The sequence below is a fragment of the Uloborus diversus genome, unplaced genomic scaffold (assembly GCF_026930045.1).
Source record: "Uloborus diversus isolate 005 unplaced genomic scaffold, Udiv.v.3.1 scaffold_13, whole genome shotgun sequence".
NCBI lineage: Eukaryota > Metazoa > Arthropoda > Arachnida > Araneae > Uloboridae > Uloborus > Uloborus diversus.
The window spans coordinates 8,392,982-8,535,481 of NW_026557987.1; the positions used below are offsets into that span (position 1 = coordinate 8,392,982).

Sequence of the window (142,500 nt, forward strand, 5' to 3'; positions counted from 1 at the left end):
GTTGAGAGGTACAGTCGAGCCTCCATATATCAAACTTCCACATATCAAAATTTTCTATGTATCAAAATCCCAGCAAGTTTCAATGTTCGTTACATAGAAAAATCGTTTCTATATATCGAAAAAATCTCTATATATCGAAATTTTTTTCGAGACATTCGTAGATTTTTTTTCCATTTTAGACTTTTTGACTCATGAAAAATGAAGGTTAGGGAAGAAAATGATGTTTACAAAAGGTTGCTAAGAAACTCATAAGAAATCTGTGTCTGAGGGGTGTGTAGATAGGTCGTTGTTCCGTTCTGGAGTTCTTAAATTCCCTCAAGTTTATTTCAAATCTTAGTTGTAACCACTAATACTGTAAAATCAGTTTCAAGTGATCCTTTTTGTCTGTTGATTATCATTCCTAATCTTTTTAGCTTCAGCATGGGTGTCGCTGGCTCTTCGTTATTGGGGGGGGGGGACGATTGATGCAATGCAGAACAATCACCAAGGGGTTATACCCCCCCCCCCCCCCCATTTTTTTTTAAACGGGAACTTGAACTTAGTGATGTTAAAAAAAAAAAAAAAACGGGAAGTCTACCAGCTCAAAAATAAAAAGAATGAAATAATAAATATAAGTAAGAATTAAATAAATATCCGTGTGCTGAAAAAGATAAAACAAAGTTCATAGGTACATATTTTCAGGAAGCAGCAAGCACGTGTTTCGGAGTTACAAGAAACCCTTTTTCTGTCTTAAAGAAGGGAGTTTATGGATAGCTCATTTTTATCGGATTTGTTTGTTCATCAACATGACTTCTATACATATTGTCTGTAAAATTTTATCAGCATTAAGATAAAAAAATTTTAACTCTGAAAATCGATAAAAACGGGTTTTTTTCTATGTTTTGTAGGAACAGCATTAATGAAAGAGTTTTTCTTTTAAGAAATTAAATCTACTTTTGTTGATAAAAGTAATTTTTTGAAAATACTCACAAGCAAAACTTATTATATACATATATTTTTTTAATTGATGTTTCCGTTTGGGAACGTTGACGTTCAAAAGGCTAAAAATACGGTCAAAAACCGTCTCAAATAAGCGTATTCTTAATGTTTCAATAAGATAACTGAAAATAAAAAGTTAGTCTCTAAATGTGAATCTAATCCCGTTAAAAGCGAAGCAAACAAGCAGGTGAAATCTTTTCCCCTATGAATAAAATAGTTGACCGCATCAAGAAAAAATACTAGTAAATAAAGCAATAAAATAACAATATTTTCACTTTTTATTTTCAAAGGAGAATAGCTCGACTTATTTCATAAGCAGTAGTTTTAAATTTCGAAAAAAAAAAAAAAAAAACTTACTTACTACATAACGGACCTCCCTCCCCTTGTATTTTGTATTGCAAAATACCCTAGGCATTGCCCTAAAATGCAAAGAAATTCCGAGAGTCGACTGAACATCGAACACAAAATTGAATATCCATATGATCACTGATCGTAAATATATCAAGGTAATCTTAATATATAAAAATCAATGTCCTGAGATAATATATATACATATATATATATATCAACGCACAGCCAATTCTGCTGAAACCTCAGACTTGAAATTTGGCAGGCATGTCCACATGATTACGAAAGTATCCACTAAGGAAGGATTTTTCGAAATATCAATTAGTTTAGGAGAAATTTATTAAAACCCCTTAATTTCTGTGAAATTAAAACCTGTCGTTGAAATTTAAATTTCTTATTTTCGGAGGCTTTCCTCCATTTAAATCATTATTCAGTACTTCATCTCAACTTTTGGTCGATAGCGAATTTTAAATTTGATATTGTTTTTGTTTCTCACGTGATTCTTCGAGGCTTCTCTCAAGTCAAATAATAATGTTTCTGTCTTTTGCTTTCATTTCTTCAAAACTAGAAACGAAGTTTTTAAGAACATCATCACAGGCGCACTATCCTTTTGAATTTAGAAGAGTCAGTTTCCTGTAAAAGTTTGCTTTGCAATAACCGTTAATAAGTCACAAGGACAGAGATTAAAAGTAGCAGGGATCGTTTTAAGAGAAGACTTATTTTCACACGGCCAATTTTATGTAGCTTGCTCCAAAGTCAGTTCATCAAGCAGCCTAATAATTTTAGCACCAGAAAGAAACTAAAAATGTTGTATGCAAAGAAGTTCTTGCTTAAACATAGGTATAACAATAAAATGTGGATGGCCTGTGTTTGCAAAGATAATCAATACTTTAAAAGGATCGTTAATAACAGTTAAAGATCGGTTAAGGACAAGGGCATATATATAAGGAGTTCAGGGGCCCCGGGATCCTCCCAAAATTAGAAAAAAATATAGGTAATAAGTAATTATTATAAGGGATTGTGCACCAAGCACTGTTAACCCCTGCTAATTCCATTACCCGAGCAATGCCGGGTACGGGAATGCTAGTAGTAATATAAAAATATCAGTAACTTCAGTGTTAATTTATAGTAGCGGAGTTATTATTTTTGATATAGTTTGCACTATTATGATATTTTTTATTTCTTTCTTTAACTTACATTTTTCGTTTCGCATTTACTTATAAACAATAAAAATAACATGAATAGAACTATGTATTCTTTTAAATCGGTTTTTATCTTTGAAAGACAAGGAAGAACAAATCGATTCATTTCTAGAAGGATAATGGCAAAGTAAGCAGTACTATTCAACTTTCAAAAAAATGGTAGTATAATTAACAATGTACGTGAATTCACACATTGACCTATAATACATACACCCCAAAACCTTTCTCTTTAAAGTATAACAAAATAAATCAAAACTTGATATCTTTCACTATATTCTTTTATAGCCTTATATCAATGTTCGTTTTGTAAATGAATTTAATTATCTAGAGAGGAAATAATTAGATTTTAGATGAAAATTATGCGCAAGGAAGGGGCATTCTTCTCATATTTAGGTTTATAAAAAACTAGAAGTTAAAAATTTAGCTTTTTATTTACGTTTTCTATAATTCTCTGGATATTTTATAATTCTAGATTATCATTAATAATCTTGATCATAGACTGGGAATTGAGTAAATTTTACCGCTACATCAATATATTTAAATAAATAAAACTGAAATTTTATACTAATAACAAAACAATAAAATATAATTTTAAAAGAAATTCCTTAAAGGTTCTTACGTCTCCCTTCAGTAATGTACGCATTCATTTAAATGCAAATTTTACTAATGTTTATAACAATAAAATTTTGAAAATTTTTGTTACAAGAAACAAGAAAGGTTTTGAATTTTAAGAACTTAAATTATTAATTTTTAGTGCATTTTTGGTCACTATTCTTGCAAGCCGAAAGATAATCAAAGAACGAAATTAAGATATTTCTTCTATGGTGGAGAGAGAGAGAATCCAGAATCCTCTCTTCAGTTGTCATATAACTTAGAAGTAATGTAATGTATTAGAAAAATATGGATAAAATATTTTATGTTATGAACTGTCAATAAATAGTAAAATACTTTTATTTTCATGTTGTAGTCGAAAGTTGATACTATCAATAGCGCAATATTTTCGTCTGAAATGTTCTTCTATTAACTTAGCTCGCAGCAAGTTGATGATAACTATGAAAAATAAAAACGAAATACCGAAAATTTTCTTATAATATTCCTTTTTTCGACAAAGACTTATGGTTCATGTTTACGCTAAGAGAAAACATAAGAAAAAAAAATCCGATTCCAATTTGAACTCAAGTGTCGATGGCGCTAAAAGAATCGAGGGCCCCCCTAAAAGGAAAAGAAATTTGAGATGTATTTTTCTAATGAGGATGTCTTAAAATATTTTTTGAGAGAAAATCCAATAGCTGTACATCGCAATGCCTTTTTCTACGAAAAAAAGAGAGAGAGCAGTACTTACCATAAAAGAATTAAAATGGGCCTTGAAGTTTTGGAGAAATTGAAAATGATGGTTTATTCGAATTACAGAATTTTTAGGTCCGAACCCAACCTGCAACAGTTTGATATGACTTACAGGACAAACTTGCTGCAAGTTCAGTTCGTGGGGACTACAAGGCTTGCATCAGACTTGCAGACTTGTCACATCCATTTTGATGCAAGTTTGCAGAATTGCAAAGCAAGTTTGCTGCAAGCAAAAAAATGCTATGCAAATTTGATATGAAGTGGTAGCAAATTTGATATGACAAGGCTCAGTTTGAAGCAAACTTGTCACAGCAAAGCTTCAGTTGCTTTGAACTTGCAGCAAGTTTGATACCACAAAAATGACTTTCCTACTGGTTTGCAACGAACTTGCAGCAAACTTGATAAGACTTGCAGGACAAACTTGCTGCAAGTTCACTTCGTGGGGAAAGCAAGGCTTGCATAAGCTTGCATCTCGTTTGCATCTGACTTGCAGACTTGTCTCATCCAATTTGATGCAAGTTTGCAGGATTGCAAAGCAAATTTGTTGTAAGTTTGCTGCAAGCAAAAAATGCTATCTGGGAAGTTTGCTGTTCACACAGCTGCGTTTAGATAGAAAAAAACATACACTTTTTGCAGGGGACACATTCGACCTGGATCTCAATTCTGAGAAAATATTTTCTTCTAAGACCGTGTGATCAAGGGAATGAAACACGAAGCGAACCCCAACTAAGATTTATCACCCCCGTCCGAGTGGTCAGAAAGATGGTGGGGGGATTTGAATGGGGTGGATCGTCGTTTTAATGAGTTTTGTTAGTAGGAGGTGGGGAGTAAGAAGATACAGGAAATAAGATAAAGAAGTAGAGGGCAAAAAACGCAAGTAAGCGGACAGCGAACAGTGTGGGAATCAACTGACTTTCAGATGGTTCCTCAAATGTTATAGATAAGGCAGTTTTTGCTGGACAAGGGGTGTCATTTTCTGTTCGTTTTCGTGGTAGATCAACAGCTCTATTTTGGTCCAAAATCTTTTTTTTTTTTTTTTGCCACAAATGAGTAAAACCGGATTTTTTTGTATGCGCATTCATTATTCTCAAATATTGAGGGAGACTTTTGAGGAGTTCAAAATATTGAGGGGGACGTGTCCCCCCCTGTCCCCCGTGCCAACGACGCCCGTGAGCTTCAGTAAAAATCATTCAAGTTAAGTACATCGATTTTTTACTTTTCTCTCGATTGCATTGTCAAAACGAAAATCCCCTCATGTTGCGGATCAAGTTGAACTGCCGAAGAATGAAGATGTATGAAGGCACAAAAATGTAATTTCTGTTAATTTTTCAGTTATTTATTTTCATTTAATCTGATGCTCGTATAAATTATAAATTAGGTTTCATGCACGAAAATTAGCTTTAATTTTAATGTTTTAGGAGATTTTTATGATAAAGTAAGGTCGTTTCTATCTTTCGAATTTTTTTTTTTCCGGCAATTTGCCACTTCGATATATGGAGGTCCGACTGTATTTTACACTTGGGGGGCTCTTGCCTTTAGGGGGGGGGCTTCGCGATATCTAGGGGTGGGCACCCCTGCATTGAGGGCTTTCTCCTCATCTGGAAAGGAGAAATTCCTAACCTAAAATACGCTCCGAGACAGGGGTGCCCACAGGGGGTGATTATGGCGCAAGTTGCGCCATCAGCATTTTCGGGGGGGGGGGGATTTTTTAAATTTATTTTTTTTAATGTATTTCTTGATTTATAGATTTTTTTTTAATTTAGATTATTCATTTTATTCTGTTTATATTTCATTTCATTTATTTATTTAGTTTGTGTTTGGCGCAGCAGAGAACTTTTCTAATAAAATAATAATAATAATTAAAATTAACAAATTTAAAAAAAGAACTAAAAAACAAAATTAATAAATAAAAAAAATATTTTTGAAAAAATAAAATAAAATTAAATTAAAAAAAAGAGAACTAAAAAATATAAAAAATAAAAAAAGGGAAAGAGTTGAAAAACATTTTGGGGGGATTTGCATCATTGAACTTGGGGGGGGGGGGCACCCCTGCTCCGAGATCCAGCAGATAAAAGCGTACATTCCCGGCTTTGAGAAATCTTTGAAATTCAGCGATCGCCGTTCGAATCAAATTCGAATGCACGCTACACACACCGTGGTGGAAGATGAAGATGCCGAGGAGCGGGCGTGACGTCACTTCCTGCGCGACCTTCGGGTGCCCCGGGGCACACAACAGCTGGCGAATCGCCTCGCCTCTTCCCGCGCACACCTCCGCATCATTCCGGAATATCGGACGTCGGAAAGATACTGCGCTCTGACAAAAAGCTCCTCTTCTCAGGGACTGATTTACGGCAGGGCATTCGGGGGGCACCAAAACGCTGTCATCTTTTTTTTTTTGAGTAAAAAAACAGAAAAAAACTCCCAAACAGTTTTATGATGGACAATGTGAAGAAGTCATATTAGACTCAAGGCAAAGTTTCGAGGTTTCCTGCTTTCACGTAATCTGTGATGATTTGATTACAAAACTAAAATTCAGGATGTCAGCCTATGATGGCATATTAAAGAAATTTTCTTGCTTGTTTGAATGCGACAAGCAAAATATTCGAGAAAGTGCAAAAGATCTTCAAAAATCTTACTCCTGTGATTTGGAGGAATCTTTTCCTGATGAATTTATTCATATTAATTCAATCATTGAAAAAAAAGTTCAATCACCGAAAAGTTAAAAAAAAATCCATAAACTTGGTAAATGGAAACTTTTGCCAACGTAGATACAGCCTAGGTGTCCTTTGTGTACTCTCATTTCTGATAGTAAGTTATCTTCATTAGCTCTATTATTAATAGAAGGATTTTTGACCGCAAAACTTGGTTATAAGGACATTATAAACAAATTTACTACAAGAAAAAACAAAGGAACGCAGAAAGCACATTATGATTTACCTTAACCATCATAGTTTCTCCATCTGCAACTGTAAAAAATTTTCTTACATGAAAATCAAGAATTTATTTTTAGAGTTTTCTTTCTATCAAAGAAAAATTACCATCCAAAATTTACCATCATTTTTTCTTTGTGTGTAAATCGGCCCCTACCTCTTCTCTCTATATATCGAACCCGTTTAGAGCGAGCGAAAAGAATTCGACGAAGACAAGGGAGTCGGTAAATATCGTCTGGTTCAGAAGACTATCGGATGCACAATTCGTTTGATTTTTTTCGGCCACATCGGGCACCAACCCGTCATTTCGAACTTTATTTCCACAAGAGGGGGGAAGGGGGGCAAGCAATGCAAATTTTATGGGGAAACAACAAAAACCACGCGCAACTGTTTGCAAAAATATTATTTTTTCAAAGCCCGATGATCGGGGGGGGGGGGGTACATACCCCCAAAAATTTTCTCAAGTTTTTTTCCTTCTTTTATTTTTTATTTTTCAGCTCTCTTATTTCATTATTTTTACAAATATTGTTCATTTACTTATTTATTTTGAATTATTATTATTCTTATTACTTTATAAGTTATTCTTACTATTTTATGTTAAAAGTTCTGTGCTACGACAATGAAATACACACACAAACTAAATAAATGAAATAAAATATAAACAGGGTACAATAAATAAAAATAATTTAAATTAAAACTAACTCAATAAATAAATTTTAATAAATTAATATATTTTTTAAATAAATAAAATGTAAAAAAATCCCCCCCCCAAAAAAATTTAATGGCGTAACTTGCGCCATAATCCCCCTCCTCCCCCAGCGGACACCCGTCTCATTACGATCTGAAAATCTGGATTCAAGTGACATAATCAAGGAGTCCAAGTAAGGAATAGGTAGAGCAGTTCCGCAATAATCAAAAGGGGAGGAATGTTAGTTCGATGAATTCGCCGTGTACATGTTCTGGGCATTTTGACTATATATCCAAGGAGTTACTTAGATCTCTTACTCCTATTTCATTAAACTCTTCATTTGATTCCATTCTGTTGCTTGCAAAACGCTTCCAGAAGTTCCTTCTTTATGTGTTGGTGTAAAGCAGATTGTAATTCATTCACAATGGGTTCAGTTAAGATACCTTGTTATGATCCTGAAAGCAATTTCAGTGCGGATTAGAATCATTAAATCATTCATAAATGACTTAAAAAGAAATGTTTTTACATCTTTGGCGAAAAAAAAAAAGCATTACAAGCAGTACTAATGTCCATAAGGGGGGCTAGAGCCCCCCTTATGGATAGTGAATTTTTTAAAGGTCATTTAGTCAACATTGACTTTACCTTTAAAAAGGTCAAATTTCAGGGGACCAAGCCTGCCATTCCTTTGACCCCCCCCCCCCCTTTTTTGGGCACCAGCCACCTATAGTAAAGCAATCACACCCACAAGAATAGATAGAGCACAGTTATAAAATTACATATTATGTTTCTCTTTGGAATGTTTATGTCTTGTTTCTTGTAAAACTGCATCAAATTCTTATGTAGTTATTCTCTACTCATAGGGCTCATAAATGTCTTGGTACATATCGAACAGTGATTCAAAAGTAGGCTCAGGATATGAATTTGAAATGAAAATACAACAGAGATGAAAGAACCAGAAACATATTTTAGTGTCAAAACCCCCTTCAGTCCGGCTGTTTTACCTTTTGGTTTTGATTCCTTAATAGATGTCAGCACTTGATAGTTTGGATGCCCTAAAAAATTACATGAAATTAATCAGACGATTTAACACTTCGTTTTAAGGATTTTTTTCGTTTGTTTTCTTTGAAATAAACTTCAATAATTAAATTGATTATGCAAATTTATAATTTCATTAATTCAATAAAAAGCAAAGATTTCGAACATAAAATTTTCCACTCATGTCTGTCATTGCAACACTTGAAATGAATTAAAAAGATCAAAGTGATTCAAAAGTGGTCTCAGGAAATGAATTTGAAATGAAACAGATAAAGAACCAAAAACACATCAATGCCGAAACAGATCCGACGGCTACTTACAGACCTTCCGTCGCATCCAAAGTTTATTTATTTTATGGCAGGGTTGGCAAGGTTTTAGATACTATGGTAAAAGCCATGGTATAACAATAGTTTTCTCCACCTTGTCCAAAACCCGTGTCTAAACCTGTCCGAAGATGTCCAAAACTACATTTTTGGAGAAACTATTTTGTGAGAAAATATCAAAACAGAACAAAATGTGTCAAAGTCATGTTTTACGTGGAATATTTTTTCCATATGGACATTCAAGTATAAATATATATATATAACTTATTTATACAGCTGTTTTTAATTTAGTTAAATAGAACTTGAATCCTTCATTAAAAACTTCAATTTGCAAACGCATGAGTTCTTTTTTAAATCCCATAATAGTAACCAAATTTTACGCACGTGTGCAAAACAAAGTGTTCAAGAATTGACTTAAATGCAATGAATGACAATTTTCTGTAGTTTCAGAATGTATTATTAAAAATGCGAGTAAAAAAACTCAGAAATTGCACAATTTTTAAAATATAAGTTCATATATTTAATGATCAATTTACTGTTCTTTAATCTATGATTTGAAAGAATTTTCGTTAAAACATCTTGCAAAGCAAAAACCATTAAAAGTAAGCTTTTTTTTCGCTCCTAAATATTACAACCTTATCATCATATTCAACTGATTTCACTGAACAAACTCGACATGAATCACTTATTTTACTGAACTAACTCGACACGAATCATGCATGATATAAAATTATTACAACATTTTCACTGTCAAACATGTATTCATATGTCTCTCCAAGGGACAGTTAAGTCTGGATTATTCGAGTTTTGAAAAGGATCGGACATATCCAATCATCATCACTCGTGCACACAAAAGTTTTCGTTTTCCAGTAGGGACGTATCTCTAAATGCTAGTCGCCGAACGTCGGGAATTCCGATCACTTCGTAAATCACCTCCGCGAAAACGGAGAATCGAGCCGGAAAATCACCGGATCACGCCGCCCCCTCCACGACCTGCTGCAGCCGCCCCGAACAAGAACTTCCTCCGCACGTGCTCCGCCCTGGCCGCCCCCATCTCCCGGGCGAAGCTCTTGTCCCGGGCCAGGGCCAGCATCTTCTCCGTGAAGGCCTCCGGGGCGGTGGCGCACAGGAACCCCGTCCTCCCGTCCAGCACCGTCTCCGCTGGCGCATGCCACCATGGGACGGCCCAGGCACATGGCCTCCAGCGGCACGATGCCGAAGTGCTCGTGGGACGGCGTGTAGAGCACCGCGGTGCAGCATCCACTTCAGGTCGTTTGAAGGTGACGGCGTCGTCCACGCCCAGGAGTACCGAGTAATAGAAAGAACGGTTCTGTAATGATCAAAAGGGAGGAATGTCAGTTCGATGAATTTGCCGTGTGCGTGTTCTGGGCATTTTGATTTCTATATCCAGAGGGAGTTACTTAGATCTTTTACTTCTACTGTTTGACAGCGGATTGTATGTCATTTGGCAATCTGCCAAGTAAAGACTATTCCATCTGAATGAATCTGGCAGGGGAGAAGGGAAAATGACGATGGGATTTTGTTGCACGCTTTTTAGAATGTAACTAGTGCCTTATTCATTTATTCCATTCTCTAAAATAAAATAAGGGAAAACAAAAATAGTTACCATGGAAACAACAAAAAGAAAACAAAATATTTTCATTTCGTTCAGGAACGTAGAAGCAAAACGGTAAGCTCAAAACTTTGTTGTGAATAAGTAAATCAATTAATTTTTGCTGTGAGAATATAGATCGAATCTACTTTAGTTTTAAAAAATGTTGCTGTGAGCAAATTTTCATTTTTACAAAACAAAGGATAAATAATAGAGAGGCAAAAGTGCACATCTGTAGCAAATCAACTAACACCCCTATAAACTAATAGATACGTCTATTTCCGCCTATAAAACGGATATCAGCCTTTCCATGTAATTTATGGTCAAACAGTATGAAAATTTCATTAAATTCTTGATTTGATTCATTCTTTGTGCTGGTGTAAGGACACATTCAGTCGACAGATTGCATTCAAATAGTCATTCGAAGTCATTCAATTTATTCACGACGGGTCCCAGTTAAGATACCTTGTTATAATCCTGAAAGCAATTTCAGTGCAGGTTAGAGTCAAATCATTCATAAATGACTTGAAAAGAAATGTTTTTATATTTTTGACGGAAAAAAAATAGCATTACAAGCAAGCAAGCAGTACCAATGTCTAAGGGGGGCTCTAGTCCCCCTTATGGGTGCCCATGGCTTCATATAAACATTAGTTTATAGTGGCTCGTTTGGAGAACTGTGGTCTTAAAGACGGCGGTTACTAAATGGATCCACTCAATCGGACGTCCAGAGATTTTGCATTCTGTGGATTTTAGCAAACCAAGCACATAACAACTTTGATGGATTCAGACAGCTACGAAATGAAAAAAACAAACCAGATTGTACAAAACCATAGCTCTTTATTGTACAAATACATGAAAAGCCGTAAAATATACATGCGAGTGGCCATCGCAAGCACCTTATTTGTGAATTACATAAAACGAGGAAGTTGCAACAGAATAGTATGCATCCAGGAAGGCAAAGAAGGGGGGGGGGGGCAAACCCTTTGAGGGGGTCAACTCAACCCATTCATTCCCCCCACGAGGTTGATGTCAATAGATAATCACGCTTTCATCCAACTCGGTCCCTCTACTTTTCCGACTTCAAAATAAACGAACGATCGAAAAATGATATAATGGTTGATTTGTGTGCTAAAAGAAAGAAGAATTAACTCACAATAAGTGTGCCCTTTGTATTATTATTTCATAAAAATTAAAACATAACTTTAAATTGGAAGAAGGGAGTCAACCACCTGACCATCTGTCCCAATTTTTGAGGCCGTGTTACAAATTTTTTAAAAAAGGTCATTCAGTCAACAATGACATTAACTTAAAAAAAATATGAATTTTAGGGACATCGCCCTCCCAGCCTGCCCCCCTGCACATCTTTTGACCCCCCCCCCCCCCACTTATTTGGGGCACCAGCCGCATATAGTAAAACAATCACATCCAAAACAATAGATTCACAGTTACAAATTTCATACTATGTTACATTTCAGTAAAACAGTAATAAAAATATTGAAACAATCATTCTTAAATGATTCTAACCTCTAAGTTAATCCCCCCCCCCCCCCCATGTTCATTCACGCCCATTCATATTGCTTAGTTTCATGCTGGGTGCCAAATTATCCATCGTCTCATTCGTATATTCATGTAAAACAGCCCTATTTCCCCCCAAATTCACATGTACTTTCTCTTAGTTCATGGGGCTCCTGAATCCTGAATGTGTCGCTACAATTTCAGGGCAAAACCAGGTTGAACAGGTATTCAAAAGCAGTCTCACGAAATAATTTTGAAATGAAAACGCAAAACAGAGATAGAATCAAAAATATATCAAGGCTGAAACAGATCCAACGGCTACATACAGACCTTCCTACACATCCAGAGTTAATGTACTTAATGCCGATTGCATTATTTGAAAAACTAAAGATTAAATTTTAAATTTAAGCAATCTTGATTTTGGCAACCTTTGCCCTTCATTTTGGCGAGAAAGTTTGAAAATGAGCCTATAATGGAAAAGTGCCAACTCACTCAGGCTTTAGCCGCTCTCGTGGTTTATACAAAGGTCAATTTTGCCGCTGAAATCTACCCCTTCCACCTCAATACAGTTATATTTGCAGAACCCTAATTCAAAAAGACTCGTGTATTAATTATAACACACATTAAGAATTTGTAATCACATTAAGAATTTCGGTTCTATCTTATTTTTTTTGAACAAATTATTTCTGTTTTAATAGATTTTCGAATCAAACAAACCCTTTCGAATGAAAGATAATCCACCCATTAGTTAAATGAAGTTATAAAAAATATGATAATCCAATATCAAAATAAAATATCATAAAAATGTAAAACAGTTTGCTTAATAAGTAGATCATAGTATTGATAAGTTTTTGAAGTTTCATTAAAATATAAAAAGAGAAAAAATGAACCAAAAATGGTGGCGAGGTAAACGTAATTCTTCATTCTCTGCCGAGGCAGAGAGTGAATGAGTCGAGCAATGCACTTACGACTGAAAAGTATAACACATTATTTCACAAAAAATGATATGGAGGGTTTTGTCACGGAGGTCAAAATGCAATTACAAAACTAAACATGGATGAGTACATCTTTTAATATTCAATGTTGTTCAACTCATTTTACTGAACTAAGAACTCGACACAAATCACACACAATATAAAATTATCACAACATTTTCACTGTCAACCATGTATTCGTCTGTCTTTCCCAACGCCTCCTATATACTAAATGCCTAACAACTTTGCCTCAAAAAGAGTTCCTCCACTGGTACACAAACAATGCTACCTGGCGGCAATTACAAGGATGGCGTTGCTATGACGATGAATCCAAACAATTCAAACATTTGCTTCGCAAGTATCGTCGGATATTTATTAGAACTGTTTTCATCTTTTGCTTTTTGGTTATAACCATTTGTTCAAATTAAATCTCTTGTGAAATTTTCGTCTCTGTGTATTTTTTGTTTAGAATATCGAAGTGCTTTAAAGATTAGTGCGGTTTTTTTTCTTTTTTTTGAAATGTAATCATTTCAATAATGCCTCAAACATGTTGTATACCTTTTTGCACTTCTAGATATAAAAGTAAAGAAAAAATAAGTTGTCTTCAAATTCTTGCTGATGTAAATCAGCGAGCATTATGGCTAAATGTCATAAAAAAACAATTTAAATACATTTTCTTTTTCCAGGTGGAATTATTATATGGTTTTGTGGAGTGCCCCACAATGCAAGTCGATTGCCATACCTCATATCAGTACCTTATATCATATAAATTTATAAAAATGTATCACACTTGCTCTAATTATTTTTTAAAAATGAATGAATTAATAGAAATAATAACTTTTACGATAACTTTAATATTGATTTTTTGATGTTTTTTATAGTTTATTTTTTCAATTAAAAAGAAAATTAAGGTTTACTTAATTACGCATAATAATTGCAGTAATTGTTCTTTACATTTAAAGCATTACTAGTAAATAAATTACTTCTTTCTTAATTACTCTTTCTTTCTTTATTTATTTTATAAATCAAAATCTTACCGATCTGCGTATATTTTTCCGAATTGCGGGTAAAAAACTGTTGACGAACGCAGATTTAAATCGTTAAATATTCAGCTATTAATTTCTCATATCTTCCATTGATGGCAGTAGCGAAGGTACCGAAATTGCTTACTGGACACATTTCGCTCAATGTTAAAAGCTAGAACTTGATGGGCATTTAGTATTTAGGAGGCGTTGGTATTTCCAAGGGACAGTTAAGTCTGGATTATTCGAGTTTTCAAAAAGGATCGGACATATGCAATTTTCGTCACTCACAAAAGGTTTCGTTTCTGCGATAGCTGTCGTTTTCTAGTAGGGAGGTCTCTGTAAATTCTAGTCGCCGAATTCCGATCACTTCGTAAATCACCTCCGCGAAAACGGAGAATCGAGCCAAAAAATCACCGGATCACGCCATCCTCTCCACGACCTCCTGCAGCCGCCCGGCGAACGCCCCGAACGAGAACTTCCTCCGCACGTGCTCCGCCCCGGCCGCCCCCATCTCCCGGGCGAGGCTCTTGTCCCGGGCCAGGGCCAGCATCCTCTCCGCGAAGGCCTCCGGGGCGGCGGCACACAGGAACCCCGTCCTCCCGTCCAGCACCGTCTCCAGCGGCCCGCCGCTGGCGCACGCCACTACGGGACGGCCCAGGCACATGGCCTCCAGCGGCACGATGCCGAAGTGCTCGCGGGACGGCGTGTAGAGCACCGCGGTGCAGGCGTGGAGCAGCGACCGCTTCAGGTCGTCCGAGGGGGACGGGACGAAGGTGACGGCGTCCTCCAAGCCCAGGAGCCGGGCCAGGCGGGCCAACTCGCCCAGGTGCTCCCGGTTCTCCGCCACCCGCTCGTCGTGGCCCCCGGCCACGATCAGGTGCGCCGCGGGGGCCGCGGCTCTCTTCTTCAGGCACTCTGGAAGAAAAGAGAATATTTTGAAACAAATTTCATCTCATGCAGAAAAATCGTGGCTTGCTATTGATACATACAGTTGCGATGCGTACTTCTGGACCAGATGTATTGCATACTGTTGCAATATGTGGATCAATTCATGTATTTAGAAACCAACATTCAGAATCTATCTATATTACTATAAATTTTGTAAATAGTAATCATTTTTAGGTTCTTAATTTGTTGTACTCTTACTAAATTTCTCTACATTTTCACTCGAAGTGACTTTAGTTTTTGGCCTTTATGCTGGCTTTTTCTGCTATGAACCCTTTAACAGTCAAACCTTTCTGGTATGAATGAATATCATTTTTGAAAGATAATTAAAAAACGAGAACAAGTTTCATCTGGTGCAGAAACTAGAGGAATGATAGTCTGTACGTGGAAATGTGGCACCTGTTCATTAATAAGTATAACATATGGCATGGAAGAAACATAAAAGAAAGTCAAAAATAAAAAAACATTTGTCAAAAAAAAAAAAAAAGCAGGATGAAGGAAACATGTGCCTACTTTTTACATTACTTTAACCCTCAACGTAAAGTGTTATTTAAAATACAATGTGTGAAGAAAGGTTCGGCTCCAATCTTGATTTTCAATGTGTAAACATGGAGAAGATCACTAAGACATTCAGGGTTGGCAAGTTTCTGCCGAGGCGGTTAAAACCACTGGTAGAAACCGGTTAAAACCGGCATGGCAAAAACCACTTTCTGCCACTTTGAGGCAGAAACTGGCAAAAACTCAAAATACAAATTTAATTCTTGGTATACAACTGAAAATGCATGGAAAAAATATTTAATTGTTAACCAAAGTACTGTAACTTTATTACAAAATTATCACGATTCAAAATCAAATGTTACATTGTTTGGACCCTGCAATTGCCTTTTAGAAAAGATGGTTTCAAAAATCTAAACAGGCTCTCAATTTACTATGCACAAATGAGAAATTTTATAATCTTCTTAAAACAGAAGAGCTAGCAGACAATGCTTCAAGGAGCAAGCACTGTTCGTGAAACTTTCATCTATTATGTAACTGGTCCAGCATGTAGTAACTGCGGTTGTGGTAAAAATTTGACTGGAAAAATAAGTTTTGAGAAATGGGACCAATTTGTTTTGCAAAGCTGTGACATTAGGTACAAAATTTAGGCAAGTAAAATTCTGGCACTTCTTTCTTGAAGCACATGACATAATAATTTCAATCACAAATAATTTAGAGGAAGTATAAGTGAGCAAATTACAATCGATAATGCCTGTTTAATTCTGTATGTCACTCCTCTTTCCTAAGCACCCGGTATGATTTTTTATCCTTTGTTAAATTAATCCAAATACTACAAGCCTTGGCAATTGGAAAGTTCTTTTTCTGAACTAAATCAAGGGCACAAGCATGGGATTTTATTATTTTTTTAAATGATGAAGTGATGGTTAATTTTTTAGTTCACTTAAACAAATATCATTTACTAATTACTTGAGTTATTAAAGACATGTTTTAAGTTTTTGCCAGTTTCTGACGGTTTTTACCGGTTATAACCAGTTTCTGCCACTGGCACGGCAAAAACTAGTTTCTGCCGGCAGAAAGCCAACCCTATACATATTGTCTGTGAAATTTTATCAGCATTAAGATAAAAAAATTTTAACTCTGAAAATCGATAAAAACGGGTTTTTTTTCTATGTTTTGAAGGAACAGCATTAATGAAAGAGATTTTCTTTTAAGAAATTAAATCTATTTTTGTTGATAAAAGTAATTTTTTGAAAATACTCACAAGCAAAACTTATTATATATATTTTTTTTTTAAATTGATATTTCCGTTTGGGAACGTTGACGTTCAAAAGGCTAAAAATACGGTCAAAACCCGTCTCAAATAAGCGTATTCTTAATGTTTCAATAAGATAACTGAAAATAAAATGTTAGTCTCTAAATGTGAATCTAATCCCGTTAAAAGCGAAGCAAACAAGCAAGTGAAATCTTTTCCCCTATGAGTAAAATAGTTGAGCGCATCAAGAAAAAATACTAGTAAATAAAGCAATAAAATAACAATATTTTCACTTTTTATTTTCAAGGGAGAATAGCTCGACTTATTTCATAAGCAGTAGTTTTAAATTTCAAAAAAAAAAAAAAAAAAAACTTACGTACTAGATAACGGGCCTCCCTCCCCTGGTATTTTGTATTGCAAAATACCTTAGGCATTGCCCTAAAATGCAAAGAAATTCCGAGAGTCGACTGAACATCGAACACAAAATTGAATATCCATATGATCACTGATCGTAAATATATCAAGATAATCTTAATATATAAAAATCAATGTCCTGAGATAACATATATATATATATATACATATATATATATATATACATATATATATATATATATATATATATCAACGCACAGCCAAAACCACTGAAGCTTCAGACTTGAAATTTGGCAGGCATGTCCGCATGATTACGAAAGTAACCACTAAGAAAGGATTTTTCGAAATCTCAATTAGTTCGGGAGAAATTTATTAAAACCCCTTCATTTCTGCGAAATTAAAACCTGTCATTGAATTCAAATCCCTTATTTTCGAAGGCTTTCCTCCATTCAAATTATTATTCAGTACTTCATCTCAACTTTTGGTCGATAGAGAACTATAAATTTGATATTGTTTTTGTTTCTCACGTGGTTCTTCGAGGCTTTTCTCAAGTCAAATCATAGTGTTTCTGTCTTTTGCTTTTATTTTTTCAAAACTAGAAACGAAGTTTTTAAGAACATCATCACAGGCGGACTATCCTTTTGAATTTAGAAGAGTGCAGTTTCCTGTTAAAGTTTGCTTTGCCATAACCATCAATAAGTCACAAGGACAGATATTAAAAGTAGCAGGGACCGATTTAAGAGAAGACTTTTTTTCACACGGCCAATGTTATGTAGCTTGCTCCAAAGTCAGTTCATCAAGCAGCTTAATAATTTTAGCACCAGAAAAAAAAACTAAAAATGTTGTATACAAAGAAGTTCTTGCTTAAACATAGGTATATCAATAAAATGTGGATGGCCTGTGTTTGCAAAGATAATCAATACTTTAAAAGGATCGTTAGTAACAGTTAAAGATCGGTTAAGGACAAAGGCATATATGTAAGAAGTCCAGGGGCCCCAGGATCCTCCCCAAATTAGAAAAAGTTATAGGTAATAAGTAATTATTATAATGGATTTTCGAAACTAGGTGCACCAAGCACTGTTAACCCCTGCTAATTCCATTACCCGAGCAATGCCGGGTACGGGAATGCTAGTAGTAATATAAAAATATCAGTAACTTCAGTGTTAATTTATAGTAGCGGAGTTATTATTTTTGATATAGTTTGCACTATTATGATATTTTTTATTTCTTTCTTTAACTTACATTTTTCGTTTCGCATTTACTTATAAACAATAAAAATAACATGAATAGAACTATGTATTCTTTTAAATCGGTTTTTATCTTTGAAAGACAAGGTAGAACAAATTGATTCATTTCTAGAAGGATAATGGCAAAGTAAGCAGTACTATTCAACTTTCAAAAAAAAAGTGTAGTATAATTAACAATGTACGTGAATTCACACATTGACCTATAATACATACACCCCAAAACCTTTCTCTTTAAAGTATAACAAAATAAATCAAAACTTGATATCTTTCACTATATTCTTTTATAGCCTTATATATCAATGTTCGTTTTGTAAATGAATTTAATTATCTAGAGAGGAAATAATTAGATTTTAGATGAAAATTATGCGCAAGGAAGGGGCATTCTTCTCATATTTAGGTTTATAAAAAACTAGAAGTTAAAAATTTAGCTTTTTATTTACGTTTTCTATAATTCTCTGGATATTTTGTAATTCTAGATTATCATTAATAATCTCGATCATAGACTGGGAATTGAGTAAATTTTACCGCTACAGCAATATATTTAAATAAATAAAACTGGAATTTTATACTAATAACAAAACAATAAAATATAATTTTAAAAGAAATTCCTTAAGGGTTCTTACGTCTCCCTTCAGTAATGTACGCATTCATTTAAATGCAAATTTTACTAATGTTTATAACAATGAAATTTTGAAAATTTTTGTTACAAGAAACAAGAAAGGTTTTGAATTTTAAGAACTTAAATTATTAATTTTTAGTGCATTTTTGGTCACTATTCTTGCAAGCCGAAAGATAATCAAAGAACAAAATTAAGATATTTCTTCTATGGTGGAGAGAGAGAGAATCCAGAATCCTCTCTTCAGTTGTCATATAACTTAGAAGTAATGTAATGTATTAGAAAAATATGGATAAAATATTTTATGTTATGAACTGTCAATAAATAGTAAAATACTTTAATTTTCATGTTGTAGTCGAAAGTTTATACTATCAATAGCGCAATATTTTCGTCTGAAATGTTCTTCTATTAACTTAGCTCGTAGCAAGTTGATGATAACTATGAAAAATAAAAACGAAATACCGAAAATTTTCTTATAATATTCCTTTTTTCGACAAAGACTTATGGTTCATGTTTACGCTAAGAGATAACATAAGAAAAAAAAATCCGATTCCAATTTGAACTCAAGTGTCGATGGCGCTAAAAGAATCGAGGGCCCCCCCTAAAAGGAAAAGAAATTTGAGATGTATTTTTCTAATGAGGGTGTCTTTAAATATTTTTTGAGAGAACCTCCAATAGCTGTACATCGCAATGCCTTTTTCTACGAAAAAAAGAGAGAGAGCAGTACTTACCATAAAAGAATTAAAATGGGCCTTGAGGTTTTGGAGAAATTGAAAATGATGGTTTATTCGAATTACAGAATTTTTAGGTCCGAACCCAACCTGCAACAGTTTGATATGACTTACAGGACAAACTTGCTGCAAGTTCAGTTCGTGGGGACTACAAGGCTTGCATCAGACTTGCAGACTTGTCACATCCATTTTGATGCAAGTTTGCAGAATTGCAAAGCTGCAAGTTTGCTGCAAGCAAAAAAATGCTATGCAAATTTGATATGAACTGGTAGCAAATTTGATATGACAAAGCTCAGTTTGAAGCAAACTTGTCACAGCAAAGCTTTAGTTGCTTTGAACTTGCAGCAAGTTTGATACCACAAAAATGACTTTCCTACTGGTTTGCAACGAACTTGCAGCAAACTTGATAAGACTTGCAGGACAAACTTGCTGCAAGTTCACTTCGTGGGGAAAGCAAGGCTTGCATAAGCTTGCATCTCGTTTGCATCTGACTTGCAGACTTGGCTCATCCAATTTGATGCAAGTTTGCAGAATTGCAAAGCAAATTTGTTGTAAGTTTGCTGCAAGCAAAAAATGCTATCTGGGAAGTTTGCTGTTCACACAGCTGCGTTTGAATAGAAAAAAACATACACTTTTTGCAGGGGACACATTCGACCTGGATCTCAATTCTGAGAAAACATTTTCTTCTAAGACCGTGTGATCAAGGGAATGAAACACGAAGCGAACCCCAACTTAAGATTTATCACCCCCGTCCGAGTGGTCAGAAAGATGGTGGGGGGATTTGAATGGGGTGGATCGTCGTTTTAATGAGTTTTGTTAGTAGGAGGTGGGGAGTAATAAGATACAGGAAATAAGATAAAGAAGAAGTAGAGGGCAAAAAACGCAAGTAAACGGACAGCGAACAGTGTGGGAATCAACTGACTTTCAGATGGTTCCTCAAATGTTATAGATAAGGCAGTTTTTGCTGGACAAGGGGTGTCATTTTCTGTTCGTTTTCGTGGTAGATCAACAGCTCTATTTTGGTCCAAAATCTTTTTTTTTTTTTGCCACAAATGAGTAAAACCGGATTTTTTTGTATGCGCATTCATTATTCTCAAATATTGAGGGGGACTTTTGACGAGTTCAAAATATTGAGGGGGACGTGTCCCCCCTGTTCCCCGTGAGCTTCAGTAAAAATCATTCAAGTTAAGAAGATCGATTTTTTACTTTTCTCTCGATTTGACAAAACGAAAATCCCCTCATGTTGCGAATCAAGTTGAACTGCCGAAGAATGAAGACGTATGAAGGCACAAAAATGTAATTCCTGTTAATTTTTCAGTTATTTATTTTCATTTAATCTGATGCTCGTATAAATTAGAAATTAGGTTTCATGCACGAAAATTAGCTTTAATTTTAATGTTTTAGGAGAGTTTTATGATAAAATAAGATTGTTTCTATATATCGAATTTTTTTTCCGGCGATTTGCTACTTCGATATATGGAGGTCCGACTGTATTTTACACTTGGGGGGCTCTTGTTTTTAGGGGGTTGGCTTCGCGATATCTAGGGGGTGGGCACCCCTGCATTGAGGGCTTTCTCCTCATCTGGAAAGGAGAAATTCCTAACCTAAAATACGCTCCGAGACAGGGGTGCCCACAGGGGGTGATTATGGCGCAAGTTGCGCCATCAGCATTTTCGGGGGGGGGGGGGATTTTTTAAATTTATTTTTTTTAATGTATTTCTTGATTTATAGATTTTTTTAAATTTAGATTATTCATTTTATTCTGTTTATATTTCATTTCATTTATTTATTTAGTTTGTGTTTGGCGTGGCAGAGAACCTTTCTAATAAAATAATAATAATAATTAAAAATAAACAAATAACAAATTTAAAAAAAAGGAACTAAAAAACAAAATAAATAAAAAAAAAATATTTTTGAAAAAATAAAATTAAATTGAATTAAAAAAAGAGAACTAAAAAAATATATAAAAAAGGGAAAGAGTTGAGAAACATTTTGGGGGGGGGGGGGGGGATTTGCATCATTGAACTTGGGGGGTCGGCACCCCTGCTCCGAGACCCAGCAGATAAGAGCGTACATTCCCGGCGTCGAGAAATCTTCGAAATTCAGCGATCGCCGTTCGAATCAAATTCGAATGCACTCTACACACACCGAGGGTGGAAGATGAAGATGCCGAGGAGCGGGAGTGACGTCACTTCCTGCGCGACCTTCGGGTGCCCCGGGGCACACAACAGCTGGCGAATCGCCTCGCCTCTTCCCGCGCATCATTCCGGAATATCGGAAAGATACTGCGCCGTGTCAAAAAGCTCCTCTCCTCTCTATATATCGAACCCGTTTAGAGCGAGCGACCAGAATTCGACGAAGACAAGGGAGTCGGTAGATAGCGTCTGGTTCAGAAGACTATCGGATGCACAATTCGTTTTATTTTTTTCGGCCACTCGGGCGCCCGACCCGTCATTTCGAACTTTATTTCCACAAGAGGGGGGAGGAGGGGGGGCAAGCAATGCAAACTTTATGGAGAAACAACAAAAACCACGCGCAACTGTTTGCGAAAATATTTATTCAAAGCCGGATGGCCGGGGGAGAGGGGGGCATATCCCCCCCCCCCCCCAATTTTCTCAAGTTTTTTTCCTTCTTTTATTTTTTATTTTTCAGCTCTCTTATTTCATTATTTTTACAAATATTGTTCATTTACTTATTTACTTTGAATTATTATTATTCTTATTACTTTATAAGTTATTCTTACTATTTTATGTTAAAAGTTCTGTGCTACGACAATGAAATACACACACAAACTAAATAAATGAAATAAAATATAAACAGAGTACAATAAATAAAAATAATTTAAATTAAAACTAACTCAATAAATAAATTTTAATAAATTAATATATTTTTTAAATAAATAAAATGTAAAAAAAATCCCCCCCCCAAAAAAAAATTAATGGCGTAACTGGTGCAATAATCCCCCCCCCCCCCAGTGGGCACCCGTCTCATTACGATCTGAAAATCTGGATTCAAGTGACATAATCAAGGAGTCCAAGTAAGGAATAGGTAGAGCAGTTCTGCAATAATCAAAAGGGGAGGAATGTTAGTTCGATGAATTCGCCGTGTACATGTTCTGGGCATTTTGACTATATATCCAAGGAGTTACTTAGATCTCTTACTCCTATTTCATTAAACTCTTCATTTGATTCCATTCTGTTGCTTGCAAAACGCTTCCAGAAGTTCCTTCTTTATGTGTTGGTGTAAAGCAGATTGTAATTCATTCACAATGGGTTCCAGTTAAGATACCTTGTTATGATTCTGAAAGCAGTTTCAGTGCAGATTAGAATGGTTAAATCATTCATAAATGACTTAAAAAGAAATGTTTTTACATTTTTGGCGAAAAAAAAAAAAAGCATTACAAGCAGTACTAATGTCCATAAGGGGGGCTAGAGCCCCCTTATGGATAGTGAATTTTTTAAAGGTCATTTAGTCAACATTGACTTTACCTTTAAAAAGGTTAAATTTCAGGGGACCAAGCCTGCCCCCTCCTTCGACCCCCCCCCCCTTTTTTGGGCACCAGCCACCTATAGTAAAGCAATCACACCCACAAGAATAGATAGAGCACAGTTATAAAATTACATATTATGTTTCTCTTTGGAATGTTTATGTCTTGTTTCTTGTAAAACTGCATCAAATTCTTATGTAGTTATTCTCTACTCATAGGGCTCATAAATGTCTTGGTACATATCGAACAGTGATTCAAAAGTAGGCTCAGGAAATGAATTTGAAATGAAAATACAACAGAGATGAAAGAAGCCAAAACAGATTATAGTGTCAAAAACCCCTTTAGCCCGGCTGTTTTACTTGGTGTTGATTCCTTAATAGAAGACTCTTGATAGTTTAGATGCCCTAAAAAATTATATGAAATTAATCAGATGATTTAACACTTCAATAACAAAATTAATTATGCAAATTTATAATTTTATTAATTCAATAAAAAGGAAAGATTTCGAACATACAATTTTCCACACATGTCTGTCATCGCAACATTTGAAATGAATTAAAAAGATAAAAGTGATTCAAAAGTAGTCTCAGGAAATGAATTTGAAATGAAACAGAGATAAAGAACCAAAAACACATGAACAGAGCCAACGGCTACTTATAGACCTTCCGTCGCATCCAAAGTTTATTTATTTTATGGCAGGGTTGGCAAGGATTTAGATAGTATGGTAAAAACCACGGTATAACAATGGTTTTCTCCACCTTGTCCAAAACCAGTGTCTAAAGATGTCCAAAACTACATTTTTGGAGAAACTATTTTGTGAGAAAATATCAAAACAGAGCAAAATGTGTCAAAGTCATGTTTTACGTTGAATATTTTTTCCATATGGACATTCAAGTATAAATATATATATATAACTTATTTATACAGCTGTTTTTAATTTAGTTAAATAGAACTTGAATCCTTCATTAAAAACTTCAATTTGCAAACGCATGAGTTCTTTTTTAAATCCCATAATAGTAACCAAATTTTTTGACATTTATGCACATGTGCAAAACAAAGTTCAAAAATTGACTTAAATGCAATAAATGATCTATAGTTACAGAATGTATAATATTCAGGGCTGGATTTAAGGGAGGGCAAGCGGGGCTGCTGCCCTGGGGCCTCCACAACAAAGGGGCCCCCACAATAAAGTTTTTACAAAATATCCTAACTTTCACGAGTCGGATATATACAGTAGAAGACCGTTATAACACACACCTTGGGACCAGAGCTTTTGTGTTATACAAGTTTTGGCATTATATAGGTCATTTCACAAATTTTGAAACTAACATTCAGAATATATCTATATTAGCACTTCAGAATGAGTTTTATCTACAATGAGTATTAAAGTACTAATTATACAATGAGTCATTCACAAATAAATATGTTTCTTTATTAAGAAAGTGAATTATCCTGTACTTCTGCTAGCTCCATAGTTTGCATAACAGCTGCATTTTCAAGAGCCATCTGGTATTTACTATGAGTACTCATTTTCAATTTAAAAGCATTGAAATAAGATGGAAAGATGAAAAACTGTTTCAAAATTTAATTTTCCTAACAATTTTTATGTTTACAAGGCAAAATAGGAGGATTTTTTCCAACTTCAAAACTTATTGTTTACTTCTGAAAAGTTGTGCAGTTTATAGAGAATTGCGTTATACAGGTGGGGTTATAAAGGTATTCTACTGTATATCAAAATATTCGGATATATATATGAAAGTATCGGATATTTTCAAAATTATGATCTTTTCGAACCCTGATATGCCTTAAGGGCCTCCACACTTCCAAATCCGACCCTGATAATATTAAAAATGCGAGTAAAAAAAAATAAATTGCACGAGTTTTAAAATATAAGTTCATATATTTAATGATCCATTTATTGTTCTTTAATCTATGATTTGAAAGAATTTTCGTTAAAACATCATGCAAAGCAAAAACCATTAAAAGTAAGCTTTTTTTTTTTGCACCTAAATATTACAACCTTATCATCATATTCAACTAATTTTACTGAACTAACACGACACCAATCACGCATGATATAAAATTATCACAACATTTTCACTGTCAACCACGTATTCGTCTGTCTTTCCAAGGGACAGTTAAGTCTGGATTATTTGAGTTTTGAAAAGGATCGGACATATCCAATCATCATCACTCGTGCACACAAAAGTTTTCGTTTTCCAGTAGGGACGTATCTCTAAATGCTAGTCGCCGAACGTCATTCCGATCACTTCGTAAATCACCTCCGCGAAAACGGAGAATCGAGCCGGAAAATCACCGGATCACGCCATCCTCTCCACGACCTCCTGCAGCCGCCCCGAACAAGAACTTCCTCCGCACGTGCTCCTCCCCGGCCGCCCCCATCTCCCGGGCGAGGCTCTTGTCCCGGGCCAGGGCCAGCATCCTCTCCGCGAAGGCCTCCGGGGCGGCGGCGCACAGGAATCCCGTCCTCCCGTCTCCAGCAGCCCAGGCACATGGCCTCCAGCGGCACGATGCCGAAGTGCTCGTGGGATGGCGTGTTGAGCACCGCGGTGCAGCGACCACTTGAGGTCGTTTGAAGTGACAGGGTCGTCCACGCCCAGGAGTACCGAGTAATAGAAAGAACGGTTCTGTAATGATCAAAAGGGAGGAATGTTAATTCGATGAATTTGCCGTGTATACGTGTTCTGGGCATTTTGATTTCTATATCCAGAGGAGTTACTTAGATCTTTTACTTCTACTGTTTGCCAGCAGATTGTATGTCATTTGGCAATCTGCCAAGTAAAGACTATTCCATCTGAATGAATCTGGCAGGGAAGAAGGGAAAATGACGACGGGATTTTGTTGCACGCGTTCTATAATGTCACTAGTGCCTTATTCATTTATTGCATTCTCTAAAATAAAATAAGGGAAAACAAAAATAGTTACCATGGAAACAACAAAAAGAAAACAAAATATTTTCATTTCGTTCGGGAACGTAGAAGCAGAATGGTAAGCTCAAAACTTTGTTGTGAATAAATAAATCAATGAATTTTTGCCGTGAGAATATAGATCGAATATACTTTAGATTTATAAAAAGTTGCCGTGAGCAAATTTTCATTTTTACAAAACAAAGGATAAATAATAGAGAGGTAAAAGTGCACATCTGTAGCAAATCAACTAACACCCCTATAAACTAATAGATACGTCTATTTCCGCCTATAAAACGGATATCGCCTTTCCATGTAATTTATAGTCAAACAGTATGAAAATTTCATTAAATTCTTGATTTTATTCATTCTTTGTGCTGGTGTAAGGACACATTCAGTCGACAGATTGCATTCAAACAGTCATTCGAAGTCATTCAATTTATTCACGACGGGTCCCAGTTAAGATACCTTGTTATAATCCTGAAAGCAATTTCAGTGCAGGTTAGAGTCATCAAATCATTCATAAATGACTTGAAAAGAAATGTTTTTATATTTTTGACGGAAAAAAAAATAGCATTACAAGCAAGCAAGCGGTACCAATGTCTAAGGGGGGCTCTAGTCCCCCTTATGGGTGCCCATGGCTTCATATAAACATTAGTTTATAGTGGCTCGTTTGGAGAACTGTGGTCTTAAAGACGGCGGTTATTAAATGGATCCACTCAATCGGACGTCCAGAGATTTTGCATTCTGTGGATTTTAGCAAACCAAGCGAATATCAACTTTGATGGATTCAGACAGCAACGAAATGAAAAAAACAAACCAGATTGTACAAAACCATAGCTCTTTATTGTACAAATACATGAAAAGCCGTAAAATATACATGCGAGTGGCCATCGCAAGCACCTTATTTGTGAATTACATAAACGAGGAAGTTGCAACAGAATAGTATGCATCCAGGAAGGCAAAGAAGTGGGGGGGGGGGGGGGGGGGAGGGCAAACCCTTTGAGGGGGTCAACTCAACCCATTCATTCCCCCCACCAGGTTGATGTCAATAGATAATCACGCTTTCATCCAACTCAGTCCCTCTACTTTTCCGACTTCAAAATTAACGAACGATCGAAAAATGATATAATGGTTGATTTGTGTGCTAAAAGAAAGAAGAATTAACTCACAATAAGTGTGCCCTTTGTATTATTATTTCATAAAAATTAAAACATAACTTTAAATTGGAAGAAGGGAGTCAACCACCTGACCATCTGTCCCAATTTTTGAGGCCGTGTTACAAATTTTTTAAAAAAGGTCATTCAGTCAACAATGACATTAACTTAAAAAAAAATGTGAATTTTAGGGACATCGCCCTCCCAGCCTGCCCCCCCCTTGCACATCTTTTGACCCCCCCCCCACTTATTTGCACTTTTTTGGGGCACCAGCCGCATATAGTAAAACAATCACATCCAAAACAATAGATTAATAGTTACAAATTTCATACTATGTTACATTTCAGTAAAACAGTAATAAAAATATTGAAACAATCATTCTTAAATGATTCTAATCTCTAAGTTAATCCCCCCCCCCTTGTTCATTCACGCCCATTCATATTGCTTAGTTTCATGCTGGGTGCCAAATTATCCATCATCTCATTCGACAATCCTCTTTGGAATGTTTTATCTTCTTCATGTAAAACAGCCCTATTTCCCCCCAAATTCACATGTACTTTCTCTTAGTTCATGGGGCTCCTGAATCCTGAATGTGTCGCTACAATTTCAGGGCAAAACCAGGTTGAACAGGTATTCAAAAGCAGTCTCACGAAATAATTTTGAAATGAAAACGCAAAACAGAGATAGAATCCAAAATATATCAAGGCTGAAACAGATCCAACGGCTACATACAGACCTTCCTACACATCCAGAGTTAATGTACTTAATGCCGATTGCATTATTTGAAAAACTAAAGATTAAATTTTAAATTTCAACAATCTTGATTTTGGCAACCTTTGCCCTTTGTTTTGGAGAGAAAGTTTGAAAATGAGCCTATAATGGAAAAGTGCCAACTCATTCAGGCTTTGGCCCCTCTCGTGGTTTATACAAAAGTAAATTTTGCCACTGAAATCTACCCCTTCCACCTCAATACAGTTATATTTGCAAAACCCTAATTCAAAAAGACCTGTGTATTAAATAACACACATTAAGAATTTGTAATAACATTAAGAATTTGGGTTTTACCTTTTTTTTTTTGAATAAATCATTTCTGTTTTAATTGATTTTCGAATCAAACAAACCCTTTTGAATGAAAGATAACCCACCCATTAGTTAAATGAAGTTATAAAAAATACGATAATCCACCATCAAAATAAAATATCATAAAAATGTAAAACAGTTTGCTAAATAAGTAGATCATAGTATTGATAAGTTTTTAAAGTTTCATTAAAATATAAAACAGAGAAAAAATGAACCAAAAATGGTGGCGATGTAAATGTAATTCTTCATTTTCTGCCGACGCAGAGAGTGAATGAGTCGAGCAATGCACTTACGACTGAAAAGTATAACACATTATTTCACAAAAAATGATATGGAGGGTTTTGTCACGGAGGTCAAAATGCAATTACAAAACTAAACATGGATGAGTACATCTTTTAATATTCAATGTTGTTCAACTCATTTTACTGAACTAAGAACTCGACACAAATCACACACAATATAAAATTATCACAACATTTTCACTGTCAACCATGTATTCGTCTGTCTTTCCCAACGCCTCCTATATACTAAATGCCTAACAACTTTGCCTCAAAAAGAGTTCCTCCACTGGTACACAAACAATGCTACCTGGCGGCAATTACAAGGATGGCGTTGCTATGACGATGAATCCAAACAATTCAAACATTTGCTTCGCAAGTATCGTCGGATATTTATTAGAACTGTTTTCATCTTTTGCTTTTTGGTTATAACCATTTGTTCAAATTAAATCTCTTGTGAAATTTTCGTCTCTGTGTATTTTTTGTTTAGAATATCGAAGTGCTTTAAAGATTAGTGCGGTTTTCTTTCTTTTTTTTGAAATGTAATCATTTCAATAATGCCTCAAACATGTTGTATACCTTTTTGCACTTCTAGATATAAAAGTAAAGAAAAAATAAGTTGTCTTCAAATTCTTGCTGATGTAAATCAGCGAGCATTATGGCTAAATGTCATAAAAAAACAATTTAAATACATTTTCTTTTTCCAGGTGGAATTATTATATGGTTTTGTGGAGTGCCCCACAATGCAAGTCGATTGCCATACCTCATATCAGTACCTTACATCATATAAATTTATAAAAAATGTATCACACATACTCTAATTATTTTTTAAAAAATGAATGAATTAATAGAAATAATAACTTTTACGATAATTTTAATATTGATTTTTTGATGTTTGTTATAGTTTTTTTTAAATTAAAAAAAAAAATTAAGGTTTACTTAATTACACATAATAATTGCAGTAATTGTTCTTTACATTTAAAGCATTACTAGTAAATAAATTACTTCTTTCTTAATTACTCTTTCTTTCTTTATTTATTTTATAAATCAAAATCTTACCGATCCGCGCATGTTTTTCCGAATTGCGGGTAAAAAACTGTTGACGAACGCAGATTTAAATCGTTAAATATTCAGCTATTAATTTCTCATATCTTCCATTGATGGCAGTAGCGAAGGTACCGAAATTGCTTACTGGACACATTTCGCTCAATGTTAAAAGCTAGAACTTGATGGGCATTTAGTATTTAGGAGGCGTTGGTATTTCCAAGGGACAGTTAAGTCTGGATTATTCGAGTTTTCAAAAAGGATCGGACATATGCAATTTTCGTCACTCACAAAAGGTTTCGTTTCTGCGATAGCTGTCGTTTTCTAGTAGGGAGGTCTCTGTAAATTCTAGTCGCCGAATTCCGATCACTTCGTAAATCACCTCTGCGAAAACGGAGAATCGAGCCAAAAAAATCACCGGATCATGTCATCCTCTCCACGACCTCCTGCAGCCGCCCGGCAAACGCCCCGAACGAGAACTTCCTCCGCACGTGCTCTGCCCCGGCCGCCCCCATCTCCCGGGCGAGGCTCTTGTCCCGGGCCAGGGCCAGCATCCTCTCCGCGAAGGCCTCCGGGGCGGCGGCACACAGGAACCCCGTCCTCCCCCCGTCCAGCACCGTCTCCAGCGGCCCGCCGCTGGCGCACGCCACCACGGGACGGCCCAGGCACATGGCCTCCAGCGGCACGATGCCGAAGTGCTCGCGGGACGGCGTGTAGAGCACCGCGGTGCAGGCATGCAGCAGCGACCGCTTCAGGTCGTCCGAGGGGGACGGGACGAAGGTGACGGCGTCCTCCACGCCCAGGAGCCGGGCCAGGCGGGACAGCTCGCCCAGGTGCTCCCGGTTCTCCGCCACCCGCTCGTCGTGGCCCCCGGCCACGATCAGGTGCGCCGCGGGGGCCGCGGCCCTCTTCTTCAGGCACTCTGGAAGAAAAGGGAATATTTTGAAACAAATTTCATCTCATGCAGAAAAATCGTGGCTTGCTATTGATACACACAGTTGCGATACGTACTTCTGGACCAGAGGTATCGCATTACAAAACTGTTGCAATACACGGATCATTTCACTTATTTAGAAACCAACATTCAGAATATATCTATATTACTATAAATTTTGTAAATATTAATCATTTTTACGTTCTTACTTTAATGTACTCTTCCTAAATTTCCATTCATTTTTGCTCGAAATGACCTCAGTTCTCGCAACTTGGCCTTTGTGCTGCCTTTTTCTGCTATGAACCATTTAACAGTCAACCTTTCTGGTATGAAAGAATATAATTTTTCAAACATAATTAAAAAATTAGAACTAGTTTCATCTCGTGCAGAAACTAGCAGAATGATAGTCTGTACGTGGAAATGTGGCACCTGTTCATTAATAAGTATAACATATGGCATGGAAGAAACATAAAAGAAAGTCAAAAATAAAAAAACATTTGTCAAAAAAAAAAAAAAAAAAAAGCAGGATGAAGGAAACATGTGCCTACTTTTTACATTACTTTAACCCTCAACATAAAGTGTTATTTAAAATACAATGTGTGAAGAAAGGTTCGGCTCCAATTTTGATTTTCAATGTGTAAACATGGAGAAGATCACTAAGACATTAGATGCAGCGATCACTAAGAATAGGATAAGTATGCAAAAGTATACTAAGTGAGCAGTCACCAGGAGTTAAAGTTTTGAAAAACACCGAAACACTACTCAAAATGAGCCAAAAATAATCGTCATGCCTGAAAACTGCACCTCTGTTTCATAACTTTAAAGCGTCCATTGTTGAACAACACTCGAAAATATTGTTACAAATTCTGTGAATAGTAATTATTTTTGTGATTGATTTGTCGTAATCTAGCTAAATTAGGCGTTTACTAAATTATCTGTCATCTAAAATTATTGTAGCAACTTAACCTGTAAATAGTTTCTTGTAATGAATATACGGCCCCCGTACATTCGGCTGAAGTATACGATCCTTCTATTTTTTTTTTCTTTTTCATTGATAAAATTTGTGAATGAAATAAGAAAGTGTGGAACGGTGTAGCATTTTCTGGAATAGTTGAGAGTTCTCTTTCGGTGTGTATAAAAGCCGTTATGCGTGATAAAAAGTTCAGTTTCGATTGAGAATTCGTACCGAGAGTGTATTAGCTCTGTTTATTGCGAGACATCTCGCTGTATTGTTTTGCGAATTTGGAAGTAAATACGTGTGTTGTAGAGTATTCTTTCATGTTAAAAAAAATAATAAATAAAAATAAATAAATAAATAAATAAATAAAATATATATTTAATTACTTATTAAAATTAACATAAAATTAGATTGAATATAAATTAATTTTTTAGTATCTTAACTGTAGCCAACATGTGATTGGTCCATCGATATTCAAATTAGCTCCTTGCTGTTGGCCAATCAGGTGTTGGCACACATGTGCTGCACATGTAACTGCATTTCTAACTGCATGTACACATGTAACTGCTTTTCCAACTGTTAGTTTTTCAGCAACATGTTTTTATTTTTACTTTCTTCTATATCTAATATATAGAAGAAAGTATTGGATTCGTGCAAATTTTCGAATTTTGAATTTTGACGGATTCGAACGTTTTGAGGTGTGCTGAGTTCATTTCGACTATTTTTGGAAAATGTCTGTCTGTCTGTGTGTGTGTGTGTGTGTGTGTATGTATGTGTGTGTGTATGTATGTGTGTCACGTCTGTGTGTGACCAGTTTTTTGTGGCCGCTCTACAGCAAAAACTACCGCATGAAATCGAACGAAATTTGGTACACATATAAGCCCCTATGTGAACTTGTGCCCATTGGTTTTTGGCGCGAATTCCTCCAAGGGGGGTGGAGCAATGGGACGTTTTTTGAGTTACGCGTGCTTGCTATTCCTCAGGAAGTAACTGGCGGAATCAAACAAAATTTGGTCCATATATTGCCATTAACAGGAGCAGGTGCTGATTCAATTTTGGTGTCAATAACTCAAAGGGGGGTTGAGCTATGGAACGTTTTTTGTCGTCAATTGTGACTGCTGTATCTCAAGAAATAACGAACGGAATCAAACAAAAATTTTTTGACAAGTAGCCCTTAGTGGGTATAAGAGCTGATTTCATTTTGGTGTCAACAGCTAAAAGGGGGCTAGCGCAATCACCCGTTCTTTTTTTCCATTGTGAGTGCCCTATCTCAAGAAGTAATGCTACGTTCTGGTTGAAATTTGGAATTTATGTGAATCCATTTGTGAACAGGCTTTGGTTCAATTTTGACTCCAATCGCTCCAAGAGGTGTTGATTTTTTTTTTTTTTTTTTTGAATAAAAATAGCTTTATTAATGCAACAATAAGAAAGATCAATCGTAATAGATTGTCGTCTGCGTATTTCCCGTGATTTTAATTGTATGGAAATGATCGGAAATATTATCTCAATGATTTAAAATTTTTAACTGTTGCCATCTTATGTTTGTTAATAAATAAAATATTTGTAATTAATTCAAGCAAGGCTTTTAAAATAACTTTCAATTTTCGCTCTTTGCTTTGCTTTTGCAATAATTCAGACATTGGAATGGTCGTCAAGTTTCTGCATGTGTAATTTTGTTTTCATTGGGAATATTGCTTCCTCGTCAAGCATGGGGAGGGATCAGAAAAAAAAGAAAGATGTAGAAGAAAGTTTCGTGATGGCCACAACATACTAGTTTTTCTTGCAAGAAGCAAGTGGTGTTCATGTTAAATAAAGGATTTTTATAGAAAGGTTTCTACTCTTTGAAACAGATAAGTAATTTTGAATTTTATAACATGTGTAAGCGTCGAGTTTACGGTGTTGTGTGATATTGGCCTAACTGCTGATGATTCATTTAGCAGTTGTTGACGATCTTTCCTGTACATAGTGTAAATAAATTCCTGTATTCTTAATCAAGAACTGTGTCGTCCTTTCAAGAAATTTGGAAGTCGCACCGGATCCATTACAATATCATGATATCACATCCGATATTTATTTTGAATACATGATATTTTGATATTTTCGATACTTATTTTTTTTCTGCGGTATTTTCAATATAAAAATTATATTAATCATAGTAATATATTGTTCATTTATATTTGAAAACAACCAGAAAGTTATGTACTATATTTTAAAAATAGATTAATACTGTTACAAATTCTGTAAATAGAAATTATTGCAGTAACGTAACCTGTAAATAGTTTCCCGTAATGAATATACAGCCGAGCCCCTATACATTCGGCTGAAGTATACGATCCCCTATTTCTTTTTTGCTCATTGATAAAATTTGATAACGGTCTACTATTTTCCAGAGGCGTTTCGAATCTTGTGGAATATTTGACAGATTTCTTTCGATGCTTATAAAAGCGTCCCGCATGATAAAAAGTTTAGTTTCGATTGAGAATTCGAACTGAGAGCACTTTAGCTCTGTTTTGTGAAGCCTTTTGAGCTGTATTTTTGCGTATTTGGAAGTAAATACGTGTGTCAGCGTTGAGTTTACGGTGTGGTGTGATATTTGCTTCATTGCTGATGATTCATTTAGCAGTTGTTGACGATCTTTACTGTACACAGTGTAAATAAATTCTCTGTGTTTTTAATCAAGAACTGTGTCATCCTTTCCAGAATGCTGGAAGCCGCACCGAATCCGTTACAATATTCTATAACACATTCCCCGAAAAGGAATCGTTGTAATACGGAAATCATTTTCTACACACCGATCTGCTCATCGCGTGGTTATGCTCACTTTGCTCGATGGGTTATCGTTATTTTGTTGCTTGGGCGACTTTGCTTTTTTTTTTTAATTTCAAAATTCAAGTGTTCGCCGTAATAGTTTCACATTGTCATTCAGAAATTTATTTGAAATAGTACTTTCTTTCATTGCTTCTGAAATGAATGGATGAAGTTTATGCCCCATTAGACAGGGACGGATCTAGGGGGGGGGGCATGGCCCCTCCCCCCTCAGACAGGGACAGATACAAGATTTCCTTTGGGGGTGGGCATAGCCAGGGGTGATCGAAGGCTCAAGTAACATGTTCTGAAAAGTCTGAAATTTTTGGAAACTGTGAGAAAGTTGCCCCCCCCCCCCTTCTCTTAAAAAAAATTTGCATACAAAATTCACTTTATTCATTCAATTGAAATGTTAACACCAGCTGTTTAAGCTTATCATTCTCAGGTGCCGGTTCTCTCGTTTTGCGCGCATGATATCTCAAGAAGTTTCTTATATATTTCCGTAAAACTTTTCATGCATGTTTGTCTGGTTTATTTTTATGACCTGAAAACCTAAATTTTAACTAAAAATAAAAGTTTATATTAAAAAAAATATTTCTGCCCAAAATTTTGGAAAATTTTGATAGTAACTTATAAAATTTCAAAAAAATAAATAAATAATTAAAAAAAAATAAATTTAGGTTCAGATCGTAAAAATAAACTAGATAAACATAAATGAAAAGTTTTGCGGAAATATATAAAAAACTTTCTAAAATATCATCCACGCTAAACGAGAAACCTGGCACCTGAGAAAAAGAGGCTTAAACAGCTGCTGTTAACATAAATCTCTATGAGGAAAGATTATGCATTTTTACGATAGCTTGAAAAGTTTTTTGCGTATGGTAATAAATAAGGTATCAAATTGTTTAGAATTGAGCTGTGCATTACAGTTATTTTCTCCAGAAAGTCAAAAATTTTGAAGGTTAAAGGTTCACAGACCCCTTCAATTTTTTTCTGAAAAAAAAAAACAAGTGAGCTCTAGGCTTCGCGGCAGTATTAACATTAGATCAACAAAGTGCGAGTTCTGAGGACTAAGGTCGATGTACAACATAGAAAAAAAAGGGCGCCTTAGTCAACAGCTACCTATTTTTAGCAATCGCCGACAATTACATTTTCTGAAGCAGATAATTAAAAAATTTTAGTTTCATAATTGCTTTTTCATGCTGTTCTATGATTAAATTCTTTCGACGATCGAAGAATGCGTCTTGAGTGAACGACATACCGTTAGTGATACTTTATCTTGTTTGACTAAAAATCAAATAAAATTAGCTTAAATAGCATGCAGAATTCTACAATTTAAGGGGTCCATTAACCTTCAAATTTTTAATTTTCTGGAAAAAAATATATGTTATGCATAATTTAATTCTAAACAATTTGATACCTTATTTATTACGATACACATAAAACTTTTCAAGTTATCGTGAAAATGTGCAAACATTCCCCATAGAGATTTAAGTTTACAGCAGCTGTTTAAGCCTCTCTTTCTCAAGAGTGTCGGTTTCTCGTTTTGCGTGCGTGATATCTTAGAACGTTTTTTATGTATTTCCGTAAAACTTTTCATGCATGCTGGTCTGATTTATTTTTTGATTTGAACCTAAATTTTAACTAAAAATAGAAATTAACACTAAAAAAATATATTTTCACACAAAATTTTGATATTAACTTATAAAATTTCAAAAAAAAGAAATAAATAAATAAAATAAATAATTTAAAAAAAAAAAAATTAGGTTCAGATCATAAAAATAAACCAGACAAACAGGCATTCAAAGTTTTACGGAAATATATAAGAAACTTTCTGAGATATTATGCGCGCAAAACGAGGAAATCGAAGAAACCGGCACCTGGGAAAAAGAGGCTTAAACAGCTGCTGTTAACATAAATCTCTATGGGGAAAGTGTACACATTTTTAGGATAACTTGAAAAGTTTTTTTTGCGTATGGTAATAAATAAAGCATCAAACTGTTCAGAGTTAAAGTTATGTATAACAGATATTTTTTCCAGAAAGTTGAAAATTTTGAAGGTTAAAGGTCCACAGACCCCTTTAATTTTTTTCTGAAAAAACAAGTGCACACTGTCCCCTCGTAAGATTAAAAATGCTCAGAGCCTCCAGAGACACAAATCCACCGAAACAGAACGAAACCCAGCTTTAACATCGACAAAAAACTGTCGGATATTTGAATCGAAGGCTTCAATGAATTGAGCATATATGACTAATCATTTCCCTTAAACACATGGTGCATCAGTGCAGTTTTTTTTTTTTTTTTTTGCCTTCATGAGATTTTTTTTTTAAAATAGTGAAATAAGGGTGAAGCAAGGCATTGCTCACTTTTAGTGAGTATTCTCAGTATGAGTCGAAGATGGAGAGAGAGGCTTCGTGGCAGTATTAACATTAGATCAAAAAAGTGCAAGTTCTGACGATTTAGGTCGATGTACGACATAGATAAAATAATAGTTTAAAAAACTAAAAAAACACACTTTCGTAGCAAAATGAACTAAAAAGTGAAAAATAATCTTTGGATGATAGTAGTTGACCAATCACTTAATTTTAATGGAATACAAAAAAGCGTGGGGGGCTGTCGATTTACATTTTTGCATAAACAACAAATGGAAGAAATTCAAGACAACTGATAAGAAGCTCCCCACGCTTTTTTGTATTACATTAAAATTAAGTGATTGGTCAACTACTATCATCCAAAGATTATTTTTCACTTTTTAGTTCATTTTGCTACGAAAGCGTGTTTTTTCAGTTTTTTAAACTATTATTTTATTTTTCTGCTTTTTAGTCTTATGTTGGAGAATTATCAAGCGACGAAATTATTTATAAAACGAGTGCGAGGTAATATCATAAAGTTAAGACAAGGGCACCCCGATGGGAAGCTACTGTGAGTCATCGATGTATGTTTGCAGAAATCATATTTATATTACTTTGAAAATTTGAGATGCATTTGAATAAAAGTTTTGTTCAACAATGGTCTGATCAGCAATGAATTTCCAATTGAAGGCTCACCTAAATTTTGCCATGAAATGAGTTAAAAACAATTATATTTCATGTTCTAATTACCTTGGAACATTGGAACAAATTTTGTTCTGATGCAGAAAAATGAAAGGTTTTTGTAGATATTTTTAAATAATTTTTGCGAGCATTTTTTGATGTATTTTTTTAAATTTTTCCTTTTTCACATTGTTGGATTCATGCCAAAATATTGATTAAAATTGGAGGAAACTAACAATTAAAAGGGTTAATTAATTAATTTGATTATAGAATATTGCATTGTCATCGGGTCTGAGATCGCGTGCCAAAATTCAAAAGAATCCGATCGCAGGAAGTGGGCGAAATTTGAGCTGCAAGATTCCATTACAAGATACATACATACATACACACATACATACAGGTGAAGCTAATAAAAGCGTGTTAAAAAAAGAAGGGTGCCTTAGTCAACGGCTACCTATTTTTAGCAAGGGATGGCAGATTCATTTTCTGAAGCAGATAACAATTTTTTTTAGCTTCGTTATTGCTTTTTCATGCTGTTTTACAATTAAATTCTTTCAACGATCGAAGAATGCGTCTTGAATGAACGACGTACCGTTAAGGATACTTTATCTTGTTCGACTAAAAATCAAATAAAATTAGTTTAAATAGCATGCAGAATTCTACAATTTAAGGGGTCTAAGGACCATTAACCTTCAAATTTTCAATTTTCTGGAAAAAAATATATGTTATGCATAATTTAATTCTAAACAATTTGATACCTTATTTATTACGATACACATAAAACTTTTCAAGTTATCGTGAAAATGTGCAAACATTCCCCATAGAGATTTAAGTTTACAGCAGCTGTTTAAGCCGGTTTCTCGTTTTGCGTGCGTGATATCTTAGAACGTTTTTTATGTATTTCCGTAAAACTTTTCATGCATGTTGGTCTGATTTATTTTTTGATTTGAACCTAAATTTTAACTAAAAATAGAAATTAACACTAAAAAAATATATTTTCACACAAAATTTTGATATTAACTTATAAAATTTCAAAAAAAAGAAAAAAATAAATAAAATAAATAATTTAAAAAAAAAAAAATTTAGGTTCAGATCATAAAAATAAACCAGACAAACAGGCATTCAAAGTTTTACGGAAATATATAAGAAACTTTCTGAGATATCATGCGCGCAAAACGAGGAAACCGAAGAAACCGGCACCTGAGAAAAAGAGGCTTAAACAGCTGCTGTTAACATAAATCTCTACGGGGAAAATTTTACGCATTTTCGCAATAACTTGAAAAGTTTTTTGCGTATGGGATTAAATAAGGTATCGAATTGTTCAGAATTAAATTATGCATAACATATATTTTTTTCCAGAAAATCGATCATTTTGAAGGCTAAGACTCCTGGATGGGACACGTATAATGCTTCAAATAATCGGGCATTATATTTGTATCTTTTCGTGAAAGCTTTGTTTCTTAGCATTCCGGCATTCGAACTCCTGATGAACTAAGTGTGAAAATATTTCCTTACACATTTAACAATATTTCTATGCCTGAATAAAGCAAATGAACAGAAATATTTTTTTCTTGTCATCAAAAATCCACCTTCTTACACAAGCATCCTTCACTAAATTGTTCATAATCCTCAAATTTTACAATTTATTTTACACAATATTTTTTTTTAATTATCTTACACATTTTAATTTTGTACGAGTATGTTTTTTTTTTTTTTAAATTTTAATGCATTTACTAAGCTCTTTATTTATTTGCATACTATTATTATTTTTTATTTATTTATTTTTAAATCACGATATTTTCAGACTTAAATTATAACTTTTTATATTCGCGGCACCCTTTGATGGATTTTTAGTGATACTGTTTAGAATATTTTTAATTTCACAAACAAAAATTATGACGACCGCATTGATTATACGTAATAGTTGACCATGCAAAACATAAAATATATATTACAGTACAAATGAAATGATAATATCTTGAGTTCTTTTCACATTACTCATACGAAACGAAACATTCCTTTTCTCCCTTTCTTTTTCAGATTTTATTTATTGTTTTAAAATAGCTCCAATGTTTTAATTGCACCTTCTTTTATGAGATTTTAAAAATAGAAATAAAATATTTGGTTTCTTTTCAATAATCAAGTTGCCTTAAATAGTAAATAATCTTATGAAACTAACTAAAATTTATCCAAATATGTTTTAAAAAAAAGAAAAAGAATCCCACTCGATTTCAAGTAAGATTTTCTTTTTTTTTTCTTTTCTTCTGAAGACATGTTCTCAAATACAAGCAGTAAAGCTTGCTTTGAATTTCCTTTCTGATTCAAACTGTTCTGTTGTAAGAAAATAATGTGGAAGGGTTGACCACAAGACACGAAGGGGGACACCTCCTTAGGGAACCCACCCAGGCAGTCTCAGTTATTCCTCTCTCAGCTGGGGTCTTTTAGTTGCATGCACAAAAGTATCCTTTAGGGAAATAGGGGTTTAGCCGTAAGTTTTGATCTTTTGTAAGCATTTATCTTTGAAATACTTCCCACGCTTGAGCAACTGATATCTGGACACTCAGAAGGGATTTAAAAGTCATTGCAATTACGATAAAAGAACTGAAAAGCAAAGAAATGTCTCTGTGTTTATTGGTTGTTTTGAAGAGTCACAACGTATCAAAAGGCATTGAAGAATACTTTTTATCCTCTTAGAAAATCATTCCCACAGTTAAAACGTTTTTGTCCATTCTCACCAGCGTTTTGTCCATTCGCCTTTGCTCACAGGTTGGATAGACCAGTCAATTGTTTGAAGAATGTTTTGTTGAGACCTTTTGAAAGATAGATCATCTTACATTTAACAGTTTTGATTTCTTAAGAGTATAAAAAGAAAAAAATGATATACGGAGATAAAAGCAAAAAGAAAAATAAATCAATAAAATAATTAGTGTTATGAAAATAATTGCTTTTCGTATTATCCTCTATTGTTTATTATTTTCCCGTTATGTACTGTGTAATTTTAATGAATATTTCAGCTCATATTAGCAACCTTGTATTTTATTGCACTATTTAATTCATTGCCAAAAAACTAATAAAGCGAAGCGATTTTCGAATGCAAGCTGAACAGCAAAAACAACATTAAAATCCCGAGAGCAAAATGGGGAGAAAAGCGCTATTACAACGTAGCAAAAAGCTACTCCGTTCTTCATCTGCGGCATGCGCGTTAAGGGCTTTCGGACTGATCATGGAATGGGTTAACAGGGTTGGCAAGTTTTTGCCGGAGGTGGAAAAAACCATGGAAAAAACCAGTTTCTACCGCCCGGCAAAAATAGGTTTTTGCCAAAGTGGCAAAAATAGATTTTGTGTCAACAACTTACGGACAGTTTTTTTCCCTTTTATATAAAAGTAAAAGCATGAAAAGATTTTGGTAAAAGGCTTTGCCATTTTCTGTAGAGTGAGCTAGTATCACTAAAAAGTAGAGTGAATATAGAATGCACATATTGATCAGCTTTTTTTTCTTCTTTTTAAATTCCTCTCTTGGCTATCCATTTTCCCAGTAAGTGAGAAAAAATGCATTATTTCTTTAGCGAGGAAAAGTTAATATTTTTCTATTTTCAAGTAAATATTTTGTTATTGATTAAATAACTTAAAAATCTTAGTGGGATAAAAAAAAAGTGATTCATTAAATTTATATAATTAGAATTCAATTTTTTTATTAATTTACTAAGCTTAAGTAAACATTCTTTGTTTTAGCATTGAAGGAATTGGCTCATTCTGAAAAAATTGTTTTAGCAAACATTTAAAATCTTAAGTTTTGCAATCCCAACATTTGTTTTTTATTTATTTTTCACCTTATAAATTAGAAGTAACATGGAGAGACATAACTAAAATATTAAAGTGCATTATTTATATTATAGTGTCACTATTTCTTGATTAACACTATAATGCTACTTTATTTGCAATTAGGTTTTTGCCGTTTTTTCCATTTTTGCCGTTTTTTCCCATTTTTGCCATTGTTTTTTCCACTGGCCTGGCAAAAATACCTTTTTGCCGGCAGAAGAAAGTATACGCATTTTTTTCGATAACTTGAAAAGTTTTTTGCGTATGGTAATAAATAAGGCATCAAATTCTTCAGAATTAAATTAGGCATAACATATATTTTTTCCAGAAAATGGAACATTTTGAAGGTTAAGGGTCCTTAGACCAGGGTTGGCAAAATCCCGTATTTTTTTTAAAAAGCCCATGAACCAAGGTTTTTTTTTTTTTTAATAAAACCAAAAAAAAAAAAACTAAAGCTGGGTTTTTTAAAAGAAATGCAGTTTTTTTGTCTTTTTTTAGGGAAAATGTGGGTACTATAAAAGAAGTTTAAATGGCGAAAAATTTAAATTAAGTATTTTTTTAAAAACCCAAAAGTGGGCTAAATAATGGGTTTTTTCAAAAAAAACCCATTGGGTCCAATCCAGCCAACCCTGCCTTAGAAGATTTTAATAAGCGTGGCTCCATTTCTCGACGCCAAAATGTTAGCGCTTAGTTTGTTTGATGTTTTAGACATATATAATGCTAAATTTTGATGCTGTAACTATATAGTAAAACCAAATTGTAAGATTAAGTAAGAATTAAAACCTAAATAAAAAAAATAACATATCGTTGTCCAAGATTTTTAGAAGGTAAAAGCAGAAAAAGAACTTAATAATAAAAAACAATAAAAAAAATTACTATTTGCTACTTCAGAAAAAAAGCTTCAGATTTTACAGTTCATGTTACATGAATAGTTCATATTTCATACAAAAAAAAGTAATTAAAAAAAATTCAGGAATGAGATTCTTGGCTATAATATGCATTGTGATAAAAACTTTAATAAAATTTTTCAGATTAAGATAAGAATGGTTGAAATCAACAGATTGAGTGACTTGTTTAATTATTTTTGGGGGGGGGGGGGAAACAGCTTATCTTTTTAACTTTAGCAGATGGGCCGGTTTTTTGTCCTCAGAAGAATAAGACCTTTTTTGGGAGTGAGAGATTCACAAGTAAAAATTTGTTTCATTTTTAAAAATCATTTTGAACATGGAAAAAAAAAATCCGATGGCTCATAGATCATAAAAATAAACCAGTCAAACATGCACAAAAAGTTTGGCGGACATATATAAGAAACTTTCTGAGATATCATGCATGCAAAACGAGAAACCTGAGAAACCGGCACCCGAGAAAAAAAGGCTTAAACAGCTGCCGTTAACATAAATCTCTATGGGGAAAGTATATGCATTTTTTCGATAACTTGAAAAGTTTTTTTGCGTATGGTAATAAATAAGGTATCAAATTCTTTAGAATTAAATTAGGCATAACACATATTTTTTCCAGAAAATCGAACATTTTGAAGGTTAAGGGTCCTTAGACCAGGGTTGGCAAAAACCCGTGTTTTTTTTAAAAAGTCCATGGACCCAGGGTTTTTTAAAAGAAATGTGAGTTTTTTTTGTCTTTTTTTACGGAAAATGTAGGTACTTGTAGTAAATTGTAACGTAAGAATATGGACAAAGCACAAAAATTGTCTTGGGATAAGAAAAAAGCTGGGAAATTCAGCGTTTTCTGAAGAAACGTATAAAAGACGACGAAACCCAAGGATGGAGAAGTTTCAGATTTTTTAGTTTCCATGATTATCAACGTTAAGGCAAAGTTACTTCTGGAGTGATAAAATCTATTGTTCGTTCTTAATTACATTTTTTTAAAATTTAACTTGATTGTATTTCATTTTGTTATGCAAAACTACTGTAGAACCTCAAGTAGTTTAAATCCCTTTTTACTGAATTACAGCTTAATCAAGACATTTCCTTGAATTTTATGTTGCCTGTTTTTCTATTTCTGTGTACAGAGTAAGAAATATTAAACTTTTTCATAAGATAATGAATACTGTACATCCTATTCCGTTTTCGGCCGCTTGTAACACCTGTTATTTTCTAAAAAAAAAAAAATACCTTGTTTATTCGATATTTGTGACCTGTTGGTTTGTAGAAAATAATTCAAACGAAAGCCTTTTAGCTAGAGTAGTTTCCTCAGTACAATCTACAAATATCGAGAAAATCAGACGTGACAGGACTTGGTCAAGATAATTTGAGTTACTTATTGATCAGTTAAAGAAAAAAATTAAATACATTTATTTAAAATCTTTGAAGTACTAAATAATGCCATTAGAAGTTCAGAAATACTATTAAAGTTCAAAATTCATTTTTTATGTCCATTGTCTGTGGTGAAGAACGAATAAAAACGAAGTTTAAATGGCGGAAAATTTAAATTAATTATTTTTTTAAAAACTTTAAAAAAACCCAAAAGTGGGCTAAATAATGTTTTTTTTTTTTCAAAAAAACCCATTGGGTCCAATCTGGCCAACCCTGCCTTAGACCCCTCAATGGAATCAAAACTGTACAAAACAAACGCGATTCAGACGAGCGGCAGTCACTAATAGAGTTAAGATATCGGAAGGAGAGAGTCTCACCCATGGCCCTGATGGCGAGGCCGATGTCCTTCTTCCTCTCGAATCGATTGAGGGAGAGGAATATCGTGGTGGCCGAGGTCTTCAGGTCCAGCTTCTCCTCCCCCAGGGGGCGCAGGAGTTGTTCCACGTTGATGCACGGGTACAGGACTTCCAGCCTCCTCTGCCGCAGGCTGGGGAACGTATCCCGGAAGGTCTCCGCTGAAAACACACGCACAGACTTTCATTTCCCCGACAGCGCACAAACGTTCTACACTCATTTAAAGATTTTTATTTACAGTAGAAGACCGTTATAACTAGTGATGTGCCGGATCGTCAACAAAGTAGATTCGAAGATACGGATCATTCGTGTCAAGATCCACGGATAAGGATCTCAAAATGTTTTTGCCCAATTCGACTATCCAAGTGTAAAACTTATTACGGAAGGTATTCCCGTCACTATAAATAATACTGTTTCTTCAAAAAATATCATCTACGGCGAAAATATAATGATGACTATGATTTACTCTTTGAAGAAATCTCCGTTAAAATGGATGGAGAGTTGGAAGGAACGGGTCAGCACAGCATTAATGCTTAAATAGAATGTGAAAAATTATTTCTATCTTGCTCTGTAGATGTAGGATACAGGAGAAAGAGTGTAAAGCTGCGACTGGATAGGCTAGAAATCATTTTTCGCATTTTATTTCAGTATAAATGCAGCGCTGACCCATTCAACCCAAACGACTCCGACCGACGAAATAACAGAGCCGGGAACACCTTTACAAACAGTAAATAGAGACTTTTGTCTCACTTTTTTTGAAGGATGCCGGGACAAACCAAAATGAAGAAAAACAGAAACCCCATATCAATAACAAAAACTAATATTAAACTAAAAATTAAAAAACAAAATGTCTCAAAGGTCAGTTGGCTTCTGAAATGATACCATATAATTTAAAGAGGGAATAAAAGCTAATTTAAACGGAATTTAAGAGTCTTTTATTAATATTTAAAATTTTTTAGAACAGAAAAGATCCGTTTAAGATCCGTCAAAAAAGTAACGGATACGGATCTTTGTTTTTCCTCGGATATCCGGAACATCACTAGTTATAACCGCACACAACTTTTAGGACCAGGTCTTTTGCGTTATACAGGTTTTTGCATTATATAGATCATTTCGCATATTGTGAAACTAATATTCAGAATCTATCTATATACAGTAGAATACCTTTATAACGCCGACCTGTATAACGCAATTCTCTACAAACCGCACAACTTTTCAGAGGTAAACAATAAGTTTTGAAGTTTAAAAAATCTTTCTGTTTTGCCTAGCAAACATAAAAATTGTTAGGAAAATTAAATTTTGAAAGTTTTTCATCTTAATTCAAAGTTTTTAAATGAAAATTAACACTCACAGTAAATGAAAATACCAGATGGTTCTTGAAAATGCAGCTGTTATGCAAACCATGAAGCTAGCAGAAGTGCAGGATAGTTCACTTTCTTGTAATAAAGAAACATTTGTGAATGACTCTTTGTATAATTAGTGCTTTAATACTCACTACAGATAATACTCATTCTGAAGTGCTAATATATAGATATATTTTGAATATTAGTTTCAAAATGTGTGAAATGACCTATATAATGCCAAAACCTGTACAACGCAAAAGCTCTGGTCCCAAGGTGAGCGTTTTAATGGTCTTCTACTGTATTAGCATTTCAGAATGAGTTTACCTGCATTAAAACACTAATATTACAATGAGTCATTCCCAAATAAATATGTTTCGCAATCAAAAGAAAGTGAATTATCCTTCACTTATGCTAGCTTCATGGTTAATAACAGCTGCATTTTCATTCTAGTTTTGATTGAGAATTCTAATTTTAATTCAAAACCTTTGAATTAAGATAGAAAGATGAAAAACCGTTTTCAAATTTAATTTGGCTAACAATTTTTATGTTTGCAAGGCAGAACAGAGGGCTTTTTAAACTGCAAGAGTTATTGTTTACATCGGAAAAGCTGTGTGGCTTAGAGAGAATTGCGTTATATGGGTCAGCGTCATAAATGTACTCTACTGTATTACTAGTGGTGCCCCCACGGCTTTGCCCATAGTAGAAAACTAAAAGGTCACTTGGTTCGCCTTTATATTTACAAATAATGGATGAGGAATTTCTCGCCCATGTCACAGTTCCACGTTATGATAATTTGGCAATTTAATCGTCCACGTTGTGATCATTTGCTTGGTAAAATGTTCTTAAGATTGGAATAGAAAAAGAAAAAAAATCCAGTTTTCGAAACATCGCTTCGAGGTGCAAACCCCAATGCTACAAACTAATTCTGTGCCAAATTTCGTGAAAATCGGCCGAACAGTCTAGGTGCTATGCACGTCACAGAGATCCTGACATCCAGACAGAGAGACTTTCAGCTTTATTATTAGAAAGGTTACACAATGCTGTAGTTAGAGGGGGGCCGACAAAAGCCGTTGGATTTTACTGTAAAAGTAACAGAAATGTGATGTAAATTGGTTTTACACCATTTTTTGTTGAGTTACTTTCGGAGAATACACTCATTACCGTTCATTGTCACACACTGGCTTTTATTTTCAAAAACACCTCTTTGACATGGGTTTAGGCATTATTGTTGAAAACCAGAACTGCTACGCAAAACCCGAACAAGCCTTATGTCTTTACCAATAATAAAGCTGAAAGTCTCTGTCTGGATATCTGGATCTCTGTCTGTCTGTGAGGCACATAGCGCCTAAACCGTTCGGCCGATTTTCATGAAATTCGGCATGAAGTTAGTTTAGGAGAGCTAACAAATACCACTTGAAGTGAAATATTGTTGGATTGTTCCACCTTGCCTTCCAAAAATTTACAACGTGAACCTTGGGCAAACAAATTTTGGAGACCCCCGAGTTTTGCTACACCTTATTTATTCATTAATTTTTTTTTTTCCAAACGTATGAATAATTACAGGGAGCAGGGGTGGCATTTCAGCATTTCATTTGGGGGATGGAGTTTCTTAAATATGTACTACCACAGTGCGGTACCAAGCACACATTAGCTAACAGTCAATGGTCATAAAATCGGTTTAATATGAATAAAAATTAGATTTTAGAAATAATTAAAATTTTGATTCACTTTCTAATAAGTTATACAAAACATCTTGATACTAAAGTTTTTATACCTTTTGGAAAAGTTTTAAAGTATGATTTTTGAAATTCAGAAGAGCAAGGAATTGTGTTACTAATTTATCAGTGTCCAGTGTCATGCTGTTTTGCCAGTACAGCTAAATAGAAAAGATGGTGGAAAAGCTCATGCCCTTTAGCATGTATGAATTCGTTTGAATATTTTGCCTATTGTGCTTCGAAAATAATTCTATATAACCTCATGAGACATTAAAAAAATCTTTCTCTACTAGCTGAACTGATTGTAATAGTTAAAAAATAATTGAAGTAGCAAAGTTATGTATGAAAACACTTTTTATATCTTGCTCTTCAAAATCACCCAGGCAACTTCAAAAATTTTGAGGGGAATAATTTTTCATCAATGAATAATCTAGTCTCTGGGTGTGAAAACTGGTCTGTCAGTATATTGCTTGTAATTTTCTTGCCTCGTGCTACAAATTTTACTCATAATTGAAACATTTTATTTTTCGTTTCAAAAATCCAATCCAGATAATATCAAGTCAACAATACAGAAAAATAATTATCAAATCTTGTGTTAATTTCATTCGAAACTAAATCTATCACTTCATACAAAATTTAAAAAATCAATGTTTGACTTCACTTCATCATGTGGATTTTTGTCTTTTTTTTTTTTGAAAAGTTTCACGGTTGATTGAAACATACATCTATGTAAAATCTTTTTCCAGTTTCAATTGTAGATTGAACTATGGTAGTATGGTGCACAGATCAGTTGTGGATTGAACTGGGCTTGAATAGTCGGAAAATCAAGGGTAGCGGATTGAAGCTGTTTTGATAGAGTAAAGTATTTTTCACAAAAACTTTCCTCAGTACAAACAAATTGAATAAAAATTCAAATGAAATGAAACATGCTAAAAGGCATGAGCTTTTTCACCATTGAAAGAATCGTTCTGAAATAATTCTTCCAGTCGTCAAACCACTGCTTTGAAGTTATAGAGAAATGCTTTTATGGTTTTAACTCTTGAAAACCATTTTGTGTCACTCCGAGATTGCATAATTATACCCATAACAGGTATTTGTTGACATGTTTTTTTTTTTTTTTAAATTCAATAATCACATGCATTTTTAAGAAGTTTCCATAAAAGCATATATGCACCGAGCAGCTGAAATGTTTTTCTAGCAGAAGAAAGCGGAAGGGGGGGGGGAGGCGCTCTCCTGGAAATTTTCCAAAATCGAAGTTGCATAGCAAAAAAGTTGGATTCCACACAGATACTCTGTGACAGATATTTTTTGGAAATCCTCAAAAATGGTTTCAGCTATTCAGCACACAACAAAAATCCGAACTTGAGAATTAATCAAATATCCTTCTATGCATATCAGATATAGAAGGAAGTAAAAATGATTTACGAAAAATAATTATAACACCTTAAAGAAAAGACTTATGCTTCTATCAGCAAACAAACATCACTGAAAGTTTTAATAAAAATCATCTAATGATAAATCGAAACAATCAGTTTAAAAATGGTGGAGAAGATGATAGTGAAGTGAAATGAGAGAGAAATTCTACATAAACTTTAGTTAGTTACTGAAGAAAATATTGCAATTGTCGATTAGAGGAATTTAAAATATGTTATTCGCAAACTTCAAAACTAGTTCTTAACGATTGTCAAGGTGCAAATGAATGAATGAAAGACAAGTGCATAGTGATCAGAATTCAGAATTATTACAAACAATAAATAAAGGAGAGGGATTTTTTTTTTATTTTATTCATTTTTGATTCCTCTCCCTTTCATAACTGCCACACGTTATTCTTCCTGCAGAATTGTGCTACTTCCAGAAAATTTAAAATAAATTAAAAAGAAATCAAATCGTCTGATCCAGCTTTGAAACGGACACCAACTCCATCCTATCACTGATGTTCCCTTCATTGAAACAGAGACACGGACATTACATTTTAGAAAGAGTGCGTGAAAAAATGATTATTTATGCATCTATTTCTTGTTGAATAAGTTAAAAAAATTTTCCCTTCCAAAAATCAAAAATTTCATGTTCTAAAGAAAAACAAAGCTTCTGGGAAAAAAATTCCCCCCAAAAGTTTTGATGGCGCAACTTGTGCCATAATCCCCCCCCCCCCTGGTTTGCAATAGGGTCGTTTCCAAAATTTTAAAAGTATTTTTTCCCTGAAAGAGCATGCTTAAAAACATAGGATCCGACCATTTTTAAAATGATTTGAAAAAGTTTAATATTTAAAAAAAATTAATTTAATCTGTGCGATTTCATTGTTACGCTTCGGCCAATGACATCACAAATGATGAAATGCCATTCACTCATGCCAAAGCGTAAAGCAAAATATTTAATTTGCATCTTTACTCATGTGTACTGGAAACGATATGGTTGATAGCAAGCAAAGAGCGCAATATTTAATTCGCTTCTTGATAATCATAACTTGGAATGAGAGCAGACAGATGCCAAAGTACATCATTTGTGATGTCATAAAGCAGGGGTTCACAACCTGTGGGTCATGAACCCCAAGGGGGTCGCAAAGGATTTCTTAAGGGGTCGCGACATTATCCCTATATTTAAAAATATATTATTGTCAGGGCCGATCCTAGCAGGTGTGCAGGTTGTGCACCGCACAAGGGCGGCCAAAGCAAGGGGCGGCCGCGGGCCGCATCATATAGTTCTTATAATCAAGCAAAATTCATCAAAAATTTCTCACAAGATAACTTATAATAAGTAAAATAAATATGCTGAATTTTAAACGTTCAATTATCAAAGTACGTAAGTTTCAATTTCCCGACAGCATAGCATAGTTTTAAAAAAAAATAGAATGTTAGGGAACATTTTGTTGGTTCATTGTCCATTAATATCTACTCTTTACACACAAGTTTCATTTGGTTGCAAAATTTGTGACAGAACCGTTAATCAGGCATGGATACAGGGGAGGAGAAGTGAGGGAAATGGCCCCCCTCCTGAAGCATGAAAGGATGCCTTCTAAAAGAAGCACTGAGGGCGGCCACTAATGTTTACCTCTCCCCCCCCAACTTTTATAGACCTAAACAATGAAGACATATTTTATTTATATATAAAAAAAGAAGCTATACTGATTATAGATACTCTCGCAAGCATTTCAAACAACAAATTCAGTGTTCAATAATCGTGGATGCGTGGAGAGAAAGTGGAAAATTGCGACTCCCGTGGGAGTCAAACATATTTCAAAAATTTTGTAATTTTCCCCCTTTACGGTAATTTTTTCTAATTAAGATCCCGAATGAACTGCCCGGTTTCTGATCAGGTAGGAGGACAGGGCTCTTGCACCGGGAAGCAAATTTAAATGTGGCTCCAAAAGGGTGCCATGACCTCCTTGACGAGACTAAAGAAGGCTTAAAATTGCGTTTCTAGGACTTAAATTTCGGAAACTTTCGCTGGTTGAACCACCGATCTTAAGGACCCAATTAAGTCTCTGATTCACTCCTTCCACCTTAAATTAATCAAACACAGCCTAAAAATGTTGGTTCTAAAATCCAAAATGTGTTTTCAGAGGACAGCTTTTCCTAATGTCATCAAAAATTGCTTAATGACATTTTTCGGATTTCTTTTTCGAAATTTTTGCGATGGAGGGCACCCAAATCCATTCCCAAACATTACTAGCAAAGACAGTCTCAATTAGCGTCTTTAGAGAGGCCTCTAATCCCACCCCCCTCTCACTTAACGTACTGAAAAAAAAATAAAATTGCATTTTTCAAACATCAGTTTCAAGAACTTTCGGAGAAGGAGCCCGGACCCCCTTTTCTCCAACCCTGTCATTACACCTCGAAATTTTGTTTTTAGACGGTTCCGTGGAGCCACAGAACCCTTCCTGCCTAAACTAGCCTGAAATCGACTTCAGTTTCAAAAAACAATTCGTGAGGGCACACTGAACCCGCGCCCGCTCTTAGTTTCAGCGTTCTCAAACAATGCCTAAAATATGATTTTGGGAATTCATTTCAAAGAAATTCCGGATTCGAACTGCCTGGCTTATGTTACTTTTTACGGCGCTAGGGCATATACCCATCAATGGTCGAGGTGAGGTGGACAAAAGTAAATAGTTGTATTTTTTAGATATTAATATCGAAAAATACCCGAAAGATCCACCGAAGCTTCCCAGTTTCGTTAACGTCTCCAAAGATAATATATAATTGCACTTTTAGAAATATCCGCTTGGGAGCTCTAAAACCCTTCCTTCCCAAAAATAGCCCATAATGGATTTCAGTTCCGAAAAATATTTCGGTTCAGAACATTTTCACGTTACCCCTATCGTTTTCAAATACAGCCAACAATGGGTTTTTGAAACAATAGTGCCGAGAAACACCCGGAGGAAGGCCGCCAGATCCCCTACCGTAAGCAAAGACAGCCTAAATTTGCGTTTTAAACTTCAATTTCGAAAACTTTCGATGGGAGACGATTGAATCTCCCTCCCTCTATACTCAATTCAGCGAGAGCTGATAGAGGAAGTAAACAAAGAGGGTTACTACTTTCATGACTTACTCGCCCGATTGGCAATGCTGTTCGCATTGAAAGCGCGGACATTTCGCTTATCTGATTGGCGCGGTTTTCAATCATCCCAGCGCCAAGCAGACAGCGGTAACGCCAATTGTCACGTTGCTTTGTTTACGTCCACTATCAGCTCTCGCTAAATGGACTATAGCAACATCAACAAAGGTAACCCAAAATGGCGTGTTTCAAACTTTAGTTTCGAAAAATTTTCGGGAAGAGCGCAAACCTTCCTAAGCTACGCTCACCAAAAATAACTTCGAGTTGATTTCAATTTTAAAAGAAATTTAGGAAAGAGCTCCAACATTACTTTCCTCTGAAGTCTCGAAAAAGTTCCTAAAATTGTGATATTTGACGTCAATTTCAAAAATTTCTCCATGCACCTTGAATATACCCGTCTCTTTTGTCCTTGCAACCGAACACAAGGAAAGATGAACTAAAATTATTTTTCATACGCCATTTCGATAATTTTCTCGGAGCAATCCCCCCTCCTCAATCCTTCCACTGATGTCACTGAAGACAGACTATAAAATGCGTTTTTACGACTAGAAAATTTTGGCATCTATAACTTTCTTAAAAGATATAAATTGTACCTAAGGAGTTTCTTACTATAAAACTTTTCTTCCTTCTTATAAGTTCATCATTCTTCTGCTTTCTTTCTTTTTTTTTTTAATTAGAACTTGGTATAGAAATTTGACGAAAGATTTATATGGACGTTAAAGATTAGTCAAAATATGCAAATTACTCTTGAGGGGCGGCACATTAGGTCTTTGCACACGGGCGGCCGACACCCTAGGATCGGCCCTGATTATTGTATAGTTGAAAAATTAAAATACATGGGGGGGAAAATAGCATCAATACTTAAGCGCAATGGCGAATCAAGGAGAAGGACAACGGGTAAGGGCACCCATATAGGGGGGGGGGGGCAAGTGGGGGCACAAGTCCCTCCCCCCCTTTAGAAATGAGAACGTTCTTACATTTAATGCTTTTTTTCTTTGCAAAAGCATATAAAAAATTCTTTTCCAGTCATCTTTACTAATAATAAAGCTGAAAGTCTCTCTGTCAGGAGGATGTCTGGATGTCTGTAGGATGTCTGTGACGTGCATAGCGCCTAAACCGTTCGGCCGATTTTCATGAAATTTGGCACAAAGTTAGTTTGTAGCATGGGGGTGTGCACCTCGAAGCGATGTTTCGAAAATTCGATGCGGTTCTTTTTCTATTCCCATTTTAAGAACAAAAATATCATAAGATGGACGAGTAAATTACGACATTATCATAACGTGGAACCGTAACATGGGCACGAGCCAATGGGCGAGATACGAAATGATCATAACGTGGAACCGTAACGTCGGTACAAGCCAATTGGCGAGAAAATTCACCATACATTATTTGTAAACATACAGGCGAACCAAAAGACCTTTTAATTTTTCTATTACGGGCAAAGCCGTGCGGGTATCATTAGTTAATGAATAAGATATTAAAAATCTCGCGTTTTAATTTCTCTAATCTGTATTGAAATCGGTTTCTATCGGGAAAATATTCTGCTAAACCATGGGAAAAATTTTGAGCCCCCCTTAAAATTTGGCATATGCCCTTGACTACGGGGTTCCCCCACCGTACTAGTCGAATCATCGAATTGTTAACGTCCAAATCGCCACCCCACATTTTTTCCGTTCTAAATATGAAGTTGATGAAACATAATTTCACATAAGAGGGTTGTTTATCTAAAGTTTAAAAATGGAAGGAAATACAGAAAGTTTCTGATAAATGAAGAAATGTACAGATTTTCGACGTGCTTTAACTAAAAGGTGCGTTGAATAAAATTACTGTATAGTACTATTGTTGTGCGGCAATTTATTATTGCTGCATACTATACGTGTTTCATTTTATGCCATTTTCTCTTATTGATTTTGTGCATCATAACCGTAATTTTATTCAATAACACAGCTTTTTTTCAGTTCAGTAAATTTTCAGTTCTCTATATCTAAATTCAATAATGTGAAGTTAAGAAATGGGCTATAACAGTTTCAGCGGTGTTTTCAAGAGTTTAAAATAATTGGTATGTTCATAAAAGTTCATACAGATACCCTTTTCCACAATGCGAAATATCAACCTAGAGTTTCGAAATCTCCGTCGCATAATTCGAGATTCGACTGCATGTCCGAACGGCATCGATACCGAAAGTTTTTTGCCTGACGGGCAAAGTTTGCATGAAACAAAAGAATTCCGTATTTTTCTCTCTAAGCCATGCGCTATTCAAGATGAATATTGAAGAAATGTGAAAGTTTCCATGCCAAACAAACTATAATGGCGTTAGATAGAACGTATGGCGTCAAAATAATATGTCAGATCATATTTTTTAGTATATTGCGAATCTGATCGGTACAAGTTTTGCTCACATTAGACTAGCACTAGTCAGATTCGTTTGAAAATGTGCTTTTTTTTTAGAAAACTTTATTCAAAAGTAGTTTCTAGAAATCACTACAAACTACTTTTTTTTTGTAGCGAACTACTCCCTACCCTACTTTTTCCAAAAAGTAGTGCGCTACACTACAAACCACTAAAAAATGTAGGTACTAAAGTAGCGTCGCTAATTATAGCGCGCTACTTCCAACCACTGGACCAGAGAGTTATGAGGGGAGCATACAATTTTTTTTTAGTATAACTTTGATATACCCCCCCAAAAATTACGCACCAAATCTGGTACTCCCTACGGACTTTTTAGGGTTGCTGTTTCTTATTTTAGTGTTGCCAATTCAGGTTTTTTCAGCTTTTAGGTTTTTGCTGTTGCCAAATTTAGTATTTTCTTGTATTTTGTACAATTTTTTGAGTTTTTTTTAAAAAGTTTTGTGGCAACAAAAACAGGTATTTTGCTTGGCGAGAAAAAGAAATCGCCAAATTTCCGATTTGGGGGGGTATATCAAAGTAGTTCCTTTGTTTTGTATGGAAAAAGTGGGAACACATGTCAATTTCTGAGTTAACGTCAAACAACCTGTAAAGTTGCTGTTGACCAAAATAACGTCGGCCATGCCCGTGGACTTCTCCTCGAACCAGTCCAGCGGCCACCTGTACAGCTTCTTCAACCAGCTCTTTCTCTCGGTCAACAGCTGATCGGGGAAATGACAGTAGAAGACCACTTTCATCCCTTTCCACTTCAGAATGGGAATGCAGGCGGACACTTGGTCACAAAACACGAGGTCCGGTCTCTGGCCGCTGGTGCTCACCACATAAGCGGCGTACATCATTCTAATGTAGGCGCAGAGGGCGAAACATCTCCCGAGGATGCTTCGCGGGATTTTGTCCCCCACGACGTCCACTTCAAACGATCCGTCCGTCGTTTCTGAGAAGGAGTGTTTGGGGTCGTGGTGGTTGGTGACGATGCGGACTTGGTGGTTTTTGGACTTCAGAGCCAAGGCTGCGTCCACGACGAGCCTCTCGGCACCGCCGATTCCCAGATCGGGATGTAGGAAAGTGATCTTCATTTTCGATCACCTAGGAAAAAGTCCACGGAAGAAAATTTGAACCGTCCGCTATCGCCGATGACACGAAAAGTTTGGATTTAAAATCAAAATAGCGGTGTGATGACGACATCGTTCGTTGGTGTTGCCAAAACTGAGGTCCTATTCAGAGTCACAACTGACTACAACTGTATTTTATGTCAAGGACTGCATACTAAGTGCCTTGCCTCCATTCTTTTATCTCCGATAGATGGCAGCACCATCACCGGATCGAACAGTGAATGAGAATTCAGAACTAGTCCAGGAGCTAATAGCTACCTGGTACCACCCCCAGAGGGATCGTTTCACTTGGAGGACATGGAGACCACGAGCCTATTGAACGTCGCCCAGTCCCCTTTAATGACGACGGTGGGTCTTCGACCATCGAGGTTCGAACCCAGGACGCTCCGACCCCGAATCCGACACTCTACCGATCGGGTTACCACGGCCCCAAAAGTTTAGATTTAATAAAATCAAAATAGCAGTGCGATGACGAAATCGTTCAATGATATTGCCAAAAGTGAGGTGAAAGCTATCTATTGGGTCGTGTTCGAACAGAGTAACCAGTTTACTCACACTCACCGATGACTCATCGGAAGCATTTAAATGAATCGGGTCTATTAAACTCACCATAATTAAATGATTAACGCGGTAAGGATTCTCGGATAGCCTATCCTGTATGAAAAAATTCAGGTTGCGTTCGACAAAACTCACCGGTCGACCGGTAAGTAACTGGTACTAACCGAAGCGTTCTATGATCAACCGGTTACCACGGCGGTTACCATTCTAAGCAGTTGATTGGTTGATTGGAGCACGTGATCATTAGCTGTCACGTCATTAACTAACCGATCGCTCTCGGTCGAGCTCGTCGAATGCAACCTATGCTAATCTATGACGTCATCAACCAGTAAGTCTGTTCGAACAAGATCTGAATATCCAGATTTTTCTTTTTTTTGAAAAAAGTAATAAAATGTAAGAAAAATGAAAACTCCAATAAAGGTGACAAGGTGGAATGAATACTTTCAAAAGCATTTTTCTTTATCTTTACGTTTTTCGTTTTGTTGTAAAAGCATTTTGCACAAAGATGGCAACCGTAACTGATGTTGTTGTCGCATGGTAATGGTGGAAAAATTATAATCGCTGTGCTGAATTCCGAAGTGCAATCATGGTAGGTTTTATCTTAATTAATCTCAAATAATAGCAATCTGAAGCTCACTAAAAATTAAATTTTCGTGCCGATTGTCCTAATTTAATAGATAGTCATGTTATTTTCGTGTTTGTTTTGTGTCGTTCTGAGTAAATCATTATTTTTTCATTACAGTTCACACATTTCATTGCAATTTCATTTGTGTGTTTTGTGACTATTATGTTCGAAAAATGTACCCGATTCCTATCAAAACTAATATTTCTGTTTGTATTTGTTACAAAAGGGGGAAAGCACTGTCACCTTGAGAACGAAAAAATTCATGTCAAATCGGCTGTTATGTAGAAAACAAATGGTAGGTCAATGTTTTATTCTATATATAATCTCTATTTTCCTATATAATCTTGCAATTTGTAAACTTCATTATTTGCTATTTGTGTTTGACTTTTTTCGTCATATTTATTTAGTAAGAGGAAATTTTCAATGTAAATCTAATTTGCTTGGACATGCATATAGTATTTTATATTTGCGCAAAATTTGAGTGTTGTGACAGTAATATGCATTGTGTTCTACACTGGTTTTTTACCCTTGAAGACACAAATATTGTGTATTTCAGTCAAGGGGTCGTTGCATGCAGATGCTTTGAAAGAGCTTTTTGGTTGACACTCTAAAGAAAATGTATTAAAAATTGCAACTGTGTCCTTATCACCGAATGCCTTTCGTGTGATAAACCTAAACTGTTGCTAAATCAAGATTTCATGCTGGCGTTTCTCTCGATCTTGTCTTTTCGAAAGAGTCATTTGCATGGTACACACCTAAGTTATTGTCAAAACACTTCTGCAAACTGATTTATTTTTTTAATGGCAGTTTGACAATTAGCAAGTCTAAGGAAGTTTCTTGTTTTAACACATTATACACCACCCAGTCATACCAACTTTTTTTTTCTTGTTTTACCTTCAAAATGTAGCATTTATTGCAACTGTGTCCTTATCACTGAATGCTTTTCGTGTGATAAACCTAAACTGTTGCTAAATCAAGATCTCATGCTGGCGTTTCTCCCGATCTCGTTGGTAGGGAGAGTCACTTGCATGGCACACACATTTTAGTTATGGCCTAAATAAGTGCGATGTGGTAATTATGGTTATTTTTCTACTGTAATTCCGGGTAGATAAGCCCCCCTATTGTTTACGTCGCAGAAGAGGGTATCAAAAGATGGCTCCCACACCCCCCTCTCTATATACATATATATGGATGGGGATCATTTGTTGTAGTTATAAGAACACTAACAACTTGTTGGTTGATAGAAATGGAGTATAAACTTTGTAAAAAGAAAAAAAAAACGAGAAAACGCTACGGTTACGCGATGTTGTCAGATGACATCTACATTTGGTTGGATGAGAATTTTTCACATCATTTTGTTATACTAATCAGTTCATCGAAGAATTGTTTAACTTTTATCAATTTTTTTAAAATTTACCATCATTGAGACATTTTAAAACATTACTCAGACAATAAGGACAAATCAGCGCAAGCTGACACAGCTTTAAGGGAGTGAGACATTAAAATTAATGAAACTTGTTTCATGGTACAATTTGAGAGCTCTGCTAGCGTTTTTAATGAATTTTAACAGTGCTGCTCGATTTGCCGAACATAATAAACACCAAGAAAGAAGGGTGGGGGTGGGGGATTTCTTCAGGATACGCCGCAGATGTTAAATTTCATACCTGCCAACTCTGTTTTTAACAAGACACTCCTGTTTTTTGCTTTCATCTCCCGATTTCCCGTTTCTTACGATTTTCTTCCATTTGCAGTTTTTTTTTCAGTCAATCATCAAAAACTTACTTCTCAATGGATTGCGCCCCTTTCTAGTCGACGAATGTCGGGGAATAAAAATTTTTCCAATTAATACCTCATTTAGTGTAATACCTCATCTTTTGGAAGCTCTCCACATTGCAGGTTCAACAAAGCACGTGCTTTGCCGAAAATTTCAGCAAATTTCAATCTTTTTGCATCTTGAAAATATTTCAATTATTTTGTAATTTTGAATATGTTTTAACATGTGCTGTCCTATACCTTCTTATTTTATATTTTATTTTAATTATACAGTGATTTTTTTTTTGTCTTGGAATGTACAAAACTTTAAAGAAAATCTCCTTATTTGGTTTTTCCTCTGCAGTATATTTTTTCCGCACCTCATGAACTTTGCCTTTTTAAACAGATAATCCGTGGATCCGCAAGAAAATACGGTACATATATCCTATTCACTCACTTCTCCAGTTTGGTCTTTTTGAATTAGCCCTAAGTGTTTACTGCAACTGTGTCCTTATCACTGAATGCATTTCATGTGATAAACCTAAACTGTTGCTAAATAAAGTTTTCATGCTGGCGTTTCTCTCAATCTGTTTGGTAGGGAGAGTCACTTGCATGGTACAGACGTCATCATATGGTAATCAGGGTTGCTTTCAGCGAAAAGTCTAGGACGCACCGGAAGAAAATGGACGAAATAAACTGATTTTCTTCAACTGATGTTCTTTGATATAAAAGTTTATTGTTACGATGAAATAAAATTAGTACATAATTCTAATACACACACATTATATATATTGTCACCTTAGAGCTGGAGTTCCCAACTTGTGGGTCTCCAAGCATATCTTAGGGGGTCATGACATCATCCCTAGATTTAAAAATTTTCATTGCTTAGTTTGAAACATTTAAATACGTAGGGAAAAAGTATTGTTTTAGAGTAGCATCAATACTTGAGCGGTATGGCGAATCCAGGAGAGTGTTCTATGAAGTTGCAGCGAATACCCCCCCTCCCCCTCCATACCAGAAACTAGACGGGGCAAATCCCGAGATTTTTTTTTCACTACCTATTTTTGTGAAAGTACTGTAACAATAATCTATTTTTGTGAAAGTTTTTTTATTAGCATTGTGTTTGGGATCTTTCAAAGGCACATTTTACTTTTTGTTAAGAAAATTAGAGCAATTTAAATGGGAGTTAGAAAGGTTCAAATGTCACTTACTATTTTTTCTAACGTTTTTTTTCTTGGGTTGGGGGGGGGGGGGCAGGGAGGGCTAAGAGGTAGGGAAATTACTATTTACCAGCTCAATAGGCTTTGTACTGTGTACAATTCAGGAAATTATCATCCCCCAAAACTGATGCTACATTGCGTAAATGCAATTTGGCGAAAAACAGCTAAAAATGAGTTTAATACTATGAAAAAGTTCTTACCTAAGCGATTGTTCATATAAATCATCTTAGCATTTCATTTTATGAGTAAACTATGTTTTAAACAGAAAAACAAGTTTTCTATTTTAGAATACAGATTTTTGTAAAATTTTCGATTTTTAAATATTGTTTCCAGAATGTGCCGATTTTCAAAGTTTTGTGAAGCTGCTGATTTTATAACTTGATTTTTGTGAAAGTACCGATTTTAAAATAAGATTTTTGTTAAGGTACCGAAAAACGGTAGTAAAATCAGCCTTTATTGGGCCCTGCTAGAGTACCCGATATCCCAACGTCCTTGAAGATTATCTTGTACTTTGGTTTAGGGACTTCCATCCCTTTGGTTTTTGGAACTTAAGCACCACATTTAAAAAAATCTCACTAGGAAATGAATTAAAAACTTTCCGAAACGACTAGGAATTGCTTTTTAAAAAATCCAGACACTATGCACGGGATCTCGTTGAACCTTTTATGATCCGATTTAGAACCGACACAAATGAACATTTTAAAATATTTTATTTGCATTTACTTCAGAACTTTATTTATTAGGTACAAAACTTTTGAAAACGTATAACCATCACACTTTGTAATCTGACTACATCATCACTTTCTCTTGGAGATCTGATTCGAGATTGTTTTCATCAGTTTCCTCTCATTTATGTGTACTCTTGTCTGCTGCTCTCGGTATTAATGTTAAAATGTGCTATTCAACACATGATGTTTGTTTGAATTATTTGGCTAACTCATCGGAATGCAAGAGCTCATTGAATTGGCCTTTTTCTATCTCACATGCATGAGTTACCTAATGATACTTGCAGTTGTCGTGATGAAATTATAGTTCAGCTGATTGGCTGTGCTGAGATACTTATGTCTTTCGCTCCTATCTGAACAATTGCAATTGACAATCAAAATGTCCCAGAGTTTGATCTTGAATGTGTATCACATCTGTATCTAACTTTCTTTGTAAATTTACTCTTAAAATTAACTTTTAAAACGTAAAAGAATTTGCGTGGGAGTCTAGTGTTGAGTCGAGGAGCCAATTCCCTCGATTTTTTTTTCCGATGAGTGCCGATGATGATTTTAATTTGCTACTCTTGATGGTGCATGATGAAAAGTAAACCACCCATTTTAATCTGAGGCATTCAGTGAAATGTGCAGTCTGATAGTAAGTCAAACAATATATTCTCAAAATAATGTTAATATCTATCATTAGTTTCAGTAATAGCAGTAGAAGAAATTTCTTAAAATTAAAATTTCATAGTATTGAATTTGAAATGGCTGTAAGAGTTGTTGTATGTATGACACTAAATGGTCAATACTGTTAGTCTTATGTGTGAAACATTTGAATTTATGTGATATCTTGAGTTTATTTTTGCTTTGATATGATGTTTCAAACATGTTAGACTTTTGAATCTTCCATGAAACAAAAAAGGTCTGATCAAAGCATGAATTTGCACTGCTTAAAAGTGAGCAAAAATCTGTCCCATTGAAATCTAAACCCTCCATTGCCGTGTCCCTATGACGGTTAAAATGAATAATATGCAGTAAATAATATAATCTGGTTCATCTCTTTACAAAACCTTTAAATTATTTTCTGTAACAATTTCAAAAAAGCTGGTTGATTCTATTACGTATTATATGTTTAACATGCATGCATTTCGGTGATAAATCAACTGTATAATTAAAAATTACTGTATATTTGTTTTGATACATAAATGAAAGTTTCATGTTTGCAATTAATGAGTGTTTAAGTCGAAAAGCTTGATTTGGTATATGAGGGAATTTTAGTTTTGCTTTGATGTGATGTTTCAAACATGTTAGACTTTTGATTCTTCCATGAAACAAAAAAGGTCTGATCAAAGCATGAATTTTCACCTCTTGAAGTGAGCAAAAATCTGTCCAATTGAAATCTAACCCCTCAGTTGCCGTGTCCCTGTGACGGTTAAAATGGATAATATGCAGCAAATAATATAATCTGGTTCATCTCTTTACAAAACCTTTAAATTATTTTCTGTAACAATTTCAAAAAAGCTGGTTGATTCTATTACGTATTTTACGTTAAACATACATAAATTGAAGTTTCATGTAGGCAATTAATGAGTGTTGAAGTCGAACTCTGTCGAAAAGCTTGATTTGGTACATGAGGGAATTTTAGTTTTGCTTTGATGTGATGTTTGAAACATGTTAGACTTTTGATTCTTCCATGAAACAAAAAAGGTCTGATCAAAGCATAAATTTTCACAGCTTAAAAATTAGCAAATATCTGTCCCATTGAAATCTAAACCCTCCATTGCTGTGTCCCTGTGACGGTTAAAATGAATATGCAGTAAATAATATAATTTGGTTCTCTCTTTACAAAACCTTTAAATTATTTTCTGTAACAATTTCAAAAAAGCTGGTTGATTGTATTACGTATTATATGTTAAACATGCATGCATTTCGGTGATAAATCAACTGTATAACTAAAAATTAATGTATATTTGTTTTGATCCATAAATTAAAGTTTCATGTAGGCAATTAATGAGTGTTGAAGTTGAACTCTGTCGAAAAGCTTGATTTGGTATATGAGGGAATTTTAGTTTTGCTTTGGTGTGATGTTTGAAACATGTGACTTTTGATTCTTCCATGAAACAAAAAAGGTCTGATCAAAGCATGAATTTTCGCCGCATAAAAATTAGCAAATATCTGTCCGATTGAAATCTAAACCCTCCGTTACTGTGTCCCTGTGACGGTTAAAATGAATAATATAAACTGGTTCATCTCTTTACAAAACCTTTAAATCATTTTCTGTAACAATTTCACAAAAGCTGGTTGATTCTGTTACGTATTTTTAGTTAAACATACATGCATTTTGTGATAAATCAACTGTATGACAAAAATTACTGTATATTTGTTTTGATCCTTAAATGAAAGTTTCATGTTTGCAATTAATGAGTGTTGAAGTTGAACTTCGTTGAAAAGCTTGATTTGGTACATGAGGAAAAGATAGCGATTTTAGTTTCGAAGTTCATGGCCAACTTGTAACTAACCTGATGGCTGCTGTGTGGAACTTGAATTTCAAGTTTTGCTTTTGAATAGTAGCGCCTTTGATGATTCCATTTGCTACTCTCGATGGTGCATGATGAAAAGTAAACCACCCATTTTAATCTGAGGCATTAAGGTAGATTTAACATAGAAGTATTTCTTCATCGAATGGAGCTGAAGCAATCAGTTTCAATAATGCATATGCACCTCGTTGGCATAAAATTGATCAACGTGGAATATGCATTTGGTCCTTTGTATTATCAACTGGTTAAGGATTTATTAGATGAGATAAAATCCTGTTAACGTAAAAAAGATAATTTTGATTCTGTTAATTTTTCATCGACGAGGTTCTGCTGTATTGGTTTAAAATATAATTTCATCTCTGAGGTCGAGAACAGAGTCGCCCGATTGCCGAATGCGAGTGGGGTGCTTTAGCTTCTCGGACAGTATCGGGAGGAAAAATACACTGTTTTGCTAATTGGCTTTTCAGTCACCATTCCTTCCACAGTGGTAAGTCCTCTATTCTGTTTAAAGAGGAATGTCACATCCATATTGTCCTATCTTATGTAGGTGACTTTTTTTTTTTTGTTACTTCAGATTTTTCAAATGATGTTTTAAGAGTGTTTGATTCTTCCATAAAATAGGATCAATGCCTGGAGTTTATTTTTCCTTATTTATCCCTTTATTTACCACATTATCAGTTACATGGAGGATCTGTTTGAAGTATCGTTTTTTGTTAATATGTTAGAGAAAATGAAGCTGTGAACGATAAAAACTTACTTTGTAATCACTGACAGTGGTGGAAAACGGTTCTTTCGAGTATCATCGATAAAATGAAGGTCAAAAAAATGTTGAAAACTCGGGCACAAAAGTAAAAGGTGGAATCTATTTCTAATAGTAAAAGATAAAATACTAGATAGTTTTAAGTAAGTAGATAAAAATGTACACAAGTGATGAGCTCACACTATAGCATTTCGAAGTAAAGAAGGTTAGAAGTTTCAAAGGTTATAGGGTGTTACTTGTATGACTAACCTAGTTCCATCTGGTGTGATTATAATTTTCGCTATATAACTTGGTTAAATAATTTGTTGTGATACATTAATGAAAGTTTCATGTATGCAATTAATGAGTGTTGGAGTATTAGTAACCGATAGGAGTCAAACTCTGTCGAAAAGCTTGATCTGGTAAGTGAGGGAAAGATCGCGATTTTAGTTTCGAAGTTCATCGTAATGGCCGACTTGAATTTCAAGTTTTGCTTTTGAATACGAGTGCCTTTGATGATTTCATTTGCTACTCTTGATGGTGCATGATGAAAAGTAAACCACCAGTTTTAATCTGAGGCTTAAAGGTAGATTTAACATAGAAGTATTTCTTCATCGAATGGAGCTGAAGCAATCAGTTTCAATAATGCATATGCACCTCGTTGGCATAAAATTGATCAACGTGGAATATGCATTTGGTCCTTTGTATTATCAACTGGTTAAGGATTTATTAGATGAGATAAAATCCTGTTAACGTAAAAAAGATAATTTTGATTCTGTTAATTTTTCATCGACGAGGTTCTGCTGTATTGGTTTAAAATATAATTTCATCTCTGAGGTCGAGAACAGAGTCGCCCGATTGCCGAATGCGAGTGGGGTGCTTTAGCTTCTCGGACAGTATCGGGAGGAAAATACACTGTTTTGCTCATTGGCTTTTCAGTCACTATTCCTTCCACATTAGTGAGTCCTCTATTCTGCATAAAGAGGAGTGTAACATCCATATCGTCCTCTTTTTGCATCCTGCAAGTATTTCGATTATTTTTAATGTTGGGGTGGATTTTTAGTGCTACCTTATCTGCTTAATTTGTTCATCATTTCAATAATATTTTTATTTCTTTAATTTATTTTAGAAAAAAACTTATGTTCTCACTCGTTTAACTATAAACTATAATGTTTTTAATGAAAAAAAAAATGTATTTTTCTCTAAAAAATATGAAAAGTTGACACTATAGTGTGATGCAGCCAAGATTGACCTCTGGTTCCCCCAACCCTTTCTTCAAGGGCTCCGGGGTTAAAAATTGTTGCCTCTTTTTTCAAAATTATTAATTATACTTAATTAAATACGTATTACCTTTAAAACTGGTAAATAAGACATTTTTTTGAATTTTTGAATATCACGGCTTCTAGGTTCTACTTTGATGTGGTTTTGGATATCATCCCTTTCACGAAATTTTTTTTGATATCATCTCTTTTTGCCAGGGTTCAAGCTGGGTTCAAAAGTTCTTTAGCATAAAAGCTAAAATTGAGGGGAAAATGTTAGCAAAATGGTAAAATGTTACACATTCTCATATATTTATATATGCCTCAGTGTGTTTCATCTCCAGTTGAAAATAAAATTCATATTTCATCTGTGACATCTTTGAAGAAATAAGTACAACTATTTTTTTTTAAACATAAAATAAAAGAAAACACGATTGATGTTTAAAACGTTGCAATCTCTTCCTCCTAATAAAGCAGTTTTTGGGGGGACATAATGCTAGATAAGACTAATAGTTATTGAACTTAATTGTAGTTTAAACATCTTAGCTAAGATTTAAAAAAGATGAAGTGGATTATCGCCATACATGCTTCCTTTCTAGGATCATAGATTTCTTCTTTTTTTAAAAAATTAATTTATTTTTTATCTGGGCAAAAAAGCGAAAATGCATTGCTTTATTTTCGCAATTCAGATAGCGTTTTCGCATTATGCGAAAAATGCGACCGTAGCGGAAACCCTCCTTTTTGCTCTCTGACCTCTCATCCATGGAACCACTGCTCTAAAATTGCAGGGAAAATAGAACTTTCAAGACAAACAGTTTGGGTATGAGTATCAATCGTCTCTGCTTTCTTCCGCAGGTGGTGGACGTGATCCATCCCGGCAAGGGATCCGTGCCCAAGACGGAGATCCGCGAGAAGCTGGCCAAGATCTACAAGACCACCCCGGACCTGATCTTCTGCTTCGGATTCCGGACCCAGTTCGGGGGCAGGAAATCCTCCGGATTCGCCCTCATCTACGACACCCTGGACTACGCCAAGAAGTTCGAGCCCAAGTACAGGCTCATCAGGGTGAGTAGCCTCTCAATATCTCCACGGCGATCCCGATCACAATGACAGAACCCTTTTTCAATTAAGTACTGCAACTTTCTTGTAATTCTAGAAACTGCACATTTTTGTTTTGTTCCGAACACATACTTGCCAACTCAGGCTACGGCAAGAAGTTCGAGCCCAAGTACAGGCTCATCAGGGTTGAGTAGCCTCTCAATGTCTCCACGGCGATCCTGATCACAATGACAGGACCCTTTTTCATTTAAGTACTGCAACTATCTTGTAGTTCTAAAAACTGCACATTTTTGTTTTGTTCTGAACACATACTTGCCAACTCAGACTACGGCAAGAAGTTCGAGCCCAAGTACAGGCTCATCAGGGTGAGTAGCCCATCTGCACTGTCTCCACAGCGATCTTGGTTGAAACGACAGAACCCTTTCTCATTTAAGTACTGCAACTATCTTGTAGTTCTCGAAACTGCACGTTTTTTTTTTTTTCCGAACACATACTTTCTACATACCATTTCTACTGTTGTTTAACTGTTTCCGTCTCCCGATTTCCCGTTTTTTACGATTTTCTCCCGTTTTTGCAGTTGTTTCAGTCAATCATCAAAAATTTTCACTTTCTTCTCAATAGATGGCGCCCTTTTTTCAGTCTATCAATGTCAGGGAATAAGAATTTTTCTAATTAATAACTCATTTAGTAAAAATTAATTTTTTGGAAGCTTTCCACATCGCATGTTTGAAGAAGCGAAAAATGCAGCAGATTTCAATCCTTTTGCATCTTGAAAATATTTCAATTATTTTGAAAGTTTGAAGTTATTCTAACATGTGCTACCCTATACCTAATTATTCTGTATTTTATTTTCGTTATGTGTTGATTTTTTTCCTCCGGATTTTAAGTAATTAAATTTTTGTCGCTATGGAAATGTAGAAAAACTTTATGCAAATTCTCATTATGTGGTTTTTTTGCTGCTATTAATGAGCTTACGTCTGAAAAAAATCCCGAATTCTTTTAAATTTATTAATCATGTCATTTAAAAGCATAATTTAATAATTCTGTTGTGAAGTTACATTGCTGCTGAATCATCAATTCGCGTCTGGTGGAATCTTTTTTTTTTTTTTTCGAAGGTTGGCAAGTATGACACTGATATGAAAGTTATATGTCTGATCACTTTTGAAGTATTTTAATATCACTTTTTCTTTTGAAACTGGGTTATAGTTTTGTCCGGGCAAAACCCATTTTTGTCATGCCGCTGACGCAATCAGCCAAAACTGGATTTAGCCACCCTAAGGCTGGCCCAAAACTGTATTGTATACAAATGCCCTGATATATATTGTGTACACATAGTTTGCATGCATAATATTGCAGATTTTATTTTTAATGGATGATTAAAGGAAATCGTTTATGTATTCATCATAGTTAAAGTAATTTTCATAACTGATTTAATTCAATGCAACTTTTCTTTAACATTAAAAATTATTCACAACAAAGACAAAAGACACTCATTTATTATGAATACTAACCAGCCTGCAAAATAATCTAATGGCTATTCTTCACAAAACTTGTAACATGTATTCAATTTGTGTGTATTAAAATATAAGTAATATACTACTTTGATTAAACTTGAAATTAAATTTGTGTCACAAAGCTATGAAACAAATATGTATTTTGCCATTTACACTGTTTGAACCCTATTTTTTTAAAAATGTATCACATAATTCTACTATGAGGTGACTAACCTTTTAGGACATGCCGTCATTTATTATTTGCGTAGAGTATAAAATGACCTGTTAAATAGTGAATAGTGACTGATATGTGATTGATGTTTCATATTTCTTTTAATTATGTACCCATTTATTTTGATTTTAAACTTTATTATGTCTTATATCCATGTCCAATTGCCAAAACGGATTTTGTCCAAACTGGTTTTACCTGGTTTTATCCACGGTTAAAACCACCACTGGCCGAAACTTTGAAGACCCTGTCCAAAAACGACATTCCTAGAGTTCCTTCTAGACTCAAAATATTATCGAGAGAGAGAGATTTCGGGTCCTATTATACTGTCGATTTTAAAACTCCTGTCTGCTTTGAAAGAAACGTTGAAAATACACATTTCAAAGCTCTCTCGGGCGTATTTCAGTGATTTTTTTAAAAGTGAGTTTAAGTAGGGGTTTTCTTACAAGAAATAATTCAACTTAATTTGTGTAAAGTCTATTGCTTCTAGAATTTTTTTTTTTTTTTCGGGGAAAAAAAAACACATTTGTACATCATGAGAAAATAGCTTCCCGTTTAAGATTTCAATCCTTTTAGCATATTTTATTATAAGGTTTGCATAAAAGAATATCCTGGTTTTAAAAATATAATATTTCATAAACTATTACACTCATCACTGTAAATGTTAATGCTCTGCAAATAATTACAGACAAAATTTTTTTATGACTGTCAAATGACTATCATAGCTAGCTCCTCTTTATATTAAACTTATTATACAATTAGTCATCACTGGAATGAAGTATAGTTTTTTTATCTACTGAACATAACCCCTATTTAAACTCTACATTAAGTCTCAATAACTCCGGTACTTTGAATATAAAATTTATATTAATAATATGAATATTGTTCGTTTATTTTTGAAAATGACCAAAAAGTTATTTACTTTATTTTTATGACATATTAATACATCATTGCTATAACAAATTAATTAAGGTATTCTTTTTTCATTTTATATTCAAGAAATTGTTATTAGTAATGTAACAGTTTTAGTTCAGATTAAAAGTGCCTCATTAAATATTAAACGTTGGTCACAAAAAAAAGAGTGTCTTAGGACTGTAAGTACTAATACATATTTTTTTTAATTTCTGTATCATATAACTGTAAAACTAGCTAGGAGAAGAAAAGATATAAATAATAGATTAGATATAAATAATAAAAGAAACCTTAATTTTATGTCTACATATTGTTAAAATAATATAAGAAAATAAAGAGGTAAATTAAAGATGCATTTACTATTTCGAAGACAAATATCGAATATACATCAAAATATCGGATATTTTCGAACCCTGGTATTTATTGTGACCCTTTAAAATGCAACTTTATCATAGTTTTGCTTAAATCTATTCTATTAAATGCCAAACTCCTTTCCGTTACGTTTTGCTTAAATGCTGCATTATTTACGGCAGCTTGAGCTCTTGTAATTTTATCTGTTAAGTTGCTCGCAGGGTTGGCAAGTTTTTGCCGGAGGCGGAAAAAACCAAGGTTTTTACCGCCCGGCAAAAATAGGTTTTTGCCAAAGTGGCAAAAATAGATTTTGTGTTAACAACTTAAGGACAGTTTATTTTTTTCCTTTTATATACAAGTAAAAGCATGAAAATATTTTGATAAAAGGCTTTGCCATTTTCTGTAGAGTGAGCTAGTGTCACTAAAAAGTAGAGTGAATATCGAATGCACATATTGATCAGCTTTTTTTTTTCATCTTTTTAAATTCTTCTCTTGGCTATCCATTTTCCCAGTAAGTGAGAAAAAATGCATTAATTCTTGAGTGAGGAAAAGTTAATATTTTTCTATATTCAAGTAAATATTCTGTTATTAATTAAATAGCTTAAAAATCTTAGTGGGATCAAAGAAAAAGTGATTAATTATTTATATATATGTATATATATATATATATATATATAATTAGAATTCAATTTTTTTATTCATTTACTAATAAGCTTAAGTAAACAATCTTTGTTTTAGCATTGAAGGAATTGGCTCATTCTGAAAACATTGTTTCAGCAAACATTTAAAATCTAAAGTTTTGCAATCCCAACATTTGTTTTTTATTTATTTTTCACCTTATAAATGAGAAGTAACATGGAGAGACATAACTAAAATATTAAAGTGCATTATTTATATTATATTGTCACTATTTCTTGATTAATACTACTTTATTTGCAATTAGGTTTTTGCTGTTTTTTCCATTTTTGCCATGGTTTTTTCCACTGTCCCGGCAAAAATACCTTTTTGCCGGCAGAAAACCCAACCCTGGTTGCTCGTGATTTTTATTTTGTTCCCGGTTAAGTGAAGCTTTGTTTTTTGCAGAACGGTTTCGGCGAGAGGACGAGGACCGGTAGGAAACAAAGGAAAGAAAGAAAGAACAGAATGAAAAAAGTGAGAGGCACAAAGAAAGCGAAAGTAGGCGCAGCGGCTGGCAAAAAGGTGAGAACTTCCTCTGAATGCTGAAAATATAGAAAACGTTTTTAAATCGTAAAGCTTTGGTTCACATTCAAAAGTTTGAAATGAATTACTACAAAGAGTCATTCTAAACTAAGAAATTAAGAGAGAAGAAATGTAGGCTAAAGCTCTTGCAAAGCACCACCTACTTCTTCTTTTAATGGCTGATTTTAAATTAAATCGTTTTAAAGTTAGTATTTATAACCTGTCGCCTATCATCATTCAAAAATAGAGACATACCGAGTACTCGGGAACTACTACTCAGCCAAACTTTGATCAGATACTCTTCCAATACCGAGTAGTTGTAAAGAACTGAAAAAAGTTCCAAGACAGATTTTACAAATAATGAAAAATTGCAGGCATATAATATACTGCCGTCATTTACAAGTCAAATTCAAATTTTGAGAATAATGAAGTTTCAGGGTTCCCACGGTCCTTAAAAGTCCTTAAAAACTCCTCATTTTTCATATTTAAAAATAAGGGCCCTTAAAAGTACTTAGTTTTTGCTCAAGGTCCTTAAAACCCTTTGAAAGTCCTTATTTTTCACTACTGCTGGCAACTTTTTGAACAGGGGCACTTTCTAAAGAAAAAATTCAAAGCTGTCTATAATCGTTCGAGAACGAGGTTGTGTAAACGTAATTGCAGGCAATTTTTTAAGTTTGGAGATTTAAGAGGAATGGTTTAAGAGTCCTTAGGAATGTTTGAACCCTTGGAATGTTTTGAAAGGTACTGAAGTCAAAAAAAAAGTTTAGGCTCTTAAGTGACGTAAAAATATTGGAAAGAGGTCCTTTTTTTTTTTAAACTGAAGTCTTGAAAATGCTGAAGTTTTAAAAGCTATGTTTTTTAGGCTATCTTTTTGTGAGTTGGGGAGAGGGGGTTCTGAGGCTCTCTCTCTCCTGAAAAACTTTTGCAACTGAAGTCTTAAAACTTTTAGGCTTTCTCTTGTCTTGAGAAATACCAAGGTAAAGGACATAGGAGTTCTTTGTAGAAAAAATTAAAATCAGGAGCCTTAAAGACTCAATTATTGGCCATTTTTCATGAGTATAGAGGAGGGTTTCAGGGCTTGCCCCCCCCCCCTCCTCCGACAAATTTTGAAGCTGGATTAAAACTTCTCAGCTGTCTTTAGGTTGGAGGCAGGCTCACAAAAGATTTTCGAATTTGTACTCTTATGATTTTGGATGGTCTTTGGTAGTGTAAAAATAGGGCGGGGGGAAAAATCCGAAACTGAACCGTTAAAAACGCAAATTTAAGACATTTTCTGGTGAATTTATCATCAGGGTTTAGAGGGCTCTCTTTCAAAACAATTTTGAAGCTAGTATATTTAGAACTCTGCACCAAGCTATCTTTGGTGATTCAAGGGTTAAGAACGTTTTGGGCTCTCGTATGAAACTTTTATGTTGTCTTTGGTGATGTAAATATAGGAGGACTTAGAAGAAATTCTGAAACTGGAGTCTTAAAAATGCAAATTTAGGCCTTTGGTAAATGTAGGGGTAGGTGTTAGGTGATTCTCTTCCAGCCTCCGGAAGTGTTTTAGAATTGATGATTTATCGGCCCAATTTTAAGCTGCTGTCTTTTGTTGTTAAGTTAGGAGTTGGCGAGATTCTCCCAGAAAAATTTCCAAAGCTGACCTGTATGTAAAGAACACTGCTTTAGGAAATTAAGTGACTTATAGGGGGAGAATTAGAAGCCACTCTGCCAAAAATAGTTTTAGTATTGAAGTCTTAAAACTTTTAGGCTGTGTTTGGTGGGATAAAAGTAAGACTCTCCTTTGAAAGTTTTTGAAACTGGAGTCACTCCAGTTTCAAAAACTTTCTCCGCTCCGAGTGGTAAAAACGCAAATTTAGACAATTTTTTGTGAAGTTTGGAGGGCTCTCCCTCAAAAATTGTTCATAACTGAAGTTTTAAAACACTATTTTAGGTCATCTGTAGATGATTTAAGGCTAAGGGAATTCAGGCGCTATTCTGTAATTTTGGAGATTTAGGGAGAGTAGTCAACTAATTTTAAATGGAAAAAACATTCGTTTTGTTAATGAAGATTTTGCATTCTTATTAAATAATGTTTCCCAACAAATCAGCAGTCTCAATGCATTTTGTGCTATTTTTGCTCATTTTGCATAGAAAAAAAAATTAGTGCCTGAAATAGTATTATTGGCTAAGTGCATTCAAGTAACAAGGAGGAGTAGAAATATAACCTTATGAGAAGGAAAAATTGGCTATAAGTGAAATCGGACCAATTTAGTTGGACAGGGAGAAAGTCCTGTGGTCACCTTGTGTATATCAAGGGCTAAAATTCAATTTCTTCAGTATGCTAATATTGTAAAAGTTTGCTTGGTACTGTGCTTATCTCAAAATTTATACTAATTGTTAGCAAGCAATTATTTTTAATATAAGATAATGAAACTTCTCTGGGCAGGAATTTCCTGTTCGTACTATTTTCAAGGAAGGGATTCGAGAAAGTTCTGTATGTGTCATCCTGCCCTGAATTTTAGCCCTTGAATAAATGATTCGAGATAATGATTTATATTAACTATAATATTTAATCATACTAAAAACTAAACTATTAAAATAAGTACTATTAAATTAGTTCTCCTTCTGAACATCCATTTAAGAATGTTGTTTTGGAAAAAATTAAGAATTGAACTTTTTTTTTTTCTTACATCAACTATTTTTAGTCTGACTTTGCAATGTTAAAAGTGTTATTTTTCTGCGGAAAAATGCTTAAAAACTAAGGCATATTTGTATGATACATATATTTGGATTTAATAATAAATAAGTTGTTGAATAGTTGATATTTTGAGGTCCTTAATTTATTTTAAAAAGGTCCTTAAAAAATCCTTACTTTTTGTTTTGGTAAAGGAGTGGGAACCCAAAGTTTGGTATGTTTCAGTAGAGTATATCTTATATTTTAATGCCCCAAAGTTAATGTGAAACTTATTTAAACCTTAAAAGCACACATGTGCCGGAACACTGCAGACATGTGTTTTGGCATTAGAAGGAACTATTTTTTTTTTCATTGAACAAAATGTGATCTTCTGGATTTAAAGAACATCCGAGTAATAAAGTTGCATCACTGAAATCGTTATTAAATTCACTGTTATCAAATTAAACCTTATTGTATCAAGAAATATTTGCTAAAAAGTTGGAATCTATACTAAATGTTTTGCATATGATGCAATACTAATTAAAAATAAAATGTGTCATACATTGTGCAATTTTTTTATTTTACACCATTTATTCTTTGTAAAACGAATAAATAACATCTCATCCTAATAAGTTTAACTTCCAGAGTATAACGAAACATGATCCCTGCTAAACCACTTAGTAAAATCTTGACTTGAAAAATGACGTAAGAGTGGTTTGGACCCCCCCCCCTCACCTGCGGGACCCTTATGTAATTAATGAATGGCCCCTTAGAAATGTCGAATTTCTTCTCTTGAAACTCAAGAATACCTTATTCCAGAAATTAAGTAGTAAAGATATATGTCCTGGCATTAACAAACAAATAAACAGGTGTTCTAAAATTCTTGCAGAAACCCTACATTCACACTTTTCTATTTCATCAATTTCTTCATGATAGTGTAGAAGTTGTTCTTAGTGTCTCTTTTTGAGAGGTTCTACTGTATACCATTTATATTGAGTTTAGTTTTGTTTCTTTGACTTGATTTGTATATTGCTTGCATTTTATTTTTGCTTGAATTCTTATTTCTGCATGCGTTTTGTATGCCATGTTTTTAATGATCTTTCTTTTCTTTATTTTTGATTTTGTCCTGGTGAGTTTTTCTCTTTTTTTTTCTTTTTTTCCTGTGGATGTTTTTTGCGCCAGTGATTTTATTTTCCCCTCTTAACTTTTCCCTTTGTTGCTCGATTCTCATGTTTTCTGATGTTGCTTGCTTGTCAGTAGAGAACTGTTTTGTTCTTTTAAACAATTTAATTGTGCACTATTAAACCTGAAAAATCTTTTTAAAAAAAGAAAGTTATTTTTAATTCATTTTTATCACACAATTGACCAATATGGGATTCAAAATTAGGATCTGCATAGCTTTCGCAAAGCTGCTAGATTTGGTTTGCCCCCCGACTAAAGCAGCATTAGAGTTTATTCTAGCCAAAAGGATGCTGCTCATTAACTTGGAATTCAATTTTACCAGTTTATTTCTCTTTTTTCTAAAACCTTTGTGAACCTTTTTTGGAATTTTTCAGAATGAAATTTGTTTAAAAAAAAAAACAGAATTTTATATCATTTTTAAAGATTTTTTCATTAACTGAGGGGAATTATATCTCAAAGAAAATATATTTCATTTATCTTTAAAACATTATTCTTATATTTGGCAATCAAATTCCTGGTTTGCTAATTCTGTATTAGTTATCAGTTTCATTATCCCTCTTGGCTTTGAGAGGTTCTCCGTCTCCAGCTCAGTCACTTCCCATTCCAGGCTGATGGGTGCAAATAAGCACAAATCTGTGGTATGACTGAGCTGGCAGCGTATTTTATGCATTACTCTTATATTCGTATACTCCTTGTTGAGTTTGAAATTAAGATAGTGAAATGCTCAGAAAAGTTTTTCGATGCCCATCTTCAAAAGTTGGCAAGTAGGGTCTCTGAACGTGTTTCATCATGAAATGTGCATTAATGACTGGTCCACAGTGTCACACAATAAAAATAGTGCTGCGTAGACTCTAGTCACCTACAACATTTTGCGGAGCCCTTTGATTGCTTTAAGTTTCAGCTACTGCATGTGTGGAGTGCCATTGTTTGCATGGAATGGTTTGAAGCGTGCGATTGGATTGATTCGCCCACTAATCGATTTAACGACCCCTCACTAACACGAACGACCCGAGTTCATCGTTATTGGTAACACGATCGTTTTATTTTCGCAGAAACATTAGAGCCTGGCGAGGACCAATGCAGCCGATGTATTCTTTTCTGCTTTCCCGTACGAGCTCGTAACTGCTATTCTTCTTCTTTTGCTCTCTTGACTGTTAATAGTGTGCTGTTTTCCCGTTTACGTCACTCATTTTATTTATTCTTTTTTTTTTCAGACATAATGAAGATCGAGTCGTGTATCCAGTTTTCACAATAAATTCATATATGTACGTCCATTGTGTGATTTCTTGTATCGTGGTCTGTGTCGTCACATTTCCAATCATGTTTGAACCAGGGTTGTAGTTTTGGCCGGACAAAACTGGATTTAACCGCCACAGAACTGGCCGAAACTAAATTACGTGAAAATTCACTTCTAATTTGTATGTATGTGAGAGGTGTGTGTTTTGCAACTCATAAATCTGTTAGTTGGAAGTTTTTTAATTGAGCACAGCAATTTTAGTTAATTAAATATTAATATTAGTGAAGTAATTTATATTATTATAACAATAGTAGTGAACAAATTTTTCTTTCTTCAAAATTAACTGAAATTGCTCACAACTAAACAGCCTGTTTTGTATTCCTTATGTCTTACAAAAGACATAATGAATACAAAACAGCCTGTAACATAAATAGAGTAACTTTTCAGTTGCCTTTTAATTTTCAAAAGTATTTCCCCCTGTACCTTTCGTTTTGTTTTTAAAAAATGCCTATGTTTATAAAAGTTTTCTCGCATTTATTCTTCAAAATTACTTGCCTTCAAATACTAAGTACATTGGTGTGAGAGAATTAAAATCTATCTATTCAGATTACAACGTTTCACTCTTATTATTTTTTTAATGTTTCTGCATATTTTTCATGTAAACCTTATCTTCTAAACATGCTGTAATATCTACAAACTGTAAAACGTACAATTCAGATAAATAATGAAAGATGATTGATTATGGTTTGTTTTGCATTTCTTTTTAATAATTTATTATTTGGTTTTCATTTAAAATTTGATAATTATCTAAGTGGCCAAAACTGGATAAAACTGATTTTATCCTGGCCGGTTTTAACCGGTTTTTATCCACGGTTAAAACCACTACTGGCCGAAACTCTTACAACCCTGGTTTGAAGTATCGGAGTTACTCTCGTTTACATTTTCGTCGCAATTTGCCATCGTTGATGCACATGGCAATCACAGTATAACCTCGATGTAACGATTGTCAAGGGACTGGAAAAAAATTATCGTTGAATGGAAGAGCATAGACATTCAATACAGTCAGATACAGACCAATAAAATGGGTTACTAAATTGAGGAAATCGTTAAATCAAAGTTATACTGTACTAGCAAAAATACCCGGCGTTGCCTGGGTCAGTTATAATTATTAGAAAAAATCGTTACTTGCTTTTGTTTTCTGGCTTTAAGTGAAAGAATTTAAAACACATCTTTTTGACATGATTAAAAATCGAGTTTCTTCCTTACCCATAAAAGTAAAATAGCAATAAGTATAAAGAACAAAGTAGAATAGATTTAGAAACGAAAGCACTATATTTAAGCATATACAAATTTAAAAAACATGAAATTAATCTTCTCATGTTTAAAAAGATTAATCTGTTGATACTTTTTTTTTAACATGGAGTCTAAAACCTTCTCTGTATGGCTAATGAAGTACGAAGTGATTAAAAAAAAGTAGCTGCGCTCGTAATCCCCTTATACTTGCTTTAGTTATTTCGGGAAATTTCAATCATTGTGGCTCTTGGTGCGATTCGAAGTAATAAAATTTGGCGATTGTTTGAAATTGTGCAAAAAGGAAAATTAATGGATGTTTTTGTGCTGTTTATGGATTTGCCTAATTTAGTTGCTGGATTATTTCACACAGTAAAAGAAGTCTTTTGAAAACTCTTTGATTGGCGATATTTTGTTTACATGGTGAAAGCTGAGAAACATTGTGACGTAGTCTTCGGCTTCAAAAGCAGCAACGTTGAAAAAACTGCCAAATGCATCAGCTACGGAAATCTTTCTGCAAAAATTTTGGCGATCTGCTGGTTGTTTGGATAATGAGTAAGTGTTCAATCAGCATAAATAATAATTAAAAACTATTAATTACATTAAAGTTCCGTTTAAATGGAAAATCATCAGCCAAATCATGTATTATTTGCCAATCTTGTGCAAAAATCTTACTTCAAGATTTGACTTGAGAAAAGCCTTGAACAATCACGAAAAGCAAAGAAAGTCAACAATACAACAATTGTCGCTATCGACAGGGAGTTGAGATGACACACTAAATACTGTATTGAGTTAAGGAAAGCCTTCGAACATGGATCTAAAAAGCTCATAACTCGTTTTTTATTCTACTTAGAAATTTCGAACAGGTGCCATCTTCAGCAGAAAAATCAGAGCTTTCGATGGACATATAATGTAAATATGTGCAAGTATTTTTTCATCCCTATATTAGAGAATTTATACAAAAATTGTTTTATTGCCCCCCTAAGGGGGTTTCCCCCCCCCCCCCCCCCATAACGGGACGAAAACTACCCTATGTGTTATTCTGATGCATAAGCTATATTATTGTAAAGTTTCATCAAAATCCGTTCAGTAGTTTTTGCGTGAAAGAGTAACAAACATCCATCCATACAGACAAACTTTCGCATATATAATATTAGTAAGATTGCTCAATCCAAAGTTGCGGCTGTGGCATTTACAAACTAAATCAGCCATCAGCTAAAATATTTTAGAGCATTGGTTTAAATTTTTATAGATTTCAATGTAGACACACATTCATACAAATTTTTAAGTTAGCTGATATTTTATTTATTTTTAAAAAAATTAATCGCCTGTTGCAGGTGACATAAAAAGGACATGCATTTCCATCTCTTTGTGAAAAAACTCAAAACTCTGAATTATATCAATGAATTGAACTGGTTTTTCTTTTATGTTGGACAATAGTATTTGAGTAATTATTCTATGGAAAAATTAAATTATGCACTCAATTCTTTCTTTAGTAGCAATTTCTCAAAATTGTCGTTGCGGGTGTGACTCGTCTGGCTATTGTAATTAAAACTTTAGTAATGCCCAGGGGCGTAGCTAAGGGGGGGGGGGGGTTGGGGACAACCCCCCCCCCCCCGAAAAGTTAGTCTCAAAAAAAAAAGAGAAAAAGAAGAGAGAAGAGAAAGAAAAAAAAAAGAAGAAAAGGAAAAAAATTCCAAGCGATTATATATATATATATATAAAAGAAGTAACCCCCCCCCCCCCCCGAAAGTCGGGTCTAGCTACGCCACTGGTAATGCCTCACACTAACATTTACAAAGCAGAGTTTTTGAAGCTAACTAATTAATAAATACATTAATACAGTTGAACTTGCCTTTAACAAGCGAAAAAGCTTTGAAATATTTGTTTGTTACAACCAAGTACTCATGAAAAAAGAGTTCGTAAAAAAAAAATTCTAAATAATCCCTCTTAAAAAAAAAACATTTTTTTTTCTGTAAAAAGAAGTTGAATAAGTAGTTTAATTTGACTTGTCTTTTTGTATCTCTCTTTTTTTTTTTTTTTGTTCTTAAGGAATATTTATGTCCCAAAGAGAGAAGATTCGTCACATGTGCCCCCCCCCCCCCCCGCATTTTTCTTAACATCAAGAGCCACAGTGTATGTTGAGGGTTGTGTGTATTCATATTTGTCATCGTCGTTATTTCTTTCATTATTATTTCTTTCTTCTGCATTAGCTTGAATTTGAGCTACATTATACTCGGAAGAGATAACATAAAAAAAATAAATGTATAAATATTCAAAATGCTACTTTACTCCACAAATTTAAAAAAAGGATTGTTGTCACTTGTTCTAAAGATTTCTGATTCATTACTTTCAACCGACTTCTAAATTTTAAAGGAATTTTTCCTAGGAAAGAAAAGCTGAACTGTAAATCAACAGCAATTTTTATGAAACACACACACATGCAAAAATAAAATCACACACATTGTAAGCGGGTTTTGCTCGTTAAAAAGAAGCTGTGCTCCCCCTTAACATTGTACCAACCAAATTGTTCCAATTACCTCCCTACATGTGGGTTCTTGCTAAATCAGGGCTCGTTTAAGCAAGTTTGACTGTAATATCAAAGGAGTAATGAAGAAAACAAATTTCATTTCTTGGAGTTGTCATTTTTTTAAAATAATATTTTCTCCCGGCCAAATATACGTATTCACTGAACTTTTCCTCGGATACTCTATTTGTATATCATCGTCATCTATTTGCTTTATTTGTGAACAAAACTACTCGATTAAAAATTTCAACTGCAATTGTGTTAGTAACAGATCCCAGTATATTTTTATCAGAATGATGTGGCAGCAAATTCTCTCATATGCATTTTCCATACTTGCCAACTCTACTGTTTTTAACGGGAGACTCCCGTTTTTTGCTTCCATCTCCCAAATTCCAGTTTTTTTTACGATTTTCTCCCGTTTTTGTAGTTTTATCAGTCAATCATCAAAAAGTTTCACTTTCTTCTCAATAAATGGCGACCTTTTCTAATCTACCAATGTCAGGGAATAAGAATTTTTCCAATTAATAACTCATTCAGTAAAAATTAATTTTTTGGAAGCTTTCCACATTGCATGTTCAACGAAGCACGTGCTTTGCCGAAAATGGCAGCCGATTTCAATCCTTTTGCATCTTGAAAATACTTCAATTATTTTGAAAGTTTGAAGTTATTTTAACATGTGCTGCCCTATACCTACTTATTTTATATTTCATTTTATTTTATTTTTTTTTTTTTGGATTTGAGAAATTAAATTTTTGTAGGTACTTTTTTCATAGAGACTGGGGAATGTACGAAACTTTAAGCAAATTCACTCCTTATTATTTGGTTTTTCTTTGCAGTATAGTTTTCTTGCTGCTACCAACTTGCTAACATCTGCAAAAAATCCCCATTTCACTTTAAATTTAGTATTCATGTTATTTAAAAGCATAATTTAATCACTCTGTTGTGAAGATATGTCGCTGGTGAATCACCTATAGTGGTATATAGGTACCTCTAGTGGAATCTCCTGTTTTTTTTTTCTTTGAAGGTTGGCAAGTATGATTTTCTGAAGTTAGTGCTATACCAACTGTATCTTCATTAATAGGAATAACATGATGCACTGATTCTGTATTTAAAGCCGTATTTTGTATTGTTCTTGGAGCCGGATTTACAATTGGAATTCCTTATTTACAATTGAAATTCATTAAAATTTTAATTCGTTTCAAACTTTGCCTATCTACATTTTTTTCTATCTTAGTAAACACTTTAATAGCAATTAATTCTAATTCCTTACTTTTATACTATTTGAATTAAAAGAGAGAAAACAATCCACCCTGACTATTGTATTTATTTTTAAAATAATAATAGTGAACATAATCTTGTTTTGAAACTATTAATTTAATTTCAATAAAAACATTATAGGTACTATATAAAATATATTCTTTGTCTTATGATTTGCAAAAATATTATTTTCTTGCACATAGAAGTAAAAATTTATCAATCTAAAATGAATAAATTTGCACACACTATCCCACTTTAAGCGGATGTTAATTTTGATTTATTAACTGGGGTTCCCACAACTAAATCAAAGGAAATAGTTTTGTCGTCTAAATATATTCCAGCATATAATTGTTTAATAAATTTCTTAAAACTTGTTTACATTACATTTGTGTTCAATTTTCAAAGATGTTGCGGGGGTGACTTTAGTATGATGTCACACCCGCAACGCTTAATAACTTTAATTAAAATATTAATTAATTACAGTCGGGGCCCAATACAGGCTGATTTTGCTACCGTTTTTCGGTACCTTCACAAAAATCTTGTTTTGAAATAGGTACTTTCACAAAAATCAGGTAGCTTCACAAAAACAGAATATTTCACAAAAATTTGCATTTTAAAATATAAAATTTGTTCCTCTGTTTAAAACTAAATTTACTTATAAAATAAAATTCTAAGCAGGTTTATATGTACAATCGCGTAAATAGCAACCTTTTTGTGGTATTTTAACTCATTTTTGGCTGTTTCTCGCCAAAGTGAATTTATGCAATATTATCGGAATCTTTTAACATGTTTTGGGGAACCATTTTCTCATAATTTCCAATATTGTGCACAGTACATAGTCCATTAAGCTGAAATTACAATGGTATTTTTGGTACTTCTTAGGTTTTTAGCTCCCCCTCCCCAAAAAACGAAACCTGTTAAAAATAATACCAGATGACATTTACACTTTTCAAACTAAAATTTCACTTGTTCTACTTCTCTTTTACAAAAATTAGGATGCCTCTAAAAGTTCACAAAAACGATGCTGATAAAAAAAAAAACTTTCACAAAAATAGAATGATGCAATACTTTCACAAAAATAGGTAGCGAGAAAAATATCCTGGATTGGCCCCTGACAGTCGAACCTCCATATATTGAACTTCCACACATCAAAATCTTCTATGTATCGAAGTCCCAGCAAATTTCCATGTCCATTACATAGAAAAGTTGTTTCTATATATCGAAAAAAATCTCTATATATCGAGATTTTTTTTTCCACTTTAGATGGTTTGTCTCATGAAAATTAGAGGGAAAAATTATGTTCACTCTAAAGGTTGCTACGAAACCTCACGAGAAATCTAGGGTTGAGGGGCGGGTAGATAGGTATTATTCCGTTCTGGAGTTCTTAAATTCCCTCAAGTTTATTTCAAGTCTTAGTTGCAACCAGTAATATGGTAAAATCAGTTTCAAATTATCCATATTGTCAGTTGATTATCATTTTTAGCTTCAGTGAAAATCAAAGCTAAGTAGATTGAATTTTTACTTTTCTCTCGATTACATTGTCAAAACTAAAGTACCCTAATTTTGCGGATCAAGTTGAATAGCTGAGGAAGGAAGATGTATGAAGGCGCAACAATGTCCTTTCTGGTAAATTTAGTATTTTCACAAGCAGTGTTCCTGTATTATGAGAAAATGGAAAACCATAGTAAAAGTACTGAAATTTACAGTAAACACACTCAAAAACAAGAAACGGCATTACAGTTGGCCAGACTTAGATAAAATGAAAAGCTTTCTGCAAACACAAATCCTAACTGGAAAATTTTCTGCAAATAATTATTTTGTCTAACTCACCCTTGAATAAAAAATTAAATTTATATTCATATATGAAAGAGGCAAAAAAAAAAGTGCTTTAAATCATTCAATTTTTTTTACAATAACATATAGTTTGCTTATTTTTCACCAACTGAAGAAAACTGCCAAAACCATTATTTTTTTCACACATGTGCTTTAAAAGGCTTTTGGAGAAAGGCTTTAACAGAAATAAACTCTGGGATTTTCTTAAAAATTCCCTTAATTTTTTTTTTTTTTTAATCAACGTTAGCAGTTTGAAAAAAAATTTCTGCAGAGCCAAAAAATTTCTGCGAACCCCGTTCGCGCGTTCGTCTATATTATGCAAGACTGCAGTTGGCCAAAACTAGCTTTAACTTTAATGTTTTAGGAGATTTTTATGATAAACTAAGATCATTTCTACATATCGAAATTTCTATATATCGAGTTTTTCCCCGGCAATTTGCTACTTCGATATATGGAGGTCCGACTGTATTTTTATGTCTGTTATTGAAAGTACCTCAATGAACTATTTTTGAATGCTAAGTTTCATGACTTACAGGCAAATAGATTTTTCTCTGAAAATATAAATGCATCTTTTTGTTGCGGGTGTGACATAGTAATTGGGAATAATTAAATATGCTTCCCTTTCGTAACAAAGATTAGTAAACACTTCTCTTCGGGCAAAAACACTCAGCAACAGATGTTAGATTAGGTGTGTAAATTTAGAGAATTATTTGTTGAGCTGCATGAGACCATGAAACATAAGCATTTTTGATTCAGTCTTTTTCACACGGACATAGCCCCAATTTATTAATTAAAACAAGTATGTTATTGAGACAAATTTAATTCTTTTTTTGTAAAATATGAACTACAGTGAAATCCCGTTACAACGAACTTCAAGGGAGCGCAAATTTTGTTCGTTGTAACGGGCATTTCGTTGTAATGGAATTCAAATAATGTAATGGCAGTTATATAGGGACTGGAAATATAGTTCGTTGAAACGGAAATTTCGTTGTATTGGTATTCGTTGTAACGGAATTTCACTGTAGTACACTTTTCGCATTCTATGTGCAAAATTTCAACCATATTTAACAAAATTTAAATTTTCATCCTCATGTCCTCTTTTTTTGTGGATTGAGCGGTATTATTGAATTGAGTGGAAATATACTTTTTTTTTTTTGCTGTGTTTTATTCCACTCCATTCCTTGTAGTTTTAAACATTTAAATGCAAGTTCGCTTATACTAATTTTAACCGGGGAAGGATGGTTCATATATGGAAATCAAGGATGTCAGATTTTAGCTGGGCCGAAAAAAGCCATCCTAATTTGGCTTTTATTAAAAGAAGAGAAAAAGAATTAATTTTAATTTAGCCGCACTGAAAATTATGTTTACATCGTTATAACATCATTTGTATACATTCATTTAAACAAAAATAAAAATTAGGTGGTAGTTCAACACATCATTGTACGGTATAAAATAATTCTATTTTTCACCACTACACTCATAAAATGAAATTTCCTTCTGTAGCTAGAAACAAGACTACTTCTTAACTGCATTTTTCATATTTCAATGAAATGATCAATTTTGAATGAGAAAGGTAATATTTGTCACATTGCTTACTTTTAACTTGTGCCATATAACTTTCATAGTTGTTTAACAGTGAATCAAAACACCCAATTACTGAGTGTACAATAATTCTACAATCCAGCACTGAGAACTACATAATTATTTAAGATCTGTGTTTATTTGACTTATGTAACAGGGTTGGCAAAAACCCGGGGGGGGGGGGGGGGTTAAAAAGCCCATGGACCCAGGGTTTTTTTTTTTTAGGGAAAATGTGGGGTACTTGTAGCATGTTGTAGCGTAAGTATATGGACAAAGCACGAAAATTGTCTTGAGGTAAAAAAAAAGCTGGAAAATTCAGCGTTTTCTGAAGAAAAGTATAAAAAACGACAAAACCCAAGAATGGTGAAGTTTCAGATTTTTTAGTTTCCTTGATTAGCAACAGTTAAGGCAAAGTTACTTCTCGGATGATAAAATCTATTGTTCGTTTTTAATTACTACTTTTTTTTTCTTTTTTGCATTTTACTTTATTGTATTTCATTTTGTTATGCAAAACTACTGTAGAACCTCAAGTAGTTTAAATCCCTTTTTACTGAATTCCAGCTTAATCAAGACATTTCTTTCAATTTTATGTTGCTTGTTTTTCTACTTCTGTGTACAGAAAAACAAATATTAAACTTTTTCGTAAGATAATGGAAAACTGTACATCCTATTCTGTTTTCTGTCCGACCGTTTGTAAAACCTGTTAAGTTAATTTTTAAAGATATTTCTTGTTTATTCGAGATTTGTGACGTGTTGGTTTGCAGAAAATAATTCAAATGAAAGACTTTTAGCCAAAGTAGTTTCCTCTGTACAATCTACAAGTATTGAGAAAATCAGACGTGACAGGACTTAGCCAAGATAATTTGAGTTATTTATTGACCAGTTAAAGAAAAAAGTTAAATATATTTATTTAAAAACTTCAGAAAATTTAAAAAACCCAAAAGTGGGCTAAATAATGGGTTTTTGCAAAAAAAAAAAAAAAAAAACCACTGGGGCCAATCCGGACAACCCTAGAATGTAAATATTTATTATCTTGTTTTTTTTTTTCCCATTTGAAAAAAAAAAAAACCCTTAATATGTAGCAAAATATCTCGTACTGGAATGTGTGGAGACACATGAGTCACAAAAAGGGCTGCACATTTTTATATTTCTGGGTTTTCTTTCAAGTAAATTAACTCGCATTGTAGCAGTAAAAACTATGTAATAAATAACTTTTGTGTGTGGGGAGGGGGGGGGGAAATAAAAAAACCAACATTTTAGTATGTCAGTTCTTTCTTTATATACTTCAATGGGGCATGCAAGGGACAAACTTTGTCACTAGGTGGCGCAACATGTTCCGTTGGTATTCTTTACTTCCGGTCAATACATTAACGTGCTTGAGAGCGTACGCAATGAAGAAACATATTTCCAGAGCTAAATCAAGTTTGAAGTGAATTTATAACAAATAAACAGGTTGTTGTTTCAACTTTGAATCAAAAACTAAAAGTTATGGAGGTTTAAACAGGGGGTCTAAAGCTAAATTAAATAGCAGGGAGTATAGATAGTATTTAAATAATGGTTAAAACCCAGACCAGCTTGGTTATATAAGATTATGAATTTAAAAATTTTATGAGATTTCAATAATTCTACAGCTAACATAAAATATTCTTGAGTTTTAATTTAATACTTTCTCATTATAGAGAAAAACTATTTAGTAATTATTCAATTTTGAAAGTATACAGTGAAACCTGTGTAAGTTGACCACTTGCGGTGCAGAACTTTGGTGGTCAACTTATAGAGGTTGAATTATGTAATAAGATCGAATTCTGTGTCTGAAAATAGCGGTTAACTTAGACAGGTGGTCAACTTTACAGGTTTTACTAGAGTTATTTTTTTACTTCAATGTTAAAAACTGCAAAATTTTGCACAAAAATACATTCTTATGCTGCAGCTTAATTTTTTGCTGAATGTACGTTTCTCTAGTTGTTGGTCAAACTAGCGTGTAAGAAAGACTAAAACGTAATTGCTCTCATATTTTTCATTTTCTTTTTCATAATTTCCAATAACTATTAATTTTTTTATCCAGATTATTATTTTATTCCCCTATGAAATGTGCAAAATATGGTAGTAGAAGATACAATGACAACTTTATTGTTATATCAATTTTAGAGACGTACCGAGTACTCGGTAACTACTCGGCCAATATGCCGAGTACTCGGTACTCGGCCAAATTTTGATCAGATACTCGGCCAATACCGAGTAGTTGCAAAAAATTGAATATATTAAAATTTACAAAAAAGCTCAAGCATAAATAATTTTCTGCAACCATTTACAATTCAAATTTAAATTTTGAGAATAATCAAGTTTGAAATACTTCAATGGAATAAATCTTGTGTGTGGTTCGAATGTCTCGAAAGTTAATAAAACTTTTTTGTTAAAAATTGTGCAAATATGGAATTTTTGCTACAAACTAAAATTAGTTATAAGATACATAAAAATACCTTAGCTTTAAAAATAAAAGGAAATAAAACAACGTTAGAAGCACAGTGCAGGATCACTGCAGACACGTGTTTTAGCGTTACGAGGAATTTCTTTTTCAATGCACAAAATGTGAGCTCGTCGATTTGAAGGCATCCGGCAAAAGTCGAATTTTTTGTCGTATGCCTTTACATTCTTTAGTTCACATGTTACGCACTGAAAAGACGATCCTTGTAACACAGAAAAACGCAGTGTTCCTGCACATGTTTTTTTGCTTTTAAAAATTATTTATGTTGAGCGAACTAGACCTATAATGAATAAATTCGTATAATTTGTTTTAATTCCAACTTGATAAGTCATACCTTTTATTTATTCATTTTTAATTTAAAAAATATTATTTTTGCAAAATTTTGTAGTTAAATTTCAGCAGGAATTTAGTTTAAAAACTATTATATGGACAAGGAGGTCTATACTACTATTTCAATAAGCTCAAAATTCATCGGTGTGTGTCGGTGACATCATTTCGACTTCGGTCGGTCTTTCAACATAATTGGTACTGGGAAACTCGGCCGGGTAATGAAAGGTTGAGTACTCGGTACTCGGCCAAAGTGCTACTCGGTACGTCTCTAATCAATTTGAAAAAGAACTAAATATTAACGATATGATTTTGATGAATAAGGTATGATATTTTTATACCTTAACTTACTCTTATTTTAACTTTCAAATTTTGACTGAAAACTTAAATTATTCAATCCCCAAGAAAGCTAATTTATTCATTAATTTACAACTAAAAATATGAACTAAAGACAGACAAAAAGTAATTTTAACAGATAAAAATGTTTCTGATTGGGATTTCAGTTGATTAAAAAAACGAAGTTTGTAGCTAAAATAGGAGATTTTCAAATACTAATAAAAATGATAAATGCTTTCTTTAAATTTTAACTTTGAAAGTAAGCAAAACAAATATTCAGATATTAATTCAAATTATTGATAAAACAACTAGGAATGAGGGAATGAAAAAAAAAAAAACTATCCCAGACACCTGTTATATTCAAACTAAACAATGGGAATGATAAAAATAAACTACTATGATTTGAAACGTATGTACACTTCTGACAGTAAGGCGAAGTAAAAGTGATATTTACTATTTATTTCATCTGCATATTGCAGAAAAAAAATTATGTCCAATCTTAACAACTTTCGATTTATATTTACAATGGAGCGGAACTTGTAAGCAGTATGCTTTTACTATCATCATAACTATCAATAATCGGTTTTCATTGTTGCACGATTCCGATTTTTTTCCTTAAAATGTTAAACATCGACATCGAAAAAGCATGAAATGACATAGATGTTGATCTTTTCTAACCTGAAATTTTCTTATTTTGCCTCTAACAGTAAAAAAACAATAATAGGTATAAAATATTCTTTTTAAACAAGTTTTCTATACTTATATGTTACCGTTAAAGTATATAATGCAGTTATTTTATAGAATACCTAGTTATTCCATGAAATAACCGACCGTGTTCGTTAAAGTGTGTAATATGTTATTAATTTGACACTATGACTAGTTATTCTATGAAATAACTAGGTATTCTATAAATTAACCAATGGAGAAACAGTTCAAGTAAAATAAACAATTTATCCAAAATGAAATAACTAGATATTCTATAAATAAACTAATGAAAGACAATTAAAATGAAAAAGAAGCCATTTATCTCATTTATGCAGCGTATGAATAGTATTTATGGAAACGTACCATAAAATCATTTACTACAACGAGGATTACTAAAATGACACTTGGAATTACAAGGAACATTATGTCTAAAACGAACATTTTTTGTTGACACACTGGGTTTTACACGTTATTCTATGAGATGACTAGTTATTTCATAAAATACCTAGGTATTCTATAGAATAACGGCTCAGAGTTCTATATTTAAGCTTAAAAATAGCAATCATTTTCTATTGGCATTTTTTCATAAAACCTCTCAATTGAATAAGAAAAAGAATTTCAATGAACTGAAATGATTCAGTATGGAATTGCATCTCATAAATTTCTATCCTTAGGCAAATGTACCAAAATGAGCGGTTACAAGCAAATTTAATTTCTGAAGTTATTATACAGTACCCGCGACTAATAAAATCACTGGATTATAAAATCAGCCGCTTTTTAAAATTAAACCTGGAAGAACAGAATCATTGCAGTAGCAAAACATGTTAAAACCATCCTTTAATAAAATCAGCATCGCCGTTTTATAAAATCAAAATTTTGGACATCGTATGCAAAAAGTTGATGAAGAAGCTCCAAAAATGAAGGGAATCGGTCTCAGAAGATGAGGAAATCTTAGCGCCAAATTTGCCTCTTCACTCGATGTGAGAAAAGCGCTTGATGATATACGATGGTCTTTAGAGCAAAGAAGAAAATAATGTTGTACGTTTCCAAACATTTAGTAAATTCTCAAACGATATTCAATCTTCGTTCTCCCAATTGTGTTAACCAAAGTGCAATGCGCCAATATTTTGTGACCCTTATTAAAAAAAAAACATGTTTAGTTAAAATGACAACTGTATTTTGAAATACTTAAAACAAAAACAGATGGCGTAATTCATTTCGTTTTTTAATGTATTTAAACTTTAAAACATTTCATTTTTTTAAAATGTAGGTATGCCGGTTTATAAAATCAAATGTCCTGAGAACGAATGTGATTTTAATAAGCGGCGGTCACTTTAGTAGAAAAAATAAAATTATGTTTTGATAAATCTGCAGACACTATTGGTGCATGAGCCATGAAAAGCCCCCTTGGACAAAAATTTGAGATGCAATTTTCAACAATTAAAGACCATGCACACTATATTATGTTGCGACTGTTTTTGATACCAGATTGAAACTGTTCTTCCATAAATTCAAGCGAAGGACACAATAGTAATGTAAAACAACAAACATAAAATAATTTGTTGGGATATTTTAACGAAATAACAAACCGTCCACAAAGTGAAGCCTCCTCAGAAATCTTGCTCGAAGTGAAATGAGAGAACAAAACTGTCTTCAAATAAAGATAAACATATAAAGCTAAATGAAGCAGTGAGAATAAATTCCCTAACCTACCCAGTTGGCCAGGAAGTACCTTCCAGAATCACGCGTTCTCTACGAACACAAAATAATGTAGTGAACACTTATTCTCAAAATCTGTTTTTTTTTTAATAAAGGGGGGGGGGATAGAAAAAGACCCACATTCACTGAAAATGCTCAACATTTTTTTTTCCTGCATCATAAACTGTTTGTACAGAAAAAACTTAGCACTATGAGCTACATAGCTGTTAACATTGCATAGAATATTTCTTTAAATACCATGTAACCAAAAAAAAATATAATTTGAATTTTGACATCTGGAATTCAAATTATGTTTAGTTGCAATTGTTGGATCTGTTTTATTCGTCTTAATTTCATTTCCTAAGACAACTTTTGAATAACTGTTAGTTCTTAGATCTGTTCCAGCCTTGCAATTGCAGTCGGAGATTAACAAACCCTATCAGCTGAGAGTCAGTACATATGAATTTAGGGGAAATGAGTGATTTTCAAACTTTAATTACTCCGGCCCGTGATGTCCCTGGGGGGTTGAATTTTTGTTTATGTCCGCAATTGCCCTCAAGAATATGTGTACAAAATATCGTCACCGTAGCCCCCCGGGGTTGTGCTACAGAACCCCGGGAAGGTACGATTTGGGGGGCAAAAACGAAGGGGGAGGGGGGGTCAAAAGACACATCATTAGGGCACAAGGAACGTGTGTGCGAAATTTCAGCTCGAATCCTCTTCTCGCCTGGGCTGTAGCCCTGTGAAAGAAAGCGAGATCTTTTTTAAACAGCGATTTTCTAACTTGAATTCCTCCTCCCCCTGATGGTCCATGGGGATTGCATTTTGGTTTACGTCGTCAGAGGCCACTAGAGATTGAGAATACCAAAAATCAACTCCGGGGGTCTTCATGGGGCTGAGATGCAGAGGGGTGACAAACCCAGAAAACCCCAACTTGTTCTGTCGCGTAAACTGTTTTTGGTCGCTTTTATTTTCTTTCGTCGTTCTTGACGGTAGATTTGCTTTTGTTGGCTGCTGAAGTATATTTTCTTGGCGGTAGGGACGCTACCGCGTCCCGTAATGTGCGGTAATAATATCAACACTTAATTCAATAGTATTTCGACTTCACATGCCGGTACCGTTGTTCTGCTTCATTTTTTACACATAGAACATTTTATTTCAAACTTCGAACTTTTTTCCTTGGTCCTTCCGACTTCGCATTACTGGAAATTCATACTATATCATGTTACCTCACTCATCTCAGACGTGACAAATTGTCCAATTTTTTCTACTGTATTTGAAAATATATTTTTATGCAAACTTCAAATTAAAGTTTTTAAATCTACGTTAAGACTTAAAAATTCAGAAGCAACTAGACAATGCAACATCACATGTGAATGCAATTTTAAACTATTCATTTTGAAGTGTGTGAGTGAGAGGAAATGAAGCGACGTTACAAATATATGCAATGGTAGGGGGGGGGGGGGGGCCCGGAATTAAAATTTGTACCGGGCCTCATTGCTGGTAGCTGCGGCTCTGGTGATGATCCCCCCCCCCCCCCCCAGACCCGCGGCAGTATTTGAATGTTTGCTCGAAAAAATAAAAAAAAATGATCGTAAAAATAAGGAAACGCAATTTTTTTTTAATTCAATTTTTTTTGGGCGTTACATGAAAGGTGGGGATTGGGGTGGGGGTGTCAAGAGGGCCACGATCCCCCCCCCTTGATCTGCGATAACACTTTGTAATCGTTTAAGGTTCATTGCATTTGAGTGGTGAAAATGATCGCTTGAAAAAAAGAAAATTTTAACGAAACTACAAGAAAACGTAAATAATTTTTGAGTTCCTTTTTTCTTTTGTGACATTAAATGCCATTTTTCTATTTATATATAGCTTTGCTTTAGGCATTTCTTTTTTACGGCGCTGTCATCAGACGCCAGTTAAATAAAAAGGAACGAAGAAGTGTCTGCCGCCCGATCGCTTTTTATGCAACAAATTTAATCTAGTAAAAAAATTAGGAAAATCAAAAATGTCGAGAAATACATTTTTATTCTTTTTGGGTGATTTCAAATGGGTGGATAAGTTAGAGACAAAGATCAAACTAATAGTTTATATGGATAGCATAGCTGCGTTGCTTAACGTTGCACGGTACCGTAAAGGCGAAGGACAAACTTCAAAATGTGTCCAGGGGTAGAAGTGATCAACTTGTCACATATAGGACATTTTCCACAAAAAATATAGGACAAATATAGGACACATTATATGGATAGTTTCGCTATGAAAAAAGAAATAATACATACATATTATTTATTTATTCCTATCAATGATTTTGTTTAAAAAAAAACCTTCAAACAAAATTATAACTTACACCTGAAATGACTTTCCTGTAGTTGAAAGAATAATTTTTGAAAAAAGTGTACTTTGTAGACAAAAAAAAAGAACAAAGTGAAATTTATTGATAATTAACACAGCAACTCACAATTTTTGCAGGGATAGAAGTGTCACAAACATAGCTTATATAAATCAATAAAAACCGTCTTTGTGTTGAGAACTAACAGGAAATAACCAATGCTTTGTAGCACAAATATACAGATATTTTGTTCTATAAAATTCTACAAAAAGAAAAGATTGCAAAAAGACTATTATAACGTTCCGATCAGAAAATGTATCCGCAAAAACAAAAACCAAAAAAAAAAAAAAAAAAAAAAAAAAAAAAAAAACCCAAAAAACCAAAAAAAAAAAAAAAAAAACACGAAAACAAAACCCCAAAAAAAAAACACGCTGGAAAACAAAACAAACTGCTGTTGCCAAACGCAAAATTCTAAAACCACTTCAGAATTCGTTCTCGAAACTTCACCCACTACAGTGACGTCACATTGCTGTAGCCAAATAGTTTATTTACTGTTGTTTTAAAGAAATAAATTGGATAAAAAACAGGAATATAGGAAATATAAGACATTTTCCAAAAATATAGGAAATATAGGACGATTTTCATACTTCTTTTGAAAATATAGGATATATAGGACCACTTCGACTCCTGTGTGTCGGTAATATTTACAGTGTGTGTAGTACATCCCTTGCCCCCCCCATGGAAAAATTCCCGGAAGAGAGCCCCCGAACCCCCCCCCCCCCCCTCCTGAACATAATCAAATATAAACGTATGATTGTGCTTTGGGAACTTAAAATTTGGAAACATTATCGGAAGAGGCTATCCTGGATCTCTTCTCCCCTTCCTCCCCAACTTTTAATGTAGTCTGTACAGTGGTTGGAAGTAGCGCGCTACAAGTAGCGACGCTACTGTAGTAGCTACATTTTTTAGTAGTTTGTAGTGTAGCGCACTACTTTTTAAAAAAAGTAGAGTAGCGAGTAGTTCGCTACAAAATAAAGTAGTTTGTAGCGATTTCTGGAAACTACTTTTAAATAAAATTTCAAAAAAAAAAAAAAAAAAAACGTGGTTTTTAAACAATTTGACTAGTAAAACTTGCATCAATCAGACTCGTAAGACTCTGAAAAATACGAATTGTCATCAGACATATTTTGAGGTTATACGTTCTATCTGTTTGACACCATTAGTTAGTTTAACATTGAAATGTTCACATTTCCCCAATATTTGCCTTGAGCAGAGAGAGCATGGCTTAGAAAAAAAAGAATAAGCGGTAACTGCCAAGTGGTACCACGTTTGTGTTTTCTGTCAGCAGAAATTGTCCCGCGGATGGATTTTAGATGTCAATGAGATTATTGTGCCAATATCCTCCTAATATGGAAGCTACTGTAAATATTATGTAAGAGAATGATATTGAACTGCCTTGGCCGGCTTACAATCTCAGCTTACGTGAGGAATGAGTTCCAAAACTTCTCGAACAGGTTAAAATTTCGCTTTGTGGAAAAGGGTATCTATACGATTTTTTTTGAACAAACCAATTATTTTAGACATTTGAAAACATCCTTCAAACTGTTTTAACCCATTTCTTAACTTCCTGTTACCGAATTTAAACATAGAGAACTGAAATTTTACTGTATTTAAATAAAAGCTCTGTTATTGAATAAAACTATGGTTGGAATGCACAAAATCAATGGGAGAGCATGACATAAAACTAAACAGTCCGTAACCATAGTATTGTTACAAATCCTGTAAATAGTAATTATTGTAGTAACGTAACCTGTAAATAGTTTCCCGTAATGAATATACAACCCCCTTAACATATGGTTAAAGTATATGACCCCCCTATTTCTTTTTTTGTTCATTGATAAAATTTGATAACGGTCTACTATTTTCCAGAAGTGTTTGGAATATTTGAGAGATTTCTTCCGGTGTGTATATAAACCGTTACGCTGGATAAAGAGTTAGTTTCGATTGAGATTTCGAACTGAGAGCGTATTTGCTCTGTTTATTGCGAGGCCTTTCGCTGTGTTGTTTTCGTATTTGGAAGTAAATACGTGTGTAACCGTTCAGTTTACGGTGTTGTGTGATATTTGCTTAATTGCTGATGATTCATTTAGCAGTTGTTAACGATTTCTCCTGTACATAGTGTAAATAAAGCTCCTGTGTTTTTATCAAGAACTGTGTCTTCATTTTAAGAAAGTGGAAGTCGCACCGAATCCGTTACAGTATGTAGCAATAATAACATGCAGTACTACAATAATACTGTACAGTAGATACAGTAATTATATTCGACGCACTTTTTAGTTGTTCAAGCATATCGAAAATCTTTAAATTTCTTTAGTTGTCTGAAACTTTCCATTTTTACTTCCATTTAAAAAATTTTGATTAACAGCCCGCTTATGTGAAATCATACTTCAGCAACTTTATATTTAAAATGAAAAAGATGCGGAGTTACTTTTACTTTCAGTGATGGTAAAGGGAAAGTCCATTTACGAAACTAATATTTAGTACCCAATAAGGAAGGTGAACCTATGTCCCCTCCGAAAATTTTCGTATTGCGAGATGAGGAATTCGCATAAGCTCCAAAATTCGTTTCTCGAGAAAAACTCTCTATTTCCCCATTTCGCGTAAGTCGGAGCACGGGTCCACTGTAGTTTAAAATTGCACATTGAAGTAAAGTAAGCGTTCTTAGTTACGGTTTCATGTTTCGGATATTTCTAATATTTGATTATAAATACTAGTACCGTTTGGGATATTTTCATTACTTCTTTACTTTTTCAATTTTTACTAATTGAGTGTTGATATATCAACAGACTAAAAGTCAATTATTAAATACTGTTAATTTTTGAAGTCATTCGGTAAAATTGAAAACTGCTCTTATTTCATTTTTTCAGTAGCGTAAGAAAGGAGATGGTGTCCAGGTCCCGACCACTAGCTTGAAATTCAAAATCAGTTAACTAGTACCTACAAAATATAAGAATCAATAATATATACACAAAATATATTCATCATCTAAATCCATTTCATATACATATATGTATGTTTTTTTTTTTTTTTTTTGCATTTCTTGAACGAAATATTCACTGTCGGAAAGGATTAAAACTTGAAAGTGAAAGTCCTTCAAATTTTTTCAATCGCATCGAATATTCGTAAAAATCGTAAAAAATGTTTGGAATGAAAAATTGGCTCAGTTAAGGAATGAAAGAATAAATAATTCTTAGTAATATTCCATGTTCAAGTGAGCCAATTCATTAATCTAAACTACTTTTTGAATTTTTTTGTTCAATCCTCAAACGGTGTGAATGTGTATGCTTTTCATTTATTTATTTTTTAAAAAGTAGCGAAGTAGCGACTACTTTTCAAAAGTAGTTTGTAGTTGCTACATTTTGAAAAAAGTAGTTGTAGTTGTAGTTAACTACATTTGTAATAAAGTAGTTGTAGTTCGCTACAAAAAAAAAAAAGTAGTTTTTCCAACCACTGAGTCTGTATATATAAACTGTGTTTTCATATCTTCAATTTCCAAAAAATACCAGGAGGCAGGGGCGGCATTTCAGCATTTCATTTGGGGGGTCGAGTTTCTTAAATATGTATTACCACAGTGCGGTGCTAAAAACACATAAGCTATAACAGGAAGTGGTCATAAAATCGGTTTAATATGAATAAAATTTAGTGTTTAGAAACAATTAAAACTTTGATTCATTTTTTAATAAGTTATCATACATAACATCTCGATACTAAAGTTTTTATACCTTTTGGAAAAGTTTTAATGCATGATTTTTGGAATTCTGAAGAGCAAGGAATCGTGTTACTACAGTGCCCAGTGTCGTGCCGTTTTGCCAGTAGAGCTAAATAGAAAAGTTTTTTTTTGCCCATTGTTCTTCAAAAATAATTCTCTAATCTCCTGAGACATAAAAAAATCTTTCTCTACTAGTAGAGAAGTACTTTCTAATCAGCTCATCTAGCTGAGCTGATTGGAATAATTAAAAAATAATTGAAGTAACTAAGATAGGCATGAAAACACTTTTTATATCTTGCTTTTCAAAATCACCCAAGGCAACTTCAAAAATTGTGAGGGACTTAATTTTTCCTCATTGAATAATATAGTCTCGTCGGCGCTCTCAGCTTCAATGAGATGTCATCTGCCTCCAGCTCTGTTATTCACTATTCCAGACTGATGAGTTCATAACAAGGACGAAGGTGCAGTCTCTGGATGTGATACCGGTCTGTCGGTATTTTGCTTGTAATTTTTCTTGCCATATGCTAAAAATTTTACTCGTTATTGAAACATTTTATTTTGCGTTTTCAAAATCCAATCCAGATAATATAAAGCCAACTATACAGAAAAATAATTATCATCAAACCTTGTGTTAATTTCAATCAAAACTGAATCGATTACTTCATTCAAAATATTAAAAAATCAATGTTTGACTTCACAGCGTCATGTGGATTTTTGTCACCTCGGAGGGCGAATTATTTTGAGAAGTTTCACGATTGATTGAAATATACATCTATGTAAAATCTATTTTCAGTTTCAATTGTAAATTGAACTATGGTAGTATAGTGCACAGATCAATCGTAGATTGAACTGTGGCTTGACTAGTTTGAAAATTAAGGGTAGCGGATTGAAGATGTTTGATAGAGTAAAGCATTTTTCAAAAACTTTCCTCAATGCAAACAAATTGAACAAAAATTCAAACGAAGTCATACTACATGCTTAAGGGCATGAGCTTTTTCACCATTGAAAGAATCGTTTTGCAATAACAGGGTGGCGACAGATCAGGGAAAAGTCAGGGAACTTTATTAATCAGGGAAAAGTCAGGGAAATATCAGGGAATTTTGAAAAAATAACAAAAAATCAGGGAAAATTGATTTTATGAAGAAATTTTTTTTTTTTTTTTTTTGCTTTACAAAATTTAGTACTCTAATTCCCTACGCATTTTCCGCCAAGTATCTGTTTAAAAAAAAGTACAATTAATTAGGTGCGATTATACACTGCCGCATATTTGTGCATCTTTTTTCTTCAACGTCTAAGTTTTGAATCTTACTTATAACCACAGGATGAACTTCCTAAGATTGCTTCTGTATCTGTTAGGTCGTTTATTTTACCTAGCTTGAAATTTCCTTTTACGCTTTCAATGCTACATAAAATAAACAACCATACAGACAAAGAGGAAGCCTTCATTAATGCTTTAGCTCCTTTGCCTTTATTCCATTGTCTCGAATTAATTAGCGTACTGTAATCACGATTTCAAGAAGAAATCTTTGGTTTTTGAATTAATGCTCTAAAAGCTTAAAAGTTATTACTTCTTCGCATTTTTAATTTAATTGCTAAAATTGAACTTTCAATAAAAAAAAACTTTGTTTTTTGCCGTTATACTATTTGTTGTTACCGTAGATTATAAAGGTTTTCTTTTCTTCAGACTTAAGTGATTCTTTAATTTTATACCCAAGTTGTATTCTTCTTTTATATATTTTGAAATTAACTAATTGCTTTTTTTTTTCTTGCATTTCAAAGTTGTTTGTTACAAAAGCAATCTAAGATTTTTTTTTTCGTTACATACTGAAATCATTTGAAATAGAGTTAACTTGTGTACTTAAGTAAATATCTTTATTTTTTATTGTTAAAATGCTGTATTCATTCATTAAAACCTATGTTTTTGATTAGAGAAAAGCTCCCTATGAATGGATGTCAAATGGTTTCATTTGTTTTGCATAAATATTTCAATTAGTTATATAAGACATTCCTTCATTACTTCTATTCTTTCACTATTACTTGTTATTCTTGCAACAATTATTATACTGTTTGAAAACTTAGTTCAAAATAATTTCAATTACCTTTTAGTTCTATCATAAATACACATATGTTTTTAAGAGTAACTTTAATAGTTTCTTAAAATTCTTATGCTAAGTGATTTCTGGAAGTAAAGTATTTTTTTTCTATAGTCTTTCCATGTAGAAAAATTTAAAATACTGTTATGTAGGAATTTTCCCCCCAAAAAATTGACTTGATATGTTTTTTTTTTTAAAACCATTTTATTAAAAAAGTAGCATCTTTTTAAAATATATCTTTAGTTCAACAACTTTACACAACTTAAAACGTTTAAAATACTGCATTTTATACAAACATACAATGGATTTCAAGTAGAGCAAAGAAAGAAAACCATTATCATAGGCAACGTAAATCAGGGAAATTCGGTGAATTTAATCAGGGAAAAGTCAGGGAACTTTTTTTCACAGTTCCTGTCGCCAGTGGCGTAGCGAGAAAAAATCCTAGGGGGGGGTTCATTTTTTCTGAAGTTTCTAGTAAAGCCATGCCCTCAAGTTTATACACTTATATATATATATATATATATATATATATATATATATATATATATATATATATATATATATATATACATATATATATATATACATATATACATATATATATATACATATATATACATAGTTTCGGGGCTCATGGGGGGGGGTTCTGACCCCCCTATCCCCCCATGGCTACGCCACTGCCTGTCGCCACCCTGAATAATTCTTTCAGTCGTCAAATCACTGCTTCGAAGTTATACAGAATTGTTTTTCTGGTTTTAACTCTTGAAGACCATCTTGTGTCACTCCGAGGTTGCATAATTATAGAGTCCCATAAATGGTGACGATTCCATGAAAGAAGTCCATTGAATGCATTGAGCAGCTGAAACGTGTTTCTAGCAGAAGAAAGCGATGAACACTCCTTAAATAAATATACACTTAAAAAAAATGAGCGTGAAAGTGAATGTGAAATATCAAGGAATTTTCTTGATATTTCACATTCACTGCAGCCACATGCAGCCACACCACTTTACGCGAGCCTCTCGTATTGAACATATCATCGTTACGGGCATACAAGTATGAAATATTGAGCCTTTATCAGGAAATGTTTTCTTTAGTTAAAATCAACCATGGTTCTCTATCAGTTTTCTATGTGCTGAAAAGGCCGGAAAATACTTCATGAATTTCTAAGCCAACATCCAAATAACGAAAAACACTTTCTAGTCTGGGATTGTGTCGAGTTTCATCAAATAGTTACTGAGAACCAGCGAAATTTTTTTTTAATGAACATTGATTTCCAACTTACATAAATAATTTCATCCATTTTATATCATTCTGCTCAAAAAATTTGGGGGTGCGACCGCCCCCTCTTGACCCCCCTATTTGCCGCCCCTGCCAGGAGGTAGCCCTCCGACACCCCCTATTTCTGATTGAATATCATCCTTACGATTAAATTTATATTGCTATAGTATTAAGGTCTAGTAATATGACTATCGATGTTAAACCGGAAGCTAAATCTCTCTCTCTCTGGATATTGGAACATGCGTTTGAAGCAATTCAGGGGTCACCAAATGCGTACCCCCCATCCAACCCCCCCCCCCAGTTTTCTGACCTAGCGACGGCCCTGTCTGTCTTCGGTTCCCATAGCTTATTCTTGCATAATGAAAGAATCCTTGATGAAAATATGAAGATGTTGATTCATGAAATTGACTACTCACATCGTGATTGGAGCATATGGGCATCAGTTTTTAAAGTAATTGCGGTTCTCATTGGTCTGCAACTTGATCGTACAATACACTGCTATTTTCTGTGTGAGTGGGAGACGAGAGCAATACATGAACATTATATCAAAAAGAAATGGCCAGAGCAGCAAACCTTACGTTGCAGGTGAAAAAAATAAATATGCAGAACGTTCCTCTAATAGCTTTAAACAAAAAAAAAAAAAAAAAAAAATTATATTGATTTGAATTTTTGGCATCTTGAATTCAAATTATGTTTTTCGCAATCACGAGCGTGTGTGTGTATGAATGAGTGTTTGTGTAGGCGCATGTATGTGGGTACGTGTACATGTGTGTATGTATGCATGTGTGGGCGTGTTGTGTATGCAGTACTGTATGTGTACGCGCGCGTGTGTAGGCGTTCGTGTGTGTGTATGTAGGCATATGTGTTTGTGTCTGTGTGCAGGCATGTGTGTGTGTGTAGGAGTGTGTGTTTGTGTCTGTGCGCAGGCATGAGTGTGTACTCGTGTGTGTGTATGCGTGTGTGTGTAGGATATGGACGCAACCTGGAGACGGTTTTCGTTAGAGGAGCAGCATCGTGAGGCGGCCGGTCGACGGTGATGCTGCAGAGGGTGCTGGCTGGAAAATAAAATGATAGCACGTCAAAACAGTCAAGTGAGAACAATAAGCAATCGTGATTGTTCAAACAAAAAAACTACCTTTACATATCAAAATGGGATTGATGAAGAATTTCGTTAAAACAAGGATAAAGATGTGGATTTCAATATTTTCAAAAACAGTTCCAATCGCTCATTTATGAAAAAATTATGAGGTTAAATCACTTAAACTTTCAAGCTAGTTTAAGTGATTTAGGAAAAACAGCATTGATTGATTTTTAAAATGCTGTGACACAGTTCTAAATGGGTGGATAAGTTAGAGACAAAGATCAAACTAATAATTATATGGATACTATAGCTGCGTTGCTTAGCGTTGCTCGGTACCGTTGAAATAAAAGGCAAACTTCAAAATGTGTTTGGTAATATTTACATTGCGTTCACTTTATCCCTTGCCCCCCCCCCCATGGAAAAATTCGAAACGACGGATCTGGGGAAGGCCCGTTCTTCAATTTCTTCTAATGAATGTATTTCCAAAGGTGTGAACGGATAAATATGAAATATGTCTCCCAAAGTCGTGCATGACGAAGGCGATGCCGGCGTCTCCATGGCAACGGGGTTGCCAGGCAACGGGGGGAGGGGGGGGGGTCGCCACTGACCATCCACTTGGGTGGTCCACCTGGGTGGCCTGTTGTCTTCTCCTCTCTCATCTTCCCACTGATGTTTCCCGCCGATACGTTTCGGATCGTCTGCCGGTGGTTCGTTTTTCGGTGCGCGCGATCACATAGAACCGCGTTCATTATCCGCCCCTCGTTCAACCGGATATTCGGAAAATCCGGATCAAATTTATGGAATTCTTTTAACATTTCATTTTTACGAAAGGATGTAAAATGCCTGGGTATTTATTTTAAAGGATAAATACAAATAAATACTTACCTGTGTATTTATTTTACAGTTACACAAAATACTTGTATTTGTCTATAATATGATATTGTAATAAATAAATACAGCGCTATACTTGTGGGGGGGGGGGGGGGAGGACGGGAGAGGTGACGTCGTCTTCTTTTTTTTTTGCTGTAAAAATATAAAACTATTTTTTTTTTTTTTTTGAGAGTATGCACTGTATACATAATGTGAAGAAAAATTAACTATTTGAACTTTTTTTACAAGTTTTTATAAACCTTAAGTATTTAATTAGAAAAAAAATAACATAAAACATCATGCATTTTCAATAAAATACTTTAAATATGAGGCCTTTTTGACTAATAATGCATTTTCAGATTTAAAAAAAAAAAAAAAAAAAACACACACACACACACATACACAATTTTAGTGATCTGAAAAGAAATAATATTGAGTCGGGTAATGGCAATGATAATGATAACAACTGTGCGACAAAATTTAATTTTTTTTTTTTAACATTGCGTTAGATAGCTGTTTCATGTTAAATTTGGTTTTCTAAACCCGAATCTATAAACTAAATTCTGGTAACACGTAAAGTTAGGATGAATTTAATTTCAATAAATGAATAAAAATTGAAAATTTCAAATCAAATCTAAACACATTAGCCTGTTTTTTTGACTTTCAATAACATTATTGGAATCCCATATACTTAAAGTGCATATTGTGATCAAAAATTACGTAGGTTTAAGTATTGAATAGAAAAATGAGTTGCACTTAGCAAATGAAAAAAACGAAAATTTCACTTTTCTCCCCCCCCCCCCCCCCCCCTTTTTTTTTTTTGAGCAATCACATTGCTTATTGTTCTCACTTGACGGTTTTGATGTTCCTATGATTTTATTTTCCCCCGCCTCCCTCTGCAGCACCATCGTCGACCGGCCCCTCCCGATGCTTCTCCTCCAGAGAAAACAGCCTCCAGGTTGCGTCCATATTCCTACACACACACACGCATACATACACACTTACACCCACACCAGGGACGTAATTAGGTCATTTTCGAGCAGGGGCAAGACCTCGTTTCGGCGCCCCCCCCCCCCCTCTCCATAAAAATAAATATCAAAAAGTTATTATTTTAAAAATATAAATTTAAATTAGGCAGTGATAAGGAGGCCGTATGTGTTGATAAGCCTATAAATGCGACTTTTACGTAATTATAAGTTTTTATACAGTTTTATCACTGTACTGCATTTTTTTAAATTTCGATAGTGGGTAAAAATCATTAAATATTTCATTTATTATTTTACATACGAAGTTTTTCAAGTAAAACTATTTTGTATTTCCACAAGAGAGTAATTAACAACTTGTTGAATTATTATTATTTTTTTTTTATCAGGTGGCTCTGCCCCCTGCTTGCTGACGCATACCAACCCCCCGAAGATTGCTTCGCAGCCTTATTTGATTCACGAAGATTTAAATTGTCTGTCAGAAAGAATCAAATTGAAAAACACGTTACGAGTTCCGTTTCGAACAAAGTGAAAATTCCCCTCTCCCTCCCATAGAAAATAGAGTTTAAGTGAAGAGCTAATTTTTTGAACGCAATCCCACTCCTACCCGAATATGTAAAAATAATTTGATTGAAATATGCATAAATGAGGTGTAAAAAAATAATCGCTTTGAAGAGCATTTTCCCTCGTCCCAAATGAATTTGAACCAACTTCCACAGCTTTAGGCTACTTTTCAACTTTTTCTTTTAGGTTCTTTTTTTAAAAACTACTTTTAAGTTCGTGGTCTCTAATAATATATTTTGCTTCTTAGCTCCGGACTGAATATAGGACTTTTCGCTAAAATAGAAACCCTCATACCTGCTGTTCTAATTTGTTGATAAAATTATTACAAGCTTTATTTGATGCAGAAAAAATCTTTTTGGAACAACATGAAATATTAAGGGATGTGAGAAATCTTTCATCCATTGAAAGGCAATTTATGTGAAACTTTAGCTTAAAAAATTAATTACAAAAAAGCTAATTAGAAATTTAAAGTAAACAACCCCAGGTTCAAATTCTTGGGGCTCGAAGTAATTTTGTACAAAATTTTAAGGCTAGGTGCTCTGAGGTCTCCTCGACGCAGGCCCGCCACAGGCATCTTTTCGCAATTTCTTTGACGTTACTTTTTTTTTTTTTTTAAATGTATCGAGATGCGAATTTAAAATTACCACTTTAAATGAAAACAATAAAACAGAAATGTTTTCAACTATTTATTTTTAAGTATTTATATTATACTTATATGAAGAAATTTGTAAGAAAAATAACAGTATTCAACTATATGTCGCAATAACGTGTGAAATAATTTTTACTCTGATGAAAAATTTAGTGGGCTATTTGTTTTTGTTTCTCACGTGAAATTAATTGAATATTGCCACTACTTAGTATATAGATTTTAATCCAACAACTTACAATAGCTCGAATTGAACAGATTGTCTTATTTAAACATTACCTTGAAAATTTTATATGCAACACATTTTATATTGTCGCAATCTGTGTAATTAAATATTAATTATTACAAGAGTTATTTTTTTTATAAAAGACGCACATTCCCCACCTCTGGTATTTAATTATACATCTGAAAAACACTTCTTAGAAAAACAAATACCAAATGTGCTTCATATCAAAACTCTTTCTTTAACCTTTAAAAAAAAAATCTTAAACATATTAACATTACATGTTTTCAGTGAGTTTCTATCAGTGAGTTATTTGGCACATTTATAGTTTCGTTCTTACTATCATTAATTTAAAATTATCATTTTAGTGAATACAGTGAAACCTCCGAATAGCTGACAGTCAAGGGACTAGAAGTTTTGTCCGTTATTGGGAGGTGTCCGCTATTAGGAGGAACTACTTAATTTACCTTTTTCAAAATGGGCTGTTGTTCCCTTTGTAGAACACAATCGAAACAATTGCGAAAGGTTTCCTACATTTTACGTCAAGTGTAATTAACCTGTATTTTCTTAATAAAGGTATACTGACAGCACACACTTGTTTTAAAAAGCATTTAATCAATTAAAGTAATCAGTTAAAACAGTTTGACATCTCTTTTTTGCATTACCAACGGCGGCGATTCGGCGGAGCAACCCCCCTCCCCCCCCACACTTTTTATGGTTAATTTATTTATTTTATCTCGAGTATCACTATTGCATGATTGACAGTTGGCAATATGACCTTGAATATGGGCAAATCTTTTTCATATCTAAAAATTAAACAACCCAGCGAAACCACGGTGAAATGAAGCCGACTACTACCGGCGCCGATCTGCTCAATTGCATCTCCCGAGAGCCCCAGTTAGAAAAACCGCCCAGTTTCCTCTTTTTTATCTCAACTTTCGAATAGTTATTGTCATGGGCGGATTTATGGGGGGTCAGAGGGGGGCAATGCCCCCCCCCCCCAGTTTTGGGAGGACTTTATGAAGTAACAACACATCTTCCAAAAATTAAAAAAAAAATCATTATTTTTTCGTTTTTGAATAGTTTAGAAGAGCATGGGTGGATTTATGGGGAGGGGGGGGGCAAAGGGGACAATGCCCCCCAGTTTTGGGAGGAGTTTATATAGTAACAACTTATCTTCCAAAATCTTATAACAAAAAAAATATCATGATTTTTTCTTTTTTGAATAGGAAATTAAAGTTTATTTTTTCTTTTAAACTTAAAATAGCCGTTTCTTACAAAGTTTGAACAATACTGTACAACTGTATAATCTACTACTCAATTTCAGAGACTGGAAAGTGCAAATTATTGATAGGTTCTAAAATCCCTGAAAAGAATTGGCGCAGTATAGCCTACAAGGGCTCTTGAGCCAAAAACCCAATCTAACCAACCAAACCTTGAAAATAATTAGACAAGTCTTTGAAACTCCTAAGCAAAGTGTGCTTCAATTTTATTTCTTATCAAGTGTATAAATTAAGAATTGTTCAAATGGGTAGTATGTTACTCTCTTGATACCTATTCTCTAAATCAGTGCACCATTTCTTTTAAAGTATTAACTTGCATCACAAAGCACTTTTAAAGCGTAAAACTTTAAAAAAAAATTATTTGCCTATTATTTCCAATTAACCCTTATAAGACCTCAAAATGCAGAATTTTATATCCATTTTAGATAATTTCCTCCGGGGGAGTAACCCCCGGGCCCCCCTAAAACTGGAGATATACTATATCCCACTTAAAAGGGAGCACTGCGTCACTCTCTTAATACCAGCCCCCTCTCTTTTAAGGTCAATTTAAAAAGGACAGCATGATTACACACAGTAATGAAAACGACACATAAAAAAGTAAAGAATGGCCTTACGCATCACAGAAAACAGACAAAAACATGGGAGGGGGGGAGGGCAATTAAAAATGTTGCTCCAAAAAAAAAAAAAAAAAAAATCCTGCCCCCCCAGGAACTCAGTCCTAAATCTTATTGTGTACAAAATTCATTAAAATCTTAAGAAAAACGAACGTTAATTGTTAGACTGACATCAGTTTTCACTTATCTGCTTCAATACTCTCAAAACTAGCCGTTACAAAATTATGACTTTTTTTTTCTTTTTCTTTTTTGCTGCCCGCAAAAATTACCATGCCTTTTACCACCCTTTTAATTCCAAGAAACAGTGATAAGTAAAAGGGGGGGGGGGGTGGAATATCAGTTGTGGAGGATGAAAAGTTTTGTAAGGCAAGCAGTTACTAAGATATTCTGTGAAAAGAAAAAAAACCCAGAAGTGCTACGATCGCAAGGGAAATTTTTTGTGAAATAACTGTCCGTTATTCGGAGTGTCCGTTATTCAGAGTGAATTACATGGAATGGCCTATATTGAGGGACTGGGACTTGCAAAAATGTCCGTTAATTAGAGGTGTCCGTTATTCGGGAGTGTCCGTTAAGGGAGGTTTCACTTTATATTTTTTAACTCCACAAATTTGATCCGGATAAGCCGGATGTCTGGATAAACGGGAGCCAGATAAATGAGGTTCTACTGTAAATATAAATATGCATCAAAAGTACCAAAGCAAAATTTGAGAGGTGTAAAAATAGTTGATTTCTAACACATTAATTGAAGTAGATGATTTAAGCATATTTAAAATATTGTGTGGGTGGCAAAAATATGTCGAAACTAAGTCTAAAACTTCTCATTTTAGCTGAATTTATCTCTAAAAACCTTAGTGTTCTCTAAACAAAAATGAGCAGCCTCTCGCACTTTAAACTGAATCTCCATTATTATAATGCGAGATTTTCCCCCCAAGAATGAGAAAAATTGTAAACTAAACTAGACCAATGGAACAGTGTAACGATTTTCCCTTAGGCCAATGGGGTAGACAAGCTCTCGTCATTGTAAATGAGAGGAAGACATCATGTTGGTAGCTTTATGACATTTAATTGTATAAAAATGAGATTTGAGCATTTCCGCTGTTTTGTACTTTTCATAGCTCCTATATTCCTCTTCCGAGAGAGAGGTTCTTTAAATAAGATATACCAAGAACTGGTCACTCTAAGAAAATACTTTCATGCTATTTACTGCGCCATCCTCGCTCTCTTTTGGTCTATCTTTACCACTCTTTATCCCATTAAACCATGCAAGCTTTCTGCCTGCGCCCGCACTGAGTTTTTTTTTTTTTTTTGAGCAATCACGATTGCTTATTGCTTTCATTTGACTGTTTTGATGTCCTTTGATTTTATTTTCCCACCGCCACCCTCCGCACCATCACCATCGACCGGTTCCTCACGATGCTGCTCCTCTTGCGAAAACCGTCTCCAGGTTGCGTCCATATCCTGCATACATACACACACTCATGCCTGCGCACAGACACAAACCCACACTCCTACACTCATGCCTGCACACAGACACAAACACTTATGCCTACATACACACACACACACCCAAACGCCTACACACACGCGCGCGTACACACAAGCACTGCATACACAACAGGCACTCACATGCGCCTACACAAACACACTCGCATTCATACACACACACGCTCGTGATTGCGAAAAACATAATTTGAATTCAAGATGCCAAAAATTCAAATTAATATATATATATTTTTTTGGACTTCTAATGATTTGTTCTTTTTTTACAAAAATTAATTTGAGCATTTACTTTGTCAGTTTAGCGCCCCTAAAATCTGGCGCCCGGGGCACAAGCTCCGTCTGCCCCCCTCTAGTTACGTCCCTGACCCACACACGTACCCACACACTCATGCCTGCACGCAGACACACACTCATACACACACATGCGCACACACTCATGCCTACACACAGACACAAACCCAGACGCCTTCATACACACACTTGTGATTGCGAAAAACATAATTTGAATTCCAGATGTCAAAATTCAAAATATTTTTTTTTTGGTGTGTGTGTGTGTGAATTGATACGTATTTGCAAAGTAATCGTGCATGTTTTTGTAACAAGTTTTGCACTAACTTCATCGTTCTCAGCTTTAAGATTGTTCAAAAATCCTAGAATTTAAGGGGGGAAAAAAAGCCGCCAGTTTTTTCTCTGCAAGATTTTCCCAAATTCATTTTTCTTCATAAGCTTTCTTATTTGAGGACCAAAAAAAAAAAAAAAAAAAAAAAAATGGCTTCATTTAATTTAACATCACTAAATTTTATATCATTTAATACAACATCATACTTTAACATCATTTAATTTAATATCATTAACTTTGGAAAAACATTTTTAAATTAGAGGATTCTTCTACAATTTATGTCGTATCCCTTTTCATAACATTTTACATCCAAGCAATTTTTTTACGGGAGAATCACATTTTCTTGTGGAATCAGAGATTCATATTTTACATTCTATTTACCTCAAACAAAACCAGGTTTTTGACCAAGCCAATATGAAGCTCTGTAGTTAATCTTGGTGTCCCTACTTTTCCCATGAAACAAAAAAAAAAAAAAAAAAAAAAATTAATTTGAATTTTGACATCTTGAATTCAAATTATGTTTTTCGCAATCACGATTGTGTGTATGTAGGAGTGTGTGTTTGTGTGTAGGCGTATGTGTGTTTGTGTGTAAGGAGTATGCGTATGTGTGTGTAGGGATGTGTGTTTGTGTCTGTAGCCTGGCATAAGTGTGTGTGTAGGGATGTGTGTTTGTGTCTGTAGCCTGGCATAAGTGTGTGGGTAGTTGTGTGTATGAATGTGTGTGGGGGGGGGTATGTGTGTGTGTGTGTGTGTAGGCCTATGTGTTTGTGTCTGAGTGCAGCCATGAATGTGTGGGTAGTTGTGTGTATGTGTAGGTGTGTGTGTACATGTAGGTGTGTGTGTGTGTAGGCCTATGTGTTTGTGTCTGTGTGCAGGCATGAATGTGTGGGTAGTTGTGTGTATGTGTAGGTGTGTGTGTGTGTGTAGGTGTGTGTTTGTGTGTAAGGAGTATGCGTATGTGTGTGTAGGGATGTGTGTTTGTGTCTGTAGGCTGGCATAAGTGTGTGGGTAGTTGTGTGTATGAATGTGTGTGTGGGGGGGGGTATGTGTGTGTGTGTGTAGGCCTATGTGTTTGTGTCTGTGTGCAGGCATGAATGTGTGGGTAGTTGTGTGTATGTGTAGGTGTGTGTGTACATGTAGGTGTGTGTGTGTCTGTGTGCAGGCATGAATGTGTGGGTAGTTGTGTGTATGTGTAGGTGTGTGTGTGTGTGTGTGTGTAGGTGTGTGTGTGTAGTTGTGTATGTATGCGCGAGTGTGTAGGACAGGGATGCAACCTGGAGACGGCTTTCGCTAGAGGTGCAGCATCGTGAGGAGACGGTCGACGGTGATGCTGCGGAGGGTGGCGAGGGGGAAAATAAAATGATAGCACGCCAAAACAGTCAAGTGAGAACAATAAGCAATTGTGATTGCTAAAAAAAAAAAAAAAAAATACTCCTAAGTCCACCGCTATAAAGCAGCAACTTTTAAACCCATCGTTAAACTATAAATATTGCAGACCGTATTTTTCACAGTACGACAATTTTCAAAACGACAAAGTGCTTATTTGTTCGTCAAGCAAGTTGTAAAACCATTGCTTGGGGAAAGATTTATATGATACGATACATTAAGAATTTGGGCTTTAAAAGTTTTTTTTTTTAAGTAGCTTATTAATTTATGTTTTATTGCTTACTTCTGTTGAATCAAATACTCTAACAGATACTAGCTACGTCACCTGGCTTTGCACGGTCCATCTCGAAAATAAAAGTTATGTCAAGTGTCGCGTGTTCAACAATCAGGATTGAACAAAATTGGAATATTGATTTGATTTTTTCGATTCCCGAGAACGAAAAACAGTAAAAAATAAACTATTGACAAAATATTTTGCATTGTTTAATGAAATATACTTAAATAAATAACCATAGAGCAAAATAGTTTTCATTTTACTTTTCATAATTAAAAATGGATTCAAGTTCATAGAATCTTATTTAAATCTGTAATTACAAAACTAAAAACATGATTATTAGTGTAATCTTTACTAATAATAAAGCTGAAAGTCTCTCTGTCCGGATCTCTCTCTGTGTCAGGATCTCTGTGACGCGCATAGCGCCTAGACCGTTCTGCCGATTTTCATGAAATTTGGCACAGAATTAGTTTATAGCATGGGGGTGTGCACCTCAAAGTAATTTTTTGAAAATTCGATTTTGTTCTTTTCTATTCCAATTTTAAGAACATTTTCTCGAGCAAAATGATCATAAGATGGACGAGTAAACTACCAAGTTATCATAACGTGGAATCATAACATGGGCAAGCCAATTGGCGAGAAATGCACCATGCATTATTTGTAAAACAAGCGAACCAAAAGACCTTTTAAGTTTCTACTACGGGCAAAGCCGTGCGGGTACCACTAGTCATTTATAATAGCCATTCTACTATTATATACAATATTTTCAAAACTCTTTTTACATGAGGATTTTATTTTTTCAGTTATTAGAACTAAAATTATTGTTAGCATTGTTTGAAACTCTTCTACGTACAAAATACATATAATCTTAATCAATCGGGGGAAAAAGTAAGACTTATGGGAGGGGTCCGGACCCCCTGGACCCCTCCCTTGTGTGCGCCACTGTTTTTAATGGATATCTCCGCTCATTATTATCGGAGGATGATGTTAAACAGCCAAACATGAAGACAGGAAGATGACGAATCCATCGATACCTGGTTCGATGGTCAGTTCAATGTCGTTCGGGAGAAGAAACTTTGACATAGATACATAGGCACATACATAGATACATACGCTCAGTTTTTAATTATACAAGACAGGAAGGAATCCTGGACTAGCATCAGGTGTAACGACCAGGAAGGATCCGCACAACCAGAGCGGCCGGATAATGAGCGGGATTTGTGTCCGGGCCGATAACGGATCGGCCGCATGCCGGACATTCCGGCAGAAGTAATTGCCGCCTGCCTGACACTTTCCCCCGTCTCGGTAGATGGACGACTTCAATCAGGGGCATAGCCAATAAAGAGAGGAGATTGTTCTGATAGGGGGGGGGGGGTGTGACGCTGTGTGACTGGAAGTGAAACAGTAATTCCGGAAATATTTCGGAGATGGTGGTACAGATGAGGGGTTTCCAACCTACGGCCCGCGAGAGTCTTACAGACTGTAAAAAACAGACGATTTTTCAGTTGAATAATACAGCAAAATCTCATTTCAACGAATACCAAAACAGTAACCCCTCGTTACATCGCGCCTCGTTATATCGCTGATTCGGATATATCGCGCTTTTCCTTTGTTTCCCAAAAAATATTTAATTAAAAAATGTTTCTTTTTCTTTAAACTCATCGCATTTTTTTTTTTTGAAAAATATTTCTGATAAAATATATTTTTTTTAGTAATAATAATAAAAAAAACTTGCATGATTTCCATGTACTTAGTTCAATACAGCTTCAGCTGCAACCTTTCGATTCATATTCCAACATAAACCAATAAAAATATTTTTTTTTTGAAAAGAAAAATTGGTAGACTAATTTCTTTTTGATTTTACAAAAAAGAATCGTCCTAGTTCGATACTAAACTAAAGTTTTAGTTGGGGCACATATCATTTAATTTTATGTTAAAACGTTAAAATTGCGTTACTTTTCATAACCTCGGTTATATCGCGTTTTCGGATGTATCGCGCTTTTTTGTTGTCTCCCGACAAGCGCGATATAACGAGGGGTTACTGTACAACGAAATGCTTTCAGCCCGTTTTGTGTGTTTTCAGTTTTCTATGAACTTTATTACAAATCTCGTTACAATGAACAAAACTTGCGGTCCCTTGAACTTTAATGGTAACGAGTTTGAAAAAGTATAAAAAGTATATTTTCTTTCAAGTACATATTATTTTTTTTTAGAAAATTAAGCCCGAAAAATCTTTAAAAAACCATCACTGAGCTCTTAATTAGAAACAAATTTATGTGTAGGGGGGGGGGCGCTACTGCAGAAGACCGCCAAACATCCGTGCTCATATTTCAAAGCTCTCTCGGTCGAAAGGGATATTTTTGAAGGAGTTTCAGTCGGTTTTTTCTCACAGAAAGAAATTCAACTTTCTTTGCTTGAAGTCGGCATTTTTCCCAGAAGCTCATCCTTTTTTTTACTTCCTTTTACAAAAAAGGAAGTATTGTATTCGCGAAAAAAATTTCACTAAAAAATCGATCTTAATTTCCATTTTGCTCACCCCCAAATGAATGTTGAGTTATTTTTTTCAACCTGACCACACGTGGATATGTGCCTAGGAACGTACAGATCCCCGGAATATCCATTTTGACAATCCCCGAGTTAATTACAACGAGTTTTCTCGTGACGTCTGTATGTACGTATGTATGTGCGTATGTGTGTGCGTATGTGTGTATGTATCTCGCATGCAACAGTCATTTCAAAGACGTATAAGCGATGCTAAACTGAAATTCAAAACTCCTCTTCTAATTTTTTTCCGTTGTAGAAGCGAACTAATTGGGGAGCACCAAAAGCTTTCAGACCCTACACGTTGTTTTCTCCGCGTTGATAGTGCACCAGCAAAGAAACAACTTTTACAGAAATCTCTCATTCTTGTGAAGAACAGTTTACTACCCGGCGTTGCCCGGGTGTTTATTAATACCACATAGTTCTTAGATCATTAAATGGATGAATTTTACCTGACTGCGCTTAAAAAAACTGCTTGAACCGCACCTTCTGGGTTCAAGCTTTCAAAATAGCCCAGTCAAACTAAGGAAAAAATACCCTTAACATGGACAAAATTGCAACAGAAGGTTTTTCAATTGATTTTACATCAGTAAATCGAACAGAATAACACATCCAAAATCGGACAAAATCGGGTCACTGGAACAGCCCCAAAATAAGGTTTGAAAATGGGGGGCTAGTGGCAATTACCTTCAAATTAGGTAAACTAGTATTCTTCTTTAAAACACATAAAAAACACATTTAGCCTTCCCAACTGGAATAAATATAAGTAAAGCGTCTTGGTTAATGTTTATGTCACATTTATGCCAAAAATTAGGTTGAACCGCGATAACCCGTCACTTGGATAATTTGAGCATCCCGATAACTCGACGCATTTGTTTCTCTGTTTAGAACAATGCTATGTTCATACAGGTGTGAAAAAAATTGTTACACCATATAGTAAGATGTAATTCTCGCACTTGACTTCTATGTAAACTAGACATTGAAAAACTGAGGCCATCTGGTCGTATATGGTCCATATTACATGCCGATCCATTCAGCTGACAAAAAAAAAAAAAAAAAAAAAAAAAAAGGAAAATATTGAATTCCTTTTTTTAATTTAAGAAGTTTTTTTTATTGCTCCAGAAATTTGATAAATATTATTTCCCATGGAAACTTTGGCCGCAACCTTCTCATTTAATAAGAGTTGCAACTTATAATGCCAGTTTTTCATTTGTATAACTCAAGTACATATTGCTTGAAACCTTGAATTTAGGAATTACGTAAAAGTTATAATCACTTTATCGAATAATTTAGTTGCTGCAAGTGAAAAACACAACGTTATTTAAGAATAAAATGTTGAAAAAAATAATAATTTTAATCTTTTGCGAAATCCCGTCCGGCCAAGATCTTTTCCCCTTTTTATTCGAGTCCAACTCTTGGATCTCACAGGAAAACTATTCTATTATAATTTATCCTCTTCAAACGTGTGAGCGTTTGCCAGTGGCGTACCCAGGGGGTGGGCTGATAGGGCTACAGCCCCCCCCCCCCCGAAATTTTCAAAATTAATTATAAAAATAAAGTCAACATAGTTTTTTTTTTTTTGTAATCACGGCTTGTACAAATTAAAAGAAAGGGGAAAAAATATTTCCACCTTTTCGCCTTTTTATTTATTTTCTTGTATCACACACAGCAGCTCTGTTCCTTTGTCGAGATAAAGGAAAAGGGAAGCGAGTGACTCTATTTTGCTGCACCTGGTGTCATTCCCTTGGGGCGGTTTGTTCTGGTCAGTAAAAGAAAGGGGGAGGTAGTTAAGGTTTCGGGGACTTACTTAATCTTATTATTTGAGCTGCGCTTGTGTGCTTTTAGTGACAGGTGAAAAATGGGTTTTATGATCTCGGACAGTAACGAAGTCCGACTATCTACTGCAGACTGCAGAGTGAAGTACATTAACGTAGAATTGCTATAGTGATCCGACAGTTAATACAGGGACACTTCCTTTGATTAGAATTACTAGAAATTTGACTGCAATAAGAAACACAATGACAATTCTGAAGCCTTTGGTCTTTCCGCAGTTTAGCAGCTCGGCGCTCAGAGTAATAGTTAGTTTTAGCGAGGCAAACATGGAAAGGATGGAGCACGAGAAACCGAAAATTACGAAGCGGAATCAAACCAGTTTGAGAGATTTTTTTAAAAAACCTAAATTATCAAATGACTCACAAATTACTGTTATCGAAGAACAGAAAACAAATGAAGACGTTTCTTACGGAGGGAAAGACCAGCTTCCTATAGAGAAAATTTCCGACCAGTTTCCTATGGAGGAAGGACTAGAGCCCCTACCAGTTCCTATGGAGGAAAAACGTTTCAATGACATTTCCAGCTATGTCAATCGAAAATTGTCAAACGAGGAAAAACTCAAAGCTCTTGCGGGATTGTGGGAGCCAGATAAAAAATACGTTTTTCCAGCTGAGGACTGTGGTCGCTTTAAACGACATTTTCAAACGAATTGGCTAATGCAGTTCAAATGGTTGGCCTATTCTGATCAAGAAAAAGGAACATTCTGCAAGTTCTGTGTGCTTTTCCGTAGCGAGGATACAGTTGGTAAAGGGAAACATGTCATGATTGGAAAACTTGTATCCAAACCGTGCAAAAATTTAAAAGATAGTTTGGAAATATTCCGAAGTCACGAACGCACAAGCTACCATCAAAACTGTATGCTTACTGCAGATAGCATTCGATCGATATCAGAAAAAGAGACGGAAGATATTGCTGTTCAAGTTGACAACCAAAGGAAAGTTACTGCAAGAAAAAACCGAGCAGCACTTGTTCCAATTGTTCAAACTATCAGACTTTGCGGGAAGCAGCAGATAGCTTTGAGAGGTCACCAAGATTCTGGTCGCATCACACTAGAAGATCCTGAAAAGAACGACGGTAATTTTCGTGCTCTTTTGCGGTATCGGGCAGCTGGTGGTGATGTTGATTTAAGGCAACATTTAGTGATGAGTGCAGGAAACGCAATGTATACTAGCCCACGTATACAAAACGAAATTATTAACACATTTGGGGAAATGATTCAGATGCAAATCAGAGACAGAGTACACAAATCTGGATTATTTTCAGTTCTAGCCGATGAAACAACAGATATTGCTGGTATTCAACAATTTTCTCTGTGTGTCCGATACTTAGAAGATGTGACTGCGAGTGTCAGGGAGGATTTCCTATGCTTTGTTCCTGTCAACGATGTTACCGGAAAAGGACTTTGCACGACGATTAAGGATACTTTAAGTAATCTCGGAATTGATTTGCGCAATCTCCGTGGCCAAGGCTATGATGGTGCTTCAGCAATGCGAGGAGAGTTCCGCGGAGTTCAAGCCATAATGAAGCAAACGTACCCAAAGGCTTTATACACGCATTGCGCGTCCCACTCTTTAAATTTATGTTTATCTGACGGTTGCAAAAGTCGAGATATTCGGAATATGTTCGCAATTTTGAAAGAAATATGCACTTTTTTCAAATCATCAAGTAAACGATCAGAAATTTTAAAGAAGTGGATTAAAAGGAAAAATCCTGAAACAAATGTTACAAAATTGAAGAGAATGTGTGAGACGCGATGGGTCTTGAGACACGAAGCAATCGTATTGTTCAAGGAGAATGTGTGCGCAGTCGTCTCTGCTTTAGAAGAAATTGGAGAGGAATCTTCAACAAAAGATAGCAGCAAAGCACTGAGTCTACTTAATAATGTGTGCAATTTTAGTTTTTTATTATCCTTGTTTGTAGCCTCCAAACTTCTTTCTTATACGTATAATCTCTCAGAATACTTGCAGTTGAAAAATCTAGACCTAGTTAATGCTCTAGACATGGTTGCTAGCGTTAGCAATCTGTTACAAAAAATGAGAGAAGATGCAGAAATGAGATTTAAAAATATTTTTGAAGAAGTACAAAGTCTTGCTGAAGATTTAAACGTGGCTGAAAGCATTCCAAGACTTTGCAACTCGCAACTATACAGAAAAAATGTGCCTTACACGACGACAGAGGAGTATTTCAGGAGAGCCGTATTCATTCCATTCTTAGACGACATCATCCTTTCCCTGGACGAGCGGTTTTTGTCTCACCAGGAAATTTTGAAAGCGTTTAAAAATATACTTCCACAGAATGTACACAAAGAAAACTTTTCATCAATTGAAAGTTTGATTAAGCTGTACCGGAGCGATATGTCTGGTTATCAAGAAGTTATAGAAGCAGAGTTTGAGCTTTGGAAAAAAAAGTGGTGCGCCATCGATCCATCCCTTAGACCTTCTTCGGGAATCGACGCAATCGCTAAGTGCCCAAAAGATATGTTTCCAAACATTTATACTCTTTTAAAAATTCTGTGCATCTTACCAGTGACAATTGCAACAGCTGAACGAAGTTTTTCGACTTTGCGTTCATTAAAAACATACTTAAGGAACTCTATTAGTGAAACAAGACTAAACGGACTTGCACTTCTCTCCATACACAGGGATATAAACATTTCCGACGATATAATTTTAGATGATTTTTCGAAAAAATCTAGGAAGCTGGACCTAATATTGTAACATGTAAGTTTTAGATGCTTTTTATCATTATAAAAATCTTCAGAATTCATTATAGCACATGTAACAATAATTATAATAAAGAACAAGTTTTTTTTTATGATGTATTTTTGAAATCTTACATTCGTATTGATATCAGAAAAGCGATACATGAACTTTTCTTAGCTACAGTTCATAAGTATCCCCAACCCCCCCAGCTCAAAGACTTTCGAGTTCAGCCCCCCCCCCCCCCCCCGAACTGATTTGTCTGCGTACGCCGCTGGCGTTTGCCATTTCTTGGAATATGAGAGAGTTTGCCATTTCTTGAAATATGAGAGAGTTTGCCATTTCTTGGAATATGAGAGAGTTTGCCATTTCTTGGAACATGAGAGAGTTTGCCATTTCTTGGAATATGAGAGTGTTTGCCATTTCTTGGAATATGAGAGTTTGCCATTTCTTGGAATATGACTTTGTGTCGGTTCTTAAACAGTTTTTCAATGGCATGCGCAGTGATTGTGTGGATCCCCCCTTCTACCTTTGGGATTAAGGGGCTAACAGAGTTTCCCAGGACGTGTTATGCGTTATGAACTCTGTACACATTAATTTTAAGATTTAATTATTGACTGTATACTTAATATAACTCATTAGTGAGATGAGATAAGTCATTTAATTAATGAGTTATACTGAATTTAAAACTGTATTCTTAATTATTCGTCTTTAGATCGACGAAAAAAAGTTAAACTAAGTTATGATTAAAATTAATATATATATATATATATATATATTAGTTTGAATTTTTGGCATTTTGAATTCAAATTATGTTTTTCGCAATCACGAGCGTGTGTGTGTGTATGAATGTGCGTATGTGTTTGTGTAGGCGCATGTGTGTGGGTGCGTGCGTGTGTATGTATGCATGGGTGTGCGTGTTGTGTATGCAGTGCTGTGTGTGTAGGCGTTCGTGTGTGTGTATGTAGGCATATGTGTTTGTGTCTGTGTGCAGGCATGACTGTGTGTATGTGTATGTGTGTGTAGGAGTGTGTGTTTGTGTCTGTGCGCAGGCATGAGTGTGTGTGTGTGTAGGATATGGACGCAACCTGGAGACGGTTTTCGCAAGCAGCATCGTGAGGCCGGTCGACGCGACCGACGGTGGTGCTGGCAGAGGGTGCTGGAGGGAAAATAAAATCATAGGAATTCAAAACAGTCAAATGAGAACGATAAGCAATCGTGACTGCTCAAAAAAAAAAAAAAAAAAAAAAAAAAGAGTATTTTGTCCTTTGTCCACCAGTGTGATAGGGTGATCGATAGTTAGATTTTAATATATTTGATAGAAACTGGTATAAGGGGATGTATGTAGATATTTAAAAGATGGTGTGAGTAGAACATGAAAAAGCAGAAAAAATAGATGGATTAAATGGATAGATTGATACAAATATGGTGCTGTACTCTTTTAAATTCCCACTAGAGGGTGCACTGTACCCTCCCCCTCCCATCTCTTCGCTGAGCCACTGCCTTGGGTGGCATGAGACGCTAAGGGGTTACAGTACCTCAAAAATGACCAAACGATCAAAAAAAAAAATTATTGCTTACTAGTGGTATCCGCACGGCTTTGCCCGTAATAGAAAAATCAAAAGGTCTTTTGGTTCGCCTGTATATTTACAAATAATGTATGGTGAATTTTCTCGCCAGTTGGCTTGTACCCATCTTACGGTTCCACGTTATGATCATTTCGTATCTCGCCCATTGGCTCGTGCCCATGTTACGGTTCCACGTTATGATCATTTCGTCATTTACTCGTCAATCTTGTGATTTTTTTGTTCTTAAAATTAGAATAGAAAAAGAACCACATCGAATTTTCGAAACATCGCTTCGAGGTGCACACCCCCATGCTACAAACTAACTCTGTGCCAAATTTCATGAAAATCGGCCGAACGGTTTAGGCGCTATGCGCGTCACAGAGATCCTACAGACATCCAGACATCCTCCGGACAGAGAGACTTTCAGCTTTATTATTAGTAAAGAAGATTTCGAAACGAAACACTAGTCCAAAAACAGGGGAAAAGTTTCATTGCTTTAGTTCAAATATTTAAAAAGTTATGCGTGGTTTTAGGTCATGCTCGCTATGTGTTCTTAGGCAAAAAGAAAACTTGATTTTTCCCGATGATCGTTTTTTTTTTTGTGTGTTTTCGTTTCGTAAGAATCCCTAAGGATTTTTTTCTATTAAAAATACAGTTTTAAAGTAATACTTTCTGCAATTAGGATAACATATTTGACAAAACTGTGCATTGGATAAGCATTTTATAAATGACTCAAATGTTTAGAGCATGTTAAACCTTTAAAAACCACATTTTTTTGAAAAAAATTATGATTTTTTACATAATTGATCACAGAAAATTTTCTAGCAAACACGAAAGCAAATGAATGCACAGATTTTTAGAGATGATGATTGTGATCGTTTAGCAAAAAACTTTTTCTATATTAGTTGAAAAACAAAAAAGTCTTAGGGATTTTTAAAAATTGAAATTTTTCCAAATGTTTTGTATTTTTAAAAAAAATAAGCAATATTTTAAAAAATTTTAATTAATTCATTGATTGTAAAGTAAGTAATCATGTTATGGTTTCAACGAAAAATATAATTTACTTAAATTGAAAAAAAAATTGCTTGTAAGGTGCTGTGACTCCTTAAGGTCAATAAAGACGATGTCGGTGTTCCTGAAAACGGGGAAGATGATTCAGGGTTCGTACTAAATTTCAGAAATAAAATGAAGGAGTTTTGGAGGAGTTCTGAAGGAGTAGAATGAGATTTTGAAGGAGTACTTTTGGGCTGTCCTTAAATGAGGTCAGACTTTTTTACAACGTATTTGATCCTCTTCCCCCTTTGTCACACTTAACCTTATTTCTCCTTTTGTCAAATGTCATATTTTGCATAAAAATGTTGTTATAATAACTCAGTGATGTCACTTTTTGTCACTCTTGCTCTTCCCCTTGTCACAATTTCATGAACCCATCTCCCCCTTTAAGGTATGACATCACACATAGATGACCTTTTTAGAATGTCAAAACTGCGATTTACGAAGCAATTGTTTTCTTTAACAAAATCACTTAATATATTACATCCGCTTAAGTATTTTTTAATATTTAAATAATAATTAGACAAACTGACTTTTGCTGTTGAGAGTGTGGTGGGGGAAAATCAATAATCATAAAACTTGAAAAGCTTTTGAAATGTCTTAGTCATCTAATATTTTCACCTTCAATGTGTAAATCACATCTTTATAAAAAAAATAAAATAAACGTACGAAATTACTACAATAAAATCGCCCTTATACCTTCGCCCTTGTAACGATGTGATGAAGCTGAGTTGTCGTTTGAAATAATTTAAATTACTGTCACAGAGGAAGAGTATGTAGTCTTGAACTAAAAAAGGAGTTAAAACCAAAATGAAGGAGTCTGAAGGGCCCTTCAAAAAAATCCTAAATGAAGGATTATTGGAGGAGTTTTGAAGGAGCGTACGAACCCTGTGATTGCCCCACCATGAGAGGGTCATTTCACATAATGGCTTGGAAAATCTGTTATGAAAAAGCTCGGCTGCAATGGCATTGTTTCGAGGAAGGAGCCCTCGACTAGAAATGATTGGCACAGCTACCGTGAATATCTGCTGATGAGAGTGAGACCTCCGAGAAGATGGCCTGTTTTTAGTAGAATCCGTCAATGAGCTGGGATTTGAGCATTTTTAAAACGTTTACGCTGGGGGGGGGGGGGGGAAGCTGGCAGTGTCATTTGTAGAACAAAGGAAACGCGTAGGTGGTTTCGACGAACTGGAATGAAGCCGCACCAAAGAAAGTTTTTTGAGCAATCACGGTTGCTTATTGCTTTCATTTGACAGTTTTTGCCGTGCTATGATTTTATTTTCCCACCGCCTCCCTCGCAACATCACCGTCGACCGGCTCCTCACAATGCTGCTCCTATAGCGAAAGCCGTCTCCATCCATGTCCTACACACACGCGCATACATACACAACTTTACACACACACACACGCACGCATAAACACACACACAAACACATACACATACAAACATACACACACGCATACATACAGACACCTACACAGACACACACACAAAAACATACACATACACACAACTACCGACACATTCATGGGTGCACACACATACACATACCCCCCACACACAAACACACACACTTACATACACACACTCGTGATTGCGAAAAACATAATTTGAATTCAAGATGTCAAAATTCAAATTAATTTTTATTTTTTATTTTTTTGAAAATGAGAAGAGAAGAGCTTTGAAAGGGCTATTCATAAATGATGCCACACTTTTCCCCCCCCCCTTCTGTCTTTTCCCACAAAGTGTCACATTTATCTTACCCCTCCCTCCTTTGTCGTACTTCATCTCACCCCGCCCCCTTGTCACATAGCGCGCTAGTTTTCATGAACATATTCTCAAACATGCGTGATGTCACACTCTTGTTGCCTCCTCCCCCTTGTGTCACGAAGTCTCACATTCAACTTACCCCTCCCTCCTTTGTCACATTTCATCTCACCCCGCCCCCCTTGTCACATAGCGCACTATTTTTTCATGAACATCTTCTCAAACATGCGTGATGTCACATTCTTGCCTCCTCCCCTTGTGTCACATTCATCTTACCCCTCCTCCCTCTGTCACAAAGGGTCATACGCCAGTTCGCCCCCTTCCCCTTCTGTCACACATCAAGCTATTTTTATAAACATATTCTTATCATACATGAGTGACGTCACACTTCTCTCCCCCTAGACACAATTTCGCTTCCCTCCTCAAAGCGTGACGTCATTGTGCACACGGCCTTCTTTAAAAACGCGATTTTGGTACACTTACAAGATTTATAACTGAATTTAAGGAAAAGATATATTTTTTTCCAATAATCTACGAATAACATTAAAGCTCCTGACAATATAGTTATCAAAAACGTAAAAATGAACGTATGTTTGGGTGTGCGTAAGTAACTTATACAAATCCGCAGTTTACGTCGGATCTTTATATAAAACCAGTGGTACCCGCATGGCTTTGCCCGTAGTTGAAAATTCATCAGGTCATTCGGTTCGCCTGTATATTTACAAATAATGGATGACGAATTTCTCGCCAGTTGGCTATGTTCATTCGCTCTCCCATTCCACGTCATGATAATTTCGTAATTTACTCGTCCATCTTATGATAATTTTGCTCTGGTAAATGTCCTTAAAATGGAAACAGAAAAAGAACAAATCGAATTTTCGAAAAATCGCTTCGTGGTGCACACCCCACATGCTACAAACTAATTCTGTGCCAAATTTCATGAAAATCGGCCGGACGGTCTAGGCGCTATGCGCGTCAGAAATCCAGACATCCTACAGACATCCTCCAGTCAGAGAGACTTGGAGCTTTATTATTAGTAAAGATAAAGATTTGGCACGGAGGTCCTTTGATGCTCAGGAATGCACATATATTTTTTCGCCCCTCATATACCCCCCTTAGGGGGATTTTCGACAGAAAATCCGTAAAACGGAATCTTTACAACTGTAGTGGAACCTCGATTAACCGAGGTTTCTGGTTAACCGAGCCGATAATGAAGTCTATTTTTTGTAGATAGGTAAGCCATGATAAAGATGAAACGTTTCATTTCTCTGTTGTTCAGGTGTTTTATGCTTTTTTTTTTAACAAGAATGTACATTTAATAAAATGATAAATTTTTAATTTTAAAATAAAAATATCTTTCGGAAATTTCAGTTTTTTTTTTATGTTTTTAAATTGTTACTGTAAAAATATTTGATTGACTTTATAAAACTTACACTGTAAAAAATACCCGTAATTTCAACTGGTTTTTCCCGTAGATTTGACGGTTTAAACCCGGTTCGCTGACAAAACGATTTTTCCCCGTTCTAGGCTTCAGCTATGAACGGTTTAAAACCGTAAATTTGTCCTTGTATGGTAAAAGACCGTTATAATGACGGGTATTCTCCGCAACTTTTACGGTTTTGCACAACCAACCCAGCTGCTGGTAAAAAACCGTAAATTTTACGGATTTTTTTTACAGTGTACTACAAGTTATTTTCACTTTTAGTTTTTTAACTGTAAAACATTCCTTTTTATGCGTTCATTTTCATCCTTTAAGAACATTCTGTTGTGTTTTTTATTGATATTTTTTGAAATTTGCGATCCTGTGATAAATTTTTCTACAAAGCTTTTACTAACCGAAATTTCCGACTTCCGAGGCAGTAGCGGTCCCAGTTAGCTTGGATAATCGAAGTCCTACTGTATATATATTTGTTAACAATGAGCGAGTTTTTCTGATTTAAAAAAAAAATCCAAAGAAGTCTAAATTTAAATTTTGAGTCATGAAAGAAGAAAATCGACGCTTGAAAAGTGCCTTCTTCAAACACACACACACACACCAAAAAAAAAAATTGTTTTTCTGTCTTCTTTGGACAACTTTTCAAGACCCTTGACCTTCCCCCCTCCCCTTTCATACCAACGGCCGCACATATGGCCTCAATGCGCAGCAAAGATTAGAGAAAGAAAAGAACAAAACTAATAATAAATGAGAAAATGGCTTTCCGCTTAAAATGTGGGAGTTTAATCTTGCGTTTGTTAGCGTTCAGATGCAGTTCAATTCTTTTTAAGAACTTTGCCACCTTAAAAAAAAAAAAACCTACACTGCAAATTCGCGGCTCGCCAATGGGGTTGTTTCCTTCAGTCAAAAGTAGTACTTTTAGTCACTAAAATTGATAGAATGAGAAAAAAAAAATATATATGAACCCAGAAAATTCTTTCATTTTCCCAACAGTTATTTCTTTAATTAATTTTTTTAAATGTCCGATTTTTCAAACAAGGCGCAAAAGCAATTTTTTAATATACCAAACTTAAAAAAATTATTTAAAAAATGGTCAGATCCTATGTTTTTAAGCACGCTCTTTCAGAAAAAAACTACTTTTAAAATTTTGGAAACGACCCCACTTACGAGCGCTTTTGTCGTTCAAACTGAAAAACATCCTTGTAGTTCCTTGAAAAAGATGACGAACAAGCATTTACACTCGAAATAAATGAGTTGTTCATTTCCTGCTGCAGAAAAAAAAATTAAAAAAATCCCTGAGACGCGAAAAAATCGCGCCTCTGGAATGCGAATCGCCGATCCGCATCTCTGTGGGCGCGGCCAGAGCCGGAGGGGGCGCGGCTCCTCGCCCGTCGACCAATGGGAATTCGGCTCGGCCCCGCCCCCACTTGCGCGCAAATAGAAAAGCAAAACGATGCGAATCAGAAGTGTCACGCACGGGTGCGTTAAAAGTGGACCGCACACGACGGTTGCGTAGATTTTTATTTTGTTTTTTCATAAAGATATCCATCCTACTCGGAATACATTACTGGAGATATCGAAGTTTTCTTTTTTGTTTTCGGTGTTATTGCGCACTAGTGGCACCCGCACGGCTTTGCCCGTAGTAGAAAATTAAAAGGTCTTTTGGTTCGCCTGTATATTAACAAATAATGGGTGGTGAATTTTCTCCCCAGTTGGCTTGTGCCCATGTTACGGTTCCACGTTATGATAATATCGTCATTTACTCGTCCATCGTATGATAATTTTGTTCTTAAAATTGGAATAGAAAAGGAACCACATCTAATTTTTGAAAAATTGCTTCGAGGTGCCCACCCCCATGCGACAAACTAACTTTGTGCCAAATTTCATGAAAATCGGCAGAACGGTCTAGGCGCTATGCGCGTCACAGAGATCCTGACATCCTCCGGACATCCAGACAGAGAGACTTTCAGCTTTATTATTAGTAAAGAAGATAATACTGGGTGGTTTGCTGAAATTCATTTCAACGTATGAGGCACTTTCACGCAAATATTTGTAATACCCGTTCCGAACCCACGTTCTTCCTAAGTCAAACGAAACTTGGAAAAATGTTGAAAAAGTAAAAATGAAAGAAATGCGCCGGCACACTTTACTGTTAAAAAATTTCAAGACAAAATTTTAAAAGTATTTTTTTCTGAAAGAGCATGCTTATAAAAACATATGATTTCACCATTTTTTAAATAAGTTTACTAAGTTTAATATTTTAAAAAAATTACTTTAATCGGAGCGCTTTCATTGTTTACGCTTCTGCCGGATGACATCACAAATGATGAAATGCCATTCAGCGTTGCCATTCACAAAGCGTAATATTTAATTTGCATCTTTACTCACGTGTACTGGGAACGATAGGGTGGATAGCAAGCGTAGAGCGCAGTATTTGATTCGCTTCTTGATTATCATAACGTGGAAATGCGGTAAAAACATATGCGCCAAAATGCATCATTTGTGACGTCATAAAGACCACGCCTTGTTTGAAAAATAGGACATTTAAAAAAAAATGAATTAAAAAATAACTGCTAGGAAAATAAAAATACTTGCTGGGTCCATGTTTTTTTTTTTTTTTTTTTTTTGCTTATTTTATCAATTTCAGTGCTAAAAGTAGTACTTTTAACTGAAGGAGACACCCCCATTTCCTCAGTCTTTTTCACCCTTTTTTGACCGGTAAACCAAAGTGAAAAAAAATTCACAAACCAGTGACTTTTTTTCCTTTGCTTTTTACAAAACTAGAAAGAGGAGGAGCCTACCCCCCACCCCCTCGTCCTTTTTTACAGGAGAAAAAACTCTACTTGGAATTTAAAGTCTGTTATATAAGTTCACTTTAATATTTTTGATATCATTTACTAACAATGATACCTAAAATTAAAAATAAGCAATTATTGGGTCACATTCTACGTATAAATCTTTTTTTTTTTTTTTTACGTCAAAAAATGTTTCAATGTTCTCTTTCGAATATAAAAACTTTTTTCATTGCTAGATTATTTAGGTGGTTCGTTGGTTTGTAATCTCTATAAGCGATTAAAAAGGCATTCGTACTTCAGTCCAGTGGCGAATCTAGAACTTGGGGAAAAAGGAGAGGGTTGTATCTTAATAGGAACATTACAACCTTATGTAACCAGCACAATATAAACAGTTACAAGTTTGAGCATTCATTCGACCGACCTGGCCCGTATTAATGAGGTTCTAATCTGTTTCAAATCGCTAGAGAACCTTGTGAATGAAGTTGTTTTCAATCAACTTCGCGCTCGGGTTTCCTCTTTCGATGCGGAGGTCGGAATGCGCGTTCGGCATTCTTCGCCGCCTCCGAAAAGCGCCGACGACATTCCCGTTCCGTTCCACGTCATTAAAAAACAAGACTCGGGGTGGCCCGGCTCCGTGGGTGTTCGCAAACAAACGATCCGTTTATGCCTCAAAAAACCAACATCTCTCGCCTGCTGCTGCCCCTCCGATCGGCATTCCGGTGACGTCACGCGGAGGAGGCGGGGCCATCCGCCGGTATCGATTCGGCACTGACACACGCACTGACCGAAACAAAATCCCGAGGCGAGCGAGAGAGCCGAGATATATCGTCTGCAGCGGCTACCCTGCTCGATCGTCTGCGATGGACGCGGGAGGCGGTCGCCTCTCCGACCCGCCCCTCCCTCTCCTTCTCCATCGACAAGATCCTCGCGCCGGATTTCGGCGCGAAGTCTCGGCAGCGGAGGAAGGCAGAAGAGCTCGATCCCACCACCTGCCTGTCCCAACTGTGGCGCGAATTCGATGTCTTCACCAACAGAACTCTCTGGACGGACCCCTCTAAGGATGGCCCCTTGTCGAACACCAGAAGGATCCATCCAGACTTCAGTTCCCGAACCCTGGAATCGTGGACCGATCCTTCCAACGCGACAGAAGGCCCCCGTGGTCCCGCCTCGAACACCGTAGGGGTTCCTCCGGCAGAAGATTTCAATTCCAGAGTCAGAACTGAATCGAGCACTTTGGAATCATGGAGGAATGCCGTCAAAGTGGAGTGCCCTGCTACCCAGTGCGACATTCTCACGTCTGTCAAGAGACACTTGGATATTATCGTCGATGGAACCCTCTTCCAGGCACCCGGGTTCCAGAACTACCCGCCGTCGAACGCTTTCCCGAGGTGTTCCCCGACTCCTGGAGGCGTCGACGTCAAACCTTTTCGAGACGACAACCCAACGTCCAACGACTCGCGACAAGACGATGACGAGGCGGGTTCCACGACAGACGAGGGGCGATGTTCCTCGGCAGAATCGAAAGTTCGATCGCCCCGTTCGAACGAAGGCGATTCGATGCAGCGTTCTAGGAGCAGCGAGCCCCCCTCCGACTGCGCAACGGACATTATCGACGACGATCGTTTTCCCCCGTTTGGATCCACTGTACCCGGTACACTTCCAGAGTTTCGTCGGGTGAGTGATGAAATTTCTGTTCAACATCTTTTGTCAACAACCACCTTTTGGCATCAAGTCCCCAGGATAGCCGAACAACACGGGAAAAGTAGCGGGGTCTTCAGGGGCCAGGGTTGCCACGCCACAGGGAAATCTGAAGAAACAGGGAAAACACAGGGAATTCAAAAATCAACAAAAAAACAGGGAAAATCCAGGGAATTTCGAAAATTTCCTCAAAAACCTGGAAAATACGGGGAATTTTTTTTCCTTCTTAAATTAAAGTGACAAAAATCAATTCCCAAATATATAAACTACCAAAAATTAAATAAATAGTAATAATTAGAATGAGACTATAAATAAAGTTCGGAAATAAAGTAAAATAAAAAATGGTCATTTTGCTTGAAAGTTTTTTTTTCTTTTAAGTAAATATTAAAATATTTATCATAAAAATAGAATCTTGAATTTCATGATCATTTAGAGTGTATGAAATGAGTCGTCAATCATCATTGTTCTGGGTCACTCATACACTTTTTGGTCCATGGCTAAGAGAAGTTTTTTTTTTTTTTTTTTTGAATAAAAAGTTGAATATATTCAACCACCATGCTATTATTTCAGTTATTATGAATTCTTATTTATTTAGAGATTTGTGTTTCGTTTTTTTTTTACCCAGTGGTGAAATTATTAAGATATTAATGTTCTTTTCCAAATAATCAGTGCTCGCTCGTTTGTAATGTTTTATTTTCATACAGGGAAAACACAGGGAATTTTTTTTCCAAAATTGAGTGGCAACTCTGGGGGCAGATCCAGAAATGTTGTAAGGGAGGGGGGTCAAGTTTCAATGGCCAGTGTATACCTCCTACTTTAAAGACTATCAGCTGAGTAGGGCTGCGCATTCTCCCAAGGGTGATGCCTGTAGAATATATTACCGCTAACAGCGTTTATAACTTACATCCACCATGATAACTAAATAACAATTTCCGTCTCTTGAGATCAGAAGACACTTATTTAAAAGCAAATCTTTTACTGAAGATGGTATAATGTACAACATGAATTTCATAGCTACTGGCTTTGTAGCTGACAAAATTAACGGCATAACCTTCTAAAAAACACACACCCAGTTTCCTTACCTTATAAGTACAGAACATTTGCATAATTCAGAATTTTACAGTTCACGGTTTGCAGTGATACTTTTTACTTTAAATATATAAGAAAGATTATGCAAATGTGCTTTCAAATGTACGTACGAAAAACAATCAAATTAAATGATTCTAGCAATGCAGCACCCCCTCATATGTTAAGATGCATCCCCACCCCCTCCAAAGGAGATCAAAACACCCTTTCACACTACCCCCTCTCCCCCTAATTTTTTTGATACTCCCCTTGCGCCATGGATCATATTCATTCCGTCAAATTTTCACCAAAAGTCATTATTTTTGGGCAGACTAGCTGGTAACGTTACCGTAAAGCTTTGAACTTATGATGTTACAGCTGTAAAATAGTTGGAAAAAGCACACATAACACACACACACATGTGGTTTCAGGTGGAAGAGTGCTCTTAGAAAACGTTAAGCTCATTAGAAATGATTGTTCATTTGAAAATGAATAAAAAACTCAAAACAGAACTAACCCAGTCAATCCTTTGAATTATGACACATTGAGAAGAAATTCCTTGCAGAACCAAACCAAAAAGTGGTTAACATTGACTCCATTGTGAAATGCGGCTCTGGGTTAGGGTATTTAAAAATAGGTCAGCAATGTCTGCAATTCTCTGATTCTTGTTTCGGAAGGTAAATAAATAAATAGGATTAGGAAGATTATAAGTGAAAGGTTCTGGAACTCTCCCCTCCACCCCCAGTAGGTCTGATGCTTATTTCTCGAAATTAAAATCCAAAACGCACATTTTAGGCTGCTTTTGGTAGTGGTAAAAGGAGTCCATGACCAACCCTGGACCATCATAGGGTCAAATAGGATTTCAATCTCAGGCATGGTTGGGAAGACCCCCCAAGGGCGGATTCAGAGGAGGGTCAAAGGGTCAGTTGTGACAGGGATTTTGTTATGATTATTATTAAATTTTCAATTTTTATATTCGAAAAAATAGTACTGTCTGATCCAGAAAAAAATGCGAGGCATATGGTTAAGAAAACTTGCAAGTAAAACTGTGGCATTTTCGAATTCAGAGCTCAAACACAAAATATTTGGATTCTTCGGAAAATTCATACAGTTTTACTTGTCAGGAAAATGAAAATTCTAATTCTATTTGTTGTTTTTTTAAATATCAACGCATTTTTTTTTTTTTAAATATCTGCATAAACAACAAATTTCAAACATATTTTAAACATTAAATTCCATTGAGATGAAAGGCATTTATTTCATTAAATAAACTTGAAATAATAACGGATTCAATTTGAATTCTCACGTTAGTAAGTTTGTTGCGTTATTTATTTTAGTTATTAGTTGAGAACCCCCGTTCCACACACGTCGTTGGCTAACGAATGTGAAAAATCGCGTAAAGTGTTTTTAAAATTCGATGCTTTGCCGCAGCACTCAAAAAGTGCCCATACTTGGGACAGTTTTTAACTTCTACCTTACATTAAGTACCTTTCAAACATTTTTTTTTTAAATTTAAGTAAATTTTATATTTCTTTGAAACCACAACATGAATATTTATTTCGTAATCAATAATTTATTTTCAAAATTTAAAAATATTACCTACTTTTTTTAAAAATTCAAAAAATTGAGAAAATTTCAATTTTTTAAAATCCTTAAGGCTTTTTTATTTTTGCACTAATTAAAAAAATTTTTTTTGCTAAACGATCACTATAATCATCTCTAAAAATCTGTGCATTCATTTGCTTATGAGTTTATTCGAAAATTTTCTGTGATTAATTATGTAAAAAAGCAAAGTTTTTTTTTTAAAACAAATTTGGTTTTTAAAGGTTTAACATGCTCTAAACATTTGAGTAATTTTTTAAATGCTTATCCAATGCACAGTTTTGTCAAATATGTTATCTTAATTGCAAAAAGTATTACTTTAAAGCTGTACCTTAATAGAAAAAAATCTTTAGGGATTCTAATGACATGAAAACACACACACACACAAAAAAAAAAAAAAAAAAAACATCATCGAGAAAAAGCAATTTAGTTTTTCTTTTGCATAAGAACACATAGCGAACATGGTCTAAAACCACTCATAACTTTTTAAATATTTGAACTAAAGCAATGAAACTTTTTCCCTGTGTTCAGAATAGTTTATAGTTTTGAAATAAGTAATAAAAAAATTTTTGATCGTTTCATTATTTCTGAGGTACCCCTTAATCATATGTTTTCCATTTGAACAAGTACATTCTAATTTTAGGATGTGCCTCCGTACCAGGGCCGGCTCGAGTTGTTTTGCCGCTCTAGGCGATATTGACAAGTGCCCCCCCCCCCCATTGAATAATTATGATAATAATAATGTAAAACAATCGAAACTCGATAACTCGAAGCTTATAACTATAATATTCTTCTATCTCGAATTTTTGATTGGATCCTAAGCTTTTGAGACTGTTGATGTGGAAACTTCCCATTACTCGAACTACCAATAACTCGAACGTTTTAGCCGGTCCCTTGGGACTTCGAATTATCGAGGGTTGAATGTATTAATAAAATAAAAATAATAGTAATGTGCTTAAAATTAAAGTGAGGTTTTAGTAAAATTCCAAACTGGGTTTCGCATATCCAAACACTGGTACCCATTGTAAATTATCTTTTTTAGCATAAAAATAGTGCATCTTAATGGCACTCAAACACATTAATATTTTCAAAATATTTTTAAATCACGCGATTTGAAGCCTCTGAAATTAAATTGAATTTCTAATTAAATTCCGAACCCTGTCTTGAATATCCAAGCAGTGGTGCACACTCTAAATTATTATTATTTTTTTAAGCATTGAAGCTGTGAATATTATAGCGCTGAAACAGATATTCCTACTTTAAAAAATGTGTTTCAATTTCGAAGTTTGCCGCCCCTAAAATCTGCTGCCCTAGGCGGCCGCCTATATTGCGTACCCCAGGAGCAGGGCCTGCTCAATACTTCACCTCAGGACAAGGTATAGATATGTAGATATGTCTCTTCTTTACTAATAATAAAGCTGAAAGTCTCTCTGTCCGGAGGATGTCTGGATGTCTGTAGGATGTCTGTGACGCGCATAGCACCCAGACCGTTCTGCCGATTTTCATGAAATTTGGCACAAAGTCAGTTTGTAGCATGGAAGTGTGCACCTCGAAGCGATGTCTCGAAAATTCAATGTGGTTCTTTTTCTATTCCAATTTTAAGAACAAAACTATCATAAGAATGGACGAGTAAATGACGAAATTATCATAACGTGGAACCGTAACATGGGCACAAGCCAATTGGCGAGAAAATTCACCATACATTATTTGTAAATATACAGGCGAACCAAAAGACCTTTTCATTTTTCTATTACGGGCAAAGCCGTGCGGGTATCACTAGTAACTAGTTGAAAATAAAACAAAAAGATGTTCATTGTCCCACCTTAGGGATCCCTAATTTGAGACGCTTAACATTTTGATCTTTCTTTCATGTATGCAGCAGTAGATTATCGTTTAGTACACCAACTATCGTTTTAAACAAGTTTACTTTACAACTCAATAAAGAAAACAGAATCATTAGATAGAAATATTATGTTCAGTAAGTTACTGCCTTTTTTTTTTATAGCCAGGGTAAAGGCAGAAATACAAGAAATACACCGCCAGCTCAGTCAATTCCAGCCGAGGACTGCAGTTTCGAGGACTGCAGTACTCAGTCAATTCCTAAGCCGGGTTGATGAGTGATAATAAGCACGAAACTGCAGTCCTCGGCTGCAATGACTGATCTGGCGGTGTATTTCATGTAGAAATAATATGATCGTGTAAAATCGTGCATAGATTTCAGAATGTATACTTGCCCGTATCAAAACAAATCCACAAATTCACCTGAACCAGAAAATTGCCCAAGGGAAAAGCGAGGCACAGAGGGACACGGGGTACAATGGGACACATCGAATTTTTCCTATAATTCAAATGTTAAAAATTAAAAAAGTGCACCACATTTTAGTTCACCTGTATGGCAACGCAGTGGAGAATAAAGTAAGAAAAACAACGTTAAAAAAACCACTGGACAGACTCGGTGTGCTTTAAAAATTCGCTTGAAAGAGCATCAAAATTATGTGAAAAAACAACAATTAAATAAGTCTAGTATTGCTCAACATTATTGGGATTCGAATCACTCTTTTGATTTTAACTCTTATCAGATTATCCAAAAAATGCCCCAATTCATCAGATCTTGACTTTTGGGAATCTTTCCATATTTTGAGGAACAGTTCTAACTTAGTTGACGATCTTAGTGCAGTTCCATATTTTTCCAATATTTGGCTCCCATATCTTTAATACTTTCCCCATCCCTCCTTTTTTTTTTCCCCATTCATTTTTATCTATCTTCCTTTGTTTATTTTTACCTTTTTTGTCTTGGTTGACACCCCCCCCCCCCTCTCCAATTTTCTTCTATTTATCTTTATTTTTCCTTTTTTCGAATATTTTTTGTTTCTGTTTTTTTTTTTCTTCTTCCATGCAGCTTTTCCTTTCTTGCGGTTCACGGTTGGTTACCGATATTTTCTTTTCTTTTTATTTAAGCTTCGGCTTAATCTTTGTACAATTGAAATTTTTTCTTTCTGGGTTTCGTACCTAAGAGAAAGCTGTTGGCCTTTGCTTGCATTCCTCTTGGTTCCTGATCGGTTTATAATTTTCTCATTGGTGTTTGGCTAATTCGCTATTTTTATCTTTTAAGCTGCATGCTTATCTGCTCTCGGCTTTTGTCGGATGTCTTTTCATCCATATGCTCATTACTTTTTGCATTGAAAAAGGCGTTCCCTGTAACGCCGAAACACGTGTCTGCTGTAATTGGCAAATTTGCTTTTTTTAACGTTGTTTTTCTTACTTTACTGTTCAGCACAAAGGTATTTATCTCACAGTGGAGAATACCTACGGCAACATTTCATCTTGCACAGAAGCTAGTTTTGCTGTATTTTTACTCAGTTTTACTTTTTTGAATTTTAGGTATAAATTATTGTTCAATAATCAATATCAATGCATTCATCTAAAGCTGAAACTTTTTTAATTGTACGCATGAAACGTTCTGTATTTAATAATAAATTTTATGCAACTTTTGACTCCAGATATAAAAATTCGGCGTTAGGGGTCCAGAGGTAGTACAGTAGGACAATGTCCCCCAAAATTTCGCACTCTAAAGTAGACATTTAAGAACATCAAAATTTGAAATTAATTTATTATTGGACAGTGGTTTGAATTTCAAACTATTTTCAATTGCATTTATGTAAGCAATTGAAGATAAATGAGCAAGTAGTACCTCACTCAGTACGACTAGCCCATTTATCTGGTGATACTATTTTATATTAATTGCCAATGAATATGTCTTATGAACCGTAATCAACCGGAAAACATTATTCATAATTTCTGTGTTTCCAAACAAGTAACAACACTCTAAAATGCCCAAAACCTATATATGGCTTGTGGTGGATCAAAAGCAAGAAAGGAATAGATTGTAATTTCTTGAAGACTTACTTCCGATATTTTTCTCGATTAAAATGAAGTTTCGATTATCTCTTACATTCTATCATTTTTATTTTCTTACCCTTTAATGTTTCATTAAAAGCTACTTATTAATTTCAATGCAGCAAACATTACAAATTATAAATAATTTTTCAACTCTCCTATGAACGTTATCATTCAGGTAATTTTTTCGTTTAAAAACTGCATTCATATGTTTTGAGTACGATGTTTATCTTAATTTGCATTTAATAGTAGCAATAATATGTTGTTATTATTCAACAATTATTGCTACTAACACAACTATTAACACACTACTACTACTATATACTAACCAGGGCTGGCAAGTTTCTGCCGGGGCGGTTAAAACCACTGGTAGAAACCGGTTAAAACCGGCATGGCAAAAATCACTTTCTGCCACATTTTCGGCAGAAACTGGCAAAAACTCTCAAAATGACAAAAAAAAAAAAAAAAAAAAAAAAAAAAAGACAGACAGTAGAAAATGCGTGGAAAAAATAATTAATTGTTAACCAAAGCACAGTTGGATTTACAATATTATCACAATTCAGAACCAAATGTTACATTGTTTGGACCCTGCAGTTGCTTCTTGGAAAAGGTGGTTCCAAAAATCTAAATAGTGTCTCAATTTAATATGCACGAATGAGAAACTTTAGAATATTCTTGCAACAGAAGAGCTAGCAGGTAATGCATCAAGGAACAAGCAATATTCATGAAACTTTCAAATTGTATATGTTTTTAAACTGGTCAATCATGAAGTAACTAGGGTAGTGGTCAAAATTCGACTGGAAAAATGAGTTTCGAGAAGTGGGGCCAATTTGTTTTGCACAGCTGTGATATTAAGTACAAAATCTAGATTAATATTGGGAAGTAAAATTTGACACTTTCTTCTTGAAGCACATGACAATTTCAATCACAAGCAACTTAGATGAAGCTTATTTGCGAGCAATTTACAAACAGTAATGCCAGTTTAATTCTGTATGTCACTCCTCTATCCTAAGAACCCATATGATTTTCGTCCTTTGTTAGATTAATCCAAATATTACGAGCATCAGCAATTGAAAAGTTCCCTTTCTGAACTAAATCAAGGGCACTAGCATAGCATTTTATTTTTTATTTTTGAAATGAAGTTTAATTTTTTAGTTTAAACAAATATCATTTAGTAATTACTTGAGTTTTTTAAGACGATTTTAAGTTTTGCCAGTTTCTGCCGGTTTTCACCGGTTATAACCAGTTTCTGCCACTGGCGCGGCAAAAACTAGTTTCTGCCGGCAGAAAGCCAACCCTGATACTAACACACTACTACTAACACTACTATTGTATAACAACAACAATTGTTGTTATTGCTACAATAGTAGCAATAATATGTTGTATTATTTATAGGTGATTTTCATGAGCCCTTCTCATGGCCGCCGAAATCCAAGGAGGGCCCCTTGTCAGTTTTGTCGCCTTGCCCCCCCCCCTCCCCCTCCCAAAAAAAATAAGAAAAGGGAGAAAAAGGAGAAAAAAAGGGGGGTAAAAAAAAGGAAAATAAATCAAAACTGCTTACTAGAAAACAGTGGCGCACACAGGAATTTTTCAAGGGGAGGGTCCAGGTTTAAAGTCCCGTTCTCGAACCATACTCCAATACGCCGCCAAACATATTCATTTAATTTTGTCGATTGTCGGGTACAAAAAACAATAAAAAGCAAAATTTTAATTCAATAATTGGCATTAATAATGAAATAAATCATTAATAATTTTCTTACATTTTAATTATTTATAACAACATAATAATTTTCTCACATTTAAATTATTTATAACAACATAATAATTTTAAAACATTAATAATAATATGCCACTATTGAAATACTAGAAAACACAAGATTTTATGTAGGGTAACCAGTGGCGCACACATGAATTTTTCAACGAGGGGGTCCAGGATCGAAGGTCCACCATTCTCATATTTAACTCCAACACGCATCCAAACATGTTCTTTTGATTTTATCCATTTTCGGGAACAAAAAACATTTTACAAAATATTGAATTATTACTTAGCATTAAAATTAATTTTTTAATAACAAATACTTAATTAAAATACCAGCAAGCACAAAAATGAATGTATTTACTTTTCGTATAATTAAAAGTAAAAACAGCGAAGCAAAATCATCATTCTAGAACAATTTATGTTCACATAAATCATCATTCTAGAACAATTTATGTTCACATACAGTGCGAGGCTGCAGGGGAAGAAAGAAAGAAAATAAATTTTATTTTTTCATTTATACTAAATCTGAAATTATTGATACGTTTGCTTGGTATTTTACGTACTGCATACAAAGGATTATATTCAAACAAAAAAACTCAAGGGCGATGGGAGGGGTCCGGCCCCCTGGACCCTCCCCTTGTGTGCGCCACTGCTAGAAAAGAATTAACCCATTATGAGTGCCACAACAGTACGCTAAAAGTGTAAATTTTACTTCATCTTTACGTTTCGGCTTAGTTGAAGCCCCCCCCCCTCCCTTTCTTTTCTTTTTTGCGAAAAACTGCCATTACCTTAACACTTCCAGCCTTCACTTTTTCATTGTTTTTAAAACGTTTTGTGTTTATCTCTTCGCGAGAAACTAGAGAGTGGATATGACCCTCCAGTTAGAAAATAATTAACTAAAAACAGGTTTTATGGGTAAGTGTTAGAAAATTCCCCCCGAAAAACGTGTTTTTTGCCGTCTGAATTTAATTGATCATTATTTCAAAACCACATATTGCATGCACATTAACTTTTTGAGGTTTATATAACAGCAATGTGTTCAATTAACACAGTGTTGCCACTCAATTTCGGGAAAAAAATTCCCTGTATGAAAATAAAACATTACAAACGAGCGAGCACTGATTATTTGGAAAAGAACATTAATATCTTGATCATTTCACCACAGGGTAAAAAAACGAAACACAAATTTCTAAATAAATAAGGGAAAATAAATACGGATTCATAATAACGGAAATAATAGAATGGTGGTTGAATATATTCAACTTTTTATTCAAAAAAAAAAAAAAAACAACAACAACAACCCAGAAAAATGATTATTGACGACTCATTTCATACACTCTAAATGATCATGAAATTCAAGATTCTATTTTTATGATAAATATTTTAATATTTACTTAAAAAAAAATTTTTCAAGCAAAATGACCCTTTTTTATTTTACTTTATTTCCGAACTTTATTAATATTCTCATTATAATGATTACTATTTATTTCATTTTTGGTAGTTTATATTTTTGGGAATTGATTTTTGTCACTTTAATTTAAGAAGGAAAAAAAAATTCCCTGTATTTTCCAGGTTTTTGAGGAAATTTTCGAAATTCCCTGGATTTTCCCTGTTTTTTTTGTTGATTTTTGAATTCCCTGTGTTTTCCCTCTTTCTTCAGGTTTCCCTGTGGCGTGGCAACCCTGTAACACGTTTGCAAAGTTTCAAGTCTTTAGAGTGAATACTTTTTTCGCTAGAGCTGTTCGCGTAATAAAAAACTTGAAAACGTGGTTATGAGAAAATCAAGAAAGAAAAAGTAAATTTCAATTATAAGCAGTGCAATTGAGTTCAGTAAATTTCTTCTAGTTTTCTCAATAATTCACCTACTTATAAAGCAATTGTGGATTTAGAAAGAAGAATACTGTGGGACTCTCTGAATTTCTCAAAATCTCAAAATCGATTTCTTTCGAAAATGAGGGTGTTCGCCTAACCTTAACTCACTTTTATCGAATACAGTCGAACTTCCATATATCGAACTTCCACATATCGAAATTTTCTATCTATCGAAATTCCATCACGTTTCCATGTTCATTACATAGAAAAATTGTTTCTATATATCGAAACAATCTCTATATGTGGAGATTTTTCTTGAGACATTCGTACATTTTTTTTTTCCACTTTAGACTGTTTGTCTCATGAAAAATGAAGGTTAGGGGAGAAAATGATGTTCACCAAAGGTTGCTACGAAACTCATAAGGAATCTGGGGTTGAGGGCTGTGTAGATAGGTCGTTGTTCCGTTCCGGAGTTCTTAAAGTCCCTCAAGTTTATTTTAAATCTTAGGATAAACCGGTAGCACTATAAAATCAGTTTCAAGTGATCCCTTTTGTCTGTTGATTATCATTTTTAGTCTTTTTAGCTTCAGTAAAAATCATTCAGGTTAAGTAGATTGGTTTTTTACTTTTTCTCACGATTACATTGTCAAAACGAAAATCCCCTCATGTTGCGGAACAAGTTGAATTGCCGAAGAATGAAGATGTATGAAGTCGCAAAAGTGTAATTTCTGTTACTTTTTTAATTCTTAACTTTTTAATCCGCTGCTCGTATAAATTAGAAATGGGGTTTCATACCCGTAAATTAGTTTTAATTTTAATGTTTTAGGAGATTTTTATGATAAAAACAAATTGTTTCTATACATGGAAGTTTATGTATATCGAATTTTTTTCCGACAATTTGCTACTTTGATATATGGAGGTCCGACGTAGATATATTTTTTTCAAACACATATATATATATAATAAATTCACTTTTGTTAAAAATTGAAGAGTGAACATTGATACAAAGCTAATGTTCGCAAAAAGGAATTTTGTGTGCATTATTTAGAAAAAAAAAACCCCTCCAATTCTTAAGATATGGTATTCAAATAACTACATATTTTAGAGGAATTACTGCCAAGCTCTACAATAAATAGTTTAATGAGTCCATCTCTCATGAGCTAAAATTTAGCTAAAATTTAGCATTTGCATACCAAAAGTGCAAATTTTACTTTATCTATGCGTCTCCGCTTATTTTGAGTTTCGGAGGGAAACTCAACTTCTTCTTCTTTCCTTTTTTTTGCGTCAGTGTCGCAGCCCCCCTCCCCCTCAAGGCCCGGACCCCTACTCTCCGACTAGGCTGACATGACCTCTCGTCGGGCCTGCATATGCTCAAAAACTACCTCTCATTTAAAATCATGAAACGAAAACCGATGACGGATAGAATGTGTCAGATTTGGTCACTCTCACTTTTTTTGGAAATTTTGTTCTTTTTCCGACTCTTCCGCCTGAATACATAAATCGTTTAAATGGGTAATAAACCTTGGAACCGCTGCCTTATCTGCTCGCATGTAATTAGAAAAAACGCACGCACGTGAGGAGAGAAAAACTCGTATCACTTTCGAACTGTCTCCAGCCCCATCAGGCGCCCCTTCTTCATTGCCTCTCCATCCGTCTCTGTCAGGTTTGCGACCCCGAGTCCGGGAAAACGGAAAGTGATAGCGCGTTTATCTTCCCGCGAAAAATAAAATGGAAGCAATCTGCAGGTGCGATACGGGAAAAGTTTGAGGATTAAGTTTTAAAATGGATGTTTGGGAATATTTTTTTTTTTTTTGTTTAACACGTTTCTTGTTGCCAAAATGCGTGCGACTGAAATCGTGATCCTTTTCGTTCTATTGAAAGGTGGTTTACCACACGCGAGGTCCCCCCCCCCCCCCTCCAAGAGGGAAAAAAATGGAGAAATCTATTTTTTATTCTAATTCAGTTATTTTAACTAATATTCTTAAGATTTCAACTTTAAGCTTTGAAGGGATTTTAAAAGAGCGATTAAGATGTACCCGTGGGCAGGTAAAAGGAGGGTAACAGCAAACTTTTATTTATTTATTTATTTATTTATTTATTTTTTTTTTTTTTGAGCAATCACGATTGCTTATTGTTCCCACTTGACTGTTTTTGGCGTGCTATGATTTTATTTTCCCACCAGCACCCTCTGCAGCACCACCGTCGACCGGCTCCTCTAGCGAAAGCCGTCTCCAGGTTGCGTCCATAATCCTACACACACACACGCATACAAACACACCTACACACATACACACACCTACACACACATACACACACCTACACACACATACACACACACTGATGCCTGCACACAGACGCAAACACACGCATTCGTGATTGCGAAAAACTTAATTTGAATTCCAAATGTCAAAATTCAAATTAATTTTTATTTACTTATTTATTTATTCATTTTGTTTATGTATTTATTTTATTTATTTATTTTTTTTTTTTTTTGCATTTTTGTAATCTATTGTACGTTAGCTTTATTGTTCAAGCTTGCAAATTTGGTTTCCGCTAAAAACTAAAAATAAAAAAATCGCGAAATATTATTATATTTGTGCTTGATTATATTATTATATTTGTGCTTCAGCAGTGAGAACTGTTGGTTATCTGCCCACGACCGACAGTACAGGGTTCCCAACACATTGTTAGTTTTCCCCTGCATTTTTGAAACTGCTGGTTGCATACGGCACCTGGTGAAACGTTGTGAAAATCTCTTACAGTTGGCATTCACAAATAAAGATAATTTTCCAGTTTTGATGCTTAGAATCGCTTGATCAACTGTGGGGACACCCTCGACTATTTCTTCTTCGTCTCGATCATTATCATCAAAAGCGGGCAGTAAATCCGGTATTGAAGGAATGACGAGACAGTACATGCGTCAACAACTTCTGGCAAATTCTCAACAAGATTGTCAGCAGCTCTAATCCTTAATCGTCATGAGGAAAGATGGGACGATCGGAAGAAATCCCTTTCGCAGACAAAGGACAATTAGACAGGACAAAAAGAAGGCCAGAGTGGATTCAAATAGCTGTAAAACAAATTTACTTTGGAAAAAAAATCTAAATAAAAAAAGTTTGTGTGAGTTTGGTAGATGGAAAGTTATTTTGATCTGTTTATAGAAAAACGTATTAAGCGGGCTTTCTGAAAAAAAGTAACGTAAAATCCGGAATGTTTTAACATTACCAGCATAGCCATAGAAAATGACGTCGGAAGCGGGATAGCGTATGAGGCGGACAACGTAAAATTGGAGTTACATGTATATAAAACGCAAAAATTGCGAAACAAAGTTGAATGACAAATAAATTGCCATTATTTTGTGTCTTGTTCAAAATGCAAAACACGATTACAAGTGCGGAAAAATCCAAAGCTGTCATATTGTTTCACACGATGTGAGATCCTGATACTTTCTCCATTTCAAAAATTTTTCAAATTAAACTCGCGTCAACCATTCGAGGCAGACAAATGAATCTCATGCGGAAACCGTTATTATTTTGTAAGATTCGAATTTCGATATCTCGACGGCAAATTACTTTCCGCATTCGAGCACGAACACAGAAATTAGTTTCGTTTTTTTTTTCATGTTTCGGGTTTTAAGAGAAGTTTGACCTCGTTGGGTTCGGATGTGACGTCACTTGCTCCTGATTGGCTCATTAGACCGAAGGAGACATCGGGTTCTTGTATTCTGAAGCACAGGGGACCCTTTCCAGGGCCGCCGAGAGACAAGAGAGTTGTCAGTTTAGCCACGGGCCCTTCTCCTCCCACCATAAAACCCACTAAATTTATACTACAGTGTACTCCCGATTATCCGTGCTAATCACCGGGCGGCGTAGCACGGATAATCGAAAAACACGGATAATCCGAAAAATCATTTAAGAAATATGCAGGGTAACTATTGAAAGGGAAATTAGATAAAACTATGTATATACTCACACAAACCAGGAACTTTTCTTCGAAATGTATTGCTTAAAAAAATCGGGTTGTCTAAAAATCTAAATGTTGTGCCCGAAACTTAACTACCTAGCGAGAAAATTGGAGCAGATTTTATGATAATTTTCAATTAAAGTGCAAAAACATCAACTTGGGTGTGTTACCGAATGATAACACGCGGCTTTGAAGGGTTAAAAGATGACTAAAGCACTGAAGAACAAATATGCGTGAAAAAGTCGAAATAAATAAGTAAATATATGGCAACAGAATATAAAAACTGTAATTGAATTCGCATGTGGCTCGAATGGAATCGGAACTCTTTCCCTCTGTCGCTTCTCATCGAAGTAGATTTTTCTCGATTTTATTTTGGTATTCAACACACTGTCACCTGCTCGAAGAATATCAGTTTTCGATGCTAATAAAAAAATAATTAATATGATTTCGTTCCTGAACAAACAATCCACCCCCCCCCTCTCCCATACGGATCCCATTGTGTCATTTTGTACGATACCAATTATGTCGTAAAACGTCACAATGACAGATCCAACACAGAGCTTGAGTGAAGGAAAAAACAAAAACTGCAACTTAGAGTACAACTTCAGGAATCGTGTGACAACACATTCTCATTCGAGATTACTTGTTAAGTTCCCGAAACAAGGACTGATTCATGTTTCTAATGCCCTGGCCCACCCTTCCGTCAGCATTCGCTATTGTTCTCGAGCGACACCTGTTTGATCAAACGTTCGAGCTCCACCCTCCGAAAGGGGTGGACGTCGAACGCCGATCGTTCCCGCCGAAACCGAAAGCTGTGTTTGACAAGCGAAAGGGTTGCGGCGATCCATCGGAAATATCGAATTTTGGGGTCATTTTGCAAGTGGAGCGGGGGTGCAAAGTGAAATAGTTATGACTAGGGGTGCGACATCGATGTCGATGTCGCACCCCTAGAGTGATAGAAAATAGAGTGATAGAAAATGAAAGCTCTTAGATGAAATCTAAAATGATGCTTTCAAATCCATTTTAACTCGGAGATGGAAACATTAATACTGATTTACAAAAGGTAAAATAATTGTTTTTTTTTTTGGGGGGGGGGGGTGGAACAGGCAACGGAATGGAATCAGATGAGAGGAATAAATATTTATAGATTCACAAAAACATCTCCGACTGTGTGGTCGATCTTCGTGCCCAGTGGGTGGTAATCATCTCCATAGGGATGGGATCTACTCCTTCCTATGACTCCCATTTTCACACCTGAAGTTCGCGCCTTGCACCCGACACGAGCTCGTAAAAGCGAAACTCACGCCGGAGGTTCGTGATGAAGGGATTTGCCCCCCCCCCTCCACCCCTTTCCTCGTCTCACGGAGGACGAAGCGGGGGGGGGGGGGGGTATTTGTAGAAGACTTTCTCCGCAGAACGAAGCCCGTTGTTATCCAATTATCGTGTTTCGTTGATGGTTCGTATTATTATGCTAAGACCACATTTTGTGAGGCCTGGCGCGTAAAATTCTCTATTCACTGGAATATTATGTCTCTTCACTGGCCACCAATGGATTTGGCCGAAATAGGAGGCCCCGCTTAATCCGATAACGGGTACACGAATGCTTCGCTTATAAGAGTGAAACCTTTTTGCTAAGAAAAACTTTGAATCAATTGAAAAGGAAATGAAACAAAATAATAATAATAATAATAATAATAACGATAGAAGTCAACCTTTTATTAATAATAGCTGCGTCGCCCGGCTTTGCACGGTCTTTTTCGAAAATAAAAGTTATGTCAAGTGACGCATGTTCAACAATCAGGCATGAACAAGAATATATATATACTAGCTTATTACCCGGCGTTGCCCGGGTGCTTCTCCAATGCAACATATATTTTGTCGGCTTTTTCCAGATTTTGGCGCTTGTGCCAACCTCTTAAAGGGTTAAAATACACCCTACCATCGTTCACCTTCAACTGATTTCTTTGCATAATGCAAAAATAGAAATGTTTAATTATTCATTGAATATGTAAATAAATGTATTGATGATTCATCTTTACTCATAATAAAGCTGAAAGTCTGTCTGACTGGATCTCTGTGACGCGCACAGCGCCTTGCCGATTTTCATGATATTTGGCACAAAGTTAGTTTGTAGCATAGGGGTGTGCACCTCGAACCTTCCTTGAAAAATTTCTGCATATAACAATGTACAATCGAACCACTTTAAAATTAACTCAAACAATGAAACTCGCACCACGGCATAATACTAGTTTGATAATGTGTTTTGGTAACGTCTGACATGCGGGGAAATGCTTTATTTCGACAAGGCTGAACTGGATCCGGTGACTTAACGGTTTTACTGGTAAGAATGCGTCATTTCAGGAGAATGAAAAAACGAATGAACGCTATCTACTGGGGTAAACTTTCTAAAACTATCGTCGAACAGGCAATGGCTGCGTTTAAATGGAGAAGCCATTTTTACCCGTCATACCTTGACGGGAGATTTTCTAGTTGATGAAAAATAAATGTGCTGTGGTGCAAAATAACTGCTTTATATAAAGTACTAGTGGTACCCGCACGGCTTTGCCCGTAATAGAAAATTAAAAGGTCTTTTGGTTCGCCTGTATATTTACAAATAATGTACGGTGAATTTTCTCGCCCATTGGCTTGTGCCCATGTTACGGTTCCACATTATGATAATTTCATAATTTACTCGTCCATCTTATGAGAATTTTGTTCTTAAAATTGGATTGGAAAAAGAACCACATCGTATTTTCGAAAAATCGCTTCGAGGTGCACACCC

The 142,500-nt window shown here is 34.9% G+C and overlaps 2 protein-coding genes and 2 non-coding genes across 6 annotated transcripts; 3 read left to right on the plus strand and 1 right to left on the minus strand.

The window, feature by feature from the left end:
- Positions 1 to 13,847: 13,847 nt before the first annotated feature.
- LOC129232586 (alpha-1,3/1,6-mannosyltransferase ALG2-like) lies at positions 13,848 to 55,026 on the minus strand. 2 transcript variants are annotated; one of them, XM_054866719.1, is made up of 3 exons: positions 54,444 to 55,026; positions 43,806 to 44,003; positions 13,848 to 14,889 (listed from the first exon to the last, which is right to left on the minus strand). In XM_054866719.1, the coding sequence occupies exons 1-3, from the start codon at positions 54,931 to 54,933 to the stop codon at positions 14,393 to 14,395; spliced, it is 1,185 nt and encodes a 394-aa protein (XP_054722694.1). In that variant the 5' UTR covers positions 54,934 to 55,026; the 3' UTR covers positions 13,848 to 14,392. The 2 variants fall into 2 exon arrangements, with proteins under 2 accessions (XP_054722694.1, XP_054722693.1); XM_054866718.1 differs by lacking the exon at positions 13,848 to 14,889 and adding an exon at positions 30,034 to 30,533.
- Positions 55,027 to 56,026: 1,000 nt separating this feature from the next.
- Positions 56,027 to 74,717, plus strand: LOC129232602 (40S ribosomal protein S24-like). 2 transcript variants are annotated; one of them, XM_054866735.1, is made up of 6 exons: positions 56,027 to 56,116; positions 56,379 to 56,447; positions 65,219 to 65,428; positions 69,491 to 69,607; positions 74,498 to 74,553; positions 74,660 to 74,717. In XM_054866735.1, the coding sequence occupies exons 1-5, from the start codon at positions 56,114 to 56,116 to the stop codon at positions 74,504 to 74,506; spliced, it is 408 nt and encodes a 135-aa protein (XP_054722710.1). In that variant the 5' UTR covers positions 56,027 to 56,113; the 3' UTR covers positions 74,507 to 74,553; positions 74,660 to 74,717. The 2 variants fall into 2 exon arrangements, with proteins under 2 accessions (XP_054722710.1, XP_054722711.1); XM_054866736.1 differs by lacking the exon at positions 74,498 to 74,553.
- On the plus strand, positions 60,133 to 60,214 carry LOC129232681 (small nucleolar RNA snR60/Z15/Z230/Z193/J17). The gene has a single exon (XR_008581379.1). It is a non-coding gene; the product is annotated as a small nucleolar RNA snR60/Z15/Z230/Z193/J17 (small nucleolar RNA).
- On the plus strand, positions 60,385 to 60,459 carry LOC129232680 (small nucleolar RNA SNORD24). The gene has a single exon (XR_008581378.1). It is a non-coding gene; the product is annotated as a small nucleolar RNA SNORD24 (small nucleolar RNA).
- Positions 74,718 to 142,500: the final 67,783 nt, after the last annotated feature.

Excerpts from the sequence above, each read along its gene's own strand:
- LOC129232586 (XM_054866718.1), bottom strand. The coding sequence starts at position 54,933 with ATGAAGATCACTTTCCTACATCCCGATCTGGGAATCGGCGGTGCCGAG. Across the intron at positions 44,004-54,443 it reads GGTCAACAGCAACTTTACAG|CGGAGACCTTCCGGGATACG; the intron begins GTTGTTTGACGT and ends GTGTGTTTTCAG. Across the intron at positions 30,534-43,805 it reads CCTCGCCATCAGGGCCATGG|AGTGCCTGAAGAAGAGGGCC; the intron begins GTGAGACTCTCT and ends CTTTTCTTCCAG.
- LOC129232602 (XM_054866735.1), top strand. Across the intron at positions 56,448-65,218 it reads TGTTATGTAGAAAACAAATG|GTGGTGGACGTGATCCATCC; the intron begins GTAGGTCAATGT and ends TTTCTTCCGCAG. Across the intron at positions 65,429-69,490 it reads CCAAGTACAGGCTCATCAGG|AACGGTTTCGGCGAGAGGAC; the intron begins GTGAGTAGCCTC and ends TGTTTTTTGCAG.